The sequence below is a fragment of the Somniosus microcephalus genome, unplaced genomic scaffold, assembly GCF_052327205.1.
Source record: "Somniosus microcephalus isolate GS21.2 unplaced genomic scaffold, FLI_Smic_1.0 scaffold33, whole genome shotgun sequence".
NCBI lineage: Eukaryota > Metazoa > Chordata > Chondrichthyes > Squaliformes > Somniosidae > Somniosus > Somniosus microcephalus.
Genome location: NW_028225220.1, coordinates 915721 through 1059899, shown reverse-complemented (window position 1 = coordinate 1059899; position 144179 = coordinate 915721). Strand labels below are relative to the sequence as shown.

At 46.0% G+C, this 144179-nt stretch overlaps 1 pseudogene; it reads right to left on the bottom strand.

Annotated features, from left to right (window-relative positions):
• Positions 1–74681: 74681 nt before the first annotated feature.
• LOC147083875 (scavenger receptor cysteine-rich domain-containing protein DMBT1-like) lies at positions 74682–122166 on the bottom strand (annotated as a pseudogene).
• Between the last annotated feature and the right edge of the window lie 22013 nt (positions 122167–144179).

Genomic DNA, 144179 nt, shown 5'->3' with positions numbered 1-144179 from the left:
CTGTCCCATCCAACACTCCCCAAGGCAGGTACAGCACGGGTTAGGTACAGAGTAAATCTCCCTCTACACTGTCCCATCAAACACTCATGGGGCAGGAACAGCATAGGTTAGATACAGCGTTAAGCTCCCTGTACACTGTCCCATCAAACAAGCCCGGGCCAGGTACAGCTAGGGTTAGATACAGAGTAACGCTCCCTCTACACTGTCCCAACAAACATGCCCAGGACAGCTACAGAATGGGTTGGATACAGAGTAAAACTCCCTCTACACAGTGCCATCAAACTCTCCCAGGGCACGAACAGCACGGGTTAGATACAGAGTAAAGCTCCATCTACACTGTCGCATCAAACACTCCTAGGGCTGGTACAGCATGGGTTCAATACAGAGTAAAGCTCCTTCTACACTGTTCCTTCAAACACTACCAGGGCAGGAACAGTACGGGTTAGATACAGAGTAAAGCTCCCTCTCTACTGTCCCATCAAACATTCCCAGGGCAGGTACAGCACAGGTTAGATACAGAGTAAAGCTCCCTCTACACTCTCCAAACAAGCACTCGCACGGCAGGTACAGCACGGGTTAGAAACAGAGTAAAGCTCGGTCTACACTGTCCCATCAAATACTCCCAGGGCAGGTACAACACGGGTTAGATACAGGGCAAAGTTCACTCTGCACTGTGCCATCAAACACTCCCAGGGCAGGGCACAGGTTAGATACAGAGTAAAGCTCCCTCTACAATGTCCCATTAAACAATCCCCAGGGCAGGTACAGCACGGGTTAGATACAGAGTAATGCTCCCTCTGCATCGACCCAGCAAACACTCCCGGGTCAGGAACAGCTCGGGTTAGATACAGAGTAAAGCTCCCTCTACACTGTCCCATCCAACACTCCCCAGGACAAGTACAGCACGGTTTGGGTACAGAGTAAATCTCCCTCTACTCTATCCCATCAAACACTCCCGGGGCAGGAACAGCACAGGTTATATACAGAGTAAAGCTCCCTGTACACTGTCCCATCAAACACTCCCGGGGCAAGTGCATCTAGGGTTAGATATAGAGTAACGCTCTCTCTAAACTGTCCCATCAAACACTCCCAGGACAAGTACAGCATGGGTTGGAAACAGAGTAAAGCTACCTCTACACTGTCCCATCAAACTCTCCCAGGGCAGGAAAAGCACGGGTTAGATGCAGTGTAAATCTCCCTCTACACTGTCCTATCAAACACTCACAGGCAAGGTACAACACAGATTAGATACAGAGTAAAGTTCACTCTACAGTGTCCCATCAAACTCTCCTAGGGCAGGTACAGCACGGGTAAGATGCAGAGTAAAGCTCCCTCTAAACTGTCCCATCAAAAACTCCCAGGGCAGTTACTACACAGATTAGATGCAAAGTAAAGCTCCCTCTACCCTATCCTATCAAACACTCCCAGGCCAGGAATAGCACGGCTTAGATACAGAGTAAAGCTCCCTCTACACTGCCCCATCAAACACTCCCAGGGCGGGAACAGCACGGGTTAGATACAGAGCAAAGCTCCTTCTACATTGCCCCATCAAACACTCCCGGGGCAGGTGCAGCACGTGTTAGATACAGAGTAAAGCTCCTTCTACACTGCCCATCAAACACTCCCCTGGGCAGTTACAACACGGGTTAGGTACAGAGAAAAGCTTCCTCTACACTGTCCCATCAAACACTCCCGGGGCAGGAAATGCCAGGGTTAGATACAGAGTAACGCTCCCTCTACACTTTCGCATCAAACACTCCCAGGACAGGTACAGCATGCGTTAGATACAGATTAAAGCTCCCTCTACACTGTCCCATCAAACACTCCCAGGGCAGGATCAGCACCGGTTAGATACAGAGTAAAGCTCCCTCTACACAGTCCCATCAAAGACTACCAAGGCAGGTACAACACAGATGAGATATAGAGTAAAGCTCCCTCTACACTGTCCTATCATACACTCCCAGGGGTAGTTATCTCACGGGTTAGAAACAGAGTAAAGCTCCGTCTACAGTGTCCCATCAAACACTCCCAGGGCACGTGCAGCACGGGTTAGATACACAGTAAAGCTCCCTGTACACTGTCCCATCAAACACTCCCAGGGCAGGAACAGCACAGGTTAGATACAGAGTAAAGCTGACTCTACACTGTCCCATCAAACAACCCCAGGGCAGAAAAAGCACGGGTTAGATACAGAGTAAAGCTCCCTCTACACTGTCCCATCAAACACTCCCAGGGCAGTTACAGCACGGGTTAGATACAGAGTAAAGCTCCATCTGCACTGTCCCATCAAACACTCCCAGGGCTGGTACAGCACGGGCTAGATACAGAGTAAATCTCCCTCTACACCGTTCCATCAAACACTACCAGGGCAGGAACAGCACGTGTTAGATACAGAGTAAAGCTCCCTCTACACTGTCCCATCAAAAATTCCCAGGGCAGGTACAGCACAGGTTAGATACAGCGTAAAGCTCTCTCTACACTTACCAATCAAACACTCCCAGGGCAGGTACAGCATGGGATACATACAGAGTAAAGCTCCATGAACACTGTCCCATCAAACACTCCCAAGGCTGGTACAGCGCGTGTTAGATACATCGTAACGCACCTTCGCTACTGCCCCATCAAACACTCCCAGGGCAGGCACAGCACGGGTTAGAAACAGAGTAAAGCTCCGTCTGCACTCTCCCATCAATACTCCCAGGGCACGTACATCTCAGTTTCGAGACAGATTAAAGCTCCCTCTACACTGACCATCAAACACTCCCAGGGCAGGGACAGCACGGGTTAGATAGAGTAAATCTCCTTCTATACTGGCCCATCAAACACTCCCAGGACACGTACAGCACGGGTTAGAAACAGAGTAAAGCACCCTCGACACTGTCCCATCAAACATACCCAGGGCAGGAAGAGCACAGGTTAGATACAGAGTAAAGCTCCCTCTACACTGTCCCATCAAACACTCCCAGGGCAGGTACAGCACGGGTTAGAGACAGAGTAAAGCTCCATCTACTCTGTCCCATCAAACACTCCCAGGGCTGGTACAGCATGGGTTTGATGCAGAGTAAAGCTTTCTCTACACTGTTCCATCAAACACTACCAGTGCAGGGACAGCACGGGTTAGATTCAGAGTAAAGCTCCCTCGACAGTGTCCAATCAAACATTCCCAGGGCAGGTACAGCACGGGTTAAATGTAGAGTAGAGCTCCATCTACACTGTCCCATCAAACGCTCCCAGGGCTGGTAGAGCACCTGTTAGATACAGAGCAAAGCTCCTTTTTTCCTGCCCCATAAAACACTCCCAGGGCAGGTACAGCATGGGTTAGAAACAGAGTAAAGCTCTGTCTACACTGTCCCATCAAACACTCCCAGGGCAAGTACAGCACGGGTTAATACAGAGTAAAGCTCCCTGTACACTGTCCCATCAATCACTCCCAGGGCAGGAACAGCACAGGTTAGATAGAGAGTAAAGCTCCCTGTACACTGTCCCATCAAACACTCCCGGGGCAGGTACAGCTGTGGTTAGATACAGAGTAACGCTCCCTCTACACTGTCCCATCAAACAGTCCCAGGACACGTACAGCACGGGTTAGATACAGTGTAAAGCTCCATCTATACTGTCCGATCAAACACACCCAGGGCTGGTACAGCATGGGTGAGATACAGTGTAAAGCTCCGTCTACACTGTTCCATCATACACTACCAGGGCAGGAACAGTACGGGTTAGATACAGAGTAAAGCTCCCTCTACACTGCCACATCAAACATTCCCAGGGCAGGTACAGCACGGGGTAGAAACAGAGTCAAGCTCCCTCTACACTGTCCCATCAAACAATACCCAGGGCAGGAACAGCACGGGTTAGATACAGAGTAATGCTCCCTCTGCATTGACCCAGCAAACACTCCCCAGGGCAGTTACAGCACAGGTTAAATACAGAGTAAAGCTCCCTGTACACTGACCCGTCAAACACTCCCGGGGCAGGTACAGCTATGGTTAGATACAGAGTAACGCTCCCTCTACACTCTCCAATCAAGCACCCCTAGGGCTGGTACAGCACGGGTTAGATACAGAGTAAAGCTCCATCCACACTGTCCCATCAAACACTCCCAGGGCTGGTACAGCACGTGCTAGATACAGAGTAAAGCTCCCCCTACACAGTCCAATCAAACAATACCCAGGGCAGGAACAGCACGGGTTAGATACAGAGTAATGCTCCCTCTGCATTGACCCAGCAAACACTCCCGTGTCAGGTACAGCACGGGTTAGATACAGAGTAAAGCTCCCTCTACACTGCCGCATCCAACACTCCCCAGGGCAGTTGCAGCACGGGTTAGGTACAGAGTAAATCTCCCTCTACACTATCCCATCTAACACTCCCGGGGCAGGAAAAGCACAGGTAAGATACAGAGTAAAGCTCGCTGTACACTGTCCCATCAAACACTCCCGGGGCAGGTACAGCTAGGGTTAGATACAGAGTAAAGCTCCCTCTACACTGTCCCATCAAACACTACCCAGGGCAGGTAGAGCATTGGTTAGGTACAGAGTAACCCTCCCTCTACAGCGTCCCATCAAACACTCCCAGGACACGTAAAGCACGGGTTAGAATCAGAGTAAAGCTCCCTCAACACTATTTCATCAAACACTCCCAGGGCAGGAACAGCACGGGTTAGATACAGAGTAAAGCTCCCTGTACACTGTCACATCAAACACTCCCAGGGCAGGTGCAGCACGGGTTAGATACAGAGTAAAGCTGCCTCTATACTGTCCCATCATACACTCCCAGGGCAGGTACAGATAGGGTTATATGCAGAGTAACGCTGCCTCAAACACTCCCAGGGCAGGTCCTGCAGAGATTAGAGTAACGCTCCCTCTACAGTGTCCCATCAAACAGTCACAGGTCAGTTACTTATCAGGTTAGATTCACAGTAAAGCTCCCTCTACACAGTCCCATCAAACACTCCCAGGGCAGGTACAGCACGGGTTAGATAGAGTAAAGCTCCTTCTATACTAGCCCATCAAACACTCCCAGGACATGGACAGCACGGGTTAGAAACAGAGTAAAGCTCCCTCGACACTGTCCCATCAAACACTCCCAGGGCAGGAATAGCACAGGTTAGATACAGAGTAAAGCTCCCTCTACACTGTTCCACCAAACACTCCCAGGGCTGGTACAGCACGGGTTAGATACAGAGTAAAGCTCCCTGTACACTGTCACATCAAACACTCCCAGGGCAGGTACAGCACGGGTTAGATACAGAGTAAAGCTCCCTCTAGACTTTCCCATCAAACACTCCCAGGGCAGGTACAGCACGGGTTAGATACAGAGTGAAGCTCCATCAATACTGTCCTATCAAACACTCCCAGGGCTGGCACAGCTTGGGTTAGATACAGAGTAAAGCTCCTTCTACACTGTTCCGTCAAACACTACCAGTGCAGGAACAGCACGGGTTAGATACAGAGTAAAGCTCCCTCTACAGTGTCCCATCCAACATTCCCAGGGCAGGTACAGCACGGGTTAGATACAGAGTATAGCTCCATCTACACTGTCCCATCAAACGCTCCTAGGGCTGGTAGAGCACGTGTTAAATACAGAGTAAATCTCCTTCTGTACTGCCCCATAAAAAACTCCCAGGGCAGCTACAGCACGGGTTAGAAACACAGTAAAGCTCTGTCTACACTGTCCCATCAAACACTCCCCAGGGCAGTTACAGCAGAGGTTAAATATAGAGTAAAGCTCCCTCTGCATTGACCCAGCAAACACTCCCGTGTCAGGTACAGCGCGGCTTAGATACAGAGTAAATCTCCCTCTACACTGTCCCATCCAACACTCACGGGGCAGGAACAGCACAGGTTAGATACAGAGTAAAACTCCCTGTACACTGTCCCATCAAACACTCCCGGGGCAGGTACAGCTAGGGTTAGATACAGAGTAATGCTCCCTCTACACTGTCCCATCATACACTCCCAGGACACGGACAGCACAGGTTAGATACAGAGTAAGGCTCCACCTACACTGTCCCATCAAACACTCCCAGGGCTGGTACAGCATGGGTTAGATACAGAGTAAAGCTCCGTCGACACTGTTCCTTCAAACACTACCAGGGCAGGAAGAGTATGGGTTAGATACAGAGTAAAGCTCCCTCTACACTGTCCCATCAAACATTCTAAGGGCAGGTACAGCGCGGGTTAGAAACAGAGTAAAGCTCCCTCTACACTCTAAAATCAAGCACTCCCAGGGCTGGTACAGCACGGGTTAGATACAGTGTAAAGCTCCATCCACACTGTCCCATCAAACACTCCCAGGGCTGAGCACGTGTTAGATACAGAGTAAAGCTCCTTCTATACTGCCCCATCAAACACTCCCAGGGCAGGTACAGCACGGGTTAGGAACAGAGTAATGCTCTGTCTACACTCTCCCATCAAACACTCCCAGGGCAGGAACAGCACGGGTTAGATACAGAGTAAAGCTCCCTCTACAGTGTCCCATCCAACATTCCCAGGGCAGGTACAGCACGGGTTAGATACAGAGTAGAGCTCCATCTACACTGTCCCATCAAACGCTCCTAGGGCTGGTAGAGCACGTGTTAAATACAGAGTAAATCTCCTTCTGTACTGCCCCATAAAAAACTCCCAGGGCAGCTACAGCACGGGTTAGAAACACAGTAAAGCTCTGTCTACACTGTCCCATCAAACACTCCCCAGGGCAGTTACAGCAGAGGTTAAATATAGAGTAAAGCTCCCTCTGCATTGACCCAGCAAACACTCCCGTGTCAGGTACAGCGCGGCTTAGATACAGAGTAAATCTCCCTCTACACTGTCCCATCCAACACTCACGGGGCAGGAACAGCACAGGTTAGATACAGAGTAAAACTCCCTGTACACTGTCCCATCAAACACTCCCGGGGCAGGTACAGCTAGGGTTAGATACAGAGTAATGCTCCCTCTACACTGTCCCATCATACACTCCCAGGACACGAACAGCACAGGTTAGATACAGAGGAAGGCTCCACCTACACTGTCCCATCAAACACTCCCAGGGCTGGTACAGCATGGGTTAGATACAGAGTAAAGCTCCGTCGACACTCTTCCTTCAAACACTACCAGGGCAGGAACAGTATGGGTTAGATACAGAGTAAAGCTCCCTCTACACTGTCCCATCAAACATTCTAAGGGCAGGTACAGCGCAGGTTAGAAACAGAGTAAAGCTCCCACTACACTCTAAAATCAAGCACTCCCAGGGCTGGTACAGCACGGGTTAGATACAGTGTAAAGCTCCATCCACACTGTCCCATCAAACACTCCCAGGGCTGAGCACGTGTTAGATACAGAGTAAAGCTCCTTCTATACTGCCCCATCAAACACTCCCAGGGCAGGTACAGCACGGGTTAGGAACAGAGTAAAGCTCTGTCTACACTCTCCCATCAAACACTCCCAGGGCAAGTACAGCACGGGTTAGATACAGAGTAAAGCTCCCTCTACACTGTCCCATCAAACATTCCCAGGGCAGGTACAGCACGGGTTAGATACAGAGTAGAGCTCCATCTACACTGTCCCATCAAACGCTCCTAGGGCTGGTAGAGCACGTGTTAAATACAGAGTAAATCTCCTTCTGTACTGCCCCATAAAAACTCCCAGGGCAGCTACAGCACGGGTTAGAAACAGAGTAAAGCTCTGTCTACACTGTCCCATCAAACACTCCCAGGGCAAGTACAGCACGGGTTAGATACAGAGGAAAGCTCCCTCTACACTGTCCCATCAAACACTCCCAGGGCAGCAACAGCACAGGTTAGATACAGAATAAAGCTCCCTCTACACTGTCCCATCAAACACTCCCCAGGGCAGTTACAGCAGAGGTTAAATATAGAGTAAAGCTCCCTCTGCATTGACCCAGCAAACACTCCCGTGTCAGGTACAGCGCGGCTTAGATACAGAGTAAATCTCCCTCTACACTGTCCCATCCAACACTCACGGGGCAGGAACAGCACAGGTTAGATACAGAGTAAAACTCCCTGTACACTGTCCCATCATACACTCCCGGGGCAGGTACAGCTAGGGTTAGATACAGAGTAATGCTCCCTCTACACTGTCCCATCATACACTCCCAGGACACGAACAGCACAGGTTAGATACAGAGTAAGGCTCCACCTACACTGTCCCATCAAACACTCCCAGGGCTGGTACAGCATGGGTTAGATACAGAGTAAAGCTCCGTCGACACAGTTCCTTCAAACACTACCAGGGCAGGAACAGTACGGGTTAGATACAGAGTAAATCTCCCTCTACACTGTCCCATCCAACACTCACGGGGCAGGAACAGCACAGGTTAGATACAGAGTAAAACTCCCTGTACACTGTCCCATCATACACTCCCGGGGCAGGTACAGCTAGGGTTAGATACAGAGTAATGCTCCCTCTACACTGTCCCATCGTACACTCCCAGGACACGAACAGCACAGGTTAGATACAGAGTAAGGCTCCACCTACACTGTCCCATCAAACACTCCCAGGGCTAGTACAGCATGGGTTAGATACAGAGTAAAGCTCCGTCGACACTGTTCCTTCAAACACTACCAGGGCAGGAACAGTACGGGTTAGATACAGAGTATAGCTCCCTCTACACTGTCCCATCAAACATTCTAAGGGCAGGTACAGCACGGGTTAGAAACAGAGTAAAGCTCCCTCTACACTCTAAAATCAAGCACTCCCAGGGCTGGTACAGCACGGGTTAGATGCAGTGTAAAGCCCCATCCACACTGTCCCATCAAACACTCCCAGGGCTGAGCACGTGTTAGATACAGAGTAAAGCTCCTTCTATACTACCCCATCAAACACTCCCAGGGCAGGTACAGCACGGGTTAGGCACAGAGTAAAGCTCTGTCTACACTGTCCCATCAAACACTCCCAGGGCAGGTACAACACGGGTTAGATAAAGAGTAAAGTTCCCTCTACACTGTCCCATCAAACATTCACAGGGCAGGAACAGCACAGGTTAGATTCAGAGTAAAGCTCCCTCTACACTGTCCCTTCAAACAATCCCTAGGTCAGGAACAGCACGGGTTAGATACAGAGTAATGATCCCTCTGCATTGACCCAGCAAACACTCCTGGGTCAGGTACAGCACGGGTTAGATACAGAGTAAAGCTCCCTCTACACTGTCCCATCCAACACTCCCCAGGGCAGGTACAGCACGGGTTGGGTACAGAGTAACTCTCCCTCTACACTATCCCATCAAACACTCCCGGGGCAGGAACAGCACAGGTTAGATACAGAGCAAAGCTCCCTGTACACTGTCCCATCAAACAGTCCCGGGGCAGGTACAGCTAGTGATAGATACAGAGTTATGCTCGCTCTACACTGTCCCATCAAACTCTCCCAGGGCAGGACAAGCACGGGTTAGATGCAGAGTAAAGCTCCCTCTACACTGTCCCATCAAACACTCCCAGGCAAGGTACAACACAGTTAAGATACAGTGTAAAGCTCACGCTACACTGTCCTATCAGACACTCCCAGGGCAGGTACAACACAGATTAGATACAGAGTAAAGCTCACTCTACAGTGTCCCATCAATCTCTCCTAGGGCAGGTACAGCACGGATAAGATACAGAGTAAAGCTCCCTCTACACTGTCCCATCAAAAACTCCCAGGGCAGTTACAACAAAGGTTAGATGCAAAGTAAAGCTCCCTCTGCATATCCTATCAAACACTCCCAGGGCAGGAATAGCACGGGTTAGATACAGAGTAAAGCTCCCTCTACACTGCCCCATCAAACACCCCCACGGCAGGAACAGCACGGGTTAGATACAGTGCAAAGCTCCTTCTACATTGCCCCATCAAACACTCCTGGGGCAGGTGCAGCACGGGTTAGATACAGAGTAAAGCTCCCTGTACACTGTCCCATCAAACACTCACCAGGGCAGTTACAGCACGGGTTAGGTACAGAGTAAAACTCCCTCTGCACTGTCCCATCAAACACTTCCAGGGCAGGTACAGCATGCGTTAGATACAGATTAAAGCTCCCTCTAAACTGTCCAATCAAACACTCCCAGGGCAGGATCAGCACCGGTTAGATACAGAGTAAAGCTCCCACTATACTGTCCCATCAAACACTCCCAGGGCTGGTACATCATGGGATGGAAACAGAGTAAAGCTCCGTCTACACTGTCCCATCAAACACTCCCAGGGCAAGTAGAGCACGGGTTAGATACAGAGTATAGCTCCCTCAACACTGTTGAATCAAACACTCCCAGGGCAGGAACAGCACAGGTTAGATACAGAGTAAAGCTCTCACAGCATTGTCCCATCAAACACTCCCGGGGCAGGTACAGCACGTGTTAGATACAGAGTAAAGCTCCCTCCACACATTCCTATCAAACACACTCAGATCAGGTATAGCACGGGTTAAATAGAGGAGAACTCCCTGTACACTGTCCCATCAAATACTCCCAAGGCAGGTACAGCACGGGTTAGATACAGCATAAAGCTCCCTCTACACTGTCCCATCAAACACTCCCCAGGGCAGGAACAGCTCCGGTTAGATATTGAGTAAAGCTCCCTCTACAGTGTCCTATCAAACACACTCAGATCAGGTATAGCACGGGTTAAATAGAGTAAAACTCCCTGTACATTGTCCCATCAAACACTCCCAGGCAGGTACAGCACGGGTTAGATACAGAGTAAAGCTCCCTCTACATTGTCCGATCAAACACTCCCCAGGGCAGGTAGAGCATTGGTAAGGTACAGAGTAACCCTCCCTCTACACTTCCCCATCAACACTCCCAGGGCAGGTGCAGCTGGGGTTAGATATAGAGTAATGCTCACTCTACACTGTCCATTCAAACACTCCCAAGGCAGGTACAACACAGATTAGATATAGAGTAAAGCTCCCTCTACACTGTCCTATGAAACACTCCCAGGGAAGTTATCTCACGGGTTAGAAGCAGAGTAAAGCTCCCTCTACACTATTCCATCAAACACTCCCAGGGCAGGAACAGCACGGGTTAGATAAAGGGTAAAGCTCCCTCTGCACTGCCCCATCAAACATTCACAGGACAGGTACAGCACTGGTTAGATAGAGTAAAGCTCCTTCTATACTGGCCCATCAATCACTCCCAGGACACGTACAGCACGGGTTAGTAACAGAGTAATGCTCCCTCGACACTGTCCCATCAATCACTCCCACGGCAGGAATAGCACAGGTTAGATACAGAGTAAAGCTCTCTCTACACTGTTCCATCAAGCTTTCCCAGGGCAGGTACAGCACGGGTTAGATACAGAGTAAAGCTCTCTCTACACTGTCACATCAAACACTCCCAGGGCAGGTACAGCACGGGTTAGATACAGAGTAAAGCTCCCTCTACACTGTCCCGTCAAACATTCGCAGGGTAGGTACAGCAGGAGTTAGATACAGAGTAAAGCTCCCTCTACAGTGTCCCATCAAACATCCCAGGGCAGGTACAGCACGGGTTAGATAGAGAGTAAAGCGCCATCGACACTGTCCCATCAAACACTCCTAGGGCTGGTACAGCACGTGTAAAATACAGAGTAAAGCTCCTTCCATACTGCCCCAAGAAAACACTCCCAGGGCAGGTACAGCACGGGTTAGAAACAGAGTAAAGCTCTGTCTACACTCTCCCATCAAACTCTCCCAGGGCAGGTACAGCACGGGTTAGATACAGAATAAAGCTCCCTCTACGCTGTCCCATCAAACACTCCCAGGGCAGGAACAGCACAGGTTAGATACAGAGTAAAGCTCCCTCTGCACTCTCAAATCAAACGCTCCCAGGGCTGGTACAGCACGGGTTAGATACAGAGTAATGCTCCATCTTCACTGTCCCATCAAACACTCCCAGGGCTGGTACAGCAATGGTTAGATACAGAGTAAAGCTCCCTCTACACCGTCCCATCAAACAATCCCCAGGGCAGGTTCAGCACGGGTTAGATAGAGAGTAATGCTCCATCTGCAATTACCCAGCAAACACTCCCGGGTCAGGTACAGCACGGGTTAGATACAGAGTAAAGCTCCCTCTACACTGTCCCATCCAACACTCACCAGGGCAGGTACAGCACGGGTTAGGTACAGAGTAAATCTCCCTCTACACTATCAGTAACTGAAAAAGACTTTCAAAACTTTACCTAGCCTTTTACTAGCTTCATTGGTGAACAGCAGACAGTTTCTTAGTAAATTCAAAAAAATTGTGATCAAAAGCTTTTAAAACGTGCCCATTAGTGTCTTTGCATCTAAAAGGTTTTTTGGAGCCTCATCGAAGGACCGCAAACGGGCGCAGTTAGCGGAAGCGCACCGCGGTGTTTAATCCGATCTGGTGGCGTGGCCGGTTTCATGGGAGGGGCCGGCTTTAAACCGGCGCAACAGATCGCCGAAACTCAATTCGCGCTGAGTGTAATTTGCACTTATAAATTCCGCGATCCTTGGCGCCGATTTCAGGCTAATTGCGCAAAAAAACAGCGCAACTGAGCGGAGACTCCAGGTCTGCTGTCTGTGCACACTTCCTGTCTACAAAACCTTACTTCCTGGTGTCACGCATCCGTGCACAAGTTCCCCATTTTAATTTCCTCTGTTCAGAATGAGAACTGCAGATTGAACTTGTAATGACATCCTCCCACCTGCGGTGGTGCTGCTTTTCTGCTATACCATTTGTTATTTAACTGCAAATATAGTCTTGTATAAAACGAGGACAGAATGTGTGACTTTATGTTGGAGGAAGGAGTTATATAGAAACATAGAAAAATATAAAACAGGTGTAGGTCCTTTGAGCCTGCTCCGCCATTCAATATGAACATGGCTGATCCTCTATCTCAATGCCATATTCCCGCTCTCTCCCCATACCCCTTGATGCCTTTTGTGTCGAGAAATCTATTTATCTCCTTCTTAAATATATTTAGTGACTTGGCCTCCACAGCCTTCTGTGGCAGAAAATCCCACAGGTTACGTCAGCACACCCTCCAATTATTCCTCACCTTTAACCTTGTTTCACTTGCTCCTTGACTCCCTGTGTTAAAAGCCATGAATGATCAACTGGTAATGGGCAAAAGTGGCATGTAGTTTCTTTTCTTTAAATTATTTCATGGACATTTATTGCGAATCCCTAGTTGCCCTTGAGAAGGTGGTGGTGAGCCGCCTGCTTGAACTGCTGCAGTCCGTGTGGTGAAGGTACTCCCACAGTGCTGTTAGGGAGGGAGTGCCAGGATTCTGACCCAGCAACGATGAATGATCGGTGATATATTTCCACAGCCAGGATGGTGTGTGACTTGGAGGGGAACTTGGAGGTGGTGGTGTTCCCATGCATCTGCTGCCCTTGTCCTTCTAGGTGGTAGAGGTTGCAGGTTTGTGAGGTGCTGCCGAAGAAGCCTTGGCGAGTTGCTGCAGTGCATCTTCTAGATGGTACACACTGCAGCCACGGTACGCTGGTGGTGGAGGGAGTGAATGTTTAAGGTGGTGGATGGGTGCCCTTTTAAATGCCAATAGAGAGTGCTGTAAGGGCAGCTTCAGTTATTCCCAGATAGCGCCTTGGTGGATGGCAGCAAATTGCCGAGAGTGTCTTTTTATTTGTCGAACTGCTTATCCAAAACTTACACTGCTGAAAGTTACATCTCACAACCTTCCCAAATTCAACGATAGAACTTTCCCCCTCGCTCAGTTCAGAGCTCATTGCTGAGTTGCACCGAGTCGGATCGCCAGCGGGGGGAGGGGGGCACACGTCAAGTCAGCAGGAGTGGGCACACGTCACTGCAGCGTGGGGCGGGCACGTCACTACAGCGGGGGGGCACACGTCACTCCAGTGGGGGTCAGTGGGAGGGGCACACGTCACTCCAGCGGGGGGGCGGTTGGGGGGGGCACACATCATGCCAGCGGGGGGGGGTGGTGGTTGGGGCAGCACACATCGCTCAAGCGGGGGCAGTGGGGGGACACACGTCACTCCAGCAGAGGGGGGAGGGGGGGCTCACGTCACTCCAGCGGGGGGTGGAGGGGGGGCACACGTCACTCCAGCGGGGGCATGGGGGGGCACACGTCACACATTTGGGGGCGGCGGGGCACACGTCACTCCAGCGGAGGCGGCGGGGCACACGTCACTCCAGCGGGGGCGGGGGGGCACACATCACTCCAGCGCGGGCGGGGGGGGCACACATCACTCCAGCGGGGGGGCTCACGTCACTCCAGCGGGGGCGGGGGGCACACATCACTTCAGCGGGGGCGGGGGGGCACACGTCACTCCAACGGGGGCGGGGGGGCACACGTCACTCCAGTGGGGGCAGGGTGAGGCACACGTCACTCCAGCGGGGGTGGGGGCACACATCACTCCAGCGGGGGCGGAGGGGCACACGTCACTCCAGTGGGGGCGTGGTGAGGCACACGTCACTCCAGCGGGGGTGGGGGCACACATCACTCCAGCGGGGGCGGGGGGTGAGGGCACACGTCACTCCAGCAGGGACGGGGGGGCACATGTCACCCCAGCGGGGGCGGGGGGCACATGTCATTCCAGCAGGGGCGGTGGGTGGGGGCACACTTCACTCTAGCAGGGGCGGTGGGTGGGGGCACACGTCACTCCAGCGGGGGCGGGGGGCACACTTCACTCCAGCGGGGGCGGGGGGTGGGGGCACTCATCACTCCAGCGGGGGCGGGGGGTGAGGGCACACGTCACTCCAGCAGGGGCGGGGGGCCACATGTCACCCCAGCGGGGGCGGGGGGCACATGTCATTCCAGCAGGGGCGGTGGGTGGGGGCTCACTTCACTCTAGCAGGGGCGGGGAGTGGGTGCACACGTCACTCCAGCAGCGGCGGGGGGGGCACACGTCACTCCAGCGGGGGTTGTGGGGAATCAGGAAACATTTACTTTGTGCAAAGTGTGGTGGAATTCTGGAACACTCTGTCCCCCGAAAGGCTGTGGCTGCTGAGGTTCTCGAGACTTGGACGAGCGGCTTTTTGTTGGGTAAGGGTATCGAGAGCTATAGAGAAAATGCGGGTAAATGGAGTTGAGGTAAGAACAGCTATGATCTAATAGAATGGCGGAACAGCATCGAGGGGCTGAATGGCCTCCTCCTGTTCCTTTGAAATTGGCCAAGGTTTCTGCCCCTGAGCACCAGCCAGCGACCTCCCGGGAAATGCTCTTGTGAATATCGAGTGTGGATACAGTCAGACCCTGGGTCTTGTTGTGTATGTACCTTTAAGGGAGAACTGCTTTTATGCTGCAGTACCGGCAGTGACCACACCTGTATATAAAGCCGTAGCAGGCTTCTGTACTTTCAGTTTCAGCATACCCTCTGTTCAGTACATACCTGTTATTACCGTTCTCCTGCAGTCCGTGTGTTATTGATGCACGGACACTATAGTGGTGACGAGCAGGTTCAAACTCACCTGCAGTACTGCATCACCTCACGGGGATCCATCCCTGAAAAGAAGCTTCTTGGAGGTCGAAGCCAGAGCAACGGGCGTTGATCATGGGCAACCGCCCAGTGATCCATCGGAGTTCAGAGAATCGCAGGGGAAGCTGTGTAGAGCTGGGCTTGGTTCTCCAGTCAAGGTTTCCCAGCAGATCGGGCTGGTAGCAGGTAGTGCGCTGACCTTTCCTGGACTGCGGCCGGCTAGAGCTCGATCGAGCGGCTCTGCAAAGGGGCTGAGCAGCGTCATCGGGAAGAAAAAGAGAGAGAGATGGTGCAGTGCACAGGGCGCGGCTGGTGATCAAGTGTCGGGCTGCGTTAAGAAAAAAAAAGGGGAAGGAACTGAGAGACGCTCAGCGGACAACGTCGAAGAAAAATTAATTAACAAAAGAGAGACGCGCAGAAAGCCGCGGGGCGCTGCCATTATGAGTTAGAACGCTAAGAGCAGCATTGGCAGCAGGGGGAAGAAGGAAAAGCGTGGGAGGCGCCATTTTAACCCATTGGGGAAGAAGGAAAAGCGCGGGAGGCGCCATTTTAAACCACCCAAGATGCCGAAGAGTGGCAGCATCATTGCTTTCGACAACGAAGTAGAAGACTGGACCACGTATGTGGAAAGAATTGAAGTGTACTGCAAGGCAAATGAGGTGGCCGATGGAAAGAAGGCATCGGTATTATTGAATTTGATGGGTGCGAGAACATACGGCCTATTGCGGAATTTAATTACCCCAGCTAAACCAATGGAGAAAAGTTTTGATGAGATTGTCAATATCTTACAGGAACATCTAAACCCTACACTGCTGCTGATAGCAGAAAGATTCAAGTTCCATAAACGAAACCAGCAGAAAGACGAGAGTAATGCTGACTCTCTTACGGAACTACGCAAGTTATCGAAACACTGCCAGTTCGGAGCAGGACTGGCAGGTACCTTAAGGGATAAGTTTGTCTGCGGGCTCCAGAGTGAAGGATCCCAGAAATGACTACTTTCGGAAAAGGACCTTACGTTAGAACAGGCTTTCAGCGAAGCAGCAGCACGGGGAGCTGCGGAAATACAACAGAAACCACAAGAGTATTGCGCTAATGAGATGGCATATGGAGCAGAAAAGTGCTATCGCTGCGGCAGAACAACCCATGACCAGAAGGATTGCTGGTTTAAGGACAAAGTATGCAGGCAATGTGGACAATTGTGACACATAGCACAAGTCTGCAGGTCAGGAAAGAAAACCAACACTAAAAGAACTACTAAGGAAAAGTACAATAAAGTACAAAAGATGACGGACGGTAGTTCGAAAGATCAGAAGAGTGATAATGACTCCGGGAGCAGGAGACTAATTGTTTAAAGTTACACTACATGATCGCAAAGGAGGATCACCGAACCATTTGGGACACCCACATGATAGCAGGGTCCCAAGTAAAGATGGAATTGGACACAGGATCAGCCCTAACAGTCATGAATCGATGAGACTATGAGCGGCTATTCTCACACATTCCCTTGAAGAATACTTCCATTGTCTTGAAGACATATACAGGGCAAAAAGTCTACCCCAGAGGAAAAATAAGGGTGCCCGTTAAATACAACGGCAAGGAAACACAGGAACTGTATCTGTATATACTATAAGATGGAGGACCACCATTATTGGGACGTGAATGGATCCAAAAAATACAATTGGATTGGCATTCCATTCAGGCGCTAACTGTGGCTGACAAAAAGGATGACGACGTCACACCTGGACGACTGTCAAAAATTCTAACTGACGCGAAAGAGGTGTTCCAGCAAGGACTTGGGACTCTAAAAGGCATAACGGCAATGATAAAAATGGAAGATAACGCAAACCCAAATTTTTTTAAGGCCTTATGCGATCCGCCCAGCCATCGAAGCAGAGCTGGAGAGTCTGGAGCATTCGGGTGTGCTGTCCAAGGTGGACTGGAGCGAGTGGGCCACACCCATCGTTCCTGTAATGAAGAAGTCATTGAGCAGCAGGCCTGGGGAACTGAAGAAGGTTCGCATCTGTGGGGACTTTAAGGTAACTGTGAACCCAGTCCTTCACACAGTACAATTTCCACTTCCACGGATGGAAGATATTTTCGCCTCACTATCTGGAGGGAAATGCTTTACGAAGATTGATCTGGCCCAAGCGTACCTACAAATGGAGGTAGAAGAAGCATCTAGGAAATACCTGATGATAAACACTCACAAACGTCTTTACCAGTACAACCGACTGGTATTCGGAGTCGCATCAGCTCTGGCTATTTGGCAGAGGGCGATGGAACAAGTCCTGCAAGGGATCCCGGGGACCCAGTGTAATTTGGACGACATCCTGGTTACGGGCGGAAATGACAGTGAACACCTTGCCAACCTGGAGTAGGTGCTCACTAGATTGCAAGAATATGGGCTACGAGCCAACCGCCCCAAATGCGAGTTTTTCAGGAAACAAATCTCGTATTGTGGTCACGTGATTGATGAAGAGGGGTTACATAAGTCCCCAGACAAGATTGAGGCAGTAGTCAAGGCTCCAGCACCGGGAAATGTGTCACAACTGAGGTCGTTCCTCGGGCTGGTGAACTACTACCATAAGTTCTTGCCAAACTTGTCTACAATTCTGCACCCGCTGAATGCCCTGCTGCAAACTGGAGGAGCATGGAAATGGAGTGATGAGTGTAAGCGTGCCTTTCAGAAATGTAAATGCCTAATCACCTCAAAAGATGTATTGGCCCACTACAATCCATCACTACCGATTAGGTTGGCATGTGATGCGTCTCCCTACGGCATTGGAGCGGTGCTGTTGCACAAATTCCTTGATGGTTCAGAGAGGCCAATAGCCTTTGCGTCACGCTCGTTAACTTCAGCCGAGCATAACTATGCTCAGATTGACAGGGAGGCCCTCAGCCTGGTGTGGGGGGTGAAGAAGTTCAATCACTATCTGCATGGGCAGAAATTCACCTTACTGACTGATCACCAGCCTCTTGTCTCCATGTTTAACCAAAAGAAGGGCGGTCCGGTGATGACGACGCAACGGCTGCAAAGATGGTCCATTTTTCTAGGGGCTCATCAATACGACCTAGAGTACAAGGGCAAGGGCATGAAACAGCATGGAAACGTTGATGGACTGTCGCGCCTGCCACTGCCTATGGTGGAGGAAGCACCTGCAGTGGACCCTGTTGAGATATTCCATTCAACCATAGTCGAATGTCTACCTGTTACAAACTCAAGTATAGAAAAGGAAACCAGAAATGACCCGACACTCTCTCGGGTCTATGATTTAACGGTGAAGGGCTGGCCAGCACATGGCGACTCACTGTTGCCAGCATTCTCGCCAAGGAGAGAACAGCTGTCAGTGTGCCGGGGGACCTTGATGTGTGGACCCGAGTGGTAATTCCACCTAAGTTGAGAAAAAGAATGCTCAATGAACTTCATGAGGGTTATCTGGGAGGGGTGAAAATGAAGAGCGGAGCCAGGGCGTTTGTGTGGTGGCCGGGAATCGATAAAGACATCGAAGAAATGACCAAGAGATGCACAGGATGCCAGAAGGTCCAAAACGCTCCACCACAGGCCCCGCTACACCCATGGGAGTGGCCCTCATCTCCATGGCAACGGGTACACATTGATTTTGCTGGTCCATTTATGGACTCAATGTTTTTAATCGCCGTGGATGCATATTCGAAATGGCCAGAGGTCATCAAAATGTCCTCCACCACCATGGAGAAAACTGTTGTAGTCCTACGGACCATCTTCGCCAGGACTGGCTTGCCAGAACAGATTTGCTCCGACAATGGGCCACAGCTTGTGTCCGAGGATTTCTGGAGGTTTTTGAGGAATAATGGGGTAAAGCATTACACATCCACCCCATATCATCCAGCCACAAATGGATTGGCTGAGAGGTTTGTTCAAACCTTTAAAAAAGCAATAAAGGCGATGTATAACGACAACCTACCACTGCAACACAAGGTGGATAATTTCTTGTTTGTTTACCGAAATGCGACACATGCAGTCACCAACCAAACTCCAGCCATGATGTTCTTTAACCACGGGTTAAGATGTCGCCTGGACTTGCTCAAACCAAACATAAGACGAGAGGTTGAGAATAAGCAATTCCAGCACATCAATGAAAAGCCAACCAGGAATTTCAAGATAGGGCAACCAGTCTTGGCCTGCGATTACCGAATGGAAAACTGGCAGCCAGGAACGATATGCACATGGCAGGGACCACTAATGTACACAGTGGACGTTGGAGAGAGCATCCTGAGACGCCATGCTGACCAGATTCTAGAGTCACAGGGGCAAGTCAAACCCATACCACGAGCAGGCACACCTGGTGATGAACCCGAAGTACAGATTGCGTCTACCAAAGAATCAGTGGATTGGAAGCTGATGAACCAACCAATGACAATGACCCAGAATCGACTCCGCCGCAAGAACAGGATACTCGAGAAAGGCGCTATCCAGACAGGATCAGGAAGCCTCCTCAAAGACTGAATTTATAAATGATTACTTTCAGCTGATGTATATAGTACAAAGAAAATTGTAATTGTAATTGGTTATTATTCAATTGTTAAATGAATGTTTATCTAAAAGGGGAGGAATTGTTGTGTATGTACCTTTAAGAGAGAACTGCTTTTATACTGCAGTACTGGCAGTGACCACACCTGGAGATAAAGCCATAGCAGGCTTCTGTACTTTCAGTTTCAGCATACCCTCTGTTCAGTAAATACCTGTTATTACCATTCTCCTGCAGTCCATGTGTTATTGATGCGCGGACACGATAGGTCTGATGTCCTCCACAGATATGCTGCCAACACTTGGTCAGAACCTGCACAGGGACAATGATCACTGAGGCTGGGTATCATTGGGTGAGCACTGCCTGTGGAACCCAAGTGAGAATTCAGTGACTTCCGGAGACAGAGAGAAGGGAAATTGTGGGGGGTCGGGGGTTGGAGGGGGGCGGGGGGTAAATATGTGGTCATTTATAATCCTTGGTCATTTCGTTTCTTGCCCAGTGCCTGCACAACAACGGCTGCTTTCCACCATCTGTTCCAATAAATGTTTCTCTTGGTTCCAGATCTATGTACAAGGTGACTAAGCTTCATATCACCTGTAAGGACAGAATAGAAGAGGAACATGACATGCTGCAGGTAACAGAGGACTGGCAGACGCAAAGGTCTAACACTGCTCACAGTCCCACCACTTGTAGGAGATGTCCCACACCTCCCTCCATGTATTGTTCCACACTGGCTCCAGCTGTCAGCTCAGTTCACTGGAGAGACGTATGTTTAAGACGTGTTAAAGTATCGTGCAGAGTGACGTTCAGCTTTGGCCTCAAGTTGGAAAGAGCCCATCTGGTCTGGACCCCCTTCCTGGAAGTATATGAATAAGAGCCTGCTCAACATCTCCACAGCACAGGCCCATGTTGTGGAAGGGCGAGTGCCATATATTGGTACGGGGAGCAAAGTGGAAGTGCACCAGCAGCCAATCAGGACACCCAATGGCAGACAGGACAACCCTTGTCATCTCGCTGCTCATGGTCACTGACAGAAACGGGCCCCGACCGCTGGCCTGTGCAACATTACTGTACACTAGTGAAAGGCTCAGGAGAAGGGGTGAAGGAAGGAAACTGGAATCAAAATCTGCATTTAAAGCAGATACTAAATCTCGCAGATACAGCGGGGTGTAGCGTAGTTTTACAGCCTGCTCGTGGGGTTGGAAGCCCATACTAGTTATTTCATTCCCGTCACCTGGCTTGTGTAATTGCACCATGTTTACAGTGACCCTGGATGTCAGGTTTACCAATTGGACTTGACCAATGCATGGCCAAACTGGGAATTGCCTGTGGCACCACAACACAAGCATAAAATAATGGTTTGATCGAAGAAGGCCCTTCTGCCCCTTTGACCTCACCCTCTGAGAATATAAACCCCACTGTTTCTCCATGGCAGTACCTAGCTGTTCATCTCAATGAGTTCAGTGTCCTGGTCTCAGGCAGCCTTCCTGCCAACCCATCCGAACTGTTCATCACCCGCTGTGTAAATACAGAAATCTTCAGTTGACTACATGACTCATTCATTGGCTGCGAGGCACTTTGGGACATGTTAGAGACATGAAAGGTCATACATGCAAATTTTTAGAGGGAGGGACAGACAGAATTCTGGCCTCTTGCGGCACCTCGATATTAATCGCTCCAAAATTTGTGGCCGTGCCTTAGCTGCCGAGGCCCTGAGCTCTGGAATTCCCTCCCTAAACCTCTCCACCTCCCTTTCCTCCTTTAAGACGTTCCTCAAAACCTCCCTCTTTGACCGAGCTTTTGGTCACCTGCCGTACTTCGTCCTCATGTGGCTCGGGGTCAATCTTTGTCTGCTTTACACTCCTGTGAAGCACAGCGGGCCATTGTTACTATGTTAAAGGTCCTATCAAGATACAAGTTGTTGTTGAGTTCCCATGTAGTAAAGGAACCAGATGCTGAAACATGGTATTTTCCAAACTTACAAAGGATCCACATTGAAGTGCCGTTCTCCAGGCTGGAGCGGTGCACGGTGTGACCAGTGTGGGCTGGAGCAGTGCGCGGTGTGACCAGTGTGGGCTGGAGCGGTGCGCGGTGTAACCAGTGTGGGCTGGAGCGGTGCGTGGTTTGACGAGTGTGAGCTGGAGTGGTGCGCGGTGCACAGTGTGGGCTGGAGCAGTGCGCGGTGCACAGTGTGGGCTGGAGCAGTGCGCGGTGTGACCAGATGGGCTGGAGCAGTGTGCGGTTTGACCAGTGTGGGCTGGAGCGGTGCGCAGTGTGACCAGTGTGGGCTGGAGCGGAGCGCAGTGTGACCAGTGTGGCCTGGAGCGGTGCGCGGTGTGACCAGTGCGGGCTGGAGCGGTGTGCGGTGTGACCAGTGTGGGCTGGAGCGGTGTACGGTCTGACCAGTGTGGGCTGGAGCAGTGCGCGGTGTGACCATTGTGGGTGGGAGCATTGTGGCAAGTGTGGGCTGGAGCAGTGCACGGTGCACAGTGCGGGCTGGTGCAGTGTGCGGTGTGACCAGTGTGGGCTGGAGCAGTGCGCGGTGTGACCAGTGTGGGTGGGAGCAGTGTGACCAGTGTGGGCTGGAGCAGTGTGCAGTGCACAGTGCGGGCTGGTGCGGTGCGCAGTTTGACCAGTGTGGGCTGGAGCAGTGTGCGGTGTGACCATTGTGGGCGGGAGCAGTGTGACCAGTGTGGGCTGGAGCAGTGCGCGGTGTGACCAGTGTGGGCTGGAGCAGTGCGCGGTGTGACCAGTGTGGGCGGTAGCAATGCGCGGTGCACAGTGCGGGCTAATGCGGTGTGCGGTGTGACCAGTGTGGGTTGGAGCGGTGCGCAGTGTGACCACTGCGGGCTGGAGCAGTGCGCGGTGTGACCAGTGCGGGCCGGAGCGGTGCGTGGTGTGACCAGTGCAGGCTGGAGCGGTGCGCGGTGTGACCAGTGTGGGCTGGAGTGGTGCGCGGTGTGACCAGTGTGGGTTGGAGCGGTGCACGGTGTGAACTGTGCAGGCTGGAGCAGTGCACGTTGTGACCAGTGCGGGCTGGAGCAGTGCATGGTGTGACCAGTGTGGGCTGGAGCGGTGCGCGGTGTGACCAGTGTGGGCTGGAGCGGTGTGACCAGTGTGGGCTGGAGCAGTGCGCGGTGTGACCAGTGTGGGCTGGAGTAGTGTGCGGTGTGACCAGTGTGGCCTGGTGCAGTGCGCGGTGTGACCAGTGTGGGCTGGAGTGGTGCACGGTGTGACCAGTGTGGCCTGGAGCAGTGTGCGGTGTGACCAGTGCGGGCTGGAGCGGTGCGCGGTGTGACCAGTCTGGGCTGGAGCGGTGCGCGATTTGTCCAGTGTGGGCTGGAGTGGTGCGCGGTGTGACCAGTGTGGGCTGGAGTGGTGCACGGTGTGACCAGTGTGGGCTGGAGTGGTGCGCGGTGTGACCAGTGCGGGCTGGAGCGGTGCGCGGTGTGACAGTGTGGGCTGGAGCAGTGAGCGGTGTGACTAGTGTGGGCTGGAGCAGTGCGCGGTGTGACCAGTGTGGGCTGGAGTGGTGCACGGTGTGACCAGTGCGGGCTGGAGCAGTGCGCGGTGTGACCAGTGTGGGCTGGAGCAGTGTGCGGTGTGACCATTGTGGGCGGGAGCAGTGTGACCAGTGTGGGCTGGAGCAGTGCGCGGTGTGACCAGTGTGGGCTGGAGCAGTGCGCGGTGTGACCAGTGTGGGCGGTAGCAATGCGCGGTGCACAGTGCGGGCTAATGCGGTGTGCGGTGTGACCAGTGTGGGTTGGAGCGGTGCGCAGTGTGACCACTGCAGGCTGGAGCAGTGCGCGGTGTGACCAGTGCGGGCCGGAGCGGTGCGTGGTGTGACCAGTGCAGGCTGGAGCGGTGCGCGGTGTGACCAGTGTGGGCTGGAGCAGTGTGCAGTGCACAGTGCGGGCTGGTGCGGTGCGCAGTTTGACCAGTGTGGGCTGGAGCAGTGTGCGGTGTGACCATTGTGGGCGGGAGCAGTGTGACCAGTGTGGGCTGGAGCAGTGCGCGGTGTGACCAGTGTGGGCTGGAGCAGTGCGCGGTGTGACCAGTGTGGGCGGTAGCAATGCGCGGTGCACAGTGCGGGCTAATGCGGTGTGCGGTGTGACCAGTGTGGGTTGGAGTGGTGCGCAGTGTGACCACTGCGGGCTGGAGCAGTGCGCGGTGTGACCAGTGCGGGCCGGAGCGGTGCGTGGTGTGACCAGTGCAGGCTGGAGCGGTGCGCGGTGTGACCAGTGTGGGCTGGAGCGGTGCGCGGTGTGACCAGTGTGGGTTGGAGCGGTGCACGGTGTGAACTGTGCAGGCTGGAGCAGTGCACGTTGTGACCAGTGCGGGCTGGAGCAGTGCATGGTGTGACCAGTGTGGGCTGGAGCGGTGCGCGGTGTGACCAGTGTGGGCTGGAGCGGTGTGACCAGTGTGGGCTGGAGCAGTGCGCGGTGTGACCAGTGTGGGCTGGAGTAGTGTGCGGTGTGACCAGTGTGGCCTGGTGCAGTGCGCGGTGTGACCAGTGTGGGCTGGAGTGGTGCACGGTGTGACCAGTGTGGCCTGGAGCAGTGTGCGGTGTGACCAGTGCGGGCTGGAGCGGTGCGCGGTGTGACCAGTCTGGGCTGGAGCGGTGCGCGATTTGTCCAGTGTGGGCTGGAGTGGTGCGCGGTGTGACCAGTGTGGGCTGGAGTGGTGCACGGTGTGACCAGTGTGGGCTGGAGTGGTGCGCGGTGTGACCAGTGCGGGCTGGAGCGGTGCGCGGTGTGACAGTGTGGGCTGGAGCAGTGAGCGGTGTGACTAGTGTGGGCTGGAGCAGTGCGCGGTGTGACCAGTGTGGGCTGGAGTGGTGCACGGTGTGACCAGTGCGGGCTGGAGCAGTGCGCGGTGTGACCAGTGTGCCTGTTGATTCCAGGAGGATTTTGCTGCAGCGTTGGTGGGAGGTGGAGTTCTTGGCTCTGGACTTGTCCAGGAGGAAATCCGATTTCTCATTAATCCGGAGCTGATCGTGGCACGTCTCTTCACCGAGAAACTGCTGGACAATGAATGTCTTGTTATTACCTGTGAGGTTTCAGCTCTGTTAACTCAGTTACTTTGCGCTGCGAGCGGCAGCGAGCCTCCTGGTTAAATCGTTCGGATTCGGGAGAGCTCAGGGTCTGATGGAATAGACAGTCAGCATTTGGAAGGGAGGAAAGCCGGGTTGATGCTTGGACGAGGGTCCATGGTCTGCACTGCTTCTGGTGAACCTCCCATTCGGAACATTCTCAGCATTCCCAGTTCTTTCTCCATGGGTGTAATTCGGGATCTGCTTGGATTTATCGGGATTTACTACCCGGTTCAGATGGATTTATTTAAATAATGGTTCAGGCAGACGCAGCTCCCAAACTCTGAAACTGCGCTAAGCAAACGCTCGCTGCCTGAAGGAACGCTAGCAAACGTGCGAGAGAAAAGCTGGGAGTTTTTCAATGAGTAGCTGCACTCTCCCTCCCTCACCCTCACTACTTGTCCCCCTGCCTTTAAAAAATCTCCTCCAAACCTGCCGTTTTGCCCATGGTTTTCCTGTACCGCCTCCAGTGCTGTGTGACGGTTGCTGCATTAAAGGTGCTGTATAAAATGTACCATTTTCAGGGTTTATTTATGTTCATTCCCATAAGAACATAAGATATAAGAGCATGAGTCGGCCATTCGGCCCCTCGAGCCTGCTCCGCCATTCAATAAGGTCATGGCTGATCATCGACCTCAGCTCCACTTTCCCGCCCGATCTCCATAGCCCTTGATTCCCCTAGAGTCCAAAAATCTATTTGTCTCAGCCTTGAATATTCTCAATGACTCAGCAACCACTGCCCTCTGGGGCAGAGAATTCCAAAGATTCACAACACTCCCATGTGAAGAAATTCCTCCTCATCTCAGTCCAAAAAGGCCGGCCCCTTATCCTGAGACTATGGCCCCTAGTTCTAGACACTCCAGCCAGGGGAAACAACCTCTCGGCAGCTATCCTGTCAATCCCCCTCAGAATCTTGTATGTTTCAATGAGATCACCTCTCATTCTTCTAAACTCCAGAGAGTATAGGCCCATTCTACACAATCTCTCCTCACAGGACATCCCAGTAATCAATCTAGTGAATCTTCGCTGCACCGTCACCAAGGCAAACATATCCTTCCTCAGATAAGGAGAGCAAAACTGTGCACAGTACTCCAGGTGTGGTCTCACCAAGGCCCTGTACAATTGTAGTAAGACTTCCTTACTCTTATACTCCAACCCCCTTGCAATAAAGGCCAACATGCCATTTGCCTTCCTAATTGCTTGCTGTACCTGCATGCTCGCTTTCTGTGTTTTCTGTACGAGGACACCTAAATCTCTCTGAACGCCAACATTTTATAGTTTCTCACAATTTAAAAAATATTGTTTTCCTATTCTTCCTACCAAAGTGAATAACCTCACATTTCCCCACATTATACGCCATCTGTCACCTTATTGTCCAATCACGTAACCTGTTGGGATGTGGGCGTCGCTGGCAAGTCCACCATTTACTGTCCATCCCCAGTCACCCTACACAACCGAGGGGCTCACTGGGCCACTTCGGAGGGCAATTAAGAGTCAACCAGCTTGGTGTGGGACTGGAGTCACATATATGCCCAGACCGGGTAAGGACGGCTGATTTCCTTCCCTAAAGGACATTAGTGAACCAGTTGGGTTTTTACGACAATCCGACAGCTTCACGGTCACTTTTACTGGGACCAGCTTTTTACTTCCAGATTTTTTAAACTGAATTCAAATTCTGAAACTGCCCTGGTGGGATTTGAACTGACTTAACACTGGATTAACTAGGCCAGTGTCATATCCACCACGCCACCCCTGCTGGAAGTGTTCGTTTGTCTTGGACATTGGCTTTGATCTGGATTGGGCTCAGTTCAGAAAGCATGCCGATACTCACTGATGGCGCTTATACCTAAAGAATGGTCAATTGGACAAGGTATTGGAGGGTCAGTGCCCCCCCTGTAAAACTATCCCCACCACAGGCAGCATCTTCAGGAGAGATGGGGAGTTGGCCCTAACTCACAAGGAAGGCTGGGGAAACGGATGGGAAAGTTAATCCCCGGGAGTCTCCCGTCCGTCACCGAGCATGGAGGGGCAGATTTCCAGTCTCATCCCTGGTGCAGGCCGGGTGATAATCTGAGACTTGGAACAGAAAGAGGGGAGAAAGAGAACCAGTGCACGGAGGAAGACAGCAGACAATGAAAGTGATCGAATGTTGAGAGATTCCACTGATCCCAATCATCTGATTCCCAGGAGCACAGCGTTACAGTGAATATAACGGATACAGTGACTCGTACAGATGGGCCAGATGTTACAATGATGAGACGCCAAGGTGAGTGACATCCCACTCAGGTAGAGAACATGGTGATTGGGTGTAGGGGGCTATCGTAACCATGGCTGCTCAAAGTGGAGATCTGGAGCCCTCTGTCCTGTCGATGCTTAGAGCAACAATTTGCCTGAAATAGTGATTATCAGAATTGGCCATTTGAGCGCCTTTAGTACTCACACTGTTGATGGTGACCTTGAACAGAAACCACCCGTGCTCCAGCTTGGCTCACTTGGAAGCACTCTCGTCTCGGACTCCAAAGGCTGTGGGCTCAGGTCTCAATGCAGGATGAGGGCACATAGTCTAGCTGCCCGAGGTGCCACCTGCCTTTTGAAGTGGATGTTAAAGATCCCGTGTCATTATTTGTCGAACAGCAGGGAGTTCTCCCAGGATCCTGGCCAACACACCTCCCTCAACTAACACCCCCAAAAATGGATGAACTGGTTATTCAACTGATTGCTGTTTGTGTGATCTTGCTTTGTACGGATTAGCTGCTGTGTTTGCCCATAAAACACTGACTTCAATGTATTTCATTGAGTGTGAAGTGCTCTGGGACATTTCTGAGATGATATGAGGTGTTGCATCAGAGCGATTCCGCCTGACTGCCTGGGCCCCTGAAGGTGTTGGGACTCCAGCTGAACACAGTGCAGATCTGGATACCCTCTTCGTTTGGAATGGGATTATGTATCTCCGGCTTTGATTTGGGTTGTAGAACAGAATGAACGTGAGTGGGGAAGAGTGCAGGAAGTGGGTTTCTGAGCACCCACTTTATAGAACTTTAAAAAAAACTGTTTTGGGGTCAAGTTATCAAAAGACTCTCCAAACTTGAGCGATTTGCATTGGGAGATGTGCAGATTGAGAGACAAGATCAGGCAGGTTTGAATAATGTGAAGAATGCAAGATAATTTCAGAAGACACAAGACCTAAATTAAAGCTCGTGGAATTGAAGGCAAATTACTGACCTAGTGAGGAGATTAGTTCTGCAGTGGAAGACAGGGAGCAGGGATAATGGGTGTGTACTCGAGTTGGAAGGAAGTGACTAGTGGTGTCCCACAAGGATTTGTGCTGGGGCCTCAACTATTCACTATATTTATTAACACATTAGAGAGCCATATATCCAAGTTTACCGATGACACAGATTGGTGGTATCGTAAGTCATGTAGACAGGAGCATAAAATTACAAAGAGCCATTGAGAGATTCAGTGAGTGGGCAAAACCCTGGCAGATGGATTTCAACGCAGGTAAGTGCGAAGTCATCCATTTTGGACCAAGAAAGGATGGATCCGAGTATCCTCTAAATAGTGAAAAGTTGGGAACAGTGGAGGTCCCAAGAGATTTAGGGCTCCGTGTACACAGATCACTAAAATGTAGTCAGATACAAAAAATAATCAAAAGGCTAATGGAATGTTAGCCTTTATATCGAGAGGGGTAGAATTTTTTTAATTCGTTCATCGGATTTGGGCGTCGCTGGCAAGGCCAGCATTTATTGCCAATCTCTAGTTGCCCTTGAGAAGGTGGTGGTGAGCCGCCTTCATGACCAGCTGCAGTCCCTGTAGTGAAGGTAGTCCCACAGTGCTGTTAGGGAGGGAGTTCCAGGATTTTGACCCAGCGACGATGAAGGATCAGCGATATACTTCCAAGTCAGGATGATGTGTGACTTGGAGGGGAACTTGGAGGTGGTGGTGTTCCCATGCGCCTGCTGTCCTTGTCCTTCTAGGTGGTAGAGGTCACGGGTTTGGGAGGTGCTGCCGAAGAAATCCTGGCGAGTTGCTGCAGTGCATCCTGTAGATGGCACACACTGCAGCCACGGTGCGCCGATGGTGGAGGGAGTGAATGTTTAAGATGGTGGATGGAGTGTCAATCAAGCGGGCTGCTTTGTCCTAGATGGTGTCGAGCTTCTTGAGTGTTATTGGAGCTGCACTCATCCAGGCAAGTGGAGAGTATTCCATCACACTCCTGACTTGTGCATTGTAGATGGTACAAAGGCTTTGGGGTGTCAGGAGGTGAGACGCTCGCCACAGAATACCCAGCCTATGACCTGCTCTTGTAGTCACGGAATTTATGTGGCTGGTCCAGTTAAGTTTGTGGTCAATGGTGAGCCCCAGGATGTTGATGGTGGGGGATTCGGTGATGGTAATGCCTTTGAATGTCAAGGGGCGGTGGTTAGACTCTCACTTTTTGGCGATAGTCATTGCCTGGCACTTGTGTGGCACGAATGTTGCCTGCCACTTATCAGCCCAAGCCTGAATGTTGTCCAGATCTTGCTACATGTGGGCATGGACTGGTTCAGTATATGAGGAGTTGCGAATGGAACTGAACATTGCAGTCATCAGCGAACATCCCCATTTCTGACCTTATGATGGAGGGAAGGTCATTGATGAAACAGCTGAAGATGGTTGGGCCCCGGACACTGCCCTGAGGAAGTTCTGTTACAGAAGGTTAGAGGCTAAAGTCAGAGAACCCCGAGCTGATGTCTCCAGTAACTCACTCCCGGGTATCCGTTATTGTATATATAAACCCCCTGTAGGACAGAACTGAATAAGGTAGATAGTTGCGTTAGAGTGATATCCTGGCATTACACTCGGCATCAGTGAGAAATTTCAGGGTTTTACCTTGTTAGAAAATGCCGCTGGGGTTGGTCACTCCTCCAGTGAGGGAGTCACCACCTTCAGGAGAGTGGGAAGAGACAAACCATCTGTGAAAGGGCAGATTGTACACGGTCTGTGAAAAGAAAGGGTCTGAAGGGGCATTTGCTGTCCGTAGTTTCATTTGTTCTGGCGGATTGCCAATATTTCAGTTGCTGTGGGAATTAATTTTATTTTCACTATCTAAATAAATCACCAACCGTGCCACATTAATACCTTGGGGAGGAGGGAGTGAATGTTCGGGGTCTTTGCAAACAGAAATATTCATCCCATTTCCATTTTTGCAGGGATTCCTGGCTGAGGCGCAGTACAGAGATAGTGGCCATTGATGCTATGAACCTTTGCAACCCCATGGACCAGTACCAACCTCGGTTTTTGAGAGGGAGCTGAGAATGATAAGCCCTGAGACAGGAAGAACACAACCCAGCAAAGGAAACTGGCTGCATTCAACACCCGTGGTCACACAGCTTGAAACGGATGCAAAGTGCATGGTAACCAGCTTAAAGGCGAGCAGGTCCTGTTGGGAACCCACACACAGTACCAGGGTAAAGTGAGAGCGGCCCACAGGTAAGCTCCTGATCTTAATCACAGGGCTTCAGGGTGACAGCCAGGCAAGGATATCGGAGGAAGTGTTACCGCGCACCACATTACTTCACCTCATGCGTTTTTAAGTTTCAGGATTCATTGAAGTCCAAGGTTGATTGAAACAGGTACAATTTTATGAAGATCTAAAACAGCAATCAGCGGCCCCTGCAGACTTAGATACTGCATCTTTGAGCCGGCCTGATCTCCAGTCTGCATCTAACCAGCTGTCTGATTGTCGAGCTGGCAGTGAAAAGTAGACCCTTGCCTGAGCCTCCCTGCCTGGTCCTGATCTCTGTCACACACCGAGGTGACCATGGGGGCAGCCACCTGTTGTCCACTAGCGGGGTCCCCTGGACATCGCTTCATTGATGCCAATTTACAAATGATCTAAATTTACACATTTTAGTTGGGACGAGCCAAGGGTGTTTCTCATTAGTGGTCGCCTCCTTCTGGAGGGTGTGGGCCCTTGGAGCTGCTCTCCGGGCTTGGCTAGTGTCACCCCACTGGCGTGAGCAAAATGGTCTACTTTGCCTCGACTTTCTGCTCTCGCCTCCCAACAGCCAGTTTCACAGCAGAGGCCAGGGAGAAGGTTTACCCATTTGTAGCCAACGACGTCCATTTGGGAAAAGGGAGAGAATAACTTATTATTTACAATACTTAAAGGTATCAGCAGCAAAAGTAGAATTATACTTTTTAATTGCGGGTCACAGATAAGATTGTGGAAATGATTTGGGTTTCTGCCCCTCTCCTCTCGACCTGCTGGTGTGGCTTGGGGCTTTCACAGTCGCTGCTGTTCCACTCACTGCTAAAGGATCTTGTCCCATCTGGTACTGAACCACAGCGATCCTTGCTTCGATCCCTGGTCAGTGCGGAGTTAGCTGGGCTTTGCCAGCCCAGTTTTGGGGCTGCTGCGGTGGGGGGAGGGGACGGTGGGCGGATGGGACGGTGGGCGGAGGGGACGGTGAGCGGAGGGGACGGTGGGGGAGGGGGCGGTGGTTGGAGGGACGGTGGGGGAGGGGATGGTGTGGTGGGGGAGGGGATGGTGGGCGGAGTGATGGTGGTGGAGGGGGACGGTGGGCGGAGGGATGGTGGGGGAGGGGATGGTGGGGTGGGCGGAGGGATGGTGGGTTACGGGATGGTGGGGAGGGATGGTGGGGAGAGGGACGGGGTGGGATGGGATGGACGGGATGGTGGGGGACGGGATGGTGGGGGAGGGGACGGGACGGGACGGGATGGGGTGGGGGCGGGATGATACGTGCGGGACGGTGGGGATGGACAGTGGGGGGACGGGACGGGGTGGGACAGGACGGGATGGGGTGGGGGCGGGATGGATCGGGCGGGACTGTGGGGGGGCGAGAGTGGACTCAGCCAGTGTCAGAACCTTCAGGAGAAGAGAGGCGAAGGCTGGAAATAAAAGGCCTCAACGACTGCATTTTGCTTGTTGGTCAGTTTTAGCAGCTTTGAGTCTGGTGCCTTTAATGCTGTGTCTCCTCTAACGGCTTTCTATGGATTATCATGCCGTGTGATACCAGCCAGTCAGCTTTCCGCCTTCGCCACCAGCAACTGGGGCTGTGGAGCATACAAAGGGGATGTACAGCTTAAAGGTTGGTTGATTGTTAAACTACCGTTAGTAAAAAGGCCACTTCAAGTGGAGTACAACCATCTGAGGCCACTGTGGGCGAGAAATTAATTATAGCCCAGGAGTGGGCGCTAACTTTGGAAAAGTTTGACATTTAGCGCCAGGCACTATTGAATCTCGCTGCACACAAAATTCAGTGTCATCGCTCAGAGAATGGATGGCAGCACTAAATCACGTGCTAACGGCTTAGCTCAGTGGCGTTACACTCCAAACGCTAAACAATATCAGGTGCAGTCTAATCGAAGGTCATCATTGCCACTGGCTCTTTCCAGTTCTTAGAGGGGAGCTTCATTGATGCAGCAGAACTCCATTCTCAGCATTGCTGCCTGTGAACCTGTGTCAGCAAGCAGGAGCAGGACAAGCCCAAGGAGCCGGATGATTCAAGCAGCTGTACTCATGGCAGATCAACGGCCCAGGGAGAGAGCCCGCAGATTCTGCAACCAAGCATTGGTCTTCGCTGTGGAGAGACACAGGGCCGTGCTGTACCCGGCAAGTGATAGGAGGCCCTTGCCGCAAGTCTTCTGCACCATGTGGAGGGAGGTAGCCCAGCAGGTCTCGGGCAGCACTGTGGTCCCCAGGACCCACACACAGTGCAGGAAGAAATTTGACAACCTCACTCGGGTGGTCAGGGTGAGTCAATGCTTCAAGAAATGCTACATACCACCATCTGAGCCACAACCTTCACACACTGGACAAAGCACCACACGCCCAGCACTCATCCACCAACAATCTCTACCTACCAACACTCACACCCACATCTCACACCTTGCAAACAATGACAGCTATTCAACTATGGCAGGCACATCTCCCAAACACATTGCTCCGCATTCACTCACACACTTACCTTCCTCTTGCAGGCTAAGTTCACTCACAACAGGAGGGAGCAGGAGCGCACAGACGGGGGGAAACCTGACACCCAACCACTGTCTGAGCTGGAGGAGAGTGCGGCAGATTATTGGGCACCAGGTGGTGGGCGTTGTGGCCACCAGCGATGTTGAGCCTCTTTGGGACAACAATGGTATGTACATCCCTACTCCTCCTCCTCATATCCCACTTCCCCCTCACCACACAAGCCTTTCCCACTTTCCAGGTAATCATGCTGAATGCATGCCTTTCTCAATTCCTGCCCGCTCCCCTCACCTTAAGGAAAGATAGGCAAAAAGGAAAAGGGGGTGGGGTAGCATTGCTGGTTAAAGAAGGGATTAACACAATTGTAGGAAAGATATTGGCTCTGATGATGTGGCATCTGTATGGGTAGAACTGAGAAATACCATGGGGTAGAAAACGTTAGTGGGAGTGGTATATAGACCCCCAAACAGTAATGCGGTGGCTGGGGATGGCATTAAAAGGGAAATTAGAGATGCGTGTAATAAGGGCACAGCAGTTATCATGGGTGACTTTAATCTACATATAGATTGGGCTAACCAAATTAGTAACAATACTGTGGAGGAGGAATTCCTGGAGTGTATACGGGATGGTTTCCTGGACCAATATGTCGAGGAACCAACTAGAGATCAGGCCATCTTAGATTGGGTATTATGTAATGAGAAAGGATTAATTCGCAATATTGTTGTGCGAGGCCCCTTGGGTCGGAGCGATCATAATATGATAGAATTCTTAATTAAGATGGAGAGAGAAGTCGTTGACTCAGAGACTAGGGTCCTGAATTTAAATAAAGGAAACTATGATGGTATGAGGTGAGAGTTGGATAGGATTGATTGGGGAATGTCACTCAAAGGGTTGACGGTGGATAGGCAATGGCAAACATTCAAAGATCGCATGAATGAACTACAGAACCTGTTCATCCCTGTTTGGCATAAAAATAAAACAAAAAAGGTGACTCAACAGTGGCTAACAAGGGAAATTAGGGATAGCATAAGATCCAAGGAGAGGACATATAAATTGGCCAGAAAAAGCAGTAAACCTGAGGATTGGGAGCAGTTTAGGATTCAGCAAAGGAGGAAAAAAGGGATTAATTAAGAGGGGGGAAATAGAGTATGAGAGTCCGCTACAGGGAACATAAAAAGTGACTGTAAAAGCTTTTATAGATATGTGAAGAGAAAAAGATTGGTGAAGTCAAGCGTAGGTCCCTTGCAGTCAGAATCAGGGGAATTTATAATGGGGAACAAAGAAATGGGCGACCAATTAAATACATACTTTGGTTCTGTCTTCACAAAGGAGGACACAAATAACCTCCCAGAGATGTCGGGGAACATAGGGTTTAATGAGAGGGAGGAGCTGAAAGTAATCAGTATTTGTAGGGAAATGGTGTTAGGGAAATTGACAGGATTGATGGCCGATAAACCCCCAGGGCCTGATAATCTACATCCTAGGGTTCTTAAGGAAGTGGCCCTAGAAATAATAGATGCATTGCTGGTCATCTTCCAAAATTCTATAGACTCTGGAACAGTACCATGGATTGGAGGGTAGCTAATGTTACCCCACTATTCAAAAAAGGTGGTCGAGAGAAAAAGGGGAATTATAGACCGGTAAGCCTGACATCAGTACTGGGGAAAATGCCAGAGTCCATTATAAAAGATGTAATAGCAGAGCACTTGGAAAACAGTGACAGGATCGGACAAAGTCAACATGGATTTACAAAAGGTAATCCGTGCTTGACTAATCTACTGGAATTTTTTGAGGATGTAACTGGTAAAATTGATAAGGGAGAACCAGTGGATGTGGTGTATTTGCACTTTCAGAAAGCTTTCGATAAGTTCCCGCATAAGAGATTAGCGTGTAAATTTAAGGCACATGGGATTAGGGGCAAGGTATTGACTTGGATAGAGAACTGGTTGGCAGACAGAAAGCAAAGAGTTGGAATAATCGGGTCTTTTTCCAAGTGGCAGGCAGAAACTAGTGGGGCACCGCAGGGATCAGACGTGGGACCCCAGCTATTCACAATATATTAATGATCTAGGCGAGGGAATTGGATGTAAGATCTCCAAGTTTGCAGACAACACAAAGCTGGGTGGGACTGTGTGCTGTAAGGAGGATGCCATGAAACTCCAGCATGATTTGGACAGATTGGGTGATTGGGCAGGCACATGGCAGATGCAATATAATGTGGATAAATGCGAGGTTATCCACTTTGGTGTCAAAAACAGGAAGGCAGATTATTATCTGAATGGCAATAGATTGGGAGAAGGAGAAGTGCAACGAGACCTGGGTGTCCTTGTGCACCAGTCGCTGAAGGTAAGCATGCAGGTACAGCAGGCGGTTAAGAAGGCAAATGGTATGTTGGCCTTCGTAGCGTGCGGGTTCAAGTACAGGAACAAGGATGTCTTGATGCAGTTGTACAGGGCCTTGGTGCGACCACACCTGGAGTATTGTGTGCAGTTTTGTTCACCTTATCTGAGGAAGGATGTTCTTGCCATGGAGGGAGTTCAGTGTAGATTCACCAGGCTGATACCTGGGATGGCAGGAATGGGGTATGAGGAGAGATTGGGTCGATTGGGCTTATACTCGCTGGAGTTTAGAAGAATGAGAGGGGATGTCATTGAAACTTATAAAATATTAACAGGACTAGATAGACTGGATGCAGGAAGGATGTACCCGATGGCCGGGGAGTGCAGAACCAGGGGTCACAGTCTAAGGATAAGGGGTAAGCCATTTAGGACTGAGATGAGGAGGAATTTCTTCACCCAGAGAGTGGTGAACCTGTGGAATTCTCTACCACAGAAGGCAGTAGAGGCCAATTCATTAAATATATTCAAGAAGGAGTTAGTTATATTTCTTAAGATTAAAGGGATCAAGGGATATGGAGAGAAGGCAGGAAAAGGGTACTGAATTTGGTTGATCAGCCATAATCGCATTGAATGGCGGAGCAGGCTCAAGGGCCGAATGGCCTACTCCTGCTCCTATCTTCTATGTTGCTATGTTAACCCGACTCTTGTGCCTTTATGCTTTCAGATAATGAGCAATCAGCTGAGCATCCTGTCCCTGAGGGTACCACAGAGAGCGAGGCGGAAGAAGAGGAGGACGAAGGACACACTGGGTCACTGCATGTCTCACCCACAGGCACCAGCTCAGACATTGGCACTACACGTTCTTTAGAGGCTAGTATATTAGCGGGATCTGCACAGGGTGATGCACTGGGGACAAGCGGGCTGCGGCAAGGCCAGGGGGAAAGGGTAGCTCAGGAGTCAGCTCCCCGGAGGGTGACCTCTCGGCAATGGTAAGGAGCGTGGAGGAGTCTGCACAGAGCTCTGAGCACACCATGGAGCCCATCATTTGCAGTCTGCAAAGGATGTTGGACTCCCAGAGAGACAGTGGTGACCCAGACCTGTTGCCGCGTGTGATGGGCAATGTTGCAGCTTCCATTGCCGCACAGGTGGGAGCCATGCAACGTCTTAGTGCTGTAATGCAGTCTATGCTTGGTGCCGTCGATTCTCAGACTGCTTTCATGCAGTCTCAGCTTGATGCCACGTAAGCTCTGACTGCTGCCATCGTGACTGGGTCGACCACCGTCCACCAGAGCTTTCACGGTGTCGCAGCAGGCCAGCAATCTGTGCTCCAGCAGATTGGCAGTGATGCTGAGGTGTTGCCTCGGGGGAGTGGCAGTGTGTCAGTGGAGCAGGAAGTTACTGTCCTCTCTCAGGATGACAGCATTCCTGCTCCCACCACTGGCACTCCGCCATTGCCCTTGTTGCTGCCTGTCATCCAGCCAGCCCAGACTGCTGCCGCCAATGCTGAGGTGGTGCAGTCTACAGCCGGGCCTTCCAGGCCCAGAGCTGGTCGAGTGCGATCCACAAGGCCATCTGAAGTCTCCCGCACGGACACTCAGCAGCCTTCCACCCACCGTGCTGCAGCCGCTGGGCCAACATTTGGTAGGGGCACTAGGGTAGGCAAAGGCACAGTAACAAGAGGCACTAAGGGATTGCACGAGGGTGAATAGTTAATATTGTTGTTGCAAATATGTGTTCACTGATTATCATTAATTGGCTTTGGATGATTTTGTGATGTCGCTCATTTCAGCGTTGTGCTGTGATGTGACCTGCGACAGGGATGGAATGATGGGGATGTGGTGAGCAACGGGGATCTGGGGTTTTATTTATTGGAACTGCAGTCTGATGAGGCGATCACAGACCGCCCTTCCAGAAGGCAGATTGAGTGGCTGCCTCCTCCCTCGCTCCTGTTCCTCCTACTCCTCCTCCTCCTCTTTCTCTTCCTCCTCGTCCTCGTCCTCCTCCCCCTCTCTCTCTTCCTCTTCCTGAGGTTGTTTCGCAGTCCCTGGTGGCAACAGCTGAGCCCTCATGATGGCCAAGTTGTGGAGCATGCAGCAGACCACAACGAAATGGGACACCAGCTCAGCCGAGTACTGAAGGGCTCCTCCCGAGCGGCCAAGGCACTGGAACCGTTGCTTGAGCACTCCAATGGTCTGTTCGATGATGTTCCTGATGGCAGCATGGATCTCAGTATATGAGTGCTGAGCAGGAGTGTTGGGTTGTGGAGGGGAGTCATGAGCCAGGTGGAGACCGGATAGCCCTCGTCTCCAGCCAGCCAGCCGCGAGCTTGACGTGGTGGCTGGAAGAGTGCTGGCACACCGGTCTCGTGCAGGGTGAAGGCATCGTGGGTGCTGCCACGATAGCGGGCATTCACATTGAGGGTTCACTGTCTGTGGTCGCACAACAACTGCACATTAAGTGAGTGGTAGTGTTTGCAGTTATGGAGACCTCAGGATTGTTATGCAGTGCCCGCAAAGCCACGTGGGTGCAGTCATTGGTGCCCTGCCCCATGGGGAAGCCCACTATCCCGGCAAAGCCACATGCGCGTTTGTCCTGCTCCTCCCTGGTGATGGGGAAGGAAATGTAGTCCCTTCTCCTACTGTAGAGAGCCTCTGTGACCTCCCGGATGTAGTGATGGTCTGCGAACTGGCAGATGTTCACTATATCTCCTGTTGCACAGTGGAAGGAACCGCTGGCGAAGAAATTGAGGGCGACGGTGACCTTGACTGCCACTGAGAGAGCCATGGTCGACCTGATCTGAGGCTCGAGGTCTGGTTGCAGGAGGTGGCCACATCCTTGCTGAAGCAGAGCCTTCTAATGCACTGCTCCTCGCTTAATTGGAGGTAGGAGAAGTGCTCTCGGAATACCCTCGGAGGGTAAGGCCTCCTCTTGAGAGCCCTGCTGGCCCTCCTCCTCCCTCAGGCCACATCTTGCAATCTTTCTCGCTTCCTCTGCTCCATGCGCTGTAGACCCTGGGGGGTGAGGTTGACTGCCAGTACAGCCCCCATTAATGTAACGATGTGTAGCACTTTGAAATTTTGTCAGAATAAATGTAACTAATTTTTAGTAGCCACAACCCTCCTGATACTAAAGAACTTTTAAATGGCTGAATTAAACTCTTGCACAATCGCAAACTGAAACAGCACGAACCTGACAGCTGTGACTGATCCCTTCAAATAGCGCCCCTGGAGCCGACATATGCCTGCTTCACGCCTCCTCCCAGTTCCGCTGTTGGGCGAGTCACTAAAGCAGGGGATGATGCTTAATTTGGCAGATTGGGCGCCCAGTGAGCGTTGCACACTCACTGATGTTACGGTTTGCCTGCTGCTGAAGTCACCAGCGCTAATCGTAGCGGCGGTGCTACGGGGTGGGATGTCGAATTTGGCATGCGCTGCTGGATTCACCTCACCGCGGTGCTACTGCCTCAGTGCCCCATTAGCGCCCCGCCAGGCGCTAAGCTACCGAATTTCTCCCTGTGAGTTTTACAAGTTGGGTAAATACTGCAGTTGTAGTATCAGCACGCTGCTGCTGGTGGCGCTGTCGATTCAGTGGAAGGTGGTGGTCTCAGCACTGCCACCTGGAGGAAGTGGGTGGCATTAGCGCCCAGGAAGAGGAGAGAGTCTTGCATTTCTATAGCGCCTTTCACGACCACCAGACGTCCCAAAGCACATTGCAGCCAATGAAGAACTTTTTGGAGTGTAGTCACTGTTGTAATGTCTGAAACGCAGCAGCCAATTTGTGCACAGCAAGCTCCCACAAACAGCACTGTGATAATGCTGCAAATCTTCTGCTGTGTCCTGAAAGGAAAATAAAAATCCACCAGAGACAAAGAGCCAGGTGCTTGCATCCATGGGAACAATTCTAGAAACACAAATTTATATAGCGCCTTTAACATAAAATGGCCCAAGGTACTCAGAGAAAGATTGCTCACGCTGGCAAAGAAATGGGGAATAAGAGGGCGTCAGCACTAGGATCAGAAGAATTTTTGATCGTGCAGAGGGTTATTTGAACCTGGAACATTTTACCACGTGTGGCTGCTGTGGCAGAGCCCCACACATCATTTAAATGGGAATTGGATTCAGTATTTGAAAAGGTAGACGGTAAAGGTATAGAGGAAGGGCAGGATTAGAGTAGAAGGCTGCAGTTGCAGCACGGGCACCAGTACAGACCTGAGGTGCCTCACGGCCTCCTGCTGTGCTGTAATTATTATGACTCTGAAATCATGCTTTCTTTCCACAGCTCTCCTTCAGATAATGGCAGCTGCTCAGGCACAGAGGGACGTGGTGTACTTTACTTTTGGGGACAGGGCCTTGATGAGAAGCATATATGAAATGCATCAGTTTTTGCAAATGAAATATGTCACAGTGGGTAAGTACCAACCAAACTAGAAGATGGATAGTGTACGGTGTGAGCTCAGAGACAGCAGCAGTTTTTGGTATTTTCTGCTCGACGCCATTGGATAGTGATCAGGAACAGATGCCACAGCTGCTCAAATGTTAGGTCAATGTGTAGTTGTCAATGCTTTTATGACTGTTCTAACTCTCGAGGACATGCAAGAGCAGCAGTAGAGAGCCCATCAATAAAGCCATCCAGTGGCATCACTCGGGGAAAGATGAGGAATACCTACACCACCAGTTTACCGAGACCTTCAGCACTTGTGTGAAGGCGAGCTGCTGTAATGGCTCAGTTGAAAATTAATCTCCCAACGTGAGACTGGGGTTTAGAGGAGGATCCCAGGTTCCATTCCTGCTTCGTGCTTTGTTAGCAGAGTTAATGCAGGGCCTTGGTGAGTTGCTACAATTCACATCATCATTCTTATCGGGTGTGGGGGAATGGGCCAAAATCAGCCCAGCTCCTGGTCTTGATTAGTATATACTTGCTTGTAAGTAGTTGTGTGTGTGTGTGTGCGTGCGTGTTCGTGGGTGGGTGTGTGTTCGTGGGTAGGTGTGTGTTCGTGGGTGTGTGTTCATGGGTGTGTGTTCATGGTGTGTGTGTGTTCGTGGGTGTGTGTGTCTGTGTTCGTGGGTGTGTGTGTTCATGGGTGGGTGTGTTCGTGGGTGTGTGTGTTCGTGGGTGTGTGTTCGTGGGTGTGTTTTCCTGGGTGGGTGTTCATGGGTGTGTGTGTGTTCGTGAGTGTGTGTGAGTGTGTTCGTGGGTGTGTGTGTTCGTGGGTGTGTGTGTTCGTGGGTGTGTGTGTTCGTGGGTGTGTGTTCGTGGGTGGGTGTTCGTGGGTGGGTGTTCGTAGGTGGGTGTGTGTTCGTGGGTGTGTGTTTGTGGGTGTGTGTGTTTGTGGGTGCATGTTCGTGGGTGTGTTTTCGTGGGTGGGTGTTCGTAGGTGGGTGTGTGTTCATGGGTGTGTGTTTGTGGTTGTGTGTTCGTGGGTGGTTGTGTGTTCGTGTCTGTGTGTGTTCATGGGTGAGTGTATGTTCGTGAGTGTGTGTTCGTGTGGGTGGGTGTTCGTGGGTGGGTGGGTGTTCGTGGGTGTGTGTTCGTGGGTGTGTGTTCGTGGGTGTGTGTGTGTAGGTGTTCTTGTGTGGGTGGGTGTGTGTGTGGGTTCGTGTGTGCATGTGGGAGTGTGGGTGTGTGCGCGTGTGTGTGTGTTCATGTTTGTGGGTGTGTGTGTGTTCATGTGTGTGTGTCGTGTTCGTGGGTGCGTGTGTGTTCATGTTCTTGGGTGTGTGTGTGTTCGTTTGTGCATGCGTGCGTGTTCGTGGGTGCGCGTGTGTTTGTGTTCATGGGTGTGTGTGTGTTCATGCGTGTTCGTGTTTATGGGTGTGTTCGTGTGTGTGTGTTCATGTTCGTGTGAGTGTGGGTGTGGGTGTGGGTGTGGGTGTGGCTGTGAGTGTGGGTGTGAGAGTGGGTGTGGGTGGGTACGGGTATGTGTGTGTGTGTGTTCTTGGGTGTGTGGGTATGTGTGTGGGTTTGTGGGTCTGTGGGTGTGTTCGTCGGTGTGTGTATGTTTGTTCGTGAGTGTGTGGGTGTTCGTGGGGGGGTGTGCGCGTGTGTGTGCGTGCTTGTGTGGACAGATAGACATGTTAAAGGTAGATTCAGGTGCATATGTGAAGCCCCAAGTGGCTGAATAGCCTGCCACTACTTACTGTCCATGCACAGATTAACACACTGGTCCGGGGGAGGGAGGCTACGGCTAACGCCCGTGGGATTGTACCCCAGCAAGCGGCGGTACCTTAAGGAGAGGAGGTGAGAAATTATGTGAAAAACCTTTGCGAGCTGGTTTGAGTGTAATGTCATCAAACATTCTGCTGTTTTTCTCACAGGGCAACTTTACAACATTTTGGAGAAGTACTCGAGAACAGATTTTGGAACAAGCAGGGCCAGAGATCTATACGAGTTCATTCAGAACAATGTGAACTGCTTAAAGGTGCGAATCTGATCACCAGCAGCAAATGACAGAAAGACGCTCAGTGCATTGATGGAGGAGAGGATCTCATTCATAATTCATTCCTCAAATCAACAGGGTTCTTAAACATTGAAAATCAGTGGCCAGAGATTTATTAAGCTTACAGCACAGGCAATAGTACTTAAACATACACTTAAAAAAGACAGCATTTACAACATAAGAACATAAGAACATAAGAACATAAGAAATAGGAGCAGGAGTAGGCCAATCGGCCCCTCGAGCCTGCTCCACCATTCAATAAGATCATGGCTGATCTGATCCTAACCTCAAATCTTCTATCACTCTGCATCCACCCGAACCCATGTGATCTCCCGGGAGAGGCGAAAAACCAGATAAAGACCCAATGGCCAATTTGGGAGAAAAAAATCTGGGAAATTCCTCTCCGACCCATCTAGGCGATCGAAATTCTTCCAGGAGATCACTCTGTCCCTATATTTTCTACAGTACTTACCTTCTGTAAAGGCGATCTCCACCCCAGCCAGGAACAGGAATAAAACCATCTCCTGAAATCTAACAGAATTAGAACACAGTAGGAGCAGAACAAGGCTACACGGCCCCTGGGCCCGCTCCACTACCCACAGGGCCATGACCATTCCGAACCCAGACTCATGTCCAATTTCCTGCCCGCTCCCCGTAACCCTTTATTCCCTTTACTTCTAGGAAACTATCTATTTCTGTTTTAAATTTATTTAATGATGTAGCTTCCACAGCTTTCTGGGGCAGCAAATTCCACAAACCTACCACCCTCTGAGTGAAGAAGTTTCTCCTCATCTCAGTTTTGAATGAGCAGCCCCTTATTTTAAGATTATGCCCCCTAGTTCTAGTTTCACCCATCATTGGGAACATCCTCACCGCATCCACCCGATCAAGCCCCTTCACAATCTTATATGTTTCAATAAGATCGCCTCTCATTCTTCTGAACTCCAATGAGTAGAGTCCCAATCTACTCAACCTCTCCTCATATGACCACCCCCTCATCCCCGGGATTAACCGAGTGAACCTTCTTTGTACTGACTCGAGAGCAAGTATGTCTTTTCTTAAGTATGGACACCAAAACTGTATGCAGTATTCCAGGTGCGGCCTCACCAATACCTTGTACAACTGCAGCAATACCTCCCTGTTTTTATATTCCAACCCCCTAGCAATAAAAGCCAACATTCCATTGGCCTTCTTAATCACTTGCTGCACCTGCATACTAACTTTTTGAGTTTCGTGCACCAGGACCCCCAGATCCCTTTGTACTACAGTACTTTCCAGTTTCTTGCCATTAAGATAATAACTTGCTCTATGATTTTTCCTGAGGCTTGCTGCTTTAGTCGGGGACTGAAACGTGTCACAGCTTCGAGCTCAGTGTACAGGTTGATCAGACCTTGTGGTATCTGTACAAACACACACCTTTTATACCTTTTTCTTACCCCTTCGATGTGACTACCCACATGTTTCTGCATTAAGATTGTACAAAAGTTTAATTACAGCCCCATATAAGGTGAATCTTAATCAGCTTGTCCCCTTATCAATAATTTTAGTTTTGTTTGCTTAGAGTTATTTTTCTGTTGTGTTAATGAGACTCCTTACTCTGTTATCTTATCGCTAGTTTCTGCTATTCCACCAGGTGAAACCATTGATTGTAAATGTGTCTTTGATTCGGTGACATTCCATACCAGCCAATCTTCTGCTTCTACAGAAACCCCATTAAAAAGGAGGATGTATCCCCAGAGGGTTTCCTTTGTTTTTCACACACTTGTTATCAACTGATTAAAGTTCTGTGAAATATCTGGATCAGTCTGCACTGGGATGCCTTTAGGTTTACTGAAGTGATTAAACTGACCACTGCTTCGAGATCAGCCTCAGTTCAGTGGTCACCGCATCTAAATTAACTTAACAAGCAAAGGTGAAAGGTTAGCATTGCCACACAATGAAGAGAGCTCAGCAGCAGTACAGCGTCAGTCGGCTTCAGGCCAGTCTGATTAACCCTGCGCTTACAGCATTAGGGTCAGGGTTGGTTTTACAGAGATTGTGAGCACAGGAAGCGATGCTACAGCTGGGCAAATACCAACCAGATCCGAAATCAGAGCCTGAAGCTGTCTCATGCATTTTTAGACAGATTCCCAGGGGCCGTTTCATTTCATAGTGGGTCATCCGTCTTTCGGATGAGACGTTAAACCGAGATCCAGTCTACTCTCGCGGGTGGATGTAAAAGATCCCATAACACTATATCGTAGAGCAGGAGAGTTCTCCCCGGTGTCCTGGCCAATACTTATCCCTCAATGAATATCACTGAAACAAATTAACTGGTCATTATCACATCGCTGTTTGTGGGAGCTTGCTGTGCATAAATTGGCTGCCACATTTCTACATTATAACAGTGAGTCCAGTCTGTAAAGTCTGTGGGTTGTATAGCGAAGTAATAGACAGACTACAAGAATAACTTAAACAGGACTTTACTATTCGAAGGTCAGGGCGAATCTGCCCAATAAATTCTGCCACAGCACTTATATACCGGTGTGGTCACCGTCGGTATTACAGTATACAGCAGCCAGGATAAAGTAGTGCCACACCTAAAATAGTTCCCTTAAAGGTGGACAGTTATATACAATAGTTCTCTTAAATTTAGAACAGTTACATACACTACAATCCTCCCTTTCTAGCTTACAACATACTTATTCCCCATTAACATAACATCATAACATATCCAACTTCATGTTACAACAGTTCACAGAGGTAGTCTCTGCGGAAACAGTTCACAGATTCAGTCTCTGTGGGAAACAGTTCACAGATTCAGTCTCTGATCTTCTTGACTCGGTCCAGACCACGCCTCCGTGGTGTAGTCGGGTCACCTTGCTAGAGGGACTCATCCCATAGTCCTTCCCTAGACTTAACAGCTTTACTTCCATCACTTCTGAACCAGCATTGCTGACTTTTTAAAACAAACAAAAAACAGTTGGATTGCCTTGGGAAATTTTCCTACTTTCCAACTGATTTGGCTCCGTTCGGGGGACCACGTGTGTGATCGGGTAGAGGTAATAATGGTTCAGATGGTTATCATCTTCTGCTTCGTCTTTTCCTTTTTTCTTCTTGGAGACTCTCGGGGCTCCATTGTCAGCTGCCAGCTGTAACGCCACCATCTCCCTATGTTCCTTAGACTTTAAGTGATTCATCCTGATTTCGGCACTTTGGGAGTTCTCGGCACAAGCTGGGCAGACCAGGTCCTCGTAATAGTCAGTGTCACTCAACAGATCATGGTAATATTCGGTGTCGTCCTGAGCTGAGCCAGCGAGAGGGTCTTCTATTTCCTCCTTACCCAGCAGGACGTCAGCCGACTTATGTTCCAAATCCCGACATCTGTCCTGAAGAGACTTCATCATGCGTTCAGATTCATCCCGCTTTTTCTGGGCTTCCTGCAAGTCTTTTACTAATGACCTCATTTGTGATTTCAATACTTCAACTTCATTCGGAGATTGGTTGATCGGACTATTCAATCCCTCTACTGAAGTAGCTGTTTCAGTATTCTGTTGTTCTACATTGCCGTGCATCAGCGTACTTTTGGCATCCAAGGGCTGTTCTGCTGCAGACTTCTCAGTCTGGGTTGCCACCTCAGCTCTTCCAATGACTTTTGAGAGCTCCCTTTTCTTCCCCAGCTGCTTCTGTTGTCTTTCCAGATTCTCCCATTCGGTATCATAGAACTTTTTCATTGCTTTCATCTCTTGCTCGAGACAGCAATTCAATTGTTCTAATTGCTGTCGTAATCTGAAATAAGTTTGCATTCGAGCTCGATGTTCCTCAATAATATATATGTCTGTAACTTGAACAGACTCAGAATTCTCTGTCAAGCTATGTTGTTGTTCAGAGGAATTCTGTTCTGAAACTTTGTTCTCCTCTGGAGCATAAGCCTTTATGCCCACATTCGTTCTACCAACCTTAGTCAGCAAGTTCATTTTAGCCTTGTCTTTCATGCTTGGGCTGGTCTTATCGTCATCCGTTTCAGAGTCTGAGCTGATTGTCTGCCCCGAGTCCTCACTCGTTATTGCTTTGAGGTAGTGCCATTCCATGTCTATTTTCTTGATCCACTCCCGTCCTAGAAGTGGTGGTCCTCCCTCAGGTACTACGTATAAGTCCATTCCGGGGTGTTCTTTGCCCCTGTCTCTCACCTTGACTCTTATCTTTCCCATGGGGTATACCTTATGCCCCGTGTATGTCTGCAATACGAACTTGGTATCTCTCAAGGGTATATGTGAGAATAGCCGGTTGTAATCCCTTCGATTTATGACTGATAGGGCTGATCCAGTGTCCAATTCCATTCTCACTTGGACTCCGGCTATTTTTAGCATGACCCAGATAGTTTGTAGGTCAGCTTCCTTACTCACATTATGAATTCTCAGACTACCCAGTTCCTGGCCGCTTGGGTCTGAATCCGAATTCTGTTCATCTGAACTCTTCTCAACCACCTTGTGTACTTTGTTGTACTTTTCCTGTGATGGCTTTTTTTGTTGTTGTTGGTCTTCTTCCCTGACCGGCATACTTTGGCTATGTGACCCAGTTTGCCACATTTCCTACAGTCCTGGTTTTTAAACCAGCATTGGTTCTGGTCGTGTGTTGTCTTCCCACAACGATATCATTTCGTTGCACCCAAAGTAATTTGATCCACACTGAGGACCGCTGCCTTCAGCTGCATTTCCGCAGTTCCTTTCGCTGCGGCTTCGTGTGATGCTGCAATAAGGACAGCCCTATCCAGTGTAAGGTCGTTCTCTTCGAGCAGTCGCTTTTGCGTTCCTTCCTTCAACAACCCGCACACGAACTAGTCTCGCAATGCCTCTGTCAGATTTCCTCCAAACTGGCAGTATTTCGCTAGCCTACGCAGTTCGACCAAGTATTCCGCGTTGCTTTCCTCTTTCCGTTGCGTTCTCGCATAAAATTTGAATCGTTCCGCCAACATCAGCGGTGTGGGGTTCAAGTGATCCTTCAGAACAGTAACAATATTACCGAAGGTTTGATCCACTGGTTTAACTGGTGCTAGAAGATGCTTCAATAGCCCGTATGTCTTCGACCCCATCGAGTTTAGCAAGGTTATAGCTTGATCATCATCCTCTATTTTATTGGCCTCACAATATATCTCAATGCGTTCTACATACGTGGCCCAATCTTCTACCTCAGAATCGAAATCGTTGATGTTACCACGCTTAGGCATCTTCACCTCCCTGATAAACAACAACGAAATATTTCTTTAACTCTTTTTCTTTTTTCTTTTTATTTTTTTTTCCAAGATGGCGGTTTCCCCGCACTTATCTTCTTTCCCCGCCGCTTTCAAAATGGCGGTTCCCGCTTCTGTCTTTTTCTCCGCCTACTGGCGGCTTCCCGCGGTTTTCCGCGCTTATCTTCTTTCCCCGCCCACTTTCAAGATGGCGGTTCCCACTTTTCTTCCCCTGGCGGGAGGGGTAAGCTTTCCCCTCGGGCGACGGCCGCTGGCTTTCGGGGTTCGCAGCGTGCTCTTCGGCTTCAGCGCGTTCCCTTCTCTCGGCCGGGCAACCGGCTCTGGGTACAACCCGTTGGCGGCGAACGGTCTCAGCTGCTGGCTGGATCTCGCTCAGTCTCCCTCGGTCGGGCTCTGTCTCTCTGGTGCTGGGTACAACCCGTTGACGGCGAACAGTTTCAGCCGCTGGGCTGGATCTCGCTCAGTCTTCCTCGGGCTCTGTCTCTCCCGCTCGCGCGGCTCTCGCTCGCTCTCTCTCGGGCTCTGTCTCTCCCGTTCGCGCGGCTCTTGCTCGGGCTCTGTCTCTCCCGCTCGCGCGGCTCTCAATCGTGCCTCCCAGCCCTCTCACAGTCCGGTGCTTCCCTCCCCGGCTGCGGCTGAGTTCTCCGTGATTTATTTATTTTATCTCTTCCCGCGCCTTATGATCCCAGTCGCAGCGCTTCGTGGCCTCGGTCACTGTCCGACCTTTTTCACCCAATCGCTCCTCCCAGCCTCTCGCAGTCCGGTGCTTCCTCCCCGGCAGCGGCTGCATTCTCCGCGGTTTATTTATTTTTATCTCTTCCCGCGCCTTACGATCCGGCCGCAGTGCTTCGTGGCCTCAGTCACTGTCTTGCCTTTATCACCCCAATCGCGCCTCCCAGCTTCTCGCAGTCCGGTGCTTTCCTCCCCGGCTGTGGCTGAGTTCTCCGTGGCTTATTTATGTTAATATCTTCCCGCGCCTTACGATCCCGGTCGCAGCACCTCGTGGTCGCGGTATTTGCCCGGCCTTTTTCGCCGTCGCGGTCTAGTCGTCTCACGATGCTCCCCAGCCCGCTTGTACTGCAGCTTCTGCTCCACGCTGCCCCAGTCTCAGCGCCTCTGGGCCCGACTTCTGTCCGGCTCCTTTCCCCCTCGACCGTGGTCGAGTGCACCGCCCTTATCCTCCATTTATTTGTTTCTATTTTCCCTTTACTCACAGTCACCATGGCTGACTTGCTTCTCGTGTTGATCGGCTCACTCACCACTGTGGCAGAAGGGACAATCCGTGCCTGTTGCTGATGGAAGACTTCGTGTTTGAAATCTTCCTCCTTTCTTGGTCTGCAGACTCGAGTTTTCTTTCAGCAAAACGACGAGGGTGGGTGCCTCTTCTCGACGCTCGTTTACTTCTTCAGAAGTATTGTTGCTGCAGGGTAAGATCGAACTCGTCGCCACTGTAAAGTCTGTGGGTTGTATAGCGAAGTAATACACAGACTACAAGAGTAACTTAAACAGGACTTTACTATTCGAAGGTCAGGGCGAATCTGCCCAATAAATTCTGCCACAGCACTTATATACCGGTGTGGTCACCGTCGCTATTACAGTATACAGCAGCCAGGATAAAGTAGTGCCACACCTAAAATAGTTCTCTTAAAGGTGGATGGTTACATACAATAGTTCTCTTAAAGGTAGAACAGTTACATACACTACACAGTCCAAAGTCCTTCATTGGCTGTAAGGCCTGTGGGACATTCTGAGGTCGTGAAAGGCGTTATATAAATGCAAGTCTTTCTTTCTTTATAACTGTTAAGTGGTTCTCCAACCCAAATTGTTCTTATTTTGTACATCCTAATCCAAATTTAAATCTGAAAAAAATGTTGAAAGGAACGAGAATTTCTTTTGATGAGGAAACGGAGCACTCACTACATTTCACCGTCACTGTCAGTGACTGACTGACACATTAACCGCTGGGATGTCTGTGCAACCGCAATAGGATAGAATCAGAGCAATGAACCCAAGCCGAGGCCTCTCACCTGCCCCTCGCTCTCTCTCTTAGATCCACCGGTCTAATGTGCACAGCAGTTGTTCAGATCAGCGCCCGTACGGTGAGGGGCCAACGGGCCTGCTTTCACACCAGGGCGGCTGAGACATAGACCCAGATTATTTTTTTATTCGTTTATGGGATGTGGGCGTCACTGGCAAGGCCAGCATTTATTGCCCATCCCTAGTTGCCCTTGAGAAGGTGGTGGTGAGCCGCCTTCTTGAACCGCTGCAGTCCGTGTGGTGAAGGTGCTCCCACAGTGCTGTTAGGGAGGGAGTTCCAGGATTCTGACCCAGCGACGATGAAGGATGAGCGATAATTCTGCTTATAAAAGCAGAAGTCTATTTGTCCCATGATGTGGTGGGGGGGCATTAGTTAGTAAAGTTCTCAATGAACTCTCACCAACAATAAATATCACACCTTCAGCTATCCAGTTTTAGACGGGGAGGGGGTGGTGGGGGGCGGAAGGTCGCAACCTTTCATTTAGCTGGTACATCCTCTGGGAGCCTCGTACCAATGAGCAGGAAGATGATGTTGAAAGAGCTCCGGGCTGGCATGAACAGGCACCGTCACTGACAGGCCCGGCTCCCAGCATGGATCTAACAGGAGGCAGCAAGAGCTAAAGGTGTTTAGTTTGAATAACCATGAAATCGGTTTCATTTTGACACATGGGACAAACTTTTCAGCGCATCCTATTGCTGAACTTGCGTGTGTTTCACGAGTAAGGGTAGAACTCATTTTGTAATTGTTTGTGGAGTGGACAGAGAAGTCATCAGGCCCCTGAATGGCAGCTCAGAGAGTGAGCAAGTCACGCCACCATTCACAGTTAGGAGGGAAGGACAGAAACCCACATCAGTGCTGTCACTAGGATTTCTATAAATGGGGCGTGCGGAACATTCACTCTTTAAAAAGCCTTCCTGAGGGACAATTCTAGAATGTATCCCTTCAAAGCTGGGCTGCATGAAGAGAGCATTCGGAGCCGGATAAAACAACAGTGAGGAGCGAACGGGTACAAGACTGTCACTGGAGTTGGAAGCAGTGTGAGGAGATGAACAAGAATTGCACACCATGAAATCAGTGGGATTAAATGTGATTTTCCTTCACTGCATTGCCAACAAGATGTTAAATGCTTGGCAATTACGGATTTCTTCATCAAAGGAAGTGACTGAGAGCTGGTCTTGTAGAGGTAAGCAAGATAGTCAGTGGGATATCCGCGCCACAGCTAACACCGCCTATTTCCAGCATCGTAACCTCACCCGACTGCCATTGCCTCAGCTCATCTGCTGCTGAAACCCTCATCCATGCCTTTGTTACCTCTCGACTTGACTATTCCAACAGACTCCTGGCTGGCCTCCCACATACAACCCTACGTAAACTTGAGTTCATCCAAAACTCGGCTGCCCATGTCCTAACTCGCACCAAGTCCCATTCACCCATCACCCCTGTGCTCGCTGACCTACATTGGCTCCCGGTTAAGCAACGCCTCGATTTCAAAATTCTTATCCTTGTTTTCAAATCCCTCCATGGCCTCGCCGCTCCCTATCTCTGTAACCTGCTCCAGCCATACAACCCCCCCGAGATATCTGCGCTCCTCTAACTCTGGCCTCTTGAGCACCCCTGATTATAATCGCTCAACCACTGATGGCCGTGCCTTCTGTTGCCTCGGCCCTAAGCTCTGGAATTCCCTGCCTAAACCTCTCCGCCTCCCTACCTCTCTTTCCTCCTTTAAGACGCTCCTTAAAACCTAGCTTTGATCAAGGTTTTGGTCACCTGCCCTAATTTATCCTTATGTGGCTCAGTGTCAAGATTTATTTGCTGCTCCTGCGAAGCACCTTGGGAGGTTTCACTACATTAAAGGCACAAGTTGTTGTTGTTGTAATAAGCATTCTGCTGAACAAACACAAAAACTGACAAGAACGGATAAAAATGAGTTGGATACAGTTAAAAAAATAATGGCCGTATCTTGTAGTGTACCGCCATACCGCCTTTGAAATATACCACAAGTTAATGGTGAACTGGTGGCCTATCAAGATACTCGGGAACGATGCTGCTGGCCACAGTGTTTGGGCCAATAATCCACAACAGGTAAAGCTGGAACTCAGTGAAGTAAGCACTTTTGTTGAAAGATATCACAATGTGACAAGGCAGACTAAAAATGACCTGCTGAGTATTTCCAGCATTTTCTGTTTTTATTAAAAATTGAAAGTTCAGTGAAAAGCTAGCAATCTACGACACAGAAATCTTTAACTCAATGAAATGACTGAATTGACAAATTGAAAGAATGATGGTTGGAATGACTGAATGTCAGAATGAATTAATAATTGAATGAACGACTGAATGAAAGAGTCTCAGAGTCATAACGGCACAGAAGGAGGACATTTGGCCCATCGAGTCCGTGCCGGCTCTCTAGAGCAAGCCAGTCAGTCCCATACCCCCGCTCTATCCCCATAACTCTGCAAGTTCATTTCCCTCAAGTGCCTATCCAGTCCCCCCTTGAAAGCATTGAGTGTCTCCATTGGCAGCGAGTTCCAGATCATCACCACTCGCTGCATAAAAAAGTTTTCCCTCACATCCCCCCTGTATCTCTTGCCCAAAACCTTAAATCCGTGTCCCCGAGTCCTTGTACCATCAACTTGTAGGAACAGCCTTTCCACATCTAGCCTACCAAAACCCATCATAATCTTGTACACCTCTATCAAATCACCCCTCAACCTCCTTTGCTCTAATGAAAACAAATCCAGCTTCTCCAACCTGTCCTTGTAGTTAAGATCCCCCATCCCCGGAAACATTCAGGTAAATCTCTGCACCCTCTCAAGGGCCTTCACATCCTTCCTAAAGTGTGGTGACCAGAACTGGACACGATACTCCAGTTGTGGCCTAACCAGCGCTTTATAAAGGTTCAGCATAACTTCTCTACTTTTGTACTCAGTACCTCTATTAATGAAGCCCAAGATCCCATATGCTGTGTTAACCACTCTCTCAATATGTCCGGCCACCTTCAGGGGCCTATGCACATTAACTCCCAGGTCCCTCTGTCCCTGCACACTCTTTAAAACTGTGCCGTTAAGTGTATACTGCCTCTCCCTGTTCCTTCTGGCAAAATGCATCACCTCACACTTATCTGTAATAATTCCATCTGCCACTTGCCTGCCCATTCTGCTAGTCTTTCTATGTCCTGTTGCAGTCGATTGGTATCATCCTCACTGTTTGCCACACCTCCAAGTTGGCGTCATCGGCAAATTTAGAAATTCTACTCTGTATTACAATATCCAGGTCATTTATATATATCAAAAAAGCAGTGGCCCCAGCACTGACCCTTGGGGAACACCACTGTCTACCATCCTCCAGTCTGAAAAACAGCCATTTACCACAACTCTCTGTTTTCTGTCCTTAAGCCAATTCCTTATTCAAGCTGCCACTGACCCACCTATTCCCATGAGCCTCAATTTTGTTAACCAGCCTTTTATGTGGTACTTTGTCAAATGCCTTCCTAAAATCCATGTAGACAACATCCATTGCATTCCCTTCATCAATCCTCCCTGTTACTTCATTAAAAAATGCAATTAGTTTCTTCAAACATGATCTGTCTTTTACAAATCCATGTTGGCACTCCTTAATTAGCTTAAGCCTCTCCAAGTGCCTGTTAATTTTTTCCTTGATTATTGTTGCTAAAACTTTACCCACCACTGATGTTAAACTGACTGGCCTGTAGTTACTAGGATTGTCCTTACACACTTTCTTGAACAATGGTGTCACATTTGCCACTTTCCCATCCTCAGGCACCTCCCCCGCATCTAGGGAAGATTGGAAAATTATGGCAAGCCCTTCTGCTATCTCCTCCCATAATTCCCTTAGCAACCTGGGATGCAAGCCATCTGGACCAGGTGACTTATCTACTCTAAGCATACCCAGCCTTTCTAGTACATCCTGTCTATCAATTTTCACCCCTTTCTACCTTTTCCACTTCTGCTGATATTTTGTCAGCACCACCTCCTTAGTAAACACCGATACAAAGTGATCATTGTGTATTCTAGCCTTGCCCTGCACCTCTAAGCATATATCACCTTCTTTGTCTCTAATAGGCCCCACCCCGCCTCTTACTACCTGCTTACTGTTTACATGCTGGTAGAAGAGTTTTGGGTTCCCTTTTATGTTAACCGCCATTCTGCTCTCATATTCTCTCTTTGCCAATCTTATTTTCATCTTTACTTCCCCTCTCAACTTACTGTATTTGGTCTGGTTCTCCCTTGAAGAATTCACCTGACATGCATTGTAGACTCTCTTTTTTTGTTTCATCATCTTCTCTATCTCCCCCGCCATCCAAGGAGCCCTTGCTTTGGTTCCCTCACCCTTCCCTCTTGTTGGAATGTACCTAGCCTGTACTTGGAACATCTCCTCCTTAAAGATCACCCATTGTTCTGTTACAGTTTTTCCTGTCAGTCTTTGGTTCCATTTTACCCTGGCTAGATTTTAGCCCAGAACCTGCTCCCCTCCTCCAATCCACATACACTGACTCCTGCCCTGCCATTGGCCCAGAGGTTGCTCACCTAATCGAATCCCCACACACTGACTCCTAAGCTGCCATTGGCACAAAGCCTGCTCCCCTCCTCCAATCCACATACACTGAATCCTGCCCTGCCATTGGCCCAGAGGCTGCTCACATCCTCCAATCCACATACACTGACTCCTGCCCTGCCATTGGCCCAGAGCCTGCTCACCTAATCCAATCCCCACACAGTGACTCCTAACCTCCCATTGGTCCAGAGGCTGCTCACATCCTCCAATCAATACATAAGAACATAACATAAGAACATAAGAACATACGTAGGAGCAGGAGCAAGCCATACGGCCCCTCGGGCCTGCTCCACCATTCAATAGGATCATAGCTGATCCGAACCAAGACTCACGTCCACTTCCCTGCCCGTTGCCCATAACCCCTAATTCCTTTATCAGCTAGGAAACTGTCTATCTCATTTTAAATTTATTTAATGTCGCAGCTTCCACAGCTGTCTGAGGTAGCAAATCCCATAGATTTACTACACGCTGAGTGAAGAAGTTTCTCCTCATCTCAGTTTTGAAAGGGCAGCCCCTTATTCGAAGATTATGCCCCCTAGCTCTAGTCTCACCAATCAGTGGAAACATCCTCCCCGCATCCACTGGATCAAGCCCCCTCACAATCTTATATGTTTCAATAAGATCGCCTCTCATTCTTCTGAATTCCAATGAGTAGAGGCCCAACCTACTTAACCTTTCCTCATAAGTCAACCCCCTCATCTCCGGAATCAACCAAGTGAACCTTCTCTGAACTGCTTCGAGAGCAAGTATATCTTTTCTTAAATATGGAAACAAAAACTGCATGCAGTATTCCAGGTGTGGCCTCACCAGCACCCTGTATAACTGCAGCAAGATTTCCCTGCTTTTATACTCCATCCCCCTTGCAATAAAAGCCAAGATTCCATTGGCCTTCCTGATCACCTGCATACTAACATTCTGTGTTTCATGCACCAGGGCCCCCAGGTCCATTTGTACTGGAGCACTTTGCAGTTTCTTTCCATTTATATAATAGCTTGCTCTTTGATTTTTTCTGCCAAAATGCTTAACCTCACACTTACCAACATTTATATTCCATCTGCCAAATTTCTGCCCACTCACTTAGCCTGTCTATGACCTTTTGCAGGTTTTTTTATGTCCGCCTCACTCACTGCTTTCCCTCCCATCTTTGTATCGTTGGCAAACTTGGATACGTTGCACTTGGTCCCCTCCTCCAAATCATTAATATAGATTGTAAAGAGTTGGGGTCCCAGCATTGACCCCTGCAGAACACCACTAGTTACTGATTGCCAACCCAAGAATGACCCATTTATCCCCACTCTCTGTTTTCTGTTAGATAGCCAATCTTCCACCCATGCCAGGATATTACCCCCAATCCCGTGATTTTTTATCTTGTGCAGTAATCTTTCGTGTGGCACCTTGTCAAATGCCTTTTGGAAGTCCAAATACACCACATCCACTTGTTCCCCTTTATCCACTCTGTTTGTTACGCCCTCAAAGAATTCGAGCAAATTTGTCAAACATGACTCCCCCTTCATAAAACCATGCTGACTCTGTCCGTTTAAATTATGCTTATCCAAGTGTCCTGTTACTGCTTCCTTAATAATGGACTCCAACATTTTACCAACCACAGATGTTAGGCTAACTGGTCTATAGTTTCCAGACTTTTGTCTACCTCCCTTTTTAAATAAGGGCATTACATTAGCAGTTTTCCAATCTTCTGGGACCTTTCCTGAATCCAGGGAGTTTTGGAAAATTACCACCAATGCATCCGCAATCCCTACCGCCACTTCTCTCAAGACCCTAGGATGTAAGCCATCAGGTCCAGGGATTTATTCGCCTTAAGTCCCACTATCTTACCGGGGAGAGGGCAGGGAAGTGGACATGAGTCTAGATTCGGATCAGCCATGATCCTATTGAATGGCGGAGCAGGCCCGAGGGGCCGTATGGCCTACTCCTGCTCCTATTTCTTATGTTCTTATGTACCATCTCCTTAGTGATTTTAATCATGTTTAGCTCCTCCCCCCCTATAGCCCCCTGTTTGTCCAGTGTTGGGATATTTTTAGTGCCCTCTACTGTAAAGACTGATACAAAATATTTGTTCAGCATATTTGCCATCTCCATGTTTCCCACTACTAATTTCCCAGTCTCGTCCTCTAAGGGACCAACATTCACTTTAGCCACCCTTTTTCTTTTTAAAAAACTGAGAAACTCTTGCTAGCTGTTTTTATATTTTTTGCTAGTTTACTTTCATAATCTATCTTCCCATTCTTAATTAATCTTTTAGTTAGTACCAGAGGACTGGAGAACAGCTAACGCAGTACCATTATTCAAGAAGGGTAGCAGGGATAAACCAGGGAATTACAGGCCAGTGAGCCTAACATCTGTGGTAGGGAAATTATTGGAAAAAATTCTGAGGGACAAAATTAGTCTCCACTTGGAGAGGCAAGGATTAATCGGGGATAGTCAGCATGGCTTTGTCAAGGGTAAATCATGTCTGACAAACCTGATTGAATTTTTCGAGGGGGTGACTAGGGGGGTGGATGAGGGAAATGCTGTGGATGTGGTTTACATGGACTTCAGTAAAGCTTTTGACAAAGTCCCGCATAGGAGGCTGGTCAAGAAGGTAAGAGCCCATGGGATCCAGGGTGCCTTGGCGCGTTGGATCCTAAACTGGCTGAGTGGCAGGAGGCAGAGGGTGATGGTCGAAGGTTGCTTTTGTGACTGGAAGCCAGTGTCCAGTGGGATACCTCAGGGATCGGTGCTGTGTCCCTTGTTGTTTGTGATCTACATAAATGATTTGGATGAGAATGTAAAAGGTATGATCAGTAAGTTCGCAGATGACACAAAAATTGGTGGGGTGGTAAATTGCGAGGAGGAAAGCCTCAGGCTACAGGACGATATAAACGGGTTGGTCAGATTTGCAGAAAAGTGGCAAATGGAATTTAACCCTGAAAAGTGCGAGGTGATGCATTTTGGACGGACAAATAAGGCAAGGGAATACACAATGAGTGGTAGGACCCTAGGAAGTACAGAGGGTCAGAGGGACTTTGGTGTACATGTACATAGATCCCTGAAGGCAGCGGAACAGGTAGATAAGGTGGTTAAAAAGGCATATGGGATACTTGCCTTCATTAGCCGAGGCATAGAATAAAAGAGCAGGGAGGTTATGATGGAGCTGTACAAAACGCTGGTGAGGCCACAGCTGGAGTACTGTGTGCAGTTCTGGTCGCCTCACTATAGGAAGGATGTGATTGCTTTGGAGAGGGTGCAGAGAAGATTCACCAGGATGTTACCTGGGATGGAGCGCCTCAGCTATGAAGAGAGGCTGGACAGGCTGGGGTTGTTTTCCTTGGAGCAAAGAAGGCTGAGGGGGGACCTGATTGAGGTGTACAAAATGATGAGGGGCATAGATAGGGTAGATAAAGAGGAACTTTTCCCCTTAGTAAGGGGGTCAATAACAAGGGGGCATAGATTCAGGGTAAGGGGCAGGAGATTTAGAGGGGATTTGAGGAGGAACTTCTTCACCCAGAGGGTGGTTGGAATGTGGAACTCAATGCCTGAAAGGGTGGTAGAGGCAGGAACCCTCACAACATTCAAGAAGCATTTGGATGAGCACTTGAAATGCCATTGCATACAAGGCTATGGACCAAGTGTTGGAAAATGGGATTAGACTGGACAGGGATGGATGGGCGGCGCAGACACGATGGGCCGAAGGGCCTCTTTCTGTGCTGTAAAACTCTATGACTATGACTATGACTTATTCTTTGCTGGCTTTTAAATGCTTCCCAATCTGCTATCCTCCCACTAGATTTGGCTGCTTTATATGCCCTTGTTTTCAGTCGGATACTATCCTTTATTACTTTACTTAGCCATGGATGGCTGTATTTTCTTTTACGCCCCTTTTTCCTCAGTGGAATATATTTGTCTTGAAAGTTGTGAAATATCTCCTTGAATGTACACCACTGCTCATGTACCAATGCGATATCACATTGCAATATAATAGTCACTTTCAATGCAATAGCACATTGCAATGGAATATCACTTTGAAATTTAATCGTCACTAGCAATTCAATAAAACATTGCAATGGAATTTTACTTTGCAATATAATAGTCATTTGCAATGCAATAGCATATTGTAATGGAATATCGCTTTGCCATATAACCGTCCTTTGCAATGCAATACAACATTGCATTGGAATATCGCTTTGCAATATAATCATCATTTGCAATGCAATAGAACATTGCAATGTAATATAACATTGCAATATTATAGACATTTGCAATGCAATAGCACATTGCAATTGAATATCACTTTGCTGTATAATAGTTATTTGCAATGCAATAGCATATTGGAATGCAATGTCGCTTTGCAATATAATCCTCATTTGCAATGCAATATAACAATGCAATAGAATATCATTCTGCAATATAATAGTCAATTGCAATGCAATATCTAATTGCAATGGAATATAAATTTGCAATGTAATAGTCATTTGCAATGTATTATCACATTGTAATGGAATATCACTTTGAATTAGAATCATCATTTGCAATGCAATAGAACATTGCAATGTAATATTACTTTACAATATAATAGACATTTGCAATGCAATAGCACATTGCAATTGAATATCACTTTGCTATATAATAGACATTTGCAATGCAATAGCACATTGCAATTGAATATCACTTTGCAATATAATAGTCATTTGCAAGGCAATATAACAATGCAATGGAATATCACTTTGCAATATAATAGTCATTTGAAATGCAATAGCAAATTGCAATGGAATAAACATTTGCAATAAAAAAGTCATTTGAAATGCAATGTCACATTTAATGGAATATCGCTTTAAAAAGAAATTGTAAATGGCAATGCAATCGCACATTGCAATGGAATATCAATTTGGAATATAATCGTCACTTGCCATGTAATAGAACATTGCAATGCAATATCACTGCAATATAATTCTCATTTGCAATGCAATTGAAAATTTCAATGGAATAACACTTTTCAAAAAATCACTATGTGCAATGCAATATAACATTGTGATGTAATATCATTTTGCAATATAATAATAATTTGCAATGCAATAGAGCATTGCAATGGAATAACATTTTGCAATATTATAGTCATTTGCAATGCAATAGCGCATTGCAATGGAATATCACTTTGCAGTATAATATTCACTTGCAATGCAATAGAAATTTGCATTGGAATTTTACCTTGCAATACAAGTCATTTGCAAAGAAGTAACACATTGCAATGGAATATGGCTTTGCAGTATAATAGTAATTAGAATATTGCAATGGACTATCTCTGCAATATAATTGTCATTTGCAATGCAATAGAACATTGCAATGGGATACCGCATTGCATTATAATCATCATTTGCAAAGCAATAGAACATTGCAATGGAATAGAACATTGCAATATAATCATCATTTGCAATGCCATAGTACATTACAATGCAATAGAACATTGCAATGTAATATCACTTAGCATCTTCTGAGGCAGTACATGGAACCGTGGATGAATTGCTTCCACATTAGAAATGAGTTCTCAGGTGACTGATGAGTCCAATGCGGGACCTACAATCTCTGTTACAGGTGGAGCAGACGGTGGTTGAAGGGGAGGTTGGGTGGTGTGCTTGGGTTGACGTGCACTCCTTGCACTGCCTGCGCTTGGCTTCTGCGTGCTCCTGGTGAAGAGACTTGAGGTGTGCGGCGCTTTCCCGGATGCTTCTCCTCAACTTTGTGTGGTCTTCGGCCAGGGATTCCCAGGTTTCGGTGGGGATGTTATACTTTTTCAAGGAGGCTTTGAGGGTGACCTTGAAGTGTTTCCTCTACCCACCTGGGGCTCTCTTGCTGTGTCGGAGCTCTGAGTAGATCGCTTGTTTTGGGAGTCCCGTATTGGGCATGTGGACAATGTGACCCATCCATCGGAGCTGATGAAGTGTGGTCAAAGCTTCGATGCTGCGAATGTTGGCCTGAGCAAGAACACTTACACTGGTGCGCCTATTCTGCCAATGGATTTGCAGGATCTTGTGAATTGCAATGGAATATCAATTTAAAATAGAACAATCATTTACAATGCGATAGAACATTGCAATGGAATATCACTTTGCAATATGTTCATCATTTGCAATGCAATAGCACATTGCAATGGAATATCACACTGAAATATAATCGTCACTTGCAATGCAATAATACATTACAATGGAATATTACTTTGCAATTTAATAGTCATTTGCAATGCAATAGCACCTTGTAATGCAATGCCACTTTGCAATATAACCATCATTTGCAATGCAATAGAACATTGCAATGGAACATCACTGCAATACAATTGTCATTTGCAATGCGAAAGAACATTTCAAGCTACTACCAGTTGGCAATATAACAGTCATTTGCAATGCAACAGAACAGTGTAATGGAACATCACTGCAATATAATCGTCATTTGCAATGCGAAAGAACATTTCAAGGTACTATCAGTTTGCAATATAATAGTAATTTGCAATGCAATAGAACACTGCAATGGAATATTCCCTTTCAATATAATAATCATTTGCAATGCAACAGAACATTGCAATGGAATATCAATTTGCAATATAATTGTCATTTGCAATGCAAAAGCACATTGCAATGGAATATCACTTTGCAATATAATTGTCATTTGCAATACAATAGCAAATTGCCATGTAATATCGATTTGCAATATAATCATCATTTGCAATGCAATAGCACTTTGCAATGTAATATAAATTTGCAATATAATAGACTTTTGCAGAGCAATATCGCAATGTAATGCAATATCGCTTTAAATAAAATTTGTAATTCGCAATGCAATAACATATTGCAATGGAATATCAATTGGCAATATAATCATCATTTGTAGTGCAAGAGCACATTATGATGCAATAGAACATTGCAATGGAATATAAATTTAAAATATAACAGTCATTTGCAATGCAATAGTAGATTGCAATGGAATATCAATTTGCAATATAATAGTCATTGGCAATGCAATAGCACATTGCAATTTAATTTCGCTTTGCAATATAATCATCATTTGCAATGCAACAGCACTTTGCAATGGAAAATAAATTTGCTATTTAATAGTCCTTTGCAAAGCAATATCGCATTTTAATGAAATGTCACTTTGCAATATAATAGGCATTTGCATTGCAACAGTACATTGCAATGGAATATCACTTTGAAATATAATAGACGCTTGCAATGCCAAAGCAAATTGCAATGGAATATCATTTTCCAAAACACAACTATTTTGAAAACAAGATAACAATGCAATGTAATATCACTTTGAAATATAATTGTCATTTGCAATGCAATAGAACATTGCAATGGAATATAACATTGCAATATAATAGGCATTTGCAATGCAATGGAACATTGCAATGGAAGATAACATTGCAATATAATAGGCATTTGCAATGCAATAGTGCATTGTAATGGAATATCGCTTTAAAATATAATCACTATCTGCAATGCAACAGCATATTGCAATGGAATATCACTTTGCAATATTATCATCATTAGCAATGCAATAGCACATTACAATGCAATAGACCATTGCAATGGACTCTCAGTTTGCAACATAATAGTTAATTGAAAGGCAATGGCACATGGCAATGGAATATTAATTTAAAATATAACAGTCATTTGCAATGCAATAGGACACAATAGAATATCACTTTGCCATATAATATGCTTTTGCAATGCAATAGAACATTGCAATGGAACATCATTGCAATATAATCGTCATTTGCAATGCAATAGAACATTTCAATGGACTCTCAGTTTGCAATATAATAGTCATTTGCAATGCAATAGAACATTGCAATGGAATGTTACCTTGCAATATATTAGTCATTTGCAATGAAAAGAACATTGCAATGGAATATCACTTTGCAATATTATCGTCATTTGCAATGCAACAATGCATTGCAATGTAATTTCAGTTTGCAGAGTAATAGTCATTGGCAATGCTTTAGAACATTACAATGAAATATCACTTAACAGCACAGTAGTCATTTGTAATGCAATAGAACATTGCACTGGTATTTCACTTAGCAATGTAATAGTTGCAATGCAAAAGCTCATTACAATTGAATATCGCTTTGCAATATAATTGTCATTTGCAATGCAATAGCAAATTGCAATGGAATATCGATTTGCAAAATATTCGTTATTTGCAATGCAAGATAACATTGCAATTGAATATCACTTTGCAATGTAATAGTCATTTGCAATGCAATAGAAAATTGCAATGGGATATCACTTCACAATACAATAGTCATTTGCAATGCAATATAACATTGCAATGGAATATAAATTTGCAATATAATTGTCATTTGCAATGCAACATCACATTGGAATGCAATGTCGCTTTTCAATATAATTATCATTTGCAATGCAATATAACAATGCAATTTAATATCACTTTGCAATATAATAATCATTTGCAACGCAATAGCAAATTGCAATGGAATATAAAACTGTAATGTAACAGCAAATGCAATGCAACATCACAATGTAATGGAATATTGCTTTAAAATAAAATCGTAATTGGCAATGTAATAGCATATTGCAATGGAATATCAATTTGAAATATAATCGTCATTTGCAAAGCATTAAAACATTGCAATGGAATATCACTTTGCCATATAATAGTCATTTGCAATGCATTACCTCATTCTAATGGAATATCACTTTGCAATGTAATAATCATTAGCAATGCAATAGCATATTGCAACGGGATATCACATAAGAATATAGTAGTCATTTGTAAGGCAATAGAAGATTGCAATCTAATATCACGTTGTAATATAATAGTCATTTGAAATGCAATGGCACATTGCAATGGAATATCACTTTGCCATAAAGTATGCTTTTGCAATGCAATAGAACATTGCAATGGAACATCACTGCAATATAATCATCATTTGCAATGCAATAGAACATTTCAATGGACTATCAGTTTGCAATATAATAGTTATTTGCAATGCAATAGAACATTGCAATGGAATATTACCTTGTAATATATTAGTCATCTGCAATGCAAGAGAACATTGCAATGGAACATCACTCTGAAATATAATCGTCACTTGCAATGCAATAAAACATTGCAATGGAATATTACTTTGCAATTTAATAGTCATTTGCAATGCAATAACACCTTGTAATGCAATGCAGCTTTGCAGTATAACCATCATTTGCAATACGATAGAACATTGCAATGGAACATCACTGCAATACAATCGTCATTTGCAATGCAAAAGAACATTTCAATCTACTATCAGTTGGCAATATAATCGTCATTTGCAATGCAATAGAACAATGGAATATCGATTTGCAGAGTAATGGTTATTTGCAATGCAAAATAACTTTGCAATCTAATATCACTGTGTAATGTAATAGTCATTTGTAATGCAATATCATATTGCAATGGAATACCACTTAAGAATACAGTAGTCATTTTTAATTCAATAGAAGATTGCAATCTAATATCACGTTGTAATATAATACTCAATTGAAATGCAACAGCACATTGCAATGGAATTTCACTTTGCAATATCATAGTCATTTGCAATGCAATAGAACACTGCAATGGAATATTACCTTTCAATATAATAGTCATTTGCAATGCAACAGAACATTGCAATGGAATATCACTTTGCAATGTGATCGTCATTTGCAATGCAAAAGCACATTGCAATGGAATATCACTTTGCAATATAATTGTCATTTGCAATACAATAGCAAATTGTCATGTCATATCGATTTGCAATATAATCGTCATTTGCAATGCAATAGCACTTTGCAATGGAATATAAATTTGCAATATAATTGTAATTTGCAAAGCAATATCGCATTGTAATGGAATAACGCTTTAAATCAAATTTGTAATTGGCAATGCAGTAACATATTGCAATGGAATATCAATTGGCAATAAAATCATCATTTGCAATGCAATAGCACATTACGATGCAATAGAACATAGCAATGGAATATCAATTTTAAATATAACAGTCATTTGCAATGCTATAGTAGATTGCAATGGAATATCACTTTGCAATATAATAGTCATTGGCAATGCAATAGCACATTGCAATGTAATTTCGCTTTGCAATATAATCATCATTGGCAATGCCAAAACAAATTGCAATGGAATATCATTTTCCAAAACACAACTATTTTGAAAACAATATAACAATGCAATGTAATATCACTTTGCAATATAATTGTCATTTGCAATGCGATAAAACATTTCAATGGACTATCAGTTTGCAATATAATAGTCATTTACAATGCAATAGAACATTGCAATGGAATATTATCTTGCAATATATTAGTCATTTGCAATGCAATAGAACATTGCAATGGAACATTGCTTTGCAATATTATCATCATTTGCAATGCAACAACACATTGCAATGTAATTTCAGTTTGCAGAGTAACAGTCATTGGCAATGCATAATAACATTGCAATGACATATCACTTAACAACATAGTAGTCATTTGTAATGCAATAGAACATTGCAATGGTATATCACTTAGCAATGTAATAGTCACTTCCAATGCAAAATCTCATTACAATGGAATATCGCTTTGCAACATAATATGCTTTTGCAATGCAATAGCAAATTGCAATGGAATATCGATTTGAAAAATATTTGTTATTTGCAATGCAATATAACATGGCAATTAAATATCACTTTGCAATATAATAGTCATTTGCAATGCAATAGAAAATTGCAATGGGATATCACTTTACAATACAATAGTCATTTGCAATGCAATATAACATTGCAATGGAATATCACTTTGCAATATAATAGTCATTTGCAATGCAATAGCAAAGTGCAATGGAATATAAATTTGCAATATAATAGCCATTTGCAATGCAACATCACATTGGAATGCAATGTCACTTTTCTATATAATTGTCATTTGCAATGCAATATAACAATGCAATTTAATATCACTTTGCAATATAACAGTCATTTGCAATGCAATAGCAAATTGCAATGGAATATAAATTAGCAATATAATAGTATTTGCAATTCAACATCACGTAATGGAATATTGCTTTAAAATAAAATCGTAATTGGCAATGCAATAGCATATTGCAATGGAATATCAATTTGAAATATAATCGTCATTTGCAAAGCAATAGAACATTGCAATGGAATATCACTTTGCCATATAATAGTCATTTGCAATGCATTACCTCATTCAAATGGAATATCACTTTGCAATGTAACAATCATTAGCAATGCAATAGCATATTGCAACGGAATATCACATAAGAATATAGTAGTCATTTGTAATGCAATAGAATATTGCAATCTAATATCACGTTGTAATATAATAGTCATTTGAAATGCAATGGCACATTGCAACGGGACATCACTTTGCCATATATTATGCTTTTGCAATGCAATAGAACATTGCAATGGAATATGACCTTGCAATATATTAGTCATCTGCAATGCAAGAGAACATTGCAATGGAACATCACTGCAGAATAATCGTCATTTGCAATGCGATAAACCATTTCAATGGACTATCATTTTGCAATATTATAGCCATTTGAAATGCAATGGCATATGGCAATGGAATATTACTTTAAAATATAACAGTCTTTTGCAATGCAATAGAAAATTGCAATGGAACATCACTGCAATAATTTCATCATTTGCAATGCAATAGAACATTTCAATGGACTATCAGTTTGCAATATAATAGTAATTTGCATTGCAATAGAACATTGGAATGGAATATTACCTTGCAATATAATAGTCATTTGAAATGCAATAGAATATTTCAATGGGATATCACTGCAATACGATCGTCATTTGCAATGCAATAGAACATTGCAATGGAATATCAGTTTGCAATATAATAGTAATTTGCATTGCAATAGAACATTGGAATGGAATATTACCTTGCAATATAACAGTCATTTGAAATGCAATAGAATATTTCAATGGGATATCACTTTGCAATACGATCGTCATTTGCAATGCAATAGAACATTGCAATGGAATATCACTTAACAGCATAGTAGTCATTTGTAATGCAATAGAACATTGCAATGGTATATCACTTAGCAATGTAATAGTTACTTGCAATGCAAATGCACATTGAAAAGGAATATCACTTTGCAATATAATTGTCATTTGCAATGCAATAGAACATTGCAATGGAATAGTACCATGCCATATATTAGTCATTTGCAATGCAAGAGAACATTGCAATGGAACATCACTGCAATATAATCGTCATTTGCAATGGGATAAAACATTTCAATGGACTATCCATTTGCAATATAATAGCCATTTCAAATGCAAAGGCATATGGCAATGGATTATTACATTAAAATATAAGAGTCTTTTGTAATGCAATAGCACATGGCAATGGAATATCACTGCAATAATTCCATCATTTGCAATGCGATAGAACATTTCAATGGACTATCAGTTTGCAATATAAAAGTCATTTGCATTGCAATAGAACATTGGAATGTAATATTACCTGGCAATATAATAGTCATTTGTAATGCAATAGAACATTGCAATGGTATATCACTTAGCAATGTAACAGTTACTTGCAATGCAAAAGCACATTGCAAAGGAATACCACTTTGCTATATAATTGTCATTTGCAACGCAATAGCAAATTGCAATGGAATATCGATTTGCAAAATAATCGTTACTTGCAATGCAATATAACCTTGCAATTGAATATGCAATGCACTAGCTCATTGGAATTCAATGTTGCTTTGCAATATCATCGTCATTTGCAATGCAATACAAAATGCAATGGAATATCACTTTGCAATCTACTAGTCATTTGCAATGCAATAGTAAATTGCAATGAAATATAAATTTGCAATATAATAGTAATTGCAATGCAATATCACATTGTAATGGAATATCCCTTTAAAATAAATTCATAATTGGCAATGAAATAGCATATTGCAATGGAATATCAATTTGAAATATAATTGTCATTTGCAATGCAATAGAACATTGCAATGGAATAACATTTTGCAGTATAATAGTGATCTGCAATGCAATAGAACTTTGCACTGGAATATTACCTTGCGATATAATAGTCATTTGCAATGAAGTAGTACATTGTAATGGGACTTGGCTTTGCAGTATAATAGTAACTTGCAATGAATTAGAACATTGCAATGGAATATCACTGCAATATAATCGTTATTTGTAATGCAATAGAACATGGCAATGGAATATCGCATTGCGTTATGATCATCATTTGCAATGCAATAGAACATTGCAATGGAATATCACTTTGCAATAGTATCGTCATTTGCAATGCAACAGCACATTACAAAGTAATTTCAGTTTGCAGAGTAATAGTCATTTGCAATGCATTAGAACATTGCAATGGTATATCACTTAGCAAAGTAATAGTCACTTGCAATGTAAAAGCACATTGCAATGGAATATCACTTTGCAATATAACCGTCATTTGTAATGCGCAATAGCAAATTGCAATGGAATATCGATTTGCAAAATATTCGTTATTTGCAATGCAATATAACTTTGCAATTGAATATCACTTTGCAATATAATAGTAATTTGCATGCAATAGAAAATTACGATGGGATATCACTTTGCAATATAATAATCATTTGCAATGCAATAGCACATTGGAATACAATGTCGCTTCGCAATTTAATCGTCATTTTAAATGCAATGGAATATCACTTTGCAATAAAATAGTCATTTGCAATGCAATAGCAAAATGCAATGGAATATAAATTTGCAATATAATAGTCATTTGCAATGCTAAATCACATTCTAATGGAATATCGCTTTAAAATAAAATTGTAATTGGCAATGCAATAGCATATTTCAATGGAATATCAATTTGAAATATAATCATCATTTGCAATGCAATAGAGCATTGCAATGGAATAACATTTTGCAGTATAAAATTGACTTGCAATGCAATAGAACTTTGCATTGGAATATTACCTTGCAATATAATAGTCATTTGCAATGACGTAGCACATTGCAATAGAATATGGCTTTGCAGTATAATAGTAATTTGCAATGCATTAGAATATTGCAATGGAATATCACTGCAATATATTCGTTATTTTCTATAGCATTAAAAGACAGGCATAGCTTGGACCCATGTGGGTTAACCAGTGACAAATTTATTTGGAGGAAGTGAGCAGTGTCAAAGGAAAAGCTGTTTAATGTGAGACGGAGATTGGCCAGGTGGAGGAGGGTGGTTGTGGATTGGTATTGGTTCGGCCGCCATGCATGGATGAAGCGCAGGGCCCGCAGGCCATCCTGCTGTACCTTTTTGCTATGTAAGCTTTGGCAATATGGTTCTCTGTAAACTTTCATGCCAATAAAGCATTTGAATTGAATTGAATTGAATTGAAAACAGAGCGGGAGTGAAGCGATGAATTAAAGTGACAGGCGACCGAAAGCTCAGGGTCACCCTTACGGACTGAACGGAGGTGTTCCGCAAAGTGGTTGCCCAATCTGCGTTTGGTCTCCCCAATGTAGAGGAGACCGCATCGTGAGCAGCGAATGCAGTATATTAAATTGCAAGAAGCACAGGTAAATCGCTGTTTCACCTGGAAGGGGTGTTTGGGGCCCTGGACAGTGGGAAGGGTGGAGGTAAAAGGGCATGTGTTGTATCTCCTGCGCTTGCATGGGAAGGTGCCAGGTGAAGGAGAAGGGCTGTTGTGGGTGACTGAGGAGTGGACCAGGGTGTCACAGTGGGAGCAGTCCCTTCGGAATGCTGAAAGGGGAGGTGAGGGGAAGATGTGTTTGGTGGTGGGATCACGTTGAAGGTGGTGGAAATGGCGGAGGATGATCCGCTGAATGCAGAGGCTAGTGGGGTGAAAGGTGAGGACAAGGGGAACCCTATCTTGGTTCTGGGAAGGAGGGGAAGGGGTGAGAGCAGCAGTGCGGGAAGTAGAACGGGCACGGTCCAGGGCCGTGTCAACCACAGTAGAGGGGAATCCTCGGTTGAGGAAAAAGGAAGACATGTCGGAAGCACTGGTATGGAAGGTGGCATCGTCAGAACAGATGCGGTAGAGACGGAGAAACTGGAAGAATGGAATACAGTCCTTACAGGAAGCGGGGTGGGAGGAAGTATAGTCCAGGTAGCTGCGGGAGTTGGTGGGCTTGTACTGGATGTTTGTTGAAAGCCGATCGCCAGAAATGGAGACGGAGAAGTCAAGGAAGGGAAAGGAAGAGTCGGAGATGGACCATGTGAAGGTGAGGGAAGGGTGGAAATTGGAAGTAAAGTGAATGAACTTATCTAGTTCAGGGCGAGAGCAGGAAATGGCACCAATAAATTCATCAATGTACCAGAAAAAGTGGTGAGGGATGGGACCTGTGTAGGACTGGAACAAAGAATGTTACACATATCCCATGAACAGGCAGGCATAGCTAGGGCCCATGCGGGTTCCCATAGCAATACCTTTAATTTGGAGGAAGTGAGTGGAGTCAAAGGAGAACATGGTCAATGTGAGAACAAGTTCAGCCAGGCGGAGGAGGTTGGTGGTGGATGGGGACTGGTTGGGCCACTGTTCAAAGAAGAAACGGAGCGCCCGAAGCCCGTCCTGGTGGGGGATGGAGGTGTAGAGTGATTGGATATCCATAGTGAAAAGGAGACGGTTGGGGCCAGGAAACTGGAAACTGTTAAAGTGACGGAGGGCATCGGAAGAGTCGCGAATATAGGTGGGAAGAGACTGGACAAGGGGAGAAAAAATAGAGCCGAGATAGGAAGAGCTAAGTTCCGTGGGGCAAGAACAAGCTGAAACGATGGGTCTTCCAGGGCAGTCCTGTTTGTGGATCTTGGGAAGGAGGTAGAAGCGGGCTGTGCGGGGTTGGGGGACTATGAGGTTGGTGGCCATGGAGGGAAGATCTCCAGAGGAGAGGAGGTCAGTGACATACTTGGAAACAATGGCTTGATGTTTGCTAGTGGGGTCATGGTCAAGGCGAAGGTAGGAGGAGGTGTTGGAGAGTTGGCGTTAAGCTTCTGCACGGTAGAGGTCGGTTCGCCAAAGAACAGCAGCACCACCCTTATCAGCAGGTTTAATGATAATGTTAGGTTTGGATCGGAGAGAATGGAGTGCTGCAAGTTCAGAGAGAGGTAGGTTGCAGTGAGAGAGGGGAGTAGAGAAATGGAGATGGCCGATGTCACGTCGGCAGTTAGCAATGAATAGATCTAGAGAGGGTAAAGGCCAGAGGGAGGGGTCCAAGTAGAAGGAGCATTTAGAAAGCGGGAGAAAGGATCAGCCATGCGGGGGAAGACTCCTGGCCAGAGAAGTGGGCACGCAGATGAAGGCAACGGAAGAAGAGCTCAGCATTGTGCCGAGCTCAAAATTCATTCAGTTAGCGGCATAAGGGGATGAAGCTCAGGCCTTTGCTGAGGACTGATCGTTCGGGGTCAGAGAGGGGAAGGTCAGAGGGGATAGTGAAAACATGGCCAATCCTTTCTCCCGCTTTCTAAATGCTCCTTCTACTTGGACCCCTCCCTCTGGCCTCTTACCCTCTCTAGATCTTTTCGTTGCTAACTGCTGACGTGACATCGGCCGTCTCCATTTCTGTGCTCCCCTCGCTCACTCCAACCTACCTCCCTCTGAACTTGCAGCACTCCATTCTCTCCGATCCAACCCTAACATTATCATTAAACCTGCTGATAAGGGTGGTGCTGTTGTTGTTTGGCGAACCGACCTCTACCGTGTGGAAGCTGAACGCCAGCTCTCCAACACCTCCTCCAACCCATGCCTGGACCATGACCCCATTAGCAAACATCAAGCCATTGTTTCCAAGTGTGTCACTGACCTCATCTCCTCTGGAGATCTTCCCTCCATGGCCGCCAACCTCATAGTCCCCCAACGCTGCACAGCCTGATTCTAACTACTTCCCAAGATCCACAAACAGGACAGCACTGGTAGACACCATCGCGTCTGTTCAGCCTGTTCTTGCCCCACGGAACTTATCTCTTCCTATCTCGACTCTATTTTTTCTCTCCTTGTCCAGTCTCTTCCCACCTACATTCGCGACTCCTCCGACGCCCTCTGTCACTTTAACAGTTTCCAGTTTCTTGGCACCAACCGTCTCCTTTTCACTATGGACGTCCAATCCCTCTACACTTCCATCCCCCACCAGGACGGACTTCGGGCGCTCCGTTTCTTCCTTGAACAGAGGCCCAACCAGTCCCCATCAACCACCACCCTCCTCCGCCTGGCTGAACTTGTTCTCACGTTGAACAACTTTTCCTTTGACTCCACTCACTTCCTCCAAATTATAGGTGTTGCTATGGGAACCCGCAAGGGCCCTAGCTATGCCAGCCTGTTCATGGGATATGTGGAACATTCTTTGTTCCAGCCCTACTCAGGAACCCTCCCTCACCTCTTTTTCTGGTACATCGATGACTGTACTGGTGCCATTTCCTGCTCTCGCCCTGAACTAGATAAGTTCATTCACTTTACTTCCAATTTCCACCCATCCCTCACCTTCACATGGTCCATCTCCGACTCTTCCCTTCCCTTCGTTGACTTCTCCGTCGCCATTTCTGGCGATCGGCTTTCGACCAACATCCACTACAAGCCCACCGACTCCCACAGCGACCTGGGCTACACTTCCTCCCAGCCTGCTTCCTGTAAGGACTCTATTCCATTCTCCCAGTTTCTCCGTCTCCGTCGCGTCTGTTCTGACGATGCCACCTTCCATACCAGTGCTTCCAACATGTCTTCCTTTTTCCTCAACCGAGGATTCCCCTCTACCGTGGTTGACACGGCCCTTGACTGTGTCCATTCTATTTCACGCACTGCTGCTCTCACCCCTTCCCCTCCTTCCCATAACCATGATAGGGTTCCACTTGTCCTCACCTTTCACCTCACCAGCCTCCACATTCAATGGATCATCCTCCGCCATTTCCGCCACCTCCAACGTGATCCCACCACCAAACACATCTTCCCCTCACCTCCCCTTTCAGCATTCCAAAGGGACCGCTCCCTCCGCGACACCCTGGTCCATTCCTCAATCACCCCCAACAGCCCTTCTCCTTCGCCCGGCACCTTCCCGTGCAAGCATCTGCCCTTTTACCTCCTCCCTTCCCACTGTCCAGGGCCCCAAGCACCCCTTCCAGCTGAAACAGCGATTTACTTGTACTTCTTGCAATTTAATATACTGTATTTGCTGCTCACGATGCGGTCTCCTCTACATTGGGGAAACCAAACGCAGATTGGGCGACCGCTTTGTGGAACACCTCCGTTCAGTCCGTAAGGGTGACCCTGAGCATCCGGTCGCCTGTCACTTTAATTCACCGCTTCACTCCCGCTCTGATCTCACTGTCCTCGGCCTATTACACTGTTCCAATGAAGATCAACGCAAGCTCGAGGAACAGCAGCTCATCTTTCGATTGGGCACTTTACAGGCTGCCGGACTCAACATTCAGTTCAACAATTTCAGATAATTATCCCTGCCCCCATTTTTCATGCAGTATGATTTTTGCCATTCCAATTTGCAACATTTTATCTTTTCTGCCTCTTACAAAAGTACAGGATGTTCTTTCAATTCCTTCCTCCCCTCCTAACCCGCCCCCCTGTCTCTGATCCTGCTTATTATCTGTTACATCTCCAGGTTTTTCCAGTTCTGATGAAGGGTCCCAGACCTGAAACGTTAACTGTGTTTCTTTCTCCACGGATGCTGCCTGGCCTGCTGAGTATTTCCAGCATTTTCTGATCGGAATCTTCTTGAAAGGTCCTCTGTATCCCAGGGCGATGGGTCTCTGCGGGTGGAGATTTCCGCTATTTGCCCAAGTTACGCCCGCTGAATGCCTGTGAAGTTCTTATGCCTGGTAAATGCAGGTGTGAGGCCTGCTGTTACCAGAATCAGAGTTTTAAAAAATAGCAAAATAAAATGTTATCACTCATTTATACATTAAAAAAAACTGTGCAATAATGTAAGTTGATTTTTAGCCCGTTAATACATTTAATTTTTTTCAAAAAGTTAAAACTTTCGTTTAAAATAATTAATTAAATGGCATTTTAATTAAATTTAAATATGTAATTTATTTATTTATTTTATGTGTTTGTGTATTTTTAAAGTGATCCCATTCACACTTATGGGAGCTCCGTACGCACGAAACTCCCAGAAATATGAATGGGGGTTCCCTTCTTTTATTGGTTGAGCTGGCCCATGTGATCCCATGGGCGCTTGTGAGCCGCATGCGCACCTGAGATCCCTGGGCCTCTGCCCGCGCGGACCCGGAGAAGCCCAGGATCGCGAGCCTCCAAACCTCCCGGGCCACCAGGGAAATGCGGAGATTTTTCACAGGTCGGAGACATCCACCCGCGGGAAGCCTCCGCTCGCAAATTGTGGGCCTTTGTGTTTAGACCCCACAAGGTGGCGCTATTTTCATCACACAACAACAGCGACTCCCTTATCAGCAGATTTAATGATAATGTCAGGTTTGTACCTGAGAGAATGGAATGCTGCAAGTTCACAGGGACATGGTTCAGAGTGAGGGAAGCGAGGATTCACTGAATCACTCCTGCCCTCCATCCTACCACAGACCTTCAGCCTTTTGATCTTTTCATGCCCCCTTTTCCCTGGCTCTTTATTTACTAAAAGCGGTTAATCTCTGACATTTTAAATTTCTGAAGTTATCACTGACATGAAACGTTAACTGTTTCTCTTTCCACAGATGCTGCCTGACCTGCTGAGTGGTTCCAGCATTTCCTGTATTTATATATAATAATTTTCGCCCTCTGCTGGTGGACACTTGCCATTGCAGTGGTCACACTGATGGAATAAGCATCGCCACCTGCTGGCGGACACTGCACGGTACAGGCGTTTTTCTGATTGAGTGACCATTTCTCCCTGCGGCTGAATAACTGAAATATTTAGCTTTTAGAATTAAAGTCCAAAAACAGTGGCTGTGGAACTCTGATCTGATTCTCCTGGTCTCCTGCCATACGCCGAATTCCCAGGGACAAGTGTCGTGCAGCAAAACAACATTGTGCTGTATCTAGGGATTGGTGTGTGTTTACTGATGGGACATAATAAAAACATGAACATCGACAAAGGCACAGATTTCAAATAATGTTTAATAAATGCATTTTTATTTTTCAACGCAATGTACATCACCATTTCCAGTAGGAGACTGCAGCAGTCTCTGTACATCGAGTATATGGCGGTGCAGGGACCAGTTACAATAAAGGGAGATAAAACAGACAGACTATTCCTTTGACCCCCTGCGGGTTCTGAACAATCTTAAATGGAGGATGTAAAAGTGAAGCGGTTACAAAATGAAGTTTATATAAAACCTTCAGCAATAAACAGATGTTTTTAATCTCTTTTACACAGTTGCTTAATCCACGCAGAGCAGTGTCTTACAGTATTACTATAGACAGAGCAATGATCCGAATACATTCTTCCTCTTTTATAATGTTTAATTAAGCAGAACGCAGCCAGAATATAGAGAAAAGCTAAATCTATGTATTTCAAAACAAATTTACATGGCGATTGATCAAATACATTGATGTTTATATCGTGAAGAAAAGCACATTCAGCATGTTCACACTGTTCGTTAAGTTAATGGATATTCGCTCAGATTTAACACAGGTTATTTCCCGCTACACTGTGACACGCCCCGAGACATCGCAACCAGGATTTTCCACTTAATTCTCTCTGAAAGGAAAAAAAACACCTTGAGAGAGCGAGAGAGGATTAAACAATTCACCAACACACCATACAATCAAATGGAGTCTTTTTCACTACTCAGAATGTTCTCTCTGATACTTCACTTCAATTAGCCTTTTATTTAAATAATAAATAAACAACATCTTCTCTCTGACAGTTTCAGTATCATTTGCCGTTAAACACACTCCCCACAATCACAGAATTGAATTAATTACAGCCAGTATAATGGGGTATTTATTTCCACAGTAAATGCACAGCATGTTCTCTCTGCTAGTTTCAGTATCACTAACGGTTGAACTCACTGCCCATTGTCACACAGTAGAATCCACCCGGGACTGGACACTCCCCCAGCACTGGGACACAAACAATGCAACAGATAATAAAACATTGCTCTTACCGGCTTGACGTAGATGTAACATTTTGAGCCACACAATCACTGCCCATCGGTGGCGGAATGTCCGGGGTTGTGAACGTGTCCCAGTGAACATGGTCATTGTTACCAGGAGTGGAAGGAACAGGTAAACCGGGATCAGTGCGGGTCTGAGAGCTGTACACTGTGGGAGAGACAGATTATGGATTAATGATGGCGGTAAAACCCGCATCAGTGTGGGTCACATATATCTGTCAATTTGGTGAAGGGGCTGGACTTTGTTCGTCTGTGAGTGGAAGAGAATTGTTTTCTACCCACACCCCCGTGCTGTGTTTTACCGCTGGGTGACAGCAGACGAGGTGCGTCTAATATCCGACAATCGGGCGGTTCAGTTTGAGCACTGGAATGATTCCTGGTGCGAATATTAACAAGGAAGATAATCCACACTGAACAGCATCAGGATCTCTTTTCTAGAACACTTCATTCCCTGTAATCACAACATGGTCTTAAATCAACCATCACTCTGTGTCACCGCCGATTAAAAGGGAATTTAAAACAGCGCCAGTCCATTCCTACACAGAGGGCTGGTGACTGCGGGAATATCAGAGATGTAACTCACCGAGAGTGGAGAGATCACCGCCGGCACTTCTGAGTGTGAGGAGATCATCAGGACCACCGTCCAGCAGAAAGTGACCGCCCTGAGTGTCAGTGACTCCAGTCTCAACATCGTCATAATCGCCCGGAACCGGACCTGGGAGGAAATAGAGATTTCCACTGAAACCAAATGCCAGCACTGAGTACTCAGAATGATATTATTATAAATCAATCTACCCGGGCCTTGCAGGGCGGGAGAGTGGACCAATGTGGTCTTCGGGTGAAGTGGGGTTATCTGGGGGAATGATTGGACCGTGTCGTGTCGAGGTAGTTTAGTCTCCGTGTTAAAGTCACAAATATCGCATTGAATCACCCACCCAAGCTGCACACACATTTCACATTTCACGGCCCATGGAGCCGTGTGAGGAAACACAATGAACTGAATGTTTCCTTCCATTATACCATTGGGGGAAATCGATATGATTTTGTTTCAAATCCAAAGTATTTCCACAATATTTTGTAACAAAAATCACTGTCTAGTACTACGGATCCTTGACACTGTCATTTTTCGGCGAGTAAGCTCTGATGTCTTTAGTTGTTGGTTTTAGGTAATAAACTGTGTGAAGTCCAACAAATGATTGTAGTAATTGGGATATTTACCCACCCTGAATAGTGGAGGAGTTCCCTTCAGGATTTTCTGATCCCGGATCAATGTCACCCAAAATGTCACTGGTGTAATATTCAATCTGATTGAGGGAGTCAATGGAACCCGAAACTGTCAAACACAAAAAATGGATGGTTATTAGAGTGATTGATTAGCACATCGGAGCAGACAACATAATACCTTCATCGTCCCATTGACAAAATCTTGGGATTTCCTAACTGACACCATTGTGGGAGATCATTCACTACAAGGGCTGCAGTGGTTCAGAGGAAGGCCCACCACTACCTTATCAGGGCAACTAGGGATGGACCATAAATGCCGGCCCTCCCAGCAGTCAGACACAATAATATATAATCCATTAGGACAGGCAATACCTCAGGTATCAGAGCAGAGAAAATAGTGTATAACACAGTCGGTTAGTAAAGAGAGAGTGAGCGGGGTTTCCTGATCATGATCCCCCTTGGACACGACAGCGGCACACCCAGCCCAGTCAACACTGCAAAGTTCTGCTCACGAACATCTGGGGACTTGTTCCAAAATTGTGCGAGCTGTCCACAGACTAGCAAGCAACAGCCTGACATAGCGATACTCACAGAAACATACATTAAAGCCATTAGGTAACCTCTCCAACACCGACCCTGGCTATGTCATGCCCCACCGGCAGGATAGACCCACCAGAGGTGGCGGTACAGTGCTATACATTCGGGAGGGATTGGTAATGGGAGTGCTGAACATTGACTCCAGAACCATGAAGTCTTATGGCTTCAGGTCGAGCCGGGCAAGGAAACCAGCTGCTGATTACCACCAACCACCCTCCCTCAGCTGCTGAATCAGTACTCCTCCATGTTGAACACCACTTGGAAGAAGCACTGAGGGCAGCAAGGTTACAGAATTTACAGAATCAACGGTTCAGATCAAAATGTACCCACCCTGAATACTGGAGGCGTTCCCTTCAGCATTTTCTGATCCCGGGTCAGTGTCACCTAAAACGTCACTGGTGTAATATTCAATCTGATTGAGGGAGTCAGTGGAACCATAAACTGTCAAACACAAATAATGGATGGTTATTGGAGAGGTTGTTCAGGATATCGGAGCAGAAAACATAAACCGGATTCTCCGGGGCCTATGATCGCATACACACAATGTACATGGTCATAAATGTCCCACAAGCTCCGTGTTTCCACATGTGATGCACTTGAACAAAAACGCAGACCTTGCAATCTGTCAAGATTCTGTTTGACAGATCGTGCTCACCCGCAGGAAATGGACATTCGCTGGCGCAGGGCTCGGCTCTTTGCCCAACTACCGCCCAGCGAATAAACACAACACTTACACCTGGTAAAAGCAAGAGTAATGCCTTCTTGTACCAGTGTAAGCATTTAAATACATAGTAAAATACATTTATTTAAATGATTTAAACATATATAAACGTTTAAAATTAGTTTCCGATATTTTTTGCCCCTTGAAAAAAGTTTAAATTTATTTTTCAAAAATTAAATTTTCTTTTAAATGTTTAATTACATTTTATTTTAATTAATTTTGACCATGTGATGATTTATTTTTATTTCAGTTTTGTTAAAATGTACTTTTTTAGGGGATTCCTATTATGCTTAAGTGGATTCCGTATGTAAATATTTGTCCTTCAATCAACATAACAAGAACAGATTATCCGGTCATTATCACATTGCTGTTTGTGGGAGCTTGCTGTGCGCAACTTGCCTGCCGCATTTCCCACATTGCAACAGTGACTGCACTCCAAAAGTACTTCATTAACTGAAAAGTGCTTTGAGGCGTCCAGTGGTCGTGAAAGGCGCTATATAAATGCAAGTCTTTCTTTAAATTGAATCCCCATAAGAATGAGAATCCCCCTTTGTGATTTATTGGGCTGGCCCACCTTATCACAGGGGCGCTTGCAAGTGCTCCTGGGATACGTGGGCCTTTACACAGGCTTATGCCAGGAGGCCCAGGAGCGCAAGTGTCCGAAGGTCCAGGGGCACCAGGTAGGTGCTGAGTTTACTTGTGGTTCAGAGGCATTCCCCCGCGGGAAGCCTCTGACAGCAATTTCCAGCCCTATAATCGCTTCATCACCCCTGTGACACTGTCCTGGAATTTGGTAACTGACACCATTTTGGGAATCCTTCACCACAAGGACTGCAGCGGTTCTGGAGGAAGGCCCACATTACCGTATCAGGGAAACTACGGATGGATCATAAGTGACGGCCTCCCAGCTGTCAGACTCAATAATATACATTACAGCCCATTAGTACAGGCAATATCTCAGGTATCAGAGCAGAGAGAATAGTCTATAACATAGTTGTTAATACAGAGCGAGTGAACGGGGTTTCCTGATCATGATCCCTCCACCCTCCCATCATCTCTTTCATTTACAGAGACTCTAAAACCGCCAGCGGTGACTGCAAAAATTGGCCCCCGCCCCACTCATGGGCCAGAAAATAGTGCAAGGAGGACAATATCCGATTCGTTCATCCATCTGTTTTTTAACCAAATGATTTATGTTAACGGTTAAATCCCTCCCTAACAATAGCCCAAGACAAAGGTTTCACCGATTCGATAAGCGTTATTGTTCTAATATCCTAAAGAACAATTTGTAAATTAAAGTTATACATAACAATACAACCTGTTAGAGTAAGTCGGATAGAAACAACCAATCCCTGGTTAGGATTTCCTGCGAGGAACATGTTCCAGATACAGGAATCCAGACTCCGAGAGAAATGGAATCTGGGACAATGCGGCTGTCGCCTCATAAAAGCAGCGAGTTTTTATGGGATTGTTTAAAGGGAATAAAATGAAATGTTAGTGACAGAGAATCCAAGGTCAGCTAATACTGGAAATAATGGCCCGGATTTTCCGTGACATATGACGGCGTACACACACCATCGTAAGTTTCCCGCAAGTTCCGGGGTTACGCGTTTGATGCCCGACAACCCACAACTTGCAATCTGTCCAGATTCTGTTTTACAGATCGTTCGAATCCGCAGGAAATTGACATTCACTGGTGCAGAGTTGGACTATTTGCCCAACTACTGCCCAGCGAATGCCCACAAAGCCCTTAGGCCTGGTAAAAACAGTGGTATGGCCTTCTTTTACCAGCGTAATGGTTTAAATAATTCTTGAAATACATTTTTTAAAGTAATGTAAATATTTAAAATTAGTTTAGGTTATTTTTGCCCCATTAAAAATGTTTATATTTAATCTACAAGAAAAATTGTTTTAAATGTTTAATTAAATTGTATTTTAACTAATTTGGAACCTCTGATTATTTATTTTTATTTAAGTGGTGTGAAACTGCGCTTTCAATTTGCGGTCGCAGGCTTCCCGCGGGCGAATGCCTCCGAGCCGCAAGAATAGTGCGAACCGACCTGATGGTCACGGATATTCGGACACTTGCGCTCCTGGGCCTCTCCGCGCACACCTGTGTAAAGGCCCACGTATCCCGGGGCGCACGCAGTTCGCAAATACCTTGCGATCACGTGGGCCGGCCCAACCAATCATAAAGGGGAATCCCCATAATCATGATAGGAATCCCATAAAAAAGACAATTACACACCAGTTAAAATCAAATCATTACACATTCAAAATGAATTAAAATGCAATTTACTAAAACATATAAAGCCAAAGTTTAATTTTGCAAAATATAAATTTAAATGATTTAAAGGGGCTTAAAATAACCTAAACTAATTTTAAACGTTTATTATTTTTAAATGATTAGAAAATATTTTAATATTTACTGAAAGTCTTACGCTGTTAAAAGAAGTCCTTATCTCTGCTTTTACCAGGTGTAAATTTCACGGGCATTCGCTGGGCAGTAGTTGGGTAAATAGCCCAGTTCTCCCCAGCGAATGTTCATTTCCGGGGATGCGGTGGATCTGTCGAGCTGATACTTGACAGATCGCATGTTCTGGGTTTTCGCGCATGTGCATCGTGGAAACCCAGAGGTTGCGGGGCACTAGAGGCTGCGTACACACCGCATACTCGGTCATCGGCACCAGGAAATCTGGACCATTCTGGTTACCGAGACTCCATACTAAAATGGAATTCCCATACGCAAAATAGGAATTCCCCATTGAGATTGATTGGACTGGCACACTGCTTGCGAACCGCTTGCGCCCCTGGGATATGGGGCATTTACGCATGTAGATGCCTGCAGGCCCAGGAGCGGAACAGAGCAAAGGTCTGGAGGCAGCAGGTAGCTGCATACTTTTCTTGTAGAAAGTCACACAACACCAGGTTATAGTCCAACAGCTTTATTTGAAATCACAAGCTTCCGGAGCGCTGCTCCTTCATCCACCTGACGAAGGAGCAGCGCTCCGAAAGTTTGTGATTTCAAATAAAGCTGTTGGACTATAACCTGGTGTTGTGTGACTTCCTACATTTGTCCACCCCAGTCCAACACCGGCATCTCCACATCATGGCTACTTTCGTTGTGGTTCAGAGTCGTTCGCCCGCGGCAGGACTGCAACCGCAATTTCGAGGCCAATTTTGGGCCATATTTTCTGATCAGAGACTTCCCGCGTGCGGAGGCTGCCGATCTGGAAAAAACTCCACGGGCTTACCTGAGGGCTCCTGAGGTGAATATAGTTCTGCTCCTGGGCTTCTCCAACTCCAAGGGCGCCGGGCCCACGTATCCCAGAGGCACATGCGGTTCGCAAGTGTACCTGGGACCATGTGGGCACCAGGGAGCCAATCAAAGAAGGAAATCTCCCTTCATACACTTGACAGACAGTCCGGAAACATAGTAAAACTTTAAATACATTTTAAAATAAGCCATCACCTTTTGAAAATTAGTTGAAATTACAATAAGTTAAATATTTTTTTTTTAATTATATTTTTGGAACAAAATAATTAAAGTTTTTTACGGGGCTAAAAATAAACTGACCTTTTTTGAAAGTATTTTTACATGATAAATGAGTGAAAACATTGTTTTTTTTTACTTTTTAATACTTATCCTGGTTAAAGCAGGCCTGCTTTTACCAGGTGTAAGAATTGTTTGGGTTTTCTGTCATAGAGTCATAGAGTCATAGAGTTATACAGCACAGAAAGAGGCCCTTCGGCCCATCGTGTCTGTGCCGTCCATCAAGCCCTATCCAATCTAATCCCATTTTCCAGCATTTGGTCCATAGCCTTGTATGCAATGGCATTTCAAGTGCTCATCCAAATGCTTCTTGAATGTTGTGAGGGTTCCTGCCTCTACCAACCTTTCAGGCAGTGAGTTCCAGACTCCAACCACCCTCTGGGTGAAAATGTTCCTCCTCAAATCCCCGCTAAACCTCCAGCCCCTTACCTTGAATCTATGCCCCCTTGTTATTGACCCCCCTACTAAGGGGAAAAGTTCCCCTTTATCTACCCTATCTATGCCACTCATCATTTTGTACACCTCAATCAGGTCCCCCCTCAGCCTTCTTTGCTCCAAGGAAAACAACCCCAGCCTGTTTAGTCTTTCTTCATAGCTGAGGCGCTCCATCCCAGGTAACATCCTGGTGAATCTTCTCTGCACCCTCTCCAAAGCAATCACATCCTTCCTATAGTGAGGCGACCAGAACTGCACACAATACTCCAGCTGTGGCCTTACCAGCGTTTTGTACAGCTCCATCGTAACCTCCCTGCTCTTATATTCTATGCCTCGGCTAATGAAGGCAAGTATCCCATATGCCTTTTTAACCACCTTATCTACCTGCTCCGCTGCCTTCAGGGATTTATATACATGTACACCAAGGTCCCTCTGACCCTATGTGCTTCCTAGGGTCCTACCACTCATTGTGTGTTCCCTTGCCTTATTTTCTGTCAAAAATGCATCCCCTCGCACTTTTCAGGGTTAAATTCCATTTCCCACTTTTCCGCCCATCTGACCAACCCGTTTATATCGTCCTGTATCCTGAGGCTTTCCTCCTCGCAATTTACCACCCCACCAATTTTCGTGGCATCTGCGAACTTACTGATCATACCTTTTACATTCTCATACAAATCATTTATGTAGATCACAAACATCAAGGGAGCCAGCACCGATCCCTGAGGTACCCCACTGGACACAGGCTTCCAGTCACAAAAACAACCTTCGACCATCACCCTCTGCCTCCTGCCACTCAGCCAGTTTAGGATCCAACGTGCCAAGGCACCCTGGATCCCATGGGCTCTTACCTTCTTGACCAGTCTCCTATGCGGGACTTTGTCAAAAGCCTTACTGAAGTCCATGAATACCACGTCCACAGCATTTCCCTCATTCACACACCTAGTCACCCCCTCGAAAAATTCAATCAGATTGGTCAGACATGATTTACCCTTGACAAAGCCATGCTGACTATCCCCGATTAATCCTTGCCTCTCCAAGTGGAGACTAATTTTGTCCCTCAGAATTTTTTCCAATAATTTCCCTACCACAGATGTTAGGCTCACTGGCCTGTAATTCCCTGGTTTATCCCTGCTACCCTTCTTGAATAATGGTACTACGTTAGCTGTTCTCCAGTCCTCTGGTACATACCCTGTGGCCAGAGGGGTTCTGAAAATTTGTGTCAGAGCCCCTGCAATCTCCTCCTTTGCCTCCCACAGCAGCCTGGGATACATCTCGTCCAGGCCTGAGGATTTATCCACTTTTTGGCCTGCTAAAACCGCTAGTACCTCCTCCCTCTCGATGCTAATATGTTCAAGTATATCACAGTCCCCTTGCCCGATTTCTATGCCTACATCGTCTTTCTCCATAGTGAACACAGATGCAAAAAATTCATTTAAAACCCCGCCTACATCATTTGGCTCTACACACAGATTGCCACTTTGGTCCTGAATGGGTCCTACCCTTTCCCTGGTTATCCTCTTGCCCTTAATATACTTAGAAAACATCTTAGGATTTTCCTTTATTTTGCTCGCCAGTGTTATTTCATGGCCCCTCCTCGCTCTCCTAATTTCTTTTTTAAATATGCCCCTGCACTTTTTATACTCCTCTAGGGCTTCCTCCGTCTTTAGTAACTGCCAAAAGCCCCCCTTTTTTTCCTAATGCATTTTTGTATATCCCTTGTCATCCAAGGTTCCCTTTGCTTGTTGGTCCCACCCTTGACCTTTACGGGAACATGTTGGTGTTGTACTCTCTCTATTTCCCTTCTGAAAGTCTCGCACTGCTTTGATGTGGATTTTCCTATAGGTAGCTGCTCCCAGTCCACTTTGGCCAGATCCTGCCTTATCATATTAAAATCGGCCTTCCCCCAATTTAGAACCCTTATTTCTGGGCCGTCTTTGTCTTTTTCCATGACCACCTTAAATCTCACCGAATTATGGTCACTGTCGCCAAAATGCTCTCCTACTGACACTTCCACCACTTGCCCGGCTACATTCCCTAGAATTAGGTCCAGTACCGCCCCCTCTCTTGTAGGACTTTCTACATGTTGGCTCAAAAAGCTCTCCTGGATGCACTTTAAGAATTCTGCACCCTCTAAGCCTTTCACACTCTGACTATCCCAATTAATATTGGGGAAGTTGAAAACCCCCACGATTATTACCCTATTATTTTCGCACTTCTCTGAGATTTGCCTACATATCTGTTCCTCTATCTCCCCCTGGCTGTTTGGGGGCCTATAGTACACTCCCAGCAAAGTGCTTGCCCCCTTTTTGTTTTTAAGTTCTACCCATATGGCCTCATTAGAGGAACCCGCTAATATATCATCCCTCCTTACAGCAGTAATTGACTCCTTAATTAATATTGCAACACCCCCTCCCCTTTTACACCCCACTCTGTCTCGCCTGAAGATTCTATACCCTGGAATATTGAGCTGCCAGTCCTGACCCTCCCTCAACCATGTCTCCGTGATAGCAACAATATCGTACTCCCATGTGTTCAACAACAACTTCAGTTCATCCACCTTATTTGCAAGACTCCTTGCACTAAAATAAATGCCTTCCAGCCTTGCCATATTCCCTTTTGCCTTCACATATTTGCTCTGCCTTCCCAGCTGACTTGTTTTTTCCTCCGTAAATCACCCCCTACTATAGCTCCACGCTGTATCCCATCCCCCTGCCAAGTTAGTTTAACCCCCCCCCCACAACAGTGCTAGCAAACCTCCCCGCAAGGATATTGGTCCCCCTCTGGTTCAGGTGTAAACCGTCCGACTTGTACAAGTTCCACCTTTCCCAGAAGCAGACCCAGTGATCCAGGAAACTAAAGCCCTCCCTCCTGCACCATCCCTTTAGCCACGCATTCAACTGTTCTATCTTCCTATTCCTATACTCTGCGGGCGGAGGGTCTCCAGAAAGCGGAACTCTCTGCTCGCGGAGGCCCTTCTCCAGGGCAGGTGGAGGATCTGTCAAGACCATGCATGAAACCGGCATTTCCGATGTCCCTGCGGGTGCGTACACAGCGCGTAAACACACGTAGGGATCGGAATATCTGGCCAAACGAAAGGCGATAAGTGAAGGAATGAAGATGGTTTCAATCAATCTGTGACTGCATGTCATGTTTGAGTGAATATAAAATAAGAAATACAATCAGCCGATGGGTTTATTATTCCTGGGCTCAGATATCTGAAGGAGTCCGTGTGGAGCCGGGTGGGAAATAGAAACAGCGTCTCTGCTCTCTATTTACAAACAACCCAAAATCCCATTCTGTGAAAAATACCGACCAGTGGGAATCTTCCCAAACCATTGCTGTTCTCACTATACACACGGACACAGAGACACTCTCACTGTGATAGGATTCCTTCACATGGGGACAGTGAGCGGACTGCTGATCGTGTCCAGTCAGTACATTGACCATTAAAAGGGGTATTTAAGGGAAGGCAACATTTGTCCAGTGAAGATTCAATATCAAACGGAAAATACAGACCTGAACCCTGGGTCTGAGCGGAATCCTGGCCAGGTGGAATATTCTCAATCTCTTCATAAATTGCTTGGTACAAACAAGCAGGTGACTTCCTGCCGCGAGTGACAGCACCTGTTGGAGGGAGGGCGGGGAGATTAACATTTTGATTCACTTCACGCGCGTTTCACGGGAATTCATCTGCGGAAAAATCCAAATAACTGATATAGTGATAGTCAAGGGTCAGAATCAGTTAGCGTGAATGTGGAGGAGTTTAGTTGTGTGTGTGATTCCGTGTGTGTGTCTGTGTCTCTGTGCAGACACATGTTCACTTCCAGCAGACTGCGGCCAGTTGTATTGACCTCGGGAAGAGGGAATGAGGGGATATCAGGAGAAATGAGCTCCAGTTGATCGCTCGGTTACGGGGCCACACGGGGAGTTCAGCTGAAGAGAAGCTGGGTGAAGTTGACTGATCTCTGCGGACAGCATCAGTTTGGAAGCGCGAGTAAGGAGCTGATGGTTCTTTGGCATGTCCCGTCAGTGTGAGAGGAGCCTTGCTGTATACACAGTACAGGAGTGTGCTGGGCGGGTGAGATAGGTGTGGAATAGTTGTGTTGGGATGTAGAGTAATCACCGGAGAATGCAGAAAGTCCTATAAAACTGTCACCTCTCAACATGGTGGACAGAACCCGGTCAGAGCGTTCGAGATTGGGCATCCGGACCCAGAAACTGAAGGGGTGGAACGGACACCCAATGGATAAAGGAAGCACTACAGACCAATAAATAACTGAGCGCACAGCCCAGACAGTTCAATAAACTTTCTGTCCCATTGTTGCAGCAATTAAATTCTTCAGGAATCTCATGTACCGGCTGATGAACTGGGACAGTGAATGTGGACACTTTAAATAACTCTCCCTTTTAAATGTCACATTTTACTCATTCGAGCAGCACATTGAATGGAACAATTCGCCAAAAGCGAATTCAGATTTATTGCTAACAAGACAACATGACACTCTATGGAAAATGAAGTGAACTGGAGACTCGCCCGGGTATGAAGCGATCTGAGATCAAGTGTTAATTCAGCGGCAAGATATGAGCCTCACCTCTTCTTGTGGACTTTCTCTGTATTACCGTCATCAGTGCGATCAGCTCACAGATTAGAAGGACTCCGAGGGTTATGCAGACGGCAACAGGGATGGAGGTGGTTTTTCCTCCCTGTCCTTAATCACAAGATTACAGAAAGGTTTAACACAGACACAGTCCGCCTTGTATTTTAAAAATGTTCCAGTCAATTTGGAACTGCTCACATTATCTACAGAAATTAACACAACCAAGAAAATGTCAATAACACCAATACCACTAATACGAACGCTAACATTAATACTAATAATAGTGCTAATAATGGTAAGCACCTGCAGGTGTGGACGGAGAAGCAGTAGGAGGCAAATCGAGTCCTGTGGAATATATTGTACAAACAGTTCATCAACTTCAAATATAAGGATTTTATATTGAAAATATAAACGTTGTTCTTAATTTCCGCAATCCATGAGTAATGATCACAGAACGAGAAAACGCCCTGCGACCCTTACCGGAACAAATCACACTGGCATCTTCCTTGTGATCACAGTCATGTTGACCTGCCGGTGAGGAACGACAGTCGGACAGAAAGGATTCACTTCCGGTGCACTTCACCTCATCCAGCCAGATAAGGCCGGCCCCCTGGGCAATTGCGGCCCCTCCTGCGGCCAATAGAGCGGGGCCGCAACCCAGCTGTCTGCAGACAACATTGGAATCGGCCATATCCCAGGAGTCATCACACACCGTGCCCCAGCTGTTATTGGACAATATCTCCACTCTCCCGGAGCAGTTGGTGTTGCCTCCAACCAGGCGCAATGGTTGTCCCGAGTCTATCACAGAGAATCATTTATTGTTATTTATTTAGTACAAGCCTGGAGTACAAGTTAGATAGTTGATATAATGAAGAGGAGGAAGCACCTGGTGAATGTTCATGTTTAGGATCAGATTCTCGATCGCAGACCCTTGAGCTGTGGGGCCTCTCCGTCACTTTGACTTCTGTTGAGAAGAGAAATATGCTGACTCTATTGGACAGCAATGTTTTAAATGACACCCGCACATTGAACGGTTCCTTGTGTTACCTGAACAAACAACACCTGCATCCTCCCTGTGATAACAGTTGTGTTCCCCCCACGGGTCTGACTGACACTGCCAGAGGAAGGACTCGTGTGATTTACATTCCATCTCATCGAGCCAAATGGTTCCGGATCCCGCTCCGAATAACCGAGTGTTATACTCAATAGATATGAGGGGGCCGCACTGTAACTGTTTACAGATCACTTCTGCATCATGTCGATCCAGTTTCTCCGAGCACACTGTTCCCCAGGTCCCATTGTAGAACACTTCCACTCTTCCCTCACAGCGATGCTTTCCTTTCACCAGCCGCATCTCTTTGTGCTCTGTCAATGAAACAAGAAATGTCCAGGTGGTTCGATTGGTAACTCTGTGTGTTCATACTGCACAACACATATTGCACCGGTTGTGTTCACTAGTGTCGATAATTATTTCAGAAATTTAATGGAAATACAGCTAGAAATCGAAAATAAAACAAACAATAAAAACAGAGCATTCTGGAAATACTCAGCAGGTCAGGCAGCATCTGCGGAGAGAGAAACCGAATTAGATTTTCAGGACGATGACCATTCGTCAGAACTTGAATAAAGTTAGAGATGTAACAGGTTTTAAGCAAGTGCAGGAGCGGGAAATTGGGGAGGGGAGAAAGAACAAAAGGGAAGGTCCGTGATAGAGTGGAAGGCAGGAGAGATTGAGAGACAAAAGAGATGATGGTGCAAGGCAAAAGGAGATGGTAATGGGGCAAAAGAAACCAATATGTGTCGAGAGGAGGTATTAATAGGAGTAACAGAATCATCAGCAATAGCTACTGCAAGAAAACATTTGGGCAGAGGTTATGATCTGATATTGCTGAACTTAATGTTGAGTCCTGAACTCTGTACATTTCCTTACCGAAAGATGAAGTGCTGTTCCTTGAGTTTACGTTGAGCTTCATTGACTGGTGTAGGAGTTTGAAGACAGCGAGGTCAGAGTGGGAGGGGGGCAAAGAATAAAAATGACAGGTAACTGGAAGCTTGGTGTCAGCTTGCAGACTGAGTGGAGGTGTTCCACAAAGCGAACACCAATCTGCGTTTGGCCTGCCCAATGTAGAGGGGACCGCATCGTGAGCAGCGAATGCTCAATACTAAATTTAAAGAAGTACAAGTAAATCGCTGTTCCACCTGGAAGGAATGTTTGGAGCCCTGGATGGTGGGAAGGGAAGTGGTAAAATGGCAGCTATTGATTCTCCTGCGCTTGCATGGGAAGGTGCTGTGGGAAGGGGACGGGGTGTTGAGGGTGATTGAGGATTGGACCAGGGTGTCGCGGAAGCAACAGTCCATTCAGAATGCTGAAGGGGGAGGGGAGATGTGTTTGGTGGTGGGAACATGCTGGAAGTGGCAGAAATGTTGGAGGTTGATCTGTTGAATGTGGAGGCTGGTGGGGTCGAAGGTAAAGACAAGGGGAACCATATCGTGGTTCTGCGAGGGAGGAATGGGGTAAGAACAGAGGTACGGGCAATGGAAAGGACAGTTCGAGTGCCCTTTCAACCATGGTGGAGGGGAATCCTCAGTTGAGGAAAAAGGAAGACATATCGGAAACACTAGGATGGAAGGTGGCATCATCAGAACAGATGCGATGGAGATGGAGAAACTGGGAGAATGGAATAGAATCCTTACAGGAAGCTGCCTGGGAGGAAATGTAGTTAAGTTAGCTGTGGGAGTCAGTAGGCTTATAGCGGATATTGGTCGATAGCCTATCCCCAGAAATGGAGAGAGAGATGTCGAGGGCGGGAAGAGTCTCAGGTTGACCATGTCAAGGCCAGGTAGCGCTGGAAATTGTTCACAAAGTTGATGACATTTGCCAGTTCGGCACAAAAGGAGGAAATGGCATCGATACAGTCACCAACATTCCAGAATCAGATGTGAGGAATGGGGCCTGACTAGGAATGGAACAAAGAATGTTCCACATATCCCACGAAAAGACAACCACAGCTACGGCTTCCCAGAGCAATGCCATTTATTTGGAAGAAGTGAGTGGAGTCAAATGAGATGTTGTTCAATGTGAGAACATTTTCAGCCAGGCAGGGGAGAATGGTGGTGGATGGGAACTGGTTGACCCACTATTCAATGAAGAAGCTGAGAATCTTCAGGCCGTCCTGGTGGGGGATGGATGTGTAGAGTCCATGGCGAAAAGCAGATGGGTAGTGCCAGGAAACTGGAAGCTGTTCAAGTAGTGGAAGGTGTCAGAAGATTCATGGATGCAGGCGTGAAGAGGCTGGATAAGTTGAGAAAAAAAGTCGAGATAGGAAGGAATCATTTCCATGGGGCGAGAACAGGCTGAAACATTGGGTCTACCAGGGCAGTCCTGTTTGTAGATCTTGGGATGGATGTAGAATCGGGCTGTGTGGGGTTGGGGGTCTATGAGGTTGGAGGCCATTGAGGGAAGATGCGGTCGGCGACCGTCTTTCAAATGATGGCTTGATGTTCGGTGGTGGGGTCTTGGTCCACGGGGAGGTACGAGGTGGCTTCAGAGACTGGGCGTTCAGACTCTGCAAGTTAGAGGTCGGTTCGCCAATCAACAGCAGCGCCGCCCTTGCCAGCAGGTTTAATGACAATATTAGGATTAGGTACGAGAGAATGGATTGCTGCAATGTCAGAGGGAGGTAGATTAGAGTGAGTGAGTGGAGCAGAGAAACTGAGACGGCCGATGTCACGTTGGCAGTTCCCAATGAAAGGAACTAGAGACGGTAGGAGGCCAGAGCAACGGGTATAGGGGGAACGAGAATTCTGAAAATGGTAGGAAGCATTCTCTGTGCGGGGGCAGATTCTGGCCAGATAATTGGGCACAGAGGTGATGGTGATGGAAGATTAGTGCAGCATTGTGCCGATCTCAAAATTCACTGAGTTAGGGGCGTATGGGATGCTGATCATATGGGCCAGACCGGATAGTAAAAACACAGCAATTGCTGAAATTGGAAGTTCGATGTCAGCTCAAGGAACAGCTCCTCGTCTATTGATTAGACACATTACAGCCTTCCGGATTCAAAATTGAGTTAAACAATTTCAGATCATAACTTTGCTGTATTTCTTTCAGATGGCAGCCATTGCTGATGATTCTGCTGTTCCCATTTACACCTCCACTAGACCCAACTTTAGTTTCGTTACTTGTCCCATTACCATCTCCTTTTGCTTGGCACTATCACCAGTTTTGTCATTTATTCTCCCCTGACTTTGCGTATGTTCTTTGCTCCACTCCTAGCTTTCCCACTACTGTACTTGCTTAAAAACCTGTTACATATTTTTCCAGTTCTGGTGAAAAACCATCGATCTGAAACGTTAACTCTGTCAGTGTCACCAAAGATGCTGCCTGACCTGCATAATATTTCCAGTATTTTCTGTTTTTATTTCAGATTTCCAGCAACTACAGTGTTTTGCTTTTATATGTAATAAAGAATAGTCAACACGGATTTTAAGAGAAAGTCATGCTTTACCAACGTTATTGATTTAAAGAAGAAGTTACAGACAATATAGACAAGGGTAATGTGGTGGGTGCAATATACATGGATTTGAAAAAGGTCTTCGATAAGTTAGCACGTCATAGAAACAGGACTGACGTCAGGCGATGTGGAGTCAGAGGACAAGTAGCAGAATAGATAGCTCGCTGGCTACAAAACAGAAAACAGATAGTTGGGGTTAAAGGTATTTATCAGACTGGTGGAAGCTCAGAACTAGTGTTCCCCAAGGATCGGTACAGGGACTGCTACTGTTCATCATTTGCATAAACGATTTGTACTTGGGATTTGGAAGTACAATTTTAAATAAATGGAGTACACCAATCTGGGGGCTATAGTTAATACCGAGGAAGATTGCAACAAAATATTAGAAGATATTAATAAACTTGCAGAATGGGCGTGTAAATGGTAAATTAATTTTTTTATCGGTAAGTGTTAGGTGGTGCATTTTCATAAGCAGCATAAGGAGGCCACAAAATCTTTGGAAAATAAACGCTTAATTGGGATAGAGGAACAAAAGATACACTTTAACTAATAATTAAAACTAGCAATGGAAGTTAACAAGGGCATAAGAACGCAAACAAAGCAAAGAGGTTCAATTCAAGTGGAATTTAATTGAAAAGCAAGGACATTACTTTAAACGATAGCAAAATACTGCAGATGCCGGAAATCCGAAATAACAACAGAAAATACTGGAAAAACTCAGCAGGCCAGGCAACATCCATGGAGAGAGAAATAGACTCAACGTTTCAGGTCGAAACCCTTTGTCAAGACTGAAAAAGCACACGGAATGAAACAGATTAAAAGGCCAGGCTGGGAGAGAACAAAAGAGAAGTGAAGAGACATTAAGCAGTATTCAAAACGAGACGAGATGGTGGTAGGAATAGTGGAGACAATAAACGGCTCTGGACTAGATGTGAAATGCGCTGGCAGAATGGGAGGCAGCTGCCATGTGGGAGAGAAAAAAAGGGGGAGGGCCAAAACAAAGTTATGGATAAAAAATATAAGTAAAAATGTAATGGGGGCCGAGGTCTGAGTGGAATGGGGCGGTGAATTAAAAGGACTGGTGACCGGAAGCTCGGGGTCATCCTTACGGACTCAATGGAGGTGTTCTGCAAAGCAGTCACCCAATCCGCGTTTGGTCTCCCCAATGTAGAGGAGACCACATCGTGAGCAGCAAATACATTATACTAGTTTGCAAGAAGTACAAGTCAATCGCTGTTTCACCTGGAAGGGGTGTTTGGGGCCCTGGCCAGTGGGAAGGGGGGGAGGTATAAGGGCAGGTGTTGCATCTCCTGTGCTTGCACGGGACGGTTCCGGGCAAAGTGGAAGGGGAGCTGGGGGTGATAGAGGAGTGGACTAGGGTGTCTTGGAAGGAGTGGTCCCTACGGAATGCTGAAAGCAGAGGGGAGGGGAAGATGCGTTTGGTGGTGGGATCACGTTGGAGGTGGCGGAAATGGCAGAGGATGATCCATTGAATGTGAAGGCTGGTAGGGTGAAAGGTGAGGACAAGGGGAAACCTATCGTGGGTCCGGGAGGGAGGGGCAGGGATGAGGGCAGATGTGCGGGTGATAGAATGGACACGATCGAGGGCAGTATCAACCATGGTAGAGGGGAATCCTTGGTTGAGGAAATAGGAAGACATGTCGGAAGCACTGGTGTGGAAGGTGGCATCGACGGAGCAGATGCAGGGGAGATGGAGAAACTGGGAGAGTGTATAGAGTCCTTACAGGAGTCGCAGTGGGAGGAAGTGTAGTCCACGTAGCTGTGGGAGTCAGTGGGCTTGTAGTGAATGTTGGTCAATAACCTATTCCCAGAGATGGAGATGGAGAAGTCGAGGAAGAAACATAGGAACATAAAAGATGGGAGCAGATGTAGGCCATTTGGCCCCTCGAGCCTGCTCCGCCATTCAATGAGATCATGGCTGATCATTAAACTCAGTACCCTGTCCCTGCCTTCCCCCAATATCCCTTAATCCCTTTAGCCTTAAGAAATATATCTAACACCTTCTTCAATATATTTAATGAATTGGCATCTACTGCTTTCTGTGGTAGAGAATTCCACAGGTTCACCACTCTCTGGGTGAAGAAATTCCTCCTCAGCTCTGTCCTAAATGGCTTCCCCCTTATCCTTAGACTCTGACACCTGGTTCTGGACTCCCCCGCCATCGGGAACATCCTTCCAGCATCTAATCTGTCTAGTCCTGTTAGAATTTTATAAGTTTCAATGAGATCCCCTGTCATTCTTCTAAACTCAAGCGAGTATAAGCCCAATCGACCCAAGCTCTCCTCATACGTCATTCCTGCCACCCCAGGTATCAGTCTGGTGAATCTTCGCTGCACTCCCTCCATGGCAAGAACATCCTTCATCAGATAAGGCGACCAAAACTGCACACAATACTCAAGGTGTGGGCTCACCAAGGCCCTGTACAACTGCAGCAATACATCCTTGTTCCTGTACTCAAACCCTCTCGCTACAAAGGCCAACATACCATTTGCCTTCTTAACCGCCTCCTCCACCTGCATACTTACCTTCAGCGACTGGTGCAAAAGGACGCCCAGCTCTCGTTGCACTGCCACTTCTCCCAATCTATTGCCGTTCAGGTATTAATCTGCCTTCCTGTTTTGGCCACCAAAGTGGATAACCTCGCATGTATCCACATTATACTGCATCTACCATGCATCTGCCCAATCACCAAACCTGTCCAAATCATACTGGAGTTTCTCGGCACCCTCCTCACAGCACACACACCCACCCAGCTTTGTGTCGTCTGCAAACTTGGAGATATTACATCTAGTTTCCTCGTCTAGATCATTAATATATATTGTGAATAGCTGGGGTCCTAGGACTGATCCCTGCAGTACCGCAGTAGTCACAGCCTGCCACTCAGAAAAAAACCCGTTTATTTCAACTCTTTGCTTCCTGTCTGCCAACCAGTCATCTATCCACGTCAGTACCTTGCCCCCAATCCCATGTGCCTTAAGATTACACGCTAATCTCTTATGCGGGACATTATCAAAAGCCTTCTGAAAGTCCAAATACACCACATCCACTGGTTCTCCCTCATCTGTTCTACCAGTTACATCCTCATAAAATTCCAGTAGATCAGTCAAGCACGATTTACCTTTTGTAAATCCATGTTGACTTTGTCCGATCTTGTCACTGTTTTCCAAGTGCTCTACTATAATATTTTTTAGAATGGACTCCAGCATTTTCCCTACTACTGATGTCAGGCTTACTGGTCTATAATTCCAAGTTTTCTCTCTACCACCTTTTTTGAACAGTGGGGGAACATTAGCTACCCTCCAATCCATGGGAACTGTTGCAGAGTCTATAGAACTTTGGAAGATGACCAGCATTGCATCTACTATTTCCAGGGCCACTTCTTTAAGCAGCCTAGGATGTAGATGATGAGGCCCTCGGGATTTATTGGCCTTCAATCGCGTCAATTTCCCTAACACCATTTCCCTACAAATACTGATTTCATTCAGTTCCTCCCTCTCATTAGAACCTATGTTCGCCGACATCTCTTGGAGGTTATTATTGTCCTCCTTTCTGAAAACAGAACCAATGTATGTATTTAATTGATCTGCCATTTCTGTGATCCCCATTAAAAATTCCCCTGATTCTGACTGCAAGGGACCTATGTTTGACTTCACCAATCTTTTTCTCTTCACATGCCTATAAAAGCTTTTACAGTCAGTTTTTATGTTCACTGAAGCTTACTCTCATACTCTATTTCAACCTCTTGATTAATTCCTTTTTCCTCCTTTGCTGAATCCAAAACTGCTCCCAGTCCTCAGGTTTACTGCTTTTTCTGGCCAATTTGTATGTTCTCTCTTGGGTTTTATGCTATCCTTAATTTCCCTTGTTATCCATGGTTGAGTCACCTTTTTTGTTTTATTGTTATGCCAAACAGGGATGAACAAATTCTGTAATTTATCCGTGCGATCTTTGAATGTTTGCCATTGCCTATCCACCCAATCGATCCTACCCAGCTCGCAACTCATATCACAGTAGTTTCATTTATTTAAATTCAGGACCCTAGTCTCTGAGTCAACTACTTCACTCTCCATCTTAATGAAGAATTCTATCACATTTTGATCGCTCCGCCCCTAGGGGCCTCGCGCAACAAGATTGCTAATTAATCCTTTCTCATGACATATGGAAATGTCATGGAAAAGGACAGGGATGGGCCGGAAATAAAGGTTCTAAATTGGGGGAAGGCCGATTTTAATAGGATAAGGCAGGATCTGGCCAAAAGGGACTGGGATCAGCTACTTGTGGGAAAATCTGCATCGGAGCAATGGCAGGCTTTCAGAAGGGAGATTGAGATCATACAATGGCAACATGTTCCCGTAAAGGTCAAGGGTGGTTCCAAAAACCACAGGGAACCTTGGATAGCTGGGGATATACGAGAATGGATTTGGAAATAAAGGAGTGCTTTTGGCAGATACAAAAGGCTAAAGGCAGAGAAAGCCCTAGAGGAGTACAAAAAGTGCAGGGGGATACTTAAAAAAGAAATTAGGATATCAAGGAGGGGCCATGAAATAACACTGGCGAGCAAAATAAAGGAAAATCCTAAGATGTTTTATAAGTATATTAAGGGTAAGAGGATAACTAGGGAAAAAATAGGGCCTATTAGGGACAAAAGTGGCAATCTGTGTGTGGAGCCGGAAGATGTAGGAGGGGTTCTAAATGAATTTTTTGCATCTGTTTTCACTATGGAGGAGGACGATGTAGACATAGAAATAGGGCGGGGGGACTGTGATATGCTCGAACATATTAACATCGAGAGGGAGGAGGTATTGGCGGTTTTAACAGGCCTAAAAATGGATAAATCCCCAGGCCCGGACGAAATGTATCCCAGGCTGCTGTGTGAGGCAAAGGAAGAGATTGCGAGGGCTCTAACACATATATTCAGGACCTCTCTGGCCACAGGGGATGTGCCAGAGGACTGGAGAACCGCTAATGTAGTACCATTATTCAAGAAGGAAAGTAGGGAAAAACTGGGGAACTACAGGCCTGTGAGCCTAACATCAGTGGTAGGAAAATTATTGGAAAAAATTCTGAGGGACAAAATTAGTCTCCACTTGGAGAGACAAGGATTAATCAGGGATAGTCAACATGGCTTTGTCAAGGGAAGATCATGTCTGACTAATTTGATTGAATTTTTTGAGGGGGTGACTAGGTGTGTGGATGAGGGTAATGCACTGGATGTGGTATACATGGATTTCAGTAAGGCCTTCGATAAAGTCCCGCACAGGAGACTGGTCAAGAAGGTAAGAGCCCATGGAAACCAGGGTGCCTTGGCACATTGGATACAAAACTGGCTTAGTGGCAGAAGGCAGAGGGTGATGGTCGAAGGTTGTTTTTGTGACTGGAAGCCTGTGGCCAGTGGGGTACCACAGGGATCGGTGCTGGGTCCCTTGCTGTTTGTGGTCTACATTAATGACTTGGATATGAATGTAAAAGGTATGATCAGTAAGTTCGCGGATAATACAAAAATTGGTACGGTGGTAAATAGCGAGGAGGGTAGCCTCAGTCTGCAGGACGATATAGATGGGTTGGGCAGATGGGCGGAACAGTGGCAAATGGAATTTAACCCGGAAAAGTGCGAGGTGATGCACATTGGGGGGACTAACAAGGCAAGGGAATACACAATGAATGGTAAGACCCTAGGCAAGACGGAGGGGCAGAGGGATCTGGGTGTGCAAGTACACAGATCCCTGCAGGCGGCGGAACAGGTGGATAAGGTGGTAAAAAAGGCATATGGGATACTTGCCTTCATTAGCCGAGGCATAGAATATAAGAGCAAGGAGGTTATGATGGAGCTGTATAAAACACTGGTTAGGCCACAGCTGCAATACTGTGTGCAGTTCTGGTCGCCACACTACAGGAAGTATGTGATCGCTTTGGAGAGGGTGCAGAGGAGATTCACCAGGATGTTACCAGGGCTGGAGCGCTTCAGCTATGAAGAAAGACTGGGCAGATTGGGTTTGTTTTCCTTGGAGCAGAGGAGGCTGAGGGGGGACATGATTGAGGTGTACAAAATTATGAGGGGCATAGATAGGATGGATACTGAGGAGCTTTTTCCCTAAGTAGAAGGGTCAATAACTAGGGGGCATAGATTCAAGGTAAAGGGCGGGAGGTTTAGAGGGGATTTGAGAAAGAGCTTTTTCACCCAGAGGGTGGTTGGAGTCTGGAACTCACTGCCTGAAAGGGTTGTGGAGGCAGGAACCCTCACAACATTTAAGAAGCATTTGGATGAGCACTTGAAATGCCATAACATACAAGGCTACGGACCAAATGCTGGAATATGGGATTAGATTAGACAGGGCTTGATGGCCGGCACGGACACGATGGGCCGAAGGGCCTCTATCCGTGCTGTATAACTCTATGACTCTATGACTCTACAGTACGCAGTCTAAGATGCCCTTGTCTCCAGTTGGTTCCTCGACATATTGGTCCAGGAAAGCATCCCGTATACGATCCAGGAATTCCTCCTCCACAGTATTGTTACTTATTTCGTTAGCCCAATCTATATGTAGATTAAAGTCACCCATGATAACTGCTGTGCCCTTATTGCACGCTTCTCTAATTTCCCATTTAATGCCATCCCCAATGTTCGCATTACTGTTTGGGGGCCTGTATACCGCTCCCACTAAAGTTTTCTGTTCCTTGGTATTTCTCAGTTCTACCCATACAGATTCCACATCATCAGAGCTAATATCCTTCCTTACAATTGTGTTAATCCCCTCTTTACCAGCAATGCTACCCCACCTCCTTTTCCCTTTCGCCTGTCTTTCCTGAATATTGAATACCACTGGATGTTGAGTTCCCAGTCTTGGACACCCTGGAGCCATGTTTCCGTAATCCCAATCATATCATATCCGTTTATCTCTATTTGCACAGCTAATTCATCCACAGTATTATGAATGCTCCTCGCATTAAGACACAAAGCCTTCAGGCTTGTTTTTATCACTCTTAGAACTTTTAGAATTATTATTTACTGTTGCCATGTTTGATTTAAACCCTTGATTTCTCTGACTGCCACCTTTGCTTGTCTCCTTCCTGTCTTTTGCTTCTATCATTGATCCCCTTTCATCTGCCTCCCTGCTCAGGTTCCCAACCCCCTGCCATTTTAGTTTTAACCTTCTCCCAGAGCACTAGCAAACACTCCCCCTAGGACATTAGTCCCGGTCCTGCCCAGGTGCAAACCATCCAGTTTGTACTAGTCCCACCTCCCCCAGAACCGGTTCCAATGTCCCAGGAATTTGAATCCCTCCCCCTTGCACCATTCCTCTAGCCATGTATTCATCTATTTCTACTCTGACTAGCACGTGCCACTGGTAGCAATCCTAAGATTACTACCTTTGAGGCCCTATTTTTTAATTTACCTCCTAACTCCCTATATTCAGCTTTTAGGATCTCATCCTGTTTTTTAGCTACCTCGTAGGTACCTATATGCACCATTACAACTGGCTGTTCACCCTCCCCTTCCAAAATGGGAAGGGAAGAGTCAGAGATGGACCATGTGAAGGTGAGGGAAAGGTGTAAATTGGAGGCAAAGTGAATGGAATTGTCTAGCTCAGGGCAAGAGCAGGAAACGGCACCGATACATTCATCAATGTACCGGAAGAAGAGGTGAGGAAGGTGACCTGAGTAGGACTGGAACAAAGCATGTTCCACATATCCCACGAAAATGCAGGCATAGCTAGGACCCATGCGGGTACCCATAGCAACACCTTTGATTTGGAGGAAATGAGTGGAGTCAAAAGAGAAGTTGTTCAATGTGAGAACAAGTTCAGCCTGTCAGAGGAGGGTGGTGGTGGATGGGGAATGGTCTGGACTCTGTTCAAGGAAGAAGTGGAGTGCCATCAGGCCATCTTGGTGGGGGATGGAGATGTAGAGGGATTGTACGTCCATGGTGAAAAGGAGGTGGTTGGGGCCAGGAAACTGGAAAATGTTAAAGTGGCGGAGAGCATCAGAAGAGTTGTGGATGTAGGTGGGAAGAGACTGGACAAGTGGAGAAAAGATAGAGTCGAGATAGGAAGAGATAAGTTCCGTGGGGCAAGAACAGGCTGAAACAATGGGTCTAGCAGGGCAGTCGTGTTTCTAGGTCTTGGGAAGGAGGTAGAAGCGGGCTGTGCAGGGTTGGGGAACTATGAGGTTGGTGGCCGCTGGGGGAAGATTCCCAGAGTAGATGAGGTCAGTGACCGTCTTGGAAACGGTGGTTTGATGTTCGGTAGTGGGGTCATGGTCCAGGTGGAGGTGGGATGAGGTGTCAGAGAGTTGGTGTTCATGTTCCGCTGGGTAGAGGTCAGTTGGCCAAACAACAACAGCACCACCCTTGTCAGCAGGTTTAATGGCATGTCAGAGTTGGATCAGAGAATGGAGTGCTGCAAGTTCAGTGGGAGGTAGGTTGGAGTTAGTGAGGGCAGCAGTGAAATGGAGATGGCCAATGTCACGGCGGCAGTTCCTTTTTCCTCAACCGAGGATTCCCCTCTACCATGGTTGACATGGCCCTCGACCGTGTCCATTCTATCTCCCACACTTCTGCCCTCACCCCTGCCCCTCCCTCCCGGAACCACGATAGGCTTCCCTTGTCCTCACCTTTTACCCCACCAGCCTCCACATTCAATGAATTAACCTCCGCCATTTCTGCCACCTCCAACGTGATCCCACCACCAAATGCATCTTCCCCTCCCCCCTCCTTTCAGCATTCCACAGGGAGAGCTCCCTCCGAGACACTCTAGTCCACTCCTCTATCATCCCCAGCACCCATTCCCCTTCGCCCGACACCTTTCTGTGCATGCGCAGGAGATGCAACACCTGCCCTTATACCTCCCCACTCCCCACTGTCCAGGGCCCCAAACAGCCCTTCCAGCTGAAGCAACGATTTACTTGTACTTCTTGCAAACTAGTATAATGTATTTGCTGATCACGATGTGGTCTCTTCTACATTGGGAAGACCAAACGCACATTCGGTGACCGCTTTTTGGAACACCTCCGTTCAGTACATAAGGGTGACCCCGAGCTTCCGGTCGCCTGTCATTTTAATTCACCGCCCCATTCCCACTCAGACCTCACTGTACTCGGGCACTTGCAATGTTCCACGGAAGCTCAGCATAAGCTGGAGGAACAGCACCGCATCTTCTGATTAGGCACTTTACAGCATTCCGGACTCAATATCGAGTTCAACAATTTCAGATCATAACCTCGGCCCCCATTACATTTAAACTTATATTTTATCCACATCTTTTGGTTTTGGCCCTTCCCCCCTAATCTAGAGCCGTCTTTTGTCTCCACTACTCCTATCACCATCTCGTTTCGTTTTCAATACCTCTCAATGTCTCTTCACTTCTCTTTTGTCCTTTCCCAGCCTGGCCTTTTAATGTGTTTCATTTCCTGTGCTTTTTCAGTCTTGACAAAGGGTTTCGACCTGAAACGTTGACTCTATTTCTCTCTCCATGGATGTTGCCTGGCCTGCTGAGTTTTTCCAGCATTTTCTGTTGTTATTTTTGAAATTACTTTAAAACATGTATGGAAACTTGGTTTAGAACCCACTTAGAGTAATGTATAGTATACTGGTCTAAAAAAGGATATACAAGCACTGGAGAAAGAGCAAAAAATGAGTTGTAAAAATGATACCAGAACGCAAAATTTAGAACTATCAAATAAGTCTGCATAGGCTGCGGCTCTTTCCTCTAGAAAAGAGAAGGCTGAAGGGTGTCCTCAAAGAGGTCTTTAAAATTATGAAGGGAATAGGTAGGTGGACATAGAGAAGATGTTTCCAATTGTGGGGAGTCCAGAACAAGGTTACCTGTATATAAAATAGCCGCTTGTCCAACAGGGAATTCAGGAGAAACCTCTTTACCCAGAGAGTGGTTAGAATGTGGAACTTGCTATCAGATAGAGTAGTTGAGGCGAATAGCGTAGATGCCTTTAGTTGAAGCTAGATATGTACATGAGGGAAACTGAACAGAAGGATATGGAGATAGAGTTAGATGAAGTACGGAGTGAGCAGGCACGTGCGGAGCAAAAATATCGCACAGACCATTTTGGTCAAATGGCCGGTTTCTGTGCTGTAGATTCTATGTAAAATCTCCCGAGTAAAGCCTCGCATATAACCCTGCAGAAATGAGCAGATAGAAAGCTCCCTTACCTGAACACACCACCCTCGCATTTTCTTTATGAGTACAGTCGTGTTTACCCCACGGTGCTGAGGGACATTCCCAGAGAAACGATTCGTTTCCCGAACAGTTCAGTTCATCCAACCAAACTGGGCCTGAGCCTGGTCCACAAGCAGTAGGAAGTTCCACATCCACCGCATTCCCGCAACCCAGCTGTTTGCAAACCACGTCAGCGTCGGCCAGGTCCCAGGAATCATCACAAACTGAGCCCCAGGTCCCACTGTAATAAACCTCCACTCGCCCAGCACATGGGCTTCCACCGTCGGACAACCTTAACTGCACGTGTCCTGTTAGAGAACAATACAGGAGGATTATACTTCAAATATACATTTATCTCATCACTCAATCCAAACATTGCTGCTTCTCCTGCTAAAGAAAATGGTGCTTTTAATGTGTCTGTGACAGGTACATGATATTATATCCCGCAACATCTGTCTGCACTTACATATTACATACAATTATACAGAATGTACAGCACAGAGTCAGGCCATTCGACCCAAGGGGTCCAACCCGGTATTCATGCTCCACACTAGCCTCCTCCCACCCCACTTCCCCTAATCCTTTCAGGATAACATTCTATTCATTTCTCCATCGTTCGATTTATTGCCTCCAGTTCTCCCGTTTGGTTTGGAATGCTGTGCACATAGATGTACAGCCAAATTAAGTTGTTTTTATTAATTGTGCCACTCACTTTATTTTTAACAATCAATTTATAATTCTGTTCTATAAGTGTATCTGTTCCCTAACCGTTAATCTTACCCGTATTGGTTACCTTGGTCTGACATTCACTCAGACCTCCTCTTTCTTTTATCTTCAGGCTTATGTTAATTTCACCAGATTCCTCCCCCCGTAATACTAGCTTATAGACTTATCCACAGCTTTATTTATCACTTCCGCTGCACACTGCATACTGCAGAATGCAACGTACGTACAGCATAATGGAACTTACACCATTTCAGGCCCAGAATGTCTGTCTACATTCATATGCTGTGTAATAACACTTAGACCAGTCCATGCCAAAACATCCTTCCATACTTATACACAACATAATGGAACTTAGACCAGTGAATCTCCAGCACATCTGTCTGCACGTTTATGCTGCACAATGGAACTGACTTGCAAACTCGGCCGCATTTGACCGCCGAGCTGATCTTCCAATCCCACGTGCTCTCCGTCACAAAGACCGCCGACTTCCACCTCTGTATCATCACTCACCTCCATCCCTGCCTCGGCCCATCTGCTGCTGAAACGCCGTCCTCCCATCCTGCACCCTCCATAACCTTCAGCTCACCCGAAAACTCCTGATATCCTGACCCGCACCAGGTCACACTCACCATCATCCTTGTGCTCACTGCTTTGGATTGGCTTCCTGTCCGCCAAAGCCTCCAGTTTTAAATTACCATCCTCAGGTTCAAATATCTTCATGCACTCGACCCCCTCTATCACTATAACCACCTCCAGCCCGAATCATTTCGGGAACTCTACTGTTCTCCAAATGTGGCCTCTTGTGCATCATTCACTTCCTCCCTCCACAATTGGCGGCCGTGAATTTCTCCGTCTCGGTCCCAAGATCAGGAATTCCCTCCCTAAACCTTCCGCCTCTCCTGGTTTAAGACCAGCTCTTGAAACTACCCAAATGGCCAGGCTTTTAGTCGCCTGTTCTAATACCTTCATCTCTCTTCCTGTGAAGCACCTTACGACGGTTGTCTTTCGTTTAAGGCGCTATATAAATGCAAGTTCTCGTTTTTTTCCAGTTCAGCCCGTATCCTCTCGCTTTTCGCTCACCCCCTGAGTTAAATAACCAATGTAGAGACACCGAGGAACAAGTGACCAATTTACCACTTTTCTCAGCAGATTAGATATTCCCCTTGATGGTTCTGTAAAATTGAACCATTTGTTCACCTGAACACAGGACCCCTACGCCGATGCTGTCATTGAGAGATGGATTCAATGTGAATGAGCTGCAGTTCCGGAGCCGAGACTCGTTTCCTTCACACTGGACATCATTCACCCACACTCTCTCCGTACTTTGAAGAGTTATAAGCGGCTATCGCAGAGCCGCAGCCCAGCTGTCTGCAGACCACGTTGGCATCATTTAGGTCCCAGAGGTTGTCCCGCACTCTCCCCCAGCTGCCGTTGTAGTAAATCTCCACTCGCCCGTCACAGCGGCTTCCCCCATTAGTCAGTCTCGGCGGCCAACCTTCATCTACAAACAGAAACACATTGCGAGCAACGGTTAAACTGAGCCAAAATATCCCATAATTTACTAACTCTCACCCGGACAGTTATTGTTAATTTTAATGATTATATTTCTGTAATAATTACCCACAACGCTTGTAGGGTGATCCTCTCCGCCATTACCTTTTCTCAGTGAATTGATTTTAGAGAGATGCCGAGCAGCTTCCGGAGGCTAATCTGGGGAAAGGGGCTAAAAACTAACTGAGGGCGGGCGGCCCAGGCTGGCTATTGATATGAGCTCTGATCAAAGGCAGGAGCACGGGCACAAAATAGCTTCTGGCTGCTCACAGTTCAGCTGATGTGGAGAGAAACAAACAGAAGTGTAATTGATGGAGCGCTTCCCAGGACGGCCCAAAGCTCTTCACAGCCACTGAAGTACTTCTGATTTGTTGTCACTGCGACAGCAGCAGGACAGGCCGGAGGGGCTGAAGGGCCTCCTCCTGTCCACATGTTGCGATGTTTTAAGTGTGAAACGCGAGAGCTGATTTGCGCTCAGTCAGTTCCCACAAACAGCAATGAGATAACGGACCAGATAATCTGTTATAAGCTGGGGCTGGTTGATGGATAAATGTGTTCCAGGACACCGTGACAACTGTGATGTGCGGAAAGTTCGTGAAATAATCAGAGATACAGAGCAGTTTATGGATATTAAAACTCATCTCGCACTATTTATCTGGCAAGAAATTAACAGAATGTTCTGTTAAAATACAGCTGATGTGTGCGGAGAATTCTATGTTGATTCATATTTGAACCGGTAACATTGATAACGGTTCCAATACTGGTGCAGTGTTTCCGTGCTATAGCAGTGGTCCCGGGGGCTTTTTGCCGTTTCAATAGCTGTTGGTGGCGACCGCTGGGTGTTACTTTGTATTTACAAAGATTTACACCGTAACACGAGATATGTATTTATTAAACGTGCACTGGATTGAAAGCCTTTGATTCATTGCTAATATACTTCAGTCCAATCGACCGACACACACACCTCAGACTCGCTTAGTGTCAGAGGAAGAAGGTGATCTTGATCAGTAAAACGGGTGAATCAGTGACTTACAGAAATAGTGCCACTGGTGTGAGACTCTGCTCGACAGGAGAACAGTTGGTGTATTTCAGTTCAATACACTGAGTGGACTCACCCGAGCAGATGACACTGGTGTCATTTCCATGTGAGCAGCGAAACTGATCCCAGGATGAAACCGGACAATCCCACAATCGGGACTCGTTCCCCCGGCACCTGTAGTTCTCCTTCCACACTGGGCCGGTTCCCTCCCCAAAGTGAGCTGCTCCCGGGGTTGCGGTGACTGCCCCGCACTGAAGGTGCTCACAGACCACGCTGGCATCTTCTAAACTGAAATAAACATCACACAGAGTCCCCCACTGGTCTCCGTGTAGCACCTCCACCCGGCCGGAGCACCTGTTCTCCCCACCAACCAATCGGGGTCCATGGTTCCCTGTTTTGGAAACAAATACAGATTCAAATAGAATGTAAATCACCTTTAGTATATATAAGGGGCAAAATAGAAAATGGGGGAAGCTTATCCACCACTATCGCACGTCCGTAATTTATCAAATAGTTATTTCTTTGTAGCAATCAAAGTTACTGCAAGACCCCAAGAAGTTGTGTGATAACTCAAAGTTGACAGCTCTTCCTGAAAAACTGATGGATTGTTGGCCGTTATCTCAATGGGCTTGGAATATAAAAGTGAGGAAGTGATGTTTCAGTTGTACCGAGTCTTGGTCAGACCCAAACTGGGGCACTGCTCTCAGTTTTGGGCACCGCATTTCAGAAAAGATATCTTGGCCTTGGAGGTGATGCAGCGCAGATTCAGCAGAATGACAACAGTGCTTAAAGTGATGGAGGGACTGGGTGTTTAAGGTGGTGGATGGGCAGGCAATCAAGTGGACGGCTTTCATCTGGATAGTGTCGAAATTCTTGAGTATTGTTGCAGCTGCACCCAACTAGAGAGGATTCTATCAACTCCTGACCTGAGCCTTGCCGGTGGTGAAGAGGCATTGGGGAGTCAGAAGGTGGACCACTCGCTGCAGAATACCCAGCATCTGACCTGCTGTATTAGACACGGCATTTATGTGGCTGGTCATGTAGGGTTTCTAGTAAATGGCCACACAGAAAATATTAATGGTGGGGGATCGGCGATGGTAAAGCCAATTAATATCAAGAGGAGGTGGTCAGAGTATGTCATGTTGGAGATGGTCATTGCCTGACCCTTGTGTGGCACGAATGTTACTTGCGAACTATCAGCCCAAGTCTGGATGATGTCCACGTCTTGGTGCAAGTGGCCATGGCTTGCTTCATTATCTAAGGAATTGCGAATGGAGCTGAACACTCTGCAATCATCAGCAAACAGCACCACTTCTGACGTTATGTTGGAGGGAAGGCAACTTATGAAGCAGCTGACGATAGTTGGGTCAAAGACTGAAATTGCGAAGAAACTTTTCACATAAAGGGTAGTGGAAATCTGGAATTTCTCCACCTGCTCCCCAAAGGAAAGCCTTTGCATGCTGAGTTCAATCGAAATGTTCAACACTGTGATAGATTTTTGTTTGTTAAGGGTAGCAAGGAATATGGCTCAAAGGCAGATAAATAGAGTTGAGATACATATCAGTCATGATCTAATAGAATGACCGAACAGGCTAGAGGTACGGAATCTCCTATTTCTGATCATATGGATTTGTTTCCCATCATATCAGCTGTGGGGAGTAAAGAGAATTGATTCTATAATATAACTGCCCAATCTTCTCCCTCTGGCCTGATTGTACTGACCAGTGCGGGAGTACAGCCGCCCCCTGATACCCCGCTGTTCAGTAAGTGTGACTCTGGACAGGGTGGGTCGAAATGCTATTGCCATGTGGTACAATTAATAGGGCCTGGTGTTCACATCAAAGTATCTAATTAGGTCAATGCGCGTTTATGAAGTCAATGTCCGACTTTTGGGGACAATGGTCAATTATCTAGGTCAGTGAACAGTTAATGAGATAAGTGATCAGTGTCTTGTTACTACGATTGATGCTAATTAAAGTGACTGCAACACTGAGAAGTTCAGTGCGGGTCTCCTAAGTCAGTGTACCGGTAAAGTTGACGGTGCACGGCTGGTGACATCATTGCGCTGTTAATCAAGTGAATGTTGGGCTAATGACCGCAGTGCAGGCACCATCACACAGGAGCATCAGCAATGGAAATGGTGCCCGGGGTTTAGGACAGTGTCGGTTTAATGACGTCAGCGGATGGTTAAGGAGCGCAGTGAAGGGACCAGAAAGTCCGTGTTTGGGCAACGAGGACAATCGACCGCCCATAACATCAGTGCACGACAAATCAAGTCAGAATCAAGGGATGGTTAACAAAAAAGGAACCAAACTAATGACGTCAATGCACAGTTCATCAAGTCAGCTTATTTTTAGCAAGGGTTCTGAGTTGTTACTTAAGTTAACCTGTAGTTAATAAAGTCTGTAATTTGTTAATGAGTCAAAGTACATTGAACGATGTTCTCGGTCAATGATGTCAGCGTGTGATTAATGATGATAACCCGTAGTGAATGAGGCGGTGTCCTATTAATGAACCTACCGTGATGGTCTATGAGGTGTGCACAAGTTTAATGAGACAGTGCGCGACTAGCGAGTTGTTAGACACCGATTGTGACATCAACTGTCTAAGAGAAAAATACGTTCAGTGCAGGCGGTAAATAAACTAGCAACAAATCTGCTTACTTCAGAAGAAACCTTTAAGTTTAGAAACTTTCTATTGACAAATTATTGCGGATATTTTGACGTGTTCGGCCAGACCTATAACAATAATAGTAAACTGTAAGGACTAGTTTATATATGATATTGTTAGAGAGAAACACAGGAATGTCACCTTCCTCAGTTTTCCCAATATTAAGGAGGAAGTTGTCTGTTGTTCAGTAAGTCTGTACTCACCGGAGCAGATCACACTGGCATCGTTCCTGTGGGTGCACTGGTGGTGATTTACTGGAGAAAGAGGGCAGCCAACCAGACTTGTCTCGCTGCCTGTACATTCAAAGACATCACTCCGTAGAAGTCCAGTGCCCTCTCCAAAATAAGCCCCTCTTGGCACGGACACCGCGGCTCCACACTGAAGCTGAGCACAGGCCACATTGGCGTCATTCAAATCCCAGTGAAGGTCGCACACTGTTCCCCAGGTTTCACCGTACTGGACCTCCAGTCTGCCCGAGCATGGGGAGTCTCCGGATACTAGTCTAGGAAATCTGTGATCTGAATAATCATAATAATCACAATACTCACGATATTCACCATAAAATATTTGCAAATGAGTACACATCTGATTAATGACAGGTCTGACACTATTGGTTCTCAGATTGGTTCCATTCTGGTCCAATACCGATGATGCTGTTTTTCCTCTAACGCTATTGGTTATAATGTGACTGTCTGGCTTTTTATAATATTGCTTTATTTGTTGGTACCTTACCCAGTGGCCGTCACTCTGATGTTACAAACACGCACTGTATCAGCAGAGAGAACGCGGCAAAGTATCGATAGAGAGAGAAGAGTAAATCGAAGTCAAGCAATCTCTGTCCTCCCTGCACCCACTTTGGGTTGGCTCCACTGCCGGCCGCATCCATGTTCTCCTCCAGAAAGTAGAGGCCGAGATGGGCCGGCAGAGGGCGCCCTCGCTTTCACCCTGTAACTGAAGGACACCGAGGGGAGAATTTCCCGACCACCCCGTCTCCCTCCAGGAACACCCTGCCTTTACACAACACACGATGCATCCGTTTGATGATGACGGTTGGAGCCGGTACAGCTCATTAACCCAGAATGACCCTAAAGACGGCTTTTCGCATCTGCCTTGTCAATGATTCTATTTTCCTCAATCAATCTACACCAGATTCCAGACCAATCCTCCATCGCTCTCTGTGAGAAGAATATCCGGACACCAGTCCTAAGTCTGTCTTTCTCTCCCTTCAGTATTTCACACCTTGTTGTATTGACATGTTCAAATTAAAGTTTTTTTTATCTGATTCACGATTTCGCCCCATTTACTGCCTCCAGCAGATCACATCCCGCTACAAGGCCCATTATTCAGCACAGCGGTTTGTAGAGATCTGACTCCAGTTTTGGCTCTACACCACTTCCAGGGTTTAATTGTCCCCGTGTACCTCGTTACCGGAACTATACACGGTGCACAAGGCGAGGCCTGGTCAGAGCACTGTCTAGTTTAACTCTGAGCTCTTGTGCCTCGTGACCGGATGTATACACACAGCACAAGGCGTGACTGGATGGAGCTCTGTTCCGTGAAATCCAGACACCCTGATTTGCCCTGCACTCTTTTGCTTACATAGTTGAGCATTCGGTTTGTTTGCTGATTGCTGTTGTTCGCTGATTGGACATTTGAGGATCAAGGCCAAGAACTACGCTCGATCAAAAACAGATAGAGTCGTGAATTTCTAAATGCTGAAAAGGTAGAAACATTGAAGGCCCAAAGAAATTGAGGGGTACATGTACGCAGATCACTAAACTGCAGTGGTCAGTTACAAAAACATAATAAAAAATGCTAATGGAATGTTAGCCTTTATATCTAGAGGGCTAAAATGTAAACGGGAGGAGGTTTTCCTACAGCTATACAGCGCCCTGGTTAGACCACATCTGGAGAGCTGGGTCCAGTTGTGGGCACCGCACAACAGAACGAAGATATTGGCCTTGGAAGGAGTGCAGCGCAAATTCACCAGAACACTGCCAGTGCTCCAAGGGTTAAATTATGAGGAGGGATGACATGAACTAGGCTTGTATTAACTGAAGTTTAGAAGGTTAAGGGGAAATTTAAATGGTGTTTATAGAATTTTGAAAGGAACTGGTAGGACAGAGAGAGAGAAACTTCTTCCACCGACGGGGAGTCTGGGACCAGGGGACAGAACCTTTAAATCAGAGCCAGGCCATTCAATAGAGTTCAGGAACAATTCTTCATATTAAGGTTGGTAGAAGTGCGGAACTCCTTCCCACAAAAAGCAGTAGATGCAAGCTCAATTAATAATATTACATCGCCATATAGGGACCGATCTCTAACATCAGATTCAAAGTTTTACAGTGAAATTCCCATAACCAGTTATTCATTTAATCAAACACTTCAGCAAATGTCCTCACAAGACGACGACTATAGTGGACATGATTGATGAGAAACACGGGCCGGAGTGCAGATTTCCAGCCATGTTCTCTCTCTTCCCCACTCGCTCTCCCCTCGGTTCCTGTTTAACTGAGACAGAGAGTGCCGATGTGAAGGGAGCCGCAGTGATCCCGATCCTCCCTCATCGACCTCCGCCACTAACAGCGAGTAACCGTTCAGCACATACACCGAATTGCCCGGATTAATTTCAGGGAACGCAAATCCACAGTCAGTACAGCTCTCAGTAAACAGGATCTCTTAACTCCGACCAACACTTATGCTACCGGATCCAGGCCGTTCCCTTTTATAACCGGGACCCAGACCGCTCCCTTTGATAACCGGACCCAGACCACTCCCTTTGATAACCGGACCCAGACCGCTCCCTTTGATAACCGGACCCAGACCGCTCCCTTTGATAACCGGGACCCAGACCGCTCCCTTTCATAACCGGACCCAGACTGCTCCCTTTCATAACCGGACCCAGACCGCTCCCTTTGATAACCGGACCCAGACCGCTCCCTTTGATAACCGGACCCAGACCGCTCCCTTTCATAACCGGACCCAGACCGCTCCCTTTGATAACCGGACCCAGACCGCTCCCTTTCATAACCGGACCCAGACCGCTCTCTTTGATAACCGGACCCAGACCGCTCCCTTTCATAACCGGACCCAGACCGCTCCCTTTCATAACCGGACCCAGACCACTCCCTTTCATAACCGGACCCAGACCACTCCCTTTCATAACCGGACCCAGACCGCTCCCTTTCATAGCCGGACCCAGACCACTCCCTTTGATAACCGGACCCAGACCGCTCCCTTTGAGAACCTGGACCCAGACCGCTCCCTTTCATAACCGGACCCAGACCGCTCCCTTTGATAACCGGACCCAGACCGCTCCCTTTGAGAACCGGGACCCAGACCGCTCCCTTTGATAACCGGACCCAGACCGCTCCCTTTCATAACCGGACCCAGACAGCTCCCTTTGATAACCGGGACCCAGACCGCTCCCTTTGATAACCGGGTCCCAGACAGGTTGTGATAATCCTGGGAAATCCGCATTTTTATTTTCTCTTGCTGAACTGAACTAAATCAATGATTATATTATGCATTCTAGTTTAAAGATTTCATTGTGTTATTGCTTCATTTATAACCATACTTGTAAACCCTGATTATAACTGTACCTGTAAACCCTGATGTAATATGCCATGGGTAGACCTGATTAGATTTTAAAATGGAAAAAACCGAGCCGCTGGGCCTCCCTTGATTAACTTTTTAAAACTGCCTCTCAGCAAACATAATAATAAGAACAGACAGCGTGTCTGTGGGAACAGAACTAGCAAGGTCCTGTGTGGCTGCCACTTTGTCGAATGTTCTGATATCTGCAGTGAATTAAAAACATAGTCAAACAGCAAGGACACCACATCTCAGCCTATGGAGACATGTTCCGTTTGTGTTGCCAGAACCACCCCAGATAGGAGTCTTGATGGTCAAAAACAGATGATGTCAGGGTGTTACGGGATGAGGGCCTGACGGGGGCAGGCGGGATCATTAGGTTCGGGGCATCCCTGTAATTGTACACGGGCTTTCAGGTGTAAGTCAGTGATTGGGTTAACTGGTCCCCAGAGGCTTTGCTGGGATGAAGTATAAGAAGGGGGTTTCTGAAACACATAGATTGTAGAGACAGTCAGCAAAGAGCTTGGGAACATCCTCCAGACCAGCCGAGGAGGGATTCGGGTTGTTGGAGGACCCACACGCGTCACACCAGGCGGCCGGGCGAGCCTCGAGGCCAGGGCCGATTGGAGTTGAACCCTGGATATCGCGTCTTCTACCCAGGGCATAACGGGAAATATAAATCTTGATTGCACCTTGTTTAACTACCGCTCAGATGCTGTAATGTATCAAATCTCACTTAAACTGAACAAAATATAATTACTGTCACCAATACGGGTCAAGTCGAATCTTTTGGAACTTGGGAGTGAAAGGGTTAATTGGCAACGATCCAGAACCTCTACACGCTCCCTTTGATAACCGGGTCACAGGCCGTTCCCTTTGATAAGCGGGACACAGACCACTCCGTTTGATAATGGCTACCATCTCTGTACACGGATTGTTCCCCCAATAACAGCAGCTGCCCCCGAATATTCCCTCTTGCTTTCGTAATGATGAAATGTCATCGACCTGAAACGTTAACTCTGCCTTTCCACAGATGCTCCCTGACCAGCTGAGTGCTTCCAGCATTATCGGATTTTAGTTCAGATTTCCAGCAGCCGGAGTATTTTGCTTTTGTTTTAGAGGGAAATTCTGGGAATTTGGTGTAAATAAACACTTTGAGTTCGGGTAGTAGCAGAGTGGATAGTAAACAACACAATAAGTCATTTTTCTTGGAAAGTAAGTGCCTAAATTGGGTAGAGTAGCAATGGGATCTAGAGGTACAGGTACACAAATCATTAAAAGTAGTGACGCAAGTTAATAAAGCCATAGAAAAAGCAAACACAGGTTTGTTTCTAGAGGGACAGAATTGAAAAGGAAAATAGTTATGTTTGACTTGTATAGAACCTTGGTTGAACCATACTTAGATTATCATAGAAACATAGAAGATAGGAGCCCCTCGAGCCTGCTCCGCCATTCAATGCGATCATGGCTGATCATCCAAATTCTGTACCCGGTTCCTGTTTTCTCCCCATACCCCTTGATCCCTTTAGCCTTGAGAAATATATCCAAATCCTTCTTGAATATATTTAATGAATTCACCTCTGCTGCCTTCTGTGGTAGAGAATTCCACAGGTTCACCACTTTCTGGGTGAAGAAATTCCTCCTAATTTCTGTCCTAAATGGCTTACCCCTTATCCTTAGACTGTGATCCCTGGTTCTGGACTCCCCGACCATCAGGAACATTCTTCCAGCATCTAGTCTGTCTAGTCCTGTTAGAATTTTATGAGTTTCGATGAGATCCCCTCTCATTCTTCTAAATTCCAGCGAGTACAAGCCCAATCGATCCAATGTCTCCTCATACGTCATTCCTGCCATCCCAAGTATCAGCCTGGTGAATTTTCGCTGAACTCCTTCCATGGCAAGAACATCCTTCCTCAGATAAGGTGACCAAAACTGCACACAATACTCAAGATGTGCTCTCAACAAGGCCTTGTACAAATGCAGCAAGACATCCTTATTGCTGTACTCAAACCCTCTCGCTACGAAGGCCAACATAGCATTTGCCTTCTTAACCACCTGCTGCACCTGCATGCACACCTTCAGCGACTGGTGCACAAGAACACCCAGGTCTCGTTGCACTTGCCCTTCTCCCAATCTATTGCCATTCAGATAATAATCTGCCTTCCTGTTTTTGCTACCAAAATGGATAACCTCACATTAATCCACGTTTTATTGCATCTTCCATGCTTCTGCCCAATCACCCAACCTGTCCAAATCATCCTAGAGTTTCTCGGCATCCTCCTCACAGCACACACGCCCACCCAGCTTTGTGTCATCTGCAAATTTGGAGATATTACATCTAGTTCCCTTGTCCAGATCATTAATATATATTGTGAATAGCTGGGGTCCAAGGACCGATCCCTGCAGTACCCCACTAGTCACTGCCTGCCACTCGGAAAAAGACCTGTTTATTCCAACTCTTGGCTTTCTGTCTGCCAACCAGTTCTCTATCCAATTCAGTACCTTGCCCCCAATCCCATGTGCCTTAACTTTACACAATAATCTCTTATGCGGGACCTTATCGAAAGCCTTCTGAAAGTCCAAAAACACCACATCCACTGGTTCTCCCTTATCTATTTTACCAGTTACATCCTCCAAAAATTCCAGTAGATTAGTCAAGCATGATTTACCCTTTGGAAATGTATGTTGACTTTGTCCGATCCTGTGCACAGTTCGGGTTTCCAATTTATAAAAAGGATAAAGAGGCACTGAGAAAATAAAGATTTACAACGATGATTCTGGAACTGAGAGGCAATACCTATCAGGAAAGATTGAACAAGCTAGAAAAAAGACGGCTGAGGGGCGGAATTAGTAGTGGTATTTAAGAATATGACAGCATTTGATAGGGTAGAATAGAGAAGGTTTCCACTTGTGGGGTGAGCAAAACTCGGAGCCATAAATATAAGCGGGTCACAAATGAACTACTCTCTGGGTAAATTTGTTTCCCCTGAACTCCCTATTGGAGTCATTTGTCTAAGATTCTGTCCTTTTTATCTTCTCAATATTTATCAAAACTGGAAATGAATGGGAATGTACAGGCATCTGTGGGATCTTACTGTGTATTTCCTCCCGTGCTGCCCACAGTAACCGCGGACCCATTGCCCAGGCTCCCTGAGGCTGAGAAACCACCCTCCCCAGTCTCAGATTCACAGTCTGTGGAAAATATCAGATCGCACAACAAGCGATGAGCGCAGGCGCAGAGCCGGGCTCACGGCGCATGCCCGGTAGCGGCTGTTGGGTTGAGAATGGAGAGTTGGATTGAGATTGTGGCATTTCCAGCGGGTCAGCTCATTCACTGCGGCTTTGGGGCAAATCTCAATGGAAACTTGTTCTGTCTGCATTGTAAATGTGCCGCGTGTCAGCTATTTACTGCTCCCGGTGGGGGTGTTTATTGTATTAAATAACAGTAATATTATAATAACACAAACATTAATCCTAATATTAATAATATAACATTAATAATAACCGGGGAATACTGGAATTATAATCTCTCTCTTTCCGGGGACGGACACCCGCTGATAATTTTACTTCCGCTTTATTCCGGAAACAATCAGAGGCGGCGGGAGATGAGAGACAGAAGAAAGATGTTTACCTGCACAGATGACGCCGACATCCCTGGAGTGTGACCTGGAATAGTGACTCCATTGATCTGAATCACACTCCCGCAGAGCGGCCTCGGTCCCGCCGCACCGAACACTAAACGTCACAATGGGTCCGGACCCTTCCCCAAAGTGAGCCCCGCCCGGTGCTGACAGCGCGGCCCCGCAGCCCAGCTCCCGGCACACAACAGCGGCGTCCGGCAGGTCCCAGAGATAATCATACACAGTCCCCCACTGTCCCCTGTAGTGAATCTCCAGTCTCCCAGCGCACGGACTGCCCCCATTCACCAGTCTCAGCTTCACCGTCTCTGTAAAATATCAGAAATAACATCAAGCGGTTAGAGTGTATTAAACCCGCAGTCTCCCAGCGCACGGACCGCCCCCATTCACCAGGCCAGAGGGACCATGTGAGGAATCAATGGGAACATCAGACTGTGCCCAGACCCCGAATAAAACCCGGAGTAAATATTAAACATGGCAAAAGGGAGATGGAAATATTAATAAACGGTGTGAACGAGCAGGGAACCGGGAGTCAGCGGGAAGTTCCCAGCACCAGAGCGGCACCCACGGGGCCGGGTGGTGATTGGCTCAGAATATATTCCAGCCTCCAGAGGTCGGGAGATGGGCGTGGCTGCAATGGTCAGCTGTCCATCATGGTCAGTACCGATTGGCCGAACGTAGTGAGAGCACAGCCCCAGTCAGGATTGGAGGAAATTTCCCCCAATCCCAGGAGACAATAGAGGAAGAGGCGGGGCTGGATGGTCATGTGATCCTAATGTCAGCACTGATTGGTGAGGTGAATGTGAGAGCTGCTGTGGGACCGGCAGCAGTGTCAGTGCAGCCGGTCCTTCACACTCTGCCCTTCAGGGACCCCGTTTATTGTCGCTCTGCATGAAGGCAGCAGCCGCCTCTCGGCTGGAATTAAAGATCTTTAGTAACAGTCCGCGGGAAACACTCTTCCTGTCCGAGGGACACACGAGGAGCGGGTTAATCGGTGATCAAAAAGGCCCTGAGATTGTCATCCAGCCTTAATATTCAATGGGATGGATCAGAGCAGAGAGATTCCAGATAACGTGACAATAAAAGGCGATTACCTGACGGGTGAGCTTGACTGTTCCCGGGTCTGCCTGAAATGAGACATTGAGAATTAGAGTTCGCTAGGGCAAGAAATGGATAAAACTGTCAGAAAGAAAAGTCACAAATACAAAGAACTGTGCGGTAAAATTTCCCATCAATTTGCGAAAGAACTGATACCGGGGTCTGTGATTTCATCTGTTCTTCATTCCTTATAAAACCGCAAATACAATCTATGCAGCAACCTGACATTTGTAAAGTGCCTACAGTTTATCGAGAATGATTTTCACACAAACACACACTGACCCCTGGGCGCACTCTCTCCTTGTGATGACGGTGCTCGGGCCCCATTTATTACCAGTGTGTAGGTGCCCAGAGATGGCGGTGGTGATGGACCTGCTTCTCCCGAATGCTTCTCCTTAACGTTGTGCGGTCTTGGGCCAGGGATTCCCAGGTGTCGGTGGGGTTGTTGCACTTTTTCAAGGAGACTTTGCGCGTGTCCTTGAAGTGTTTCCTCTGCCCACCTGGGGCTCTCTTGCCGTGTTGGAGCTCCGAGTAGAGCGCTTGCTTTGGGAGTCTCGTACTGGGCATGCGGATGTCCTGGCTCATCGATCGGATCTGATAGAGCGTGGACAAAGTTTCGATGCTGGACATGATGGCCTGAGCGAGAATACTGACGTTGGTGCCTTTATCCTGCCAATGGATTTGCAGGATGTTGCGGAGGCAGCATTCGTGGTAATTCTCCAGTGCTTTTAGGTGCCTTCTGTACATGGTCCATGCCTCTGAAGCATACAGGAGGGCGGGTATCACTACTGCTCTTTTGACTGTGAGATTGGTGCTGGGTTTGAGGTCCTAGTCTTCAAACACTCACTTCCTCAGGCGACCGAAGGCTGCACTGGCAGTGTTGGACTTTGTCATCGATGTCTGCCCTTGTTGACAGTAGGCTCCCGAGGTACGGAAAGTGGCCCGTGTTGTCCAAGGCGTCGTCATGGATTTTGATAATCGGGGAGCAGTATTGTGTGGCGGGTGCAGGTTGATAGAGGACCTTTGCCTTACGGATGTTTAGGGTAAGGCCCATGCTCACGTACGCTTCAGTGAAGGTGTTGACGATGGTTTGGAGTTCGACCTCAGAGTGTGCGCAGAAGCAAGCATTGTCTGCATAATGTAATTTGATGAGAGAGGATGGGACGACCTTGGAACTGGACTTGAGGTGATGGAGGTTGAACAGTTCCTGTTTGTTCTGTAGATTGGCTCCACTCCAGCGAGGAGCTTACTGAGGATGAGATGGAGCATTGCAGCAAGGAAGATTGAGAAGAGCGTTGCTGCGATAACACAACCTTGCTTGACCACGGTCCATACGTGAATTGGGTTTGCGGTGGATCCATTGGTCTGGAACACGGATGGCATGTCGTCGTGAAGCAGCCGGAGGATGGTGACAACTTTTGAGGGCAGCCGAATTTGAGGGCTCTCTCACAGTGATATTAGGTAGCGAGGTAAAGGATTCCCATGCAAAGTTCATGATGGAACACAAATATGATTGAAATTATGTTACAGATAATCTTATTGTGTGATGCATTTCATCTCTTTTATTTTAAACCAATGTTTTCCACGTGGAAATGTCAACGTTTCAATAAAGTTGTAACTGGAAGTTTCTGCTACTCATTTTATTTCTAAATTCGCCAAACAAAACAAAATGAGCCGTTTGTCAGGCGGGTTCCCACCTCCTATCTCCGTGCTGGGTGTTCCTCATTAAGTTCCTGCTGAGCGAATTCTCTTGTAAACTGTCCTCGCCGATTGGTCCATCATTTTACCTGTTAATGATGTTCGGTTAATGGTCCTCTCATTCACTGCTTAAGCTTTGCTGCTTTTTGAAATGCAGCCAGTTTGTTGACCTGCTCCCAACCCCCCTGATGATATTGTGTCCCACAGATCTCCAGGTCTCTTTCTATTCCCCCGGTTGTATATTACAGACAACGTGAAACCGATTCCTGTCCTCAGCTGCGTTTGTCAAGAATACTTGAATGAGAGCAGTTTCCAAACAGAATCTCTCTGGTCTCGTTTTGGCCCGGGCTCTGTAATGTTGACAGAGCGTTACAAACTTCCATTCCAGGAGAGCCTCTGCAGTCCTTCCCAACACTCTGCTGTCCTGCAAATTCATCTTTTATTGTTAACCATTGACAGACGAGTGGGAAAATTCTTTCAGTATTTACTCAAAAACGTTAAAAACTCAACGCTTCTGTTAGAATTGGTCATTTTGAGATTACAAAATAGAGTCACTAGAGAGTGTTTATAAGAAAAGTGTTCTCATGTCAGACTATCAGGTCTGTCAAGAATCAAAATAATTATTTTATATTAAATGATTTCAAGTCCGACTTGAACAGCTTTCACAATTAAATGAGTCCTGTTATGTTTAAGAAGCAAATGAATAGAAAATCTTTAATTGTAGGTTAAAACCTCCAGTAAAACACCAGAGGGAGCTCACACCAAACAATCCAGACTCTGAGCGTTAACAGCGCAAAGAGTAATTTCAAACAAAATATCTCCATAGCCCTTAACTAGTGCTTGGATAAACGTTACAATGGTTAGAAAATCAGCAAACACGCATCGAATATTGACAAGAACAGGAAAAAGTGCTCTGATCGCTATCTGCCGAAGTTAAATATACAAACAAAATCAGGATTTGTTACACAAAACTACCAGAGCATGGGACATGTGGAAGGAGATTGAGAAACATGTCCCGCTATCTCATTAAATGCTACATGACACTATCTAAAACTATGGAGTAATTGGAAGGGTATTAAGAAACAAGTCCCTATACCTCATTAAACACTACATGACAATGTATATAAAGTATGGGACATGTGGCAAGAGATTGAGAAACATGTCCCGTTATCTCATTAAACACTACATGATTCTGTAGAAAAAGTATGGACCATGTGGAAAGAGACTGAGTAACATTAATTGTTACATGACACTGTTCGTACAAATGTATGGAATAGAAAGCTTAATTTAACATAAAAAGCTCATAGTTTTGACGATCCTCACAAATTAAACAAAAATAGCATACAGCAAAACCCGGTGTGATTTAGGATCTTTCAATAGCATCATTTATGATGAGTGTACTTGATAAGAACTCCATTAATAATGATTACTAATTGAGGCAATATTGGTTCCACCTCTAGTTAATATTTAACTTTTACAATATTTATAGTCCTTGTCAAATGCTCCAACGCTGAACACATTTTTTAAAAAAGGTCAATTCTCTGCATCACATGGTGTCAGACAGCGCTTCACTGAGAAATATCTGGGACCGAAATCTCTATGTGGGTTCATTCGGCAGTAGGTGCAGCTTTGACTGGTGTTCCACACTCAGTGAGTTCACTTACACCCCAGACTCCGATACACTCTATTCCAACAGTGACCGCGCTCTACTTCCAACAGGCTCTGTTTGAAACACCGACTGGAATATCATCTCCAGTCTGCTCTGTCTGTACGAGAGCCACAGGGAACAAAATAACAATAACTGGTGCAGAGTTTGTGCTCGATTTCGGTTTAAAATCTAAATTTGACACAAAGATCCTCTGAAAATTAAAGTAAGTTTTGATCAGATGCAATACATAATACACATATTTACTGTCACCGAGAGAATTGAACAATTGTTTCCAATTTGAAGTTGATGGCATTTTAAAATCAAACAAACAACCCAAAATAAGTATTAAATTAAAATTCTACAAATTAACAAAAACATTTCAATATTCACTTCACTTCACTTCATTTCATACGATCCCAATGAATGACATATTTGAATCAAATATGCCCATTATCTGTAAATTGATTTTCATCAACACGCGATTTGTGAAAATGATTCAGGGAGTGGGATACATTTCATGATTTTTCTCCGTTCTCTGATTTACAGCAAATGTTCTTTAAGCTATCTATAAAGCAGGATTTTAGTTTCCAATCAATTTTATAACATCAAATAAATCACGGTAACATAGTTCGTTAAACGTACAATGCATCTGATAACAGTGCGATAATGTTACCCTGTCAGTAAACCAGGCTTTGTTAATGATCGAGATTAATAAATATAACCAAACACACACTAAAAACTGAGAGAAACTGAATGAAGTCATCGACCGACAAACTCAGCAAAGGTTATCGAGCAGTTGGAAGGAGATTGAGAAACCAGTCCGGATATCTTATTAAACACTACCTGATATTGTATAAAAACATGGGCATGTGGAAGGAGACTGAGGTACGTTAATTATTACGTGACACTGTTAATACAAATGTATGAAATAGAATGATTAATTTCAGATAAAATGTTCATAATTTTGAAGGTCATCAGTGACTAAACAACAATAAGCACACTCCCGGACAGTGTGGAAATGTCAGGAACATATTTGTTTGGAGAGTAAACTTAACAATGATTGTACTGATAATGAATGCAAATTGAACAATATTGGTTCCACGTCTAAGTAGTTTCTATCTTAACAATATTTAAATTCCTTCTCCAACCCTCTAATGCTGAATAATCTATTTAAAATAGTTCAGTTCACTGTACCACACGGGGTTAGACAGCACTTCTGCTGAGAAATATCTGAGACAGAAATGTGTGTGCGTGTTCAGTCGGCAGTAGGTGCAGCTTTGACTGGTGTTCTACACTCAGTGAGTTCACTTACGCCCCAGACTCTGATACACTCTATTCTAACAGTGAATGCGCTCTACTTCCAACAGGCTCGGTTTAAATAATCGGATTAGAATTTCAACTCCAGTCTGCTCTGTCTGTGCAGGAGCTGCAGGGGACAAAATAAAACAAACTGATGCGGTAGTGCCTTAGATTTCGGTTTTAAAATTAAATTTCGCTCAAGGCTCACCTGGGAATTTAAAATAATTGCTATTCGGATGTAAAATATTCTTATATCTGAATAGAATGACATCGACAGAAATGGGTAAAGTTTCCCTACTTGTAGTTGATGCAATTTAAAATGAAACAACCAACCCAAAATATGTTTTAAAAGAGAATTCTTCAAAATGCATCAAGCATTTCAATATTCACTTCATGCGATCCCAATGAATGACAAATTTGAAGAAAAGATGCCCGTTTTCTTCAAATTGAATGTGATCAGCAGGCGACTTGAGAAAATGATTCAGGGAGTGATACACATTTCATGCTTTTTCTCCGTCCTATGATTTGCAGAAAATGTTCTTTGAATACTAAAGTCCTGTTTTGTAGATAATTTAATCAGTTTTTAAAAATAATATAAATTTAAACACAGATCAAGTGTGTGATAGCAGTACGATAATATTTCCCTGTCAGTAACCAGCATTTGTTATTGATAGAGGTTAATAAATATAACCAAACACACACTGGACACAGAGAGAAACTGAATGGAGTCACCGACCAAAAACCTCAGGTAAAAATATCGAGCAAGTGGAAGGAGACTGAGGAACAAGTCCCGAAATATGAATAAACCCTACATGACACTTTATAAAAAGTATGGAGAATGTGGAAGGAGATTTAGAAACAATCCCAATAGCTCATTAAATTCTACATGACTCTGTATGAAAAGAATGGGGCATGTGGACACAGACTGAGTAAGCTTAATTATTACATGACTCTGTACATGTAATTGTTAGATCTGGAAAAATAATTTAATATTAAAAGTTCAAAACTTAGAAGGTAATCACTAACTAAGCAACAACACACACAGAAAATTCTCCAAAGATTTAGGAAATTATATTAACATCAATAGTTGGAGAGTGTATTTAATTGTAATTGTACTAATGATTAATGTTAATTTTGACAATATTGGTTCCACCACTAGTTAATATTTTATTAGAAAATATTTATAAACTCATCCAACATTCTAATACTGAAAAACTTTTAAAAATATTTCAGTTCACTCTATCACACGGGGGTCAGACAGCACTTCTAGTGAGAAATATCTGTCACAGAAATGTGTGTGTGAGTTCAGTCGGCAGTAGGTGCAGCTTTCAATGATGTTCTGCACTCAGAGATTTCACTTACAGCGCAGACTCCGATACAGTCTTCTCTAACAGTGACCGCTCTACTTCTAACAGGCTCAGTTTAAATAATCCGAATATATTTTCCACTCTAGTCCGCTCTGTCTGTACAAAAGGTACAGGTGGAAGGCGAATGCGAAATCAGTCCGATATCTCATTAAACTCTACAGGACACTATTAAAATTCAAGGAAACAACCTTAAATTTCCACATCACCTCAATGTCTTCAGTAGTAAAGACCAATAATTATATTAACGTGGTAATAAAAAGCGTATACATAGATAAACTAAACAACAACACTCACAGTAAACTCCCCAGAGATTCAAGAAGTTTCAGTGACATATTCTTTTGGGATAGAGTAGTAACAAATACTAAGAATTAATGCTAATTGAAACAATATTGGTTGCACCGCTAGGTAATATTTTATTATACAATATTATATACCTTGTACAACACCCTAACGCTGGACAAACTCTGCAAAACACGGGGGTCAGACAGCATTTCTACTGAGAAATATCAGTCACAGATATGTGTGCGTGTTCACTTACACCCCAGACACCGATACACTCTATTCTAACAGTGACTGCGCTCTACTTCCAACAGGCTCGGTTTAAATAATTCGATTAAAATTTCAACTCCAGTCTGCTCTGTCTGTACAAAAGCCGCAGGGGACAAAACAAAACAAAACTGCCGCGGTATTTGTGACCGATTTCTGTTTTCAATCTAAGTTTTACACAAATCTCGAGTGGGAATTTAAAATAGGTGTTAATCAGATGAACAATATTCTAAACCCGCTCATTGTCACCGACAGAAATGGAGAATTGATTCCCTATTTGAAGTTGATGGAACTTAAAATCAAACAAACTGCCCAAAATATGTATTAAATGAAAATTCTACAAATTAAATAAACCATTTCAATATTCACCTCATACGATCCCACTCAATTGCAAACTTGAATAAAATATACCAGTTTTCTGTAAATGGACCCAGAGCCCGATACATTCCATTCTATCAGTGAACGCGCTCTACTTCGAACAGGTTCAGTTTAAATCGTCCGATTAGATTTTGAACTCCCGTCTGCTCTGTCTGTACAGGAGCAGCATGTGAAGGCGATTGAGAAACCAGCCCCGACATCCCATTAAGCTCCAGATGACATTATTACAATTCAAGAAAATAACATTTGCTTTCCATATCACTTCAATATGTTCAGTAGTAAAGAGCAATAATTGTATTAATGAGGCACAGATTGTAATATTAATAATCAGCGATGACTCACAGTTGAGAAGCTGCAGTAAAAAGATGGTCAGGAAAGACCGCAGCATCTTCCCCGGAGCCAGTTACAGCGACGGGACATGAACATTAACCGAATGTTGTTCCCGGTTACCGAGCGGGCCCTCCAGCACCTTCCGACACCCCGACTGAACTGGAACTTAATTCGTGGATTACTGTTTGTACAGAAACCAATGTTTCTTTCAAAATAACCAATAGATTTTGAAATGTGTTAACCGTGAATTGCAGCCTGGTAAAATACACCAATGAGAAGGAACCTGCCCATTAATAGATGCAAAGAGCCCCGGTTCCTTCCACTGCCGTTGATCTGCGTGAGTCTGATAAACAAAATGAATCACCGACCCCGCATCCGGATCACAGAATCATACAGAACAGAAGGAGGCCATTCGGCCCGTTCTGCTTGTGCCGGCTCTTAGAAAGAGCTGTTCAATTTAGTTCCACATCCCCAGCTGTTTGCCTATAACCCGAAACTCCTTTCTTAAGCCTGGTGTGCAGAATTGTATCCAATACTCCAGCTGAGGCATAACCAGAGATTTGTAAAGTTTTAGCATTATTGACTAGTTTTTTATATTCAATACCCATATTTACAAAGCCAAGTATCCCATACGCTTTCTTAACCACCCTCTCAACTTCCCCAGTCATCTACAAATATTTGTCAGTTCCCTCTGTTCTTGCACCCCTCAAAATAGTACCATTACGATTATACTGTCTCTCCATATTATTCCACTCAAAGTGCAGCATTTCACACTTATCCACGTTAAATTGCATGTTCCATGCGTCTGCCCATTTCACGGGTATGTCGATGTCTTTCTGAATTCTGCTACTATAATGTTCACTGACATAATAAATCTCACTACACAATTGGTTTGTGCATAAAGCAAGGCTTTAATCAACTTGTTTCAGAACATGGAGGTCTAGTTGTACTTCACTAGTTCCTTGTCTTACAAAATGTCCCTGGCAGGCTGGGGCCGACGCCCGAGTATTTATACTCCTTGGACGGTGCCAACAGTTGGCCATCCAGCATTATTTTGCGAGTAGTTTCTTGATGAATTATGACATTTATAAAACTCACTATTTAATAAGTTGTGTAAATGTATATCGCCTGCAATATTTGAAATTGTATTCCATGCACAGAAGTCCAGGTCATTTATAGATTGCAAGAAAAGCAATGGTCCTAATACCGACACCTGGGGGACCCCACTTCATAATTCTATCCAGTCAGATAAAAATTCCTTCACCACTACTCTCTGCCTCCTATTCCTTAGCCAATGTACTACACAAGTTACCATCATCCCTTTAATATAATGAGCGTCTATTTTCGGAATAATCTTCTGTGAGATACTTTATTAAATGGCTTTTGAAAGTCCATAGATACAACATGTACTGCAGCACCTTCATCAGTCATCTCTGTTACTTCATCAGAGAACTCAATCAGTTTAGTCAGAAACGAATTACTGCCCGTTATTAACCTATGCTTCTACAAGTGAAAATTAATTTTGTGCTTGACAATGGTCTCTAGTAGTTTTTCCCACCAGCACTGACGTTAGACTGACAGGCCTGTAGTTTCCTGGTTTTTCCCTCTCCGCTTTTTTGAAGAGGTGTGTGACAGTTACAATCCTCCAGCCCTCTGGCCCCACTCCAATATCCAAGGAGATTGACAGATTGTGATCAGAGCGTCTGTTATCTCTATCCTAGCTTCCCTTAGCAAGCTAGGATTCACCCATCTGAACCGGGTGACTTGTTAACTTTGTGTGGTGCCAACATATTTAGCACCTCCTTTCTATATTTTTTATCTTATCCAATATCTCTACTCCCCACTCCTCTACTCCGGCATTAACTTCATCTTCTTCCTTTGTGAAAATAGATGCAAAGTATTCATTCAGTAGCTCAGTCATGCCCTCTGCCTCCACAAGAATATTTCATTATTTGCCCCTAATCGGCCTCACAATTCCTTTAACTATCCTTTCACTTCTTATATGTATGTAGAAGATTTGGGGGTTCCTTTTACATTACAAGCTAATATTTTAGCATTCTCTCTCTTTGCTCTTATATCCTTTTTCAATTGCCCTCTGCACTCTCTTTAATTTGCCTGGTTTCAATTGTATTCTCTATCTTCCTTTTGTCATAATCCTCAGTTTTCTGTTTTATTTTAATCTCTATTTTCTTTGTCATCCAGGGAGCTCTAGTTTTGGATACCCAATTTCCCCTCTTTATGGGGATATATTTGTAGTGTGCCCGAATCATCTCCACCTTCAAGGCCGGTCATTGTCCCTTTACTGTTTTCCTGGTCTTTTTTTAATCCACATATGCTAGATCACTTCTCAAATCAGTGAAATTTTAGTTCTCTTCCATTTGATTATTTTCACATTTAATTTTTCTTCTACCATGTTCATAACAAGTTACACATAATTATATTATGATCACTATTACCCAGATGTTCTCACTCTGAATCACACTGCACTTGCTCTACTTCATTACCCAGAACTAGATCCAGTACTGTTTCATTCCTCAGAAATGTAACAGCGCATTCAGAAATGTAACAGCTCATTTTCTGTCCCGTAACTCTAAGCTCATCTATTCAGTGTTTTAACTATCTAATATACCGTCCCTTTCTAGAACTGTAATATTATCCTTGATCAATCTGCCAGCCCTTCTTTTCCCCTTCCCTATCCCTCCTTACTATATTGTAGCCATGAATGTTTAGTTCACATTCCTGCCCATGTTTAAGCCAGTTTTCCTTCAAAGTGAATTTATTATAAACCCACGTGGCAACTTGCACCTGTAGATCGTCAACATTATTTGTAGCAGTCCTTGCACTAACACACATGCATTCCAAAACCATGCTAGTCGGCTTTGTTTCTTTCCTCATTTTCCTTACTTCTCTTAATAAGTTATTGTTTGTTCTGTTGCTGTTCGTCCCTCCTAGATTTACTTACTGCAATTACTGTTCGTTCTGTTGCTGTTTCTATGCACCTGGTCTCTCCTCCCTGCTGCTACATCCTGGTGCCCTTTTCCCGGCCAAATTAGTTCAAACCCTCGCCCAGGGCACTAATAAAACTCCCCATGAGGACATTGGTCCCAGCCCTGCTCAGGTGCAAGCTGTCCTGCCTGTACAGGTCCCCCCTACCCGACAACTGGTCACAATGCCCCAGAAATCTGAAGTTTTCCATCCTGCACCACTTCTCCAGCCACGCATTCACCTGCACTCTCTTCCTGTTTATGTGCTCACTGGCACGTGGCACTGGGAGAAATTCGGAGCAGATCACCTTTGAGGACCTGTTCTTTAATAGTTTTCCATCTTCTGAAATTCTGCCTGTTTGACCTCAGCCTTTTTCCTGCCAATGCCATTGTTTCCAATATGGATCACAACTTCTCCTGTTCCCCTTCCCCTCGCACAATGTCCTGCACCCGTTCAATGATATATTTTACCTCGGCACCAGGGAGGCAATACACCATTGGGAACTCATATTTGTGGTTGCAGAAACGCCTGTCTATTCCCCTGACTATCAAATCTCCAAAGCCCCCCAGAGCTACACACTCTTGTGCCCCACTGTGCAGTCCAGACTCCCACAGTGCCGCACATTTGACTCTGACTCCAAGACCCCGCGCTAACTCCACCCGAATGTTATTCAACACTGATTACCGGTTTGTGAGTGAAAATAGGAGTCTATCAGGGAAACACGGACGTAAATCCCCATGAGAGATGATTTTGGTCTCAGACCAACTTTACTGATCGTTATCACTGATATTATCATTTTATTACATATAAAGAAGAATGAATCCTCTCACTTTCTGATGTGCTGCAGCCCTTTACCCAGCACTAAAGTATTCGGAATAGGATTGAGTGATTAAACACCGACAATCAGATGGATTCAATCCCAGTTAATGCCTTTCCCAAGAGTGGTTCACAGTGTAGCGGCGCTCACTTTTTTAAATTGACTTCACCGATACAGAGAGGAGAATGTGAGATCCATGAACACTCCGAGCCGGGAGATTCCCGACTCGGGCCGGTCACCATTCCCGCTGGCGGTCAACACCAGACGGGTAGAGCTGGACCGATAACCCCACTGGGACAGGCCCGGAGCAGCAACAGGTCACCTCACACATGAGAGCAGCAGTTGCTTTAAATTATAACATATTGAGGTAATTATATGTAACACGTTAATATGAAATCATTCTCCATTCTGATAAATACCGTGATTGTTAATCACCCGGTAGAATTCCCTTCGTCCCTTACACGCACTAAAGCTGGAGTTTAATATCAGTGATCGGCCCCACAATGGTTCCAGTGGGTCCCCCCAGTACTGCAGCTATAATGATCTCACTCTGAACAAACATTCAGTCTTTGGTTTATTCACGTTAACCGCGTCCCCTAGTGTTCCTCGCCCTGGACTATACAGAGGTAGAGAGCCGATCCACGGACAATTCCCCTTTAGTTGGCGGCCTATATGACTGTGTCTGGTGAAAAAGGAGACCCAGACTAAACTGTCGCTCAGGCCCATTTGCTTTTCCCGATATCACATCTGATACATTCTGCCTCTAATGTAAAATATCCGCTACAGAACAAAACGGGATTAACAATCACAGGCTGAATGAAACTCGCTTTCACACAACTGTTCAATCTCCCGAATATAACGAAAAGCGGAACAGGTGCCTCCAAACCCAGTGACTCTTTCCAGCCACTACTAAATGTGATGTGATAATTAGGACAGCTCCATACAGAGAAAGGAACGTAGTGAGGGAGAATAAAACAAGAATTCCGGCTCCTCATAAATTTGGGGAAACTGTGACAGGTAAGGACACCAACAGACACATTTGGAGCCCGACACTACAGTGCTGGAGTGTCAGAGACACGGAGCAGAATGACGGAGGGGCAACTGAGAGCCCAATGGTTCCAGTAAGCCAGTGTCAAGCAGTAAACACAGGTCGAGATAATGATTCCAAACCCTCTCCCTGACAGACAGACTCTATTGACCTGACTGCAGAGAGTGTAGATGCATTTTGACAGAACCAAGGGTTCGGGACCTCTTGTGTCCAAGTGTTCCACAGGAGTTTATCCAGCGGACCGGGGCCGTTTTCCAGTACAGAGCACTGGGAAGGTTCTTCAGGCTACAGGTAATGTCTCCAGCGCTGTCCCCAGAGTCTCAGAGATTCCCATTTAGACGTAAGATGGGCCAACTGCCTTCAGCACGGTGGATGCTGTGACACAGGGCCGCTGGCAGGGTGTCATTCTTCTTGATGCTCTAGCAGATTAAATCCAGCACCATTTACCAGACTCACGCACCAACAACTACGGAATTGAAAATACACGGCCCCATGTTCGGGGGTTTAATAGAAGTTTTCCCATCTTGGGATTGATTGCCCCACTGTTGCTATGTCACAGTCTGCCAGTGCTCTTACCCTGAGTCCTGCCTCCATGAAATGGGTTCCCCTTTTGCCCGAAAGCCGCATCGTAACTTGGTCGTGGATCTTGTACATGGAGCAGAGGGACTGCTTTTACTGCATGTCTAGGAGGTCAGAACAATGAAGTAGAACATGCAGCACACCGGTATGATTCGGCCACTTTCCTGCCGCACTCTCTCACCCCAATCGCTCTGCCCAGCAAGGTTTAATATTCTCATCAACTCTTTAATGTCGGTATATGTCTGCCATATGCCATTAAATAAGCGTGAAGAGAAAGCCCATGAAATGGCTTTCCCAGTCTTTCTCCTTCTTTTACCTTTCCCGGAAATCAGTCTCTCCCGGTTGTGCTGCTCTGTCCTGATCTTATAAAACCCTCCTGCAACTTTACCTCCCTTATCACCCTGCCTGCTCGAGGTTCTCTGTTTCCATCTTTCTATTGTCTTGTGGGCTATCTCTCTCTTCATTCCTTTATTTGGTGTACTGATTGACAACCACTCGAGTGTATTTTTTCACTGGCATGCTATCTATCAATCTATCTATCTATTTATCTATCTATCTATTTATCTATCAATCTATCTATCTATCTATCTATCTATCTATCTATCTATCTATCTATCTATCTATCCATTACTCTGATTAGTGTATAGGTTTCTCACGTGCTCCAGTTCATTGGTTTCACTCTCCTCTCTCTGTTTCAATATCTCTCTTTTCTCTCTGTCTCCCTCGCTCTCTCTGGCTCTCTCTCTATATTTTATCATTTTTCTCTCTCTATGTCTCTTTCTCTATAACGTTCTTTCCATCCCATTGATTCTTGTACAGGGTCACCTCATGCTGTAGTTAATTGCGTTCACTCTCATCTCTGTCTGTGTCTCTGTCTGCATTTCTCTCTCTGCCTGTGTCTCTCTATATCTATCCGTCTCTGTCTGCCTGTCTCTCTCTGTCTCTCCATCCCTCTGATAAAAGTACAATGTCACTACATGCTCTAGATCAAAGCTTTCATTCGCCTCTCTGTGTCCATCTCCAGTCCCACTCACTCCCACCGCTCACTGTTTCTCACATATTCTCTGTTCTACCCTCGAACGGTGGAACTGCAGCTCCGGGAAGTTCAGGCGCCAATAGTTAAACCAATATGTTTAAATAGCTTCATGTTTATCTAAATACTCTTATGTGAGTATCACCGATGGGCTGATGGAATCACTGCAATAGTGAGAAATGATATTGGGTCAAAGGATCAGGATAATGAAACGGTTTGGTTGGAGATAAGGAATAATAAGGGGAAAAAGTCACTAGTGGGCGTAGTCTATAGGACTCCTAACAGTTGCAACTCTGTTAGTTGGAGTATAAATCAGGAAATAGTTGGGGCTTGTAATAAGGGAACAGCTATATTCATGGGAGATTATAACTTTCATATTGACTGGACAAATCAAATTGGGCAGGGCAGCCTTGAGGAAGAGTTCATAGACTGCATTAGGGACGGGTTCCTTGAGCAGTATGTTACTGAACCAACCAGGGGGCAGGCAATCTTAGATCTGGTCCTGTGTAATGAGCCAGGATTAATAAAAAATGTCCAAGTAAAGGATCCACTTGGAATGTGTGACCATAACATGGTTGAATTCCAAATTCAGTTGGAGGGTGGGAGAGTTGGATCTGAAACCAGCATACTAAGTTTAAATAAAGGAGACTATGAAGGTATGAGAGCAGAGTTGACTAAAGTGGACTGGGAAAATAGATTAAGGTGTAAGATGGCACATGAGCAGTGATGTACATTCAAGGAGATATTTTGCAATTTTCAAGAAAAATACATTCCACTGAGGAAAAAGGGGCGTAAAAGAAAAGACAGCCATCCGTGGCTTAGTAACGTAATAAAGGATAGTATCCGACTAAAAACAAGGGCATATAAAGTAGCCAAATCTAGTGGGATGATAGAAGATTGGGAAGCATTTAAAAGGCAGCAAAGAATAACTAAAAGATTAATTAAGAAAGGGAAGATAGATTATGAATGTAAACTAGCAAAAAATATAAAAACAAATAGCAAGAATTTCTACAGTTATATAAAAAGTAAAAGAATGGCTAAAGTGAATGTTGGTCCCTTAGAGGATGAGACTGGAAAATTAGTGCTGGGGAACATGGAGATGACAGAAATGCTGAACAAATATTTTGTATCAGTCTTTACAGTAGAGGACACTAAAAATATCCCAACACTGGACAAAAAGGGGGCTATAGGGGGTAGGAGCTAAACATGATTAAAATCAGTAAGGAGATGGTACTCGGTAAGATAATGGGACTTAAGGCAGATAAATCCCAGGACCTGATGGCTTACATACTGGGGTCCTGAGAGAAGTAACGGCAGGGATTGCGGATGCATTGGTGGTAATTTTCCAAAACTCCCTGGATTCAGGAAAGGTCCCAGCAAATTGGAAAACTGCTAATGTAACGCCCTTATTTAAAAAGGGAGGTCGACAAAAGGCTGGAAACTATAGACCCATTAGCCTAACATCTGTGGTTGGTAAAATGTTGGAGTCCATTATTAAGGAAGCAGTAACAGGACATTTGGATAAGCTTAATTTAATCGGACAGAGTCAGCATGGTTTTATGAAGGGGAAGTTATGCTTGACAAATTTGCTCGAATTCTTTGAGGACGTAACAAACAGGTTGGATAAAGGGGAACCAGTGGTATGATATGGCAGCTGTTGCTCCTGTGACCGGAAAGCCCTGCAGCGGGTAGTCAAAACTGCCCAACGCATTACTGGCACCCGGCTACCGACCATAGAGAATATCTACCAGAAACACTGTTTACGGAGGGCACTGACCATCATCAAAGACCCTTTCCACCCCAGCCACAGTCTGTTCACCCCCCTGCCATCTGGGAGACGCGACAGATGCATTCGCACCCGAACAACCAGATTTAGGAACAGCTTCTTTCCCAGGGCTGTCATCCTACTGAACTCCACAAATAAACTCTAAAGCCTGCACATCTGCCAACGCACTTTATTATGGTTATGTTTATGTATTACAAGCCAAATGAATGTTGAATGTTAAATGTCTTAACCTAAATGTACACTCTCGGGAGCCGCAAGCCTACATTTTGTTGTGCTGCACTTGTGCACTAACAATGACAATAAAGTTGATTATTATTATATTATTATTATGTGGTGTATTTGAACTTCCAAAAGGCATTTGACAAAGTGCCACACAAAAGATTACTGCACACGATAAAAAATCACAGGACTGGGAGTAATATACTGGCATGGGTGGAAGATTGGCTATCTAACAGAAAACAGACAGTTGGGATAAATGGTTCATTCTCGGGTTGGCAATCAGTGACTAGTGGTGTTCCGCAGGGGTCAGTGCTGGGACCCCAACTCTTTACAATCTATATTAACAATTTGGAGGAGGGGACCAGGTGCAACATATCCAAGTTTGCCGACGATACAAAATGGGAGGGAAAGCAGTGAGTGAGGAGGACATAAAAAACCTGCAAAAGGACATAGACAGGCTAAGTGAGTGGGCAGAAATTTGGCAGATGGAATATAATGTTGGAAAGTGTGAGGTTATGCACTTTGGCAGAAAAAGTCAAAGATCAATTTATTATCTAAATGGAGAGAAACTGCAAAGTGCTACAGTACAAAGGGATTTGGGGGTCCTGGTGCACGAAACATAGAAGGTTAGTATGCAGGTACAGCAGGTGATCAGGAAGGCCAATGGAACCTTGGCTTTGATTGCAAGGGGGAAGGAGTATAAAAGCAGGGAAGTGTTGCTTCAGTTATACAGGGTACTGGTGAGGCCACACCTGGAATATTGCGTACAGTTTTGGTTTCCATATTTAAGAAAAGATATACTTGCTCTCGTGGCAGTTCAGAGAAGGTTCACTCGGTTGATTCCGGAGATGAGGGGTTTGACTTGTGAGGAAAGGTTGAGTAGGTTGGGCCTCTACTCATTGGAATTCAGAAGAATGAGAGGCGATCTTATCAAATCATATAAGATTGTGAGGGGGCTTGATCGGGTGGATGCAGGGAGGGTGTTTCCACTGATGGGTGAGACTAGAACTAGGGGGCATTTTCTTAGAATAAGGGGCTGCCGTTTCAAAACTGAGATGAGGAGAATACTTCTTCACTCAGAGGGTAGTAAATCTATGGAATTTGCTACCTCAGAGAGCTCTGGAAGCTGCAACATTAAATACATTTAAAACGGAGATAGGCAGTTTCCTAGCTGATAAGGGAATTAGGGGTTATGGGGAGCGGGCAGAGAAGTGGACGTGAGTCTAGGCTCAGATCAGCCATGATCCTATTGAATGGTGGAGCAGGCCCGAGGGGCCGTATGGCCTACTCCTGCTCCTACTTCTTCTGTTCTTATGTTCTTATGTTCTACTCAGATATTGTTTTGGTAAAACATATGGTCGATTCGCATTGTTTAATTCTGGCTAAATTATTTCATTATTTCTTTTTTATATAATATATAACCACAACATATAATGCTGGTTCATTACATCTATTTCTCCATACAATAGGCAAGTACTGAAATGTCAAAACCAAAATACTGCGGATGCTGGAAATCCGGAACAACAACAGAAAATGCTGCAAAAACTCAGCAGGCCAGGCAACATCCGTGGAGAGAGAAATAGAGTCAACGTTTCAGGTCGAAACCCTTCCTCCCATAAGCAGAATAGCAATCACCTGATAAATACAATTTCACAACACTGAAATAAAAAAAAAATTACAAGTTCAAAGTTAATTAAAATACCCTATAATTAAAAATTTTAAAATAGATTAAACTTTTTAAATAATAAATTCAAACATTTATAAACGGGTCAAAAATAACCTGAACTAATTTTAAAAGTAAGTGAATGTTTAAAGCATTAAAAAAATTGTTTTAACATTTATTTAAATGCTCATGCATTTAAGAGAGACTTATGCCTACTTTTGCCAGGTGTAAGGGTTTGGTGGGTATTCACTGGGCAATAGTTGTGCCAATCACACAAATCTGCACCACCGAATGTGAATTTGTAGTGGCTGGTTATGATCTGCCATGAAGAAACTTGACAGATCGTAAGTTCTGGGTTATCGCACATCAGTACCTCTCCATGTTGAACACCACTTGGAAGAAGCACTGAGAGTAACAAGCGCACAGAACATACTCTGGGTGGAGGACTTCAATGTCCATCACCATGAGTGGCTCTGTAGCACCACTACTGTCCGAGCTTCCCGACTCCTGAAGGATATCGTTGCCAGTAAGGGCCTGTGACATGTAGTGAGAGAACCAATACGAGGGCAAAACCCGCCTGACCCCATCCTCACCAATCTCTCTGTTGCAGATGCATCTGTCCATGACAGTATTGGTAACATTGACAACCGCAGTCATTGTGGACACGAAGTCCCGTATTCACACTAAAGACACCCTCCATCGTGTTGTATGACACCCCCACCATGCTTAAAGGAATAGATTCAGAACAGACCTAGCAGCTCAAAACTGGGCATCCATGAGACGCTGTGGACCTTCAGCAGCAGCACGATTGTATTCCACCAAAATCAGTAACATCATGGCCTGGCATATTCCTCATGTTAATATTGCCAGCAAGCCAGGGGACCAAGCTTGGTTCAATGAGAAGTTTCGAAGAGCATGCCAGGAGCAGCACCAGCCGTACCGAACAAAGGGTGCAAACCTGGGGAAGCTGCAACACAGGACTACATGCATGCTAAAAAGTGTAACAGCAAGCTACAGAAAGGGCTAAGCGATACCAAAATCAACGGATCAGATCAAAGCTCAGCAGTCCTGCCACATCCAGTGGTGTACCATTAAACAACTAAAGGGAGGTGGAGATTCCATGAATATCTCCATCCTCAATGATGGTGGAGCCCAGCACGTGAGTGCAAAAGGCAAGGCTGAAGCGTTTGCAACAATCTTCAGCCAGAAGTGCTGAGTGGATGATTCATATCGGCCTCCTCCTGAGCTCCCCACCATCACAGAAGACAGTCTTCAACCAATTCAATTCACTCCATGTGATATCAAGAGATGGCTGAGCTCACTGGATACAACAAAGGCTATGGGCGCCGACCACCTCCCAGCTCTCGTGCTGAAGACTTGTGCTCCAGATCTTTCCGCGTCTGTAGCCAAGCTGTTCCTGTACAGCTAAAACACTGGCATCTATCTGACAATGTGAAAAATTGCCCAGGTATATCCTGTCCACTAAAAGCAGGACAAATTCAATCCAGCCAACTATTGCACCATCAGTCTGCTCGTAATCATCAGCAAAGTGATGGAAGGTGACATCGACAGTGTTAACAAACGGCACTTACTCACCAAATACCTGCCCACTGATGCCCACTTTGTGTTCCACCAAGACCACTCGGCTCCAGACCTCATCACAGCCTTGGTCCAAACATGGACAAAGCAGCTGAATTCCAGAGGTGAGGTGAGAGTGACTGCCCTTGACATCAAGGCAGCATTTGACCGAGTGTGACATCAAGGGGCCCTAGTAAAACTGAAGTCAATGGGAATCGGGGGAAATCTTACATTGGTTGGAATCATACCTAGCACAAAGGAAGGTGGATGTGGTGGTTGAAGGTCAATCATCACAGCCCCAGGACTTCGCTGGAGGAGTTCCTCGGGACAGTGTCCTGGGCACAAACATCTTCAGCTGTTTCATGAAAGACATTCCCTCCAACATAAGGTCAGAAATGGAGATGTTCACTGATGACTGCAGTGTTCAGTGCCATTCACAACTCCTCAGATAATGAAGCAGTCCATGCCTGCATGCAACAAGACCTGGACGACGTTCAGGCTTGGGCTGATAAGTGGCAGGTAACATTCACGCTGCACAAGTGCCAGGCAATGACAGTCTCAACCAAGCGAGAGTCTAACCATAGTCCCTTGTCTTTCAACGGCATTACGATTGCTGAATCCCCCATCATCAACATCCTAGGGGTCGCCATTGACCAGAAACTTAACTGGACCAGCCACATCAATATTGTGGCAACAAAAGCTGGTCAGAGGCTAGGTATTCTGCGTCGAGTCTCTCACCTCCTGACTCCCGAATGTCTTTCCACCATCAAAAGGCCCAATTAAAGTGTGTGATGGAATACTCTCCACTTGTCTGGATGTATGCAGCACCAAAATCGCTCAAGAAACTCGACACCATCCAGGACAAAGCAGCCCGTTTGATTGGCACCCTGTCCACCACCTTAAACATTCACTCCCTGCACCACCAGCAAACCGTGGCTGCTTTATATACCATCTACAAGATGCACTGCAGCAACTCGTCAAGGCTTCTTCGGCAGCACCTCCCAAACTTGTGACCTCTTCCACCTAGAAGGAGAAGGGCAGCAGGCGCATGGGAACACCACCACCTCCAAGATCCCCTCCAAGTCACAAACCATTCTGAATTAGAAGTATATCGCCGATCCTTCATTGTTACTGTGTCAAAATCCTGGAACTCCCTACCTAACAGCACTCTAGGAGTACCTTCACCACACGGAATGTAGCGGTTCAAGTATTCGGCTCACCACCACATTCTGAAGGGCAGTTAGGGATGGGCAATAAACGCTGGCCTTGCCAGCAACGCCTACATCCCATAAACGAATAATAAAAAAGTGCTTTAGGAAGGGAATTCCAGAGCTTAGGCCCTTGGCATCTGAAAATCCTTTAATTACCAGGAGCTGCATCAATGGTCGTTGAACAAAAACTACTGATTAAGTTCCATTGTTGAGTCGAGTATTGATGGGAAATAGGTCTGTTTTTGTTGAGTGGTGAAATTCTATAGCAAGCTGGTGTGTCTGACTAAATATTTCATTTCTTACCTGATTTCAGTAGAATTAAAATCAGCCAAGTTCTGGACAGGGCGTGCGATCTGCCCATCAGAATAATACCCAGAGGGTGAGGTTGAAATTTCACCAGAAATGTACTGGACAGACAGTATATATAGATAGAGGGGCACAGGGATCAGGCAGAAATCTCATAAGAATATAAGAACATAAGAAATAGGAGCAGGATTAGGCCAATCGGCCCCTCGAGCCTGCTCCGCCATTTAATAAGATCATGGCTGATCTGATCCTAACCACCATTCTACTATCACAGAACCATCTCCTGAATCTAACAGAATTACACACACGAAATAGGAGCAGGAGCAGGCTACACGGCCCCTGGGCCCGCTCCGCTAGCCACAGGGCCATGTCCGATCGGAACCTAGACTCATGTCCAAATTCCTGCCCGCTCCCCATAACCCTTAACTCCCTTTACTTCTAGGAAACTGTCTATTTCTGTTTTAAATTTATGTAATGATGTAGCTTCTACAGCTTTTTGGGGCAGCATATTCCATGGACCTACCACCCTCTGAGTGAAGTAGTTCCTCCTCATCTCAGTTTTGAAAGAGCAGCCCCTTATTCTAAGACTATGCCCCCTAGTTCTAGTTTCACCCATCATCGGGAACATCCTCCCCGCATCCACCCGATCCAACCCCTTCACAATCTTATATGTTTCAATAAGATCGCCTCTCATTCTTCTGAACTCCAATGAGTAGAGTCCCAATCTACTCAACCTCTCCTCATATGTCCATCCCCTCATCCCCGGGATTAACCGAGTGAACCTTATTTGTACTGACTCGAGAGCAAGTATATATTTTCTTAAGTATGGACACCAAAACTGTATGCAGTATTCCAGGTGCGGTCTCACCAATACCTTGTACAACTGAAGCAATAACTCCCTATTTTTATATTCTATCCCCCTAGCAATGAAAGCCAACATTCCATTGGCCTTCTTAATCACTTGCTGCACCTGCATACTAACCTTTTGAGTTTCCTGCAGCAGGACCCCCAGATCCCTTTGTACTTCAGTACTTTCCAGTATCTTGCCATTAAGATAATAGCTTGCTCTACGATTTTTCCTGCCAAAGTGCATAACCTCACACTTTCCAGTATTGCATTCCATCTGCCAAATCTCTGCCCATTTACTTAGCCTGTCTATGTCCCCTTGCAGGTTTTTTATGTCCTCCTCACTCACTACTTTCCCTCCCATCTTAGTATCATCTGCAAATTTTGATATGTTACACTCGGTCCCGTCCTCCAAATCGTTAATATAGATTGTAAAGAGTTGGGGATGCAGCACCGACACCTGCGGAGCACCACTAGTTACTGATTGCCATTCTGAGAATGAACCATTTATCCCAACTCTCTGCCTTCTGTTAGATAGCCAATCCTCTATCCATGCCAGAATATTACCCCCAATCCCGTGATTTTTTATCTTAAGCAATAATCTTTTGTGTGGCACCTTGTCAAATGCCTTTTGGAAGTCTAAATACACTACGTCCACTGGTTCCCCTTTAACCACCCTATATGTTACTTCCTCAAAGAACTCCAGCAAATTTGTCAAACATGACTTCCCCTTCATAAAACCATGCAGACTTTGTCCTATTAAATGATGATTATCCAAATGTCCTGTTAATGACTCCTTAATAATGGACTCCAAAATTTTACCTACCACAGATGTTAGGCTAACTGGTCTATAGTTTCCAGCCTTCTGCCTACTGCCCTTTTTAAATAAGGGTGTTACATTAGCAGTTTTCCAGTCTGCCGGGACCTTTGCTGAGTCCAGGGAGTTTTGGAAAATTATTACCAATGCATCCACAATCCCTACCGCCGCTTCCCTCAAGACCCTAGGATGTAAGCCATCAGGTCCAGGTGATTTATCCGCCTTGAGACCCATTATTTAACCGAGTACCACTTCCTTAGTGATTTTGATCGTGTTTAGCTCCTCCCCCCTATAGCCCCCTGTTTGTCTAGTGTTGGGATATTCTTAGTGTCTTCTACTGTAAAGACTGATACAAAATATTCTTTCAGTGTTTTTGCCATCTCCACATTTCCCACCATTAATTTCCCCGTCTCATCCTCTAAGGGACCAACATTTACTTTTGCCAACCTTTTTCTTTTTATATAACTATAAAAACTTTTACTATCTGTTTTTATATTTTTTGCCAATTTACTTTTATAATCTATCTTCCCCTTCTTAATCAATCTTTCTGTTATGTTTTGCTGTCTTTTAAAGTTTTCCCAATCCTCTATCCTTCCACTAGATTTGGCTACCTTATATGCCCTTGTTTTTAGTCGAATGCTATCCTTAATTTCTTTACATAGCCACGGATGGCTGTCTATTCCTTTACACCCTTTCCTTCTCAGTGGAATATATATTTTATGGAAGATGTAAAATAACTCCTTAAATGTACACCACTGATCATGTATCGTCTTACCCTTTAATCTATTTTCCCAATCCACTCTACTCAATTCCGCTCTCATACCTTCATAGACTCCTTTATTCAAGCTCAGCACGCTTGGTTGAGATCCAACCTTCTCACCCTCTAATTGAATATGGAATTCAACCATGTTATGGTCACTCATTCCAAGGGGATCCTTTACGAGGACCTTTTTTTTATTAATCCTGTCTCGTTACACCAGATCTAAGGTTGCTTGCCCCCTGGTCGGTTCAGTTACATACTGCTCAAGAAACCCATCCCTAATACACTCAATGAACTCATCCTCAAGGCAGCCCTGCCCAATTTGATTTGTCCAATTAATATGACAGTTAAAATCCCCCATAATTATAGATGTTCCCTTATTACAAGCCTCAACTATTTCCTGATTGACACTCCGTCCAACATAGTTGCAACTGTTCGGACGCCTATAGACTACGCCCACTAGTGTTTTTTCCCCCTTATTATTTCTTATGTCCACCCAAACTGTTTCATTATCCTGATCTTATGAACCAATATCATTTCTCTGTATTACAGTGATTCCTTCCTTTATTAACATAGACACCCCACCTCCCCTCCCTTTCTGCCTGTCCTTCCTGATCGTTAAATAACCTGGTATGTTTAATTCCCAGGCATTGTCACCCTGCAGCCATGTTTCTGTAATGGCCACAAGATCATACCCATATGTAGTTATTTGTGCCATTAACTCGTCTATTTTGTTACGAATGCTACGTGCATTCAGATAGAGAACTTTCAAAGATGTTTTGTGATACTTAGTTCCTGCTTTTGCCCTTTTTATTACTTTACCTTTTACTCCATACCTTCTGCCCCTTCCTGACACGCTCTGGTTTTTAATTTCCCCACTGCTACCTAAGTCTATGACCTTCTCTGTTGTTATTTTTAATATTTGCTCTCTTGGAACCTCCCCCCCACTAGTTAGTTTAAAGCCCTCCCTACAGCCCTAGCTATATGATCCGCCAGGGCTCTCGTCCCAGCACTGACCAAGTGAAGCCCATCGCAACGGAACAGCTCCCTCCTGCCCCAGTACTGGTGCCAGTGTCCCAGGAAGCAAAACCCATTTCTCCCACACCAGTCTTTGAGCCACGAATTTAACTCTCTAATTTTATATGTCCTAGCCAAATTCGCTCGTGGCTCAGGTAATAATCCAGCGATTATTACCCTTGAGGTTCTGTTTTTTAATTTGACCCCTAGCTGTTCATACTCCTTTAACAGAACCAGCTTCCTAGTCCTGTCTACATCGTTTGTACCAACATGGACCACGACAACGGGATCCACCCCCTCCCACTGCAAGTTTCTTTCCAGCCCAGAGGAGATGTCCTTAACCCTGGCACCGGGTAGGCAACACAGCCTTCGGGACTCTCGCTCTCGGCTGCAGAGAACTCTATCTATCCCCCTAATAATACTATCCCCTACCACTACATCATTTCTAGTTACTCATCCCTCTTGAATGGCCCCCCGTTCCACGGTGCTGTGGCCAGGTTGCTCATCCTCCCTGCAGTCCCTGCTCCCGTCCCCACAGGGAGTAAGAACCTCGAACCTGCTGGACAAGAGCAATGGCTGCGGCTCCTCCAGCTATACCTCCTGGTTCTCCATACCTGCCTCACTTGTAGTCACACCGTCCTGTCCCTGACCATAGGCTACATCTGAATGAATGAACTTCATAGGTGTGATCACCTCCTGATACACAGAGTCCAGGTACTTCTCCCCCTCCCTGATGTGTCGCAGTGTCTGAAGCTCAGACTCCAGCTCATCAACACGGAGCTGGAGTTCCTGTAGCAGCAGAAACTTGTCACAGACGTAATCACTGTGAGCCTCAATGGGGTTCACCGGCTCCCACATCTCGCAACAGTAACACATCACCTGCTCCATTCTATGTAATTAATTAAATTTTTTATTGTTAGTTATGGACACCTGATTATAGATGCTAGTATCACCTTTAATTAATTGGATTTAATTTAAATCAATCCCTCTAATTACACCAGTTTAATGGTTTACCAGTAGTCACTCTGCACCAGAAAGGCCTTATTAACTACAACCCACAGAGATAAAGATTGAAAAGAGCACCTAACACCCCACTTACCCTAACTCACACACTTACCCAAACTCACAGCACTCTCTTCTGACTCGCACTCAGTGCTTGCTCGCACTAGCCTGGTCTTTTTATACTGTTTGTTTGTTTACAGCCAAATGAGTCACCCCTGCTGATTGGTTAGAAGACTGGTTTCCACTGCCTGCTGTGCCAATTTACTCCTACTGCAGTGTAACCTTGTTTTACTCTTCTTAAACCAACAGAATCCCAAATATTTAACTTTTCCCCTTTACTTAAACTGCTTAAGTAATCTTATCAAGAATGATTTAAAGAGAAATAACAATTAAAGAACTCACACACTTACCCAAACTCACAGCACTCTCTGCTGGCTCGCACTAGGACTGGTCTTTTTATACTGTTTGTTTGTTAACAGCCAAATGAGTCACCCCTGCTGATTGGTTAGAAAACTGGTTTCCACTGCCTGCTGTGCCAATTTACTCCTACTGCAGTGTAACCTTGTTTTACTCTACTTAAACCAACAGAATCCCAAATATTTAACTTTTCCCCTTTACTTAAACTGCTTAAGTAATCTTATCAAGAATGATTTAAAGAGAAATAACAATTAAAGAACTCACACACTTACTCAAACTCACAGCACTCTCTGCTAACTTGCACTCAGTGAAATTTAACGGGCAATGTAAGGCAAAGGGGATTATTCTACTCCAGCCCCAAGGGGGGTTTAGAAAGGAGAGGGAACTTTCTCGTTGGCAATATCACAAAAAGAACACTTTTCCATCTTTTATTATATTCGCTTAACATCATTATTTTAATACAAATGCATAGCTCTGCAGATTCTGGAAATCTGAAATAAAAACAGAAAATGCTGGAAACACTCAGCAGGTCATAGAATCATAGACATTTACAGCACAGAAGGAGGCCATTCGGCCCATCTTGTCCGTGGTGTCCGACAAAGAGCTATCCAGCCTAATCCACTTTCCAAAACTTGGTCCGTAGCCGTGTAGGTTATGGCACTTCAAGTGCATATCCAAGTACTTTTTAAATGTGATGATGATTTCGGCCTCTAGAGCCCATGGGCCCCGACAACATCCCGGCTCCCGTGCTGAAGAACTGTGCTACAGAACTAGCTGCAATTCTCGCCAAGCTGTTCCAGTACAGCTAGAACACTGGCATATATCCGACACTGTGGAAAACTGCCCAGGTATGTCCTGTCTACAAAAATCAGGACAAATCAATCCCAGCCAATTACTGCCCCATCAATCTAATCCCAATCATCAGCAAAGTGATGGAAGGTGTCATCGACAGTGCTATCAAGTGACACTTAATCACCACTAACCAGCTCACTGATGCCCAGTTTAATTCCGCCAGGACCACTCGGCTCAAGACCTCATTACAGCCTTGGGCCAAACATGGACAAAGGAGCTGAATTCCAGAGGTGAGGTGAGAGTGACTGCCCTTAACATCAAGGCAGCATTTGACCGAGTGTGGCATCAAGGAGCCGGAGTAAAACTGGAGTCAATAGGAATCGGTGGAAAAACGCTCCACGGGCTGGAGTCATACATAGCACAAAGGAAGATGGTTGTGGTGATTGAAAGTCAATCATCACAGCCCCAGGACATCGCTGCAGGAGTTCCTCAGGACCGTGTTCTAGGTCGATCCATCTTCAGCTGCTTTATCAATGAAATTCGCTCCAACATAAGGTCAGAAATGGGGATGTTCACTGACGACGGCACATTCAATGGCAATACGATCACAGAATCCCCCACCATCAACGTCCTGGGGGTCTCCATTGGCCAGAAACCTAACTGGACCAGCCACATAAATACTGTGGCAACAGAGCAGGTCAGAGGCTAGGTATTCTGCTGTGAGTGTATCACCTCCTGTCTCCCCAAAGCCTTTCCACCATCTACAAGGCACAATTAAGGAGTGTGATGGAATAGTCTCTACTTGCCTGGATGAGTGCAGCTCCAATTCAAGAAGCTCGACACTATCCAAAACAAAGCAGCACAATTGATTGATACCCGATCTACCACCTTAAACATGCACTCTCTTCACCACCAGTGTAACATGGCTGTAGTGTATACCATCTACAAGATGCACTGCAGCAATCCGCAAAGGCTTCTTTAGCAGCACCTCCCAAACACACGCCCTCTTCCACCAAGAAGGACAAGGCCAGCAGGCGCATGGGAATGGCACCAGCTTCAATTCCCCTCCAAGTCACACACCATCCTAACTTAGAAGTATATCGCTGATCCTTCATCGTCGCTGGGTCGAAATCCTGGAACTCCCTCCCTAACAACTCTGTGGGAGTACCTTCAACACACAGTCTGCAGCATTTCAAGAAGGCGGATCACCAGCACCTCCTCAAGGGCAGCTAGGGATGGACAATACATTCTGGCCTTGCCAGCAATGCCCAGATGCCATACACGAATAAAACATAACACATTGAGGCAGTGAGTTCTAGACTGCCTCCACCCTCGGGGTGAAAACATTTCTCCTCAAATCCCCTCTAAACTTACTACCAATTACTTTAAATCTATGCCCCCTGGTTATCGAACCCTCTGCTAAGGGATATAGGTCCTTCCTGTCCATTCTATCATGGCCCCTCATATTATGTACAACTAAATTAGGTCTTCCCTCAGCCTCCTTTTTTCCAAAGAAAACAACCCCAGCCTATCCAATCTTTTTTCATAGCTAAAATTCCACAACCCGGGCAACATCCTCGTAAATCTCATCTTCACCCTCCCTGGTGCAATCACATCCTTACTGTAATGAAGTGACCAGAATTGCAACAATATTCTAGCTGTCGTCTAACTAGTGTTTTATACAGTGCAAGCATAACCTCTCTGCTCTTATATTATTTGCCTCGGCGAATGAAGGCAAACTTCCCGTATGCTTTTTAAACCAATTATCTACCAGTCCCACTACCTTCAGGGATCTGTGGACATTCACTCCAAAGTCCCTGAGATCCTCTGCACTTCTCTGTGTCCTACCATTTATGGTGTATTCCCTTGCCTTGTGAGCCCTTCCCAAATGCATTTCCTCACACTTCTCCGGATTTAATTCCATTTGCCACTGTTCTGCCCACCTGACCAGTCCATTGATATCTTCCTGCAGTCTGCAGCTTTCTTCTTCATTATCAACCAAACGGCCAATTCTTGTATCATCTACAAACTTCTTAATCATACTCCTACGTTCAAGTCTAAGTCATTGATATATACCACAAAAAACAAAGGGCCTAGTACTGAGCCCTGCTGAACTCACTGGAAACAGCCTCCGAGTCACAAAAACAGCCTTCGAACTTTGTTTCCTGCATCTGAGCCAAGTTCGGATCCAACTTCCACATTACCTTGGATCCCATGGGCTTTTACTTATGTGACCAGTCTGCCATGCGTGAAATAGAAACATAGAAACATAGAAGATAGGAGCAGGAGTAGGCCATTCGGCCCCTTGAGCCTGTTCCCCCATTTAATGAGATTATGGCTGATCTTTCAAATTAAGTACCCTTTCCCTGCTTTCTCCCCATATCCCTTGATCCCTTCAGCCTTAAGAAATATATCTAACTCCTTCTTGAATATATTTAATGAATTGGCCTCAACTGCCTTCTGTGGTAGAGAATTCCACAAGTTCACCACTCTCTTGGTGAAGAAATTCCTACTCATCTCTGTCCTAAATGGCTTACCCCTTATCCGTAGACTGTGACACCTGGTTCTGGACTCCCCACCATCGGAATCATCCTTCCTGCATCTAGTCTGTCTAGTGCTGTTAGAATTTTATAAGTTTCAAAGAGATCCCCTCTCATTCTTCTAAATTCTAGCGAATATAATCCTAATCGTCTCAATCTCTCTTCATATGTCATTCCTGCCATCCCAGGTGAACTTTCGCTGCACTCCCTCCATGGTAAGAACATCCTTCCTCAGATAAGGCGAACAAAACTGTGCACAATACTCAAGGTGTGGTCTCACCAAGGCCGTGTACAACTGCAGCTAGGCATCCTTGCTCCTGTACTCGAATCCTCTCGCTATGAAGGCGTGCCTAACATTTTCCTTCTTAACCAGCTGCTGCACCTGCATGCTTACCTTCAGTGACTGGTGCACAAGGACACGCAGGTATCGTTGCACTTTCCGTTTTCCCAATCAATTGCCATTCAGATAATAATCTGTCTTCCTGTTTTTGCCACCAGTGTGGATAAGCTCGGATTTATCCGCATTATACTGCATCTGCCATGCATCTGCCCAGTCACCCAACCTGTCCAAATCTCAGTCGAAAACCTTGCTAAAATCCATATAGACTACATCAAACACACTACACTCATCGACACCCAGGCATCATCTGCGGAG